This window comes from Chiloscyllium plagiosum, unplaced genomic scaffold, assembly GCF_037043375.1.
Source record: "Chiloscyllium plagiosum isolate Xiang-an unplaced genomic scaffold, Cpla_swu_hap1 HiC_scaffold_18, whole genome shotgun sequence".
In the NCBI taxonomy this organism is placed as follows: Eukaryota; Metazoa; Chordata; class Chondrichthyes; order Orectolobiformes; family Hemiscylliidae; genus Chiloscyllium; species Chiloscyllium plagiosum.
In genome coordinates, this window is record NW_028270156.1 from 66,037,468 (window position 1) to 66,181,646 (window position 144,179).

The 144,179-nt window shown below is 43.6% G+C and overlaps 1 protein-coding gene across 1 annotated transcript; it reads right to left on the minus strand.

Annotated features, from left to right (window-relative positions):
• Nucleotides 1–3,330: 3,330 nt before the first annotated feature.
• mdka (midkine a) lies at nucleotides 3,331–87,184 on the minus strand. The gene is made up of 5 exons (XM_043706201.2): nucleotides 87,047–87,184; nucleotides 24,457–24,542; nucleotides 22,077–22,244; nucleotides 19,863–20,021; nucleotides 3,331–4,084 (listed from the first exon to the last, which is right to left on the minus strand). Exons 2-5 carry the CDS (start codon nucleotides 24,539–24,541, stop codon nucleotides 4,059–4,061), a joined length of 438 nt encoding a protein of 145 aa, XP_043562136.2. The 5' UTR covers nucleotide 24,542; nucleotides 87,047–87,184; the 3' UTR covers nucleotides 3,331–4,058.
• Nucleotides 87,185–144,179: the final 56,995 nt, after the last annotated feature.

A 144,179-nucleotide genomic window follows, 5' to 3' on the forward strand; every position in this document is an offset into this window, starting at 1 on the left:
ACCTGTTGGACTATAACCTGGTGTGTGATTTTTAACTTCGTCCACACAGGTCCTACACCGGCTCTTCCACATCAAGGCAACCTTAGCGAAGCCAAATCACTTGTGTAGTTTAGTCATTGGTGAACTCTAGGAAATATGGGATCTATTTTGTACACAGCTAGGTCTCACAAACAGCAACATGATAATAACTGGGAAGCTGTAACAGAGAGCAAGTTTTAGCTCCTCAAGTTTTAACTCCTCTGCTGTTCTTCAAAGTAGTGTCATGCAGTCTTTTTTCCCCACTGGAGGCATAGAGGGCATCTGGATTTAATGACAAGCTTGAAAGGTGGTATCTCTAACAGGTAAAAACAAGGACTGCAGATGGTGGAAACCAGATTCTAGATTAGAGTGGTGCTGGAAAAGCACAGCAGGTCAGGCAGCATCTGAGGAGCAGGAAAATCGACGTTTCGGGCAAAAGCCCTTCATCAGGAATAGAGAGAGTGCCTGCAGCGTGGAGAGATAAATGAGGGGAGGGTTAGGGTGGGGAGAAAGTAGCATAGAGTACAATGGGTGAACGGGGGTGGGGATGAAGGTGATAGGTAAGAGAGGAGAGTGGAGTGACAGGTGGAAAGGAAGATAGGCAGGTAGGACAAGTCATGGGGACAGTGCTGAGTTGGAAGTTTGGAGCTGGGGTGAGGTAGGGGAAGGGGAAGTGAGGAAACTGGAGAAGTCCACATTGATACCCTGGGGTTGAAGTGTTCCGAAGTGGAAGATGAGGCTTTCTTCCGCCAGGTGTCAGGTGGTGAGGGAACGGCGGTGAAGGAGGCCCAGGGCCGCCATGTCCATGGCTGAGTGGGAGGTGGAGTTGAAATGTTGGGTTACAGGTGCGGTTGATTGGTGCAGGTGTCCCAGAGATGTTCCCGAAAGCACTCTGCGAGGAGGCGTCCAGTCTCCCCAGAGTAGAGGAGACTGCATCGGGAGCAACGGATACAATAAATGATATTGGTCGATGTGCAGGTAAAACTTTGATGGATTTGGAAGGCTCCTTTGGGGCCTTGGATGGAGGTGAGGATGTCTAGGTGCAGGTTTTGCAATTCCTGCGGTGGTAGGGGAAAGTGCCAGGATGGGAGGGTGGGTTGTTGGGGGGCGTGGACCTGACCAGGTAGTCACAGAGGGAATGGTCTTTGCAGAAGGTGGAAAGGGGTGGGAAGAGAAATATATCCCTGGTGGTGGGGTCTGTTTGGAGGTGGTAGAAATGTCGTCGGATGATTTTGTTTATGCGAAAGTTGGTAGGGTGGAAGGTGAGCACCAGGGGCATTCTGTCCTTGTTATGGTTGGAGGGGTAGGGTCTGAGGGCGGAGGTGCAGGATGTGGACGAGGTGCGTTGGAGGGCATCTTTAACCACGTGGGAAGGGAAATTGCGGTCTCTTAAGAAGGAGGTCATCTGCTGTGTTCTGTGGTGGAACTGGTCCTCCGGGGAGCAGATACGGCGGAGGCAGAGGAATTGGTAATACAGGATGGCATTTTTGCAGGAGGTAGGTTGGGAAGAGGTGTAATACAGCTAGTTGTGGGAGTCGGTGGGTTTGTAAAAAAATGTCAGTGTCAAGTCGGTCGTCACTGATGGAGATGAAGAGGTCCAGGAAGGGGAGGGAGGTGTCAGAGATGGTCCAGGTAAATTTAAGGTCAGGGTGGAATGTGTTGGTGAAATTGATGAACTGCTCAACCTCCTCGCGGGAGCACGAGGTGGCGCCAATGCAGTCATCAATGTAGCGGAGGAAGAAGTGGGGACTGGTGCCGGTGTAATTACAGAAGATCAACTGTTCTATGTAGCCAACAAAGAGACAGGCATAGCTGGGGCCCATACGTGTGCCCATGGCTACCCCTTTGCTCTGGAGGAAGTGGGAGGATTCAAAGAAGAAATTGTTGAGGGTGAGGACCAGTTCAGCCAAACGAATGAGAGTGTCGGTGGAAGGGTACTGTTGGGGACGGCGGGAGAGGAAGAAACGGAGGGCTTGGAGGCCCTGGTCATAACTGATAGAGGTGTGGAGGGATTGGATATCCATGATGAAGATGTGGCGTTGGAGGCCGGGGAAATAAGTCTTGGAGGAGGTGGTGGGCATGGATGGTGTCTCAAACATATGTGGGGAGTTCTTGGACTAGGGGGGATAGGACAGTGTCGAGGTAGGTAGAGATGAGTTCAGTGGGGCAGGAGCATGCTGAGACAATGGGTCGGTCAGGGTGGTCAGGCTTGTGGATCTTGGGAAGGAGGTAGAACCGGGCAGACTATGAGGTTGGAAGCTGTGGGTGGGAGATCTCCTGAGGTGATGAAGTTCTGTATGGTCTGGGAGATGATGGTTTGGTGATGGGGGGTGGGGTCATGGTCAAGGGAGCGGTAGGAGGTGGTGTCTTCGAGTTGGCGTCTGGCTTCAGCGGTGTAGAGGTCAGTGCGCCAGATGACCACTGTGCCCCCTTTACCTGCTGGTTTGATGGTGCGGTCGGGATTGGAGCAGAGGGAGTGGAGGGCTGCACGTTGTGAGGATGAGAGGTTGGAGTGGGGGAGGGGGGGTAGACAGGTTGAGGCGGTTAATGTCCCGGGCAGCAGTTGGAAATGAAGAGGTCGAGAGTGGGTAATAGGCCAGCAGGGGGTGTCCAGGTGGATGCAGTGTGTTGGAGGTGGGCGAAGGGGTCCTGGGAAGGTGGGTGGGAGTCCTGATCGTAAAAGTAAGCTCGGCGGCGGAAGTAGTGTTCGATGTCACGGCGTGTATTAAATTCATTGATGCGTGGGCAGAGGGGGATAAAGGTGAGGCCTTTGCTGAGGACTGATCGTTAGTCCTCAGCGAGGCATCTCTAACAGGGCAATGTTGCCTATCTACTGCACTAGAATATTAGCCTTGAATTTGTATTCACGTTCTTGGAGTGGAGTTTTAATCAATATCCTACAGATTTGGACAGGGTTACTGCAATGCTACCAATTGTGTACAGTCATGATTTGGAGATGCCGGTGTTGGCACAATCACCTGATGAAGGAGCGGCGCTCCGGAAGCTAGTGCTTCCAATTAAACCTGTTGGACTATAACCTGGTGTTCTGTGATTTTTAACTATGTACAGATTACACTTAATGACAAAAACTTTAAAAATTACAGAAGTTACAGATATGTCCAATCCTGAGAGATACTGTAGTCTACTCATCCAAATGGTTTGTGATACTAATGTCACATTTGTTTAAACCCATTGTACCTGATTTTAGTTTCTGAACCAATTCTCTTGGGTACCGCAATGGCTTATATCCTTCTAAGCTCATATCAATATTCAATCTCTGAAGCACGTCTCAATCACCACAGAAAGCACACATAAGTTTATAAAAAGATTTTATTTGAAAAAAAAAACTCTAGTCCAAGATCTCTCCAATGAATGGCAAACATTTAGGACAGGAAATGCATTATTATTCATGAACTACATTGTGCCTTCCAAATCTCCATACCATGGCTTTGAAACAAAGAGTATTCAGATTTTAATTGGACTACATTTGTTACATAATTTCAGAGTTACAATGCAATCCCTCCATCAAAACAATGCCAGTAAAGCAAAATGATTGTTTCTCTTCTGATCTTGTTGTCAGTTGTTCAAAAATGCTTTGTGTAGCTCAGATCAATTCTTGCAAAAAAGCCTTCAGGTGTGATGGCCGAGGAGGCTGGGAAAAATTAATGATCAAGAATTCTGCAGAGACAGGTGGTGATGTTGGCATTTTGAATGGGGTTAGAAGGGCCAACTGGATCCACAATAAGAACCACCACTACAAGCCTAGAGATTTGTAAGGCATTCTACATGGAAATTATTATCATTGCAGAAATGTACTGTACACATGCCAAAGTCTCAGATTTATAAGCAATAAGAGAGTTTTTTTTTTAAAAAGAAAGCAATGATTAAAAAGGCAGTTCTTTTACATTAAATTCTACAGATTAGAAGATTACAACAAAAGCTTGGTAAAAGGTATTTTGGTGAGGGGTGGCTGTATAGATTGTGCTGCAGCTCAGATCAACAAGAAAGTGGGTTATACTGTCCAGTTTCTAGAAACTTCCTCACATGCCCTTCTTTCCCTTCTTACCTGTTCAAAAAGATAGAAAAGAAAAACATTGGTACATATAGATTTACAGCCAGTCATCATTGTTTTACTTCTCATGCACCCTCCTAAATGGAGCACTCCTGCTCAAATAAGCCAATTGCTAACGTTCTCCTAACCCCACTTTCTGAAACTAGAAAATCTCAGCTTTATGTACACTACATTGAAATCCATTTGCAACAGTTTTACCCATTTACTTACCCAGAAACCTATGCACTTTCTGACATTTTGCTTCCATGTGGATGAACTCCTGATACCCTGGCAGCCATCATACCTTTATTTTTTTTTCCCAGGTGTGAGACACAGTGAAAGACACAAGGTGCATGAATCTTTATTCAAGTTTCCACCACCCGGAAGCAAAGAAACGCCCAAGTGTCCTGTGACAAGCAGTGCCCTTCACATCAAAGGGCAGTGCTGTGTGATCAAACAATGAAGGGGAGGGCAGGGACTAAATTAAAATAGAGTTGGAGGGTGAAATAATGCATTCCACTCCCTACGGCGCCCACCTCTCCCTGAACAACTCCAGGGTGTTGGTGGACACCGCGTGCTCCTTCTCCAAGGACACCCGGGCTCTAACGTAACCGCGGAAGAGGGGCAGGCAGTCGGCCCCAACGACCCCCTCCACGGCCCACTGTCTGGACCTGTTTATGGCCAGTTTGGCCAGGCCCAGGAGCAGACCCACGAGGAGGTCTTCAGACCGGCCCTCACTCCTCCGTACCAGGTGCCCAAAGATCAGGAGCGTGGGACTGAAGTGCAACCAAAAGCAGAGGAGGTGGCTTTCGAGAAAATCAAAAAGGGAGTGCAAACGCCCACACCCAATATATCCATCGTACCTTTACTGTGTGCCCGGTCTGCTGCGCCAACAGCATTTGAGCCACATCGTCAAACCAATAACCTCTGGGCAACAAGTGCTCCCAGCCAACCACATGGTCAGGACTTGTGTCCAACCCAGCCTCATGTGGGCCACCAGTACGTAACAAAAGCCACTTTGCTCATTGATCAGAACACTGGGATCACTTGTTTGAACTACTCGAGAGGACTGATGTCAGGATTCGTGGGATATCCGCTGCATGCTGTATAATCTAATCTCTAGAAGGAACAGTCAACACCTTTACATCAAGCAGTTGAGAGGAAAGTGAAGGCAAACCAACATGGCCCCTTTTTTTATATATATTAACCCCCACACTACCACCTAAGTGCGGTAGTGCTTATTTTTCCCCAGCACCCAAGGATTAGATCCCGTTTATCTTTTACAGTGAAAGACAACAGGTGTATAAATCTTTATTCATTTTCTACCATTAGGAAGAAAGGGAACACCCGAGTGGTCAGTGACAGGCAGTGCCCTTCACATCAAAGGGCAGTGCATCTCCTGGTTAGATTTTTTTTTCCTCTTTCTTTTTGCTGTGTGAATCTCCTGGTTATATTTTTCCTTTTTTTAAAAAATATTTTATTTTTTCTTTTTAACCCCCACACTACCGTCTAACTGCGGTAGTGCTTATTTTTTTTTTCCCCAGCACCCATGGTGTGTGTGTGCAGGTGTGAGACACACTGAAAGACAGAAAGCGCACAAATCTTTATTCAATTTCCACCACCAGGAAGATAGGAGAACAGCCGGGTGGCCAGTGATAAACACTGCCCTTCACATCAAAGGGGAATTCTGTGTGATCAAAAGAGTGAAGGGGAGGGTAGAGACTAAATCAAAATAGAGTTGGAGGGGGAAATAATGCACTCCACTCCCCGCGGCGCCCACCTCTCCCTGAACAACTCCAGGGTGTTGGTGGACACCGCGTGCTCCTTCTCCAAGGACACCCAGACCCTAACGTAACCGCGGAAGAGGGGCAGGCAGTCGGCCCTAACGACCCTCTCCACGGCCCGCTGCCTGGACCTGTTGATGGCCAGTTTGGCCAGGCCCAGGAGCAGACCCACGAGGAGGTCTTCAGACCTGCCCTCCCTCCTCCGTACCGGGTGCCCGAAGATCAGGAGCGTGGGACTGAAGTGCAACCAAAAGCAGAGGAGGAGGTTTTTCAGAAAATCAAAAAGGGAGTGCAAACGCCCACACCCAATATATACATGGTCCACGGACTCCACAGCGCCACAGAACAAGCAGTTGGGCTGGGAGTCCGTGAACCACCGCAACCTGCGGTTGCAGGGGACTGCTGCGTGCAACACCCTCCACCCCAGATCCCCGAGAGAAAGGGGAAGGACTCCCGCGTCGAGAGCCCTCCACTGGGGATCCCCACTGCCCCGTGACAAATGGGCATGCCAAGGCGTGTCCGGACGGTGGATGAAGGAGAAGAGGTGGACGGTGTGCAGCAGCAGTCTATACCGGGCCCTCCTTTTTACCCCCAGAAGGGAACAAAATTAAAATTCCAGAGGTGGCTCAGGTTGTGGGGCACAGGCTCCCGCGGGAAGTACGGGATCTTGGGGCCAATGTGAAATTCCATCAAGGCTGGGGTGAGCGCGGATGGGATCCCACCGCACACCTGAGCATCCTCCAACTGGTGCACTACGTCAGGTCCGAGCACCACCGTTTTACGGCATCGGATGGCGGTGGCCACGTACCGGACGTCTACCGCTGCCCTGCCTGCTATGTCCTGCGGCAGTGTCCAGCCCAGGCCCCCGGCGCCCAGCACGTCCCCGACCCTGGTCACCCTCGCTGCCACGGCCCTCCCCTCCGACAGCCACTAGAACCCGCGAGTACGGAGGTGCGGATTCCTGAGCAACGGCTCCCTGACGACAGCCGCTACTCCAGCCGGAGGGTAGGCGCGGCGCGATTCGACCATGTTCCAGACAGTGATCAGGGCCTGGTAAAAGATAGGCAGCGTCTTGAGGGCGACCTCCAAAACGTCACGGTCGACGAACAGGAGCTGCGTGTCGTAGTTGAGGTTACGCACCTGGCGGAAAAAATACATCGCCAGGGCGCACCACCTAGGAGGAGGCTCGACGTAAAGGTATCGCTGCAAGGTCTGAAGGCGGAACGTCGCGACCTGGGTGCGGATGCACACCAGCGACTGACTGCCCTTCTCAATAGGAAGACTCAGAACCTGCGCAGCGACCCTGTGCATCTTTTTGTCCCAGAAGAAGTCGACCAACGTTCTCTGGATGTCAGCGACAAAGCCAGGAGGAGGGACCAAAGTGACCAGCCCGTACCACAGCATGGCGGCCAAAGCCACGGCAAACCCTGACACAGCCCTGCTAACCACACAAGCGCGTCACATGGTCAGTGCGAGGATTGAACCCACAACCTTGGCGTTATTAGCAGCACGTTCTAACCAGCTGTGCTAACCGACCAACGCCATGGCCCCTTTTTGACTGGGCTGCCTGTGACTGACTCAGCTGACTGTAATATCAGGTAATGCAATCTCAATTGCCCATTTGACAACCTTCCCTCTGGTGCTCACCACCACAGCATTCTCTCGGCCAGACCAATAAAATAAAATCTTCGAGGAGAAAGTGAGGACTGCAGATGCTGGAGATCAGAGCTGAAAATGTGTTGCCGGAAAAGCGCAGCAGGTCAGGTAGCATATAAAATAAAAGGCCATTACAAAACAACCAATATATGTCAATGCTATCAAATATTCCAACAATGTTTCATGGGTTTTGGCCTGTCTTAGTGATCCTGCACAGTGCTAATCTGGTGGTGCAAAGTTGATGGAAGGGTAGCTAAACTAGGAACAAACATTCATATCTGGGTTTGAAGACCTCATGTTATGGACCCAGGCCAAACCCCCTTCAAAACATTTCCAAAAGGTAACTTAGACCCTAACTTTTTCTTATTTTAAAGGTAATTGTAAACTGTTGTGTCCCAGGTGCAATGTAGCTGGTCAAACGACTTAATGTGGAGCAAAAACATAATTTATTGAAATATTGTATTTAAAATATAAACAAAATAAATAATAACAATTCCGTTTGAAAACTTAACTGAATAGGTACACAATTACTAATAAACTGTTCCAATACAGTGATATCCCAAAAACATACCCCTTGGCCAAAAGGCAAATTCAGGCACAGACGCTCACGTGCAGTTCTCCAATCCAGGAGGGAAAAAAAAAGGAGAAAATTCAGACTGACAGTGTAGCAACCGGGAAACATTAACTGAAGCTTCCAACTCTGTTGAGATGCCAACAGCTTCTGAAAAACCAAAACCCAGAAATCTGGATCTGAGAGAGCTGGGCACACCCACTGAGGCCGTTAAACAAAGACCCAAGGCCCCCCAAGCTGTTTACCCCAATAGCTCTGCTAGTCTGGTTGGAACCTCTGCTTTAACCACTCTGTTAAACAACAAAAATGACAAAATAACCTCTTAAAGTCACAGCATCATCATAGTCAATTGGGAAGAGAGTTACTACAAACTGTGCTTGTATTCATTGTCATTTAGAAAGTCAAGGAGGTGATTTAATCAAGGTTTTAAGATACTAAGGAAATCCCATATAGACAACAGTTATAATTTTCACTAGCTGGGGAGTCTAGGAACTGGGGCATAACAGAAATTGAAAATTTAGGAAACATTCCTCACAGTAGGAGGGTTGGAAGTTTGGAATTCTGATCTGAAAACGTCAATTAATGTTAGGTCAGAGATTAATTTTAAAATTGGGTTTGACTTGTTTTCCAAAACAAAATGGTTTGAAAGGTAAAAGGGGAAAGACAGTATATGATATATTTGGTCACACTTCAGACATGTTCTCACTGAATAGTGGAAAACTGGTTTCAGAGGCTAAATGTTCCCTCTGTTTCGTGTGGTAAGCTGAGAATGGTTGTTCACAACTCCATATTCATGGAGTAGAACACTTTGCATTTGTCGTACACCTCTCTATTTAGATCTAGTACCCTCATAGCCATCTTGTGCAATTAGTGCACCTCCTGAAACCATTTAACAGAGAGTAGCCTTGTGCAAGGTTCACCACCTTCTTTCTGGCCAGAGAGAATACAATGAGCTCCCCTGCCCTGTCTGAAAGAACACTAGTCATCTCCCTTATTATAGGAGATGCTTGGAGATATTGCGTAGGTTTCAAGGGCCCAGAAGGAGTTTGCAACAAAAACAGAAATTGCTGGAAATGCTCAGCAGGTCTAGCATCTGTGGAGAGAAATCAAAGTTAACGTTGTGGGATCAATGACCCTTCCTCAGAAATGATGGTAGCTCAAAAAAAGTTGGATTATATGCAGAAGACAGAATGGGTGGGGGGGAGAAGGAGTAAACAATAGTTGGAGATAGAGCCCAAAGAGAAAGAAGAACACTTCGACAGACAAAGGAGTGGATAACAATCAGCCTGGGCGAATGAATAACTATTTATGAAAGTTTCACAACATCTTTCTGATAGGAAGGAGACCAGAATTGCATGCAATATTCCAACAGTGGCCTAACCAATGTCCTGTACCGCTGCAACATGAACATGACCTCCCAACCCCTGTACTCAATACTCTGTCAGATAAAGGAAAGTATACCAAACGCCTTCTTCACTATCCTATCTACCAGAAACTCCACTTTCAAGGAGCTATGAACCTGCACTCCAAGGTCTCTTTTTTTCAGCAACACTCCCTCGCACTTCACCATAATGTGTATAAGTCCTGCTAAGATTTGCTTTCCCAAAATGCAGCACCTCGCATTTATCTAAATTAAACTCCATCTGCCACTTCTCAGCCCATTGGCCCATCTGATCAAGATCCTGTTGTAATCTGAGGTAACCTTCTTCACTGTCCACTGCACCTCCAATTTTGGTGTCATCTGCAAACTTACTAACTGTACCTCTTATGCTCGCATCAAAATCATTTATGTAAATGACAAAAAGTGGAGGACCCAGCACTGATCCTTGTGGCACTCCACTGGTCACAGGCATCCACTCTGAAAAACAACCCTCCACCACCACCCTCTGTCTTCTACCTTTGAGCCAGTTCTATATCCAAATGGCTAATTCTCCCTGTATTCCTTGAGATCTAACCTTGCTAACCAGTCCCCCACGGGGAACGTTGTTGAACACTTTGCTGAAGTCCATATAGATCATATCTACCGCTCTGCCCTCATCAATACTCTGTTATTTCTTCAAAAAACTCAATCAAGTTTGTGAGACATGATTTCATACGCACAAAGCCAGGTTGACTGTCCCTATCGGCACAGTGGCTCAGTGGTTAGCACTGCTGCCTCACAGTGCCTGGGGCACAAGTTCGATTCCAGCCTTGGACGACTGTGTGTGGAGTTTGCACATTCTCCCAGTGTCTGAATGGGTTTCCTCCAGGTGCTCCAGTTTCCTCCCACAGTCCAAAGGATGTGCAGGTCAGGTGAATTGACCATGCTAAATTGCCCATAGTTTTAGGTGCATTAGTCAGGGGTAAATGTAGGGGAATGGGTATGGGTGGGTTGCTCTTTGGAGGGTTGGTGTGAACTTGTTGGGCCAAAGGGCCTATTTCCACATTGTAGAGAATCTAATCAGTCCTTGCCTTTCCAAATACATGCACATTCTGTCCCTCAGGATTCCCTCCAACAACTTGTCCACCACCGAGGTCAGGCTCACTGGTCTATAGTTCCCTGGCTTGTCAATACCACCCTTCTTAAACAATGGCACCATGTTAGCCAACCTTCAGTCTTCCAGCACCTCACCTGTGACTATCGATGATCCAAATATTTCAGCGAGAGGCCCAACAATCACTTCCCTAGCTTCCCACAGAGTTCTCAGGTCCACTTGATCAGGTCCTGGGGATTTATCTATTTTTATGCGTTTCAAGACATCCAGCACTTCTTGAAAAATGTCCATATTACAGAGGAAGATGTCACCATCTATTTTCATACATTCTATATCTTCCATATCCTTTTCCACAGTAAATACTGATGCAAAATACTCATTTAGCATTCCCCCATTTTCTGCGGCTCCACACAAAGGCCGTCTTGAGGGGCCCTATTCTCTGCCTAGTTACCCTTTTGTCCTTAATGTATTTGCAAAAACCCTTCGGATTCTCCTTAATTCTATTTCCCAAAGCTATCTAATGTCCCCTTTTTGCCCTCTTAAGTATACTCCTACTGCCTTTATACTCTAAGGATTCAGTCGTTCTATCCTGTCTGTACCTGACATATACATCCTTATTTTTCTTAACCAAACCCTCAATTTCTTTAGTCATCCAGCATTCCCTATACCTACCAGCCTTTCCTTTCACCCTAACAAGAATATACTTTTTCTGGATTCTTGTTATCTCATTTCTGAAGGCTTCCCATTTTCTAGCCGTCCCTTTACCTGCGAACATCTGCCCCCAATCAGCTTTTGGAAGTTCTTGCCTAATACTGTCATAATTGGCCTTTCTCCAATTTAGAACTTCAACTTTTAGATCTGGTCTATCCTTTTCCATCATTATTTTAAATCTAATAGAGTATAGTCGCTGGCCCCAAAGTGCTCCCCCACTGACACCTCAGTCACCTGCCCTGCCTTATTTCCCAAGATTAGATCACATTTTGCACCTTCTCTAGTAGGTACATCCACATACTGAATCAGAAAATTGTCTTGTACACACTTAACAAATTCCTTTCCATCTAAACCCTTAACACTATGGCAGTCCCAGTCTATGTTTGGAAAGTTAAAATCCCCGACCATAACTACACTATTATTCTTACGGGTAACTGAGATCTCCTTTCACGTTTGTTTCTCAATTTCCCTCTGACTATTAGGGGATCTATAATACAGTCCCAATAAGGTGATCATCCCTTTCTTATTTCTCAATTCCACCCAAATAACTTCCCTGAATGTATTTCCAGGAATATCCTCCCTCAGTACAGCTAGAATACTAACCCTGATCAAAAATGCCACACCTCCTCCTTGCTTGCCTCCCTTTCTATCCTTCCTGTAACATTTGTATCCTGGAACATTCAGCTGCCAGTCCTGTCCATCCCTGAGCCATGTTCCTATAATTGCTATGATATCCCAGTCCCATCCCAAAGCTCCCTGGAGCATCGGAGGCTGAGGATTGACCTTATGGAGATTTACAAAATTATGAGGGAAATGGATAGGGTAAATTGACAAAGTCTTTTCCCTGGGGTGGGGGAGTTCAGAACCAGCAGGCATAGGTTTAGGGGGAAGAGGGGGAAAACTTAAGACCTACGGGGCATGCAGAGGTTGGTACGTGTATGGAATGAGCTGCCAGAGGAAGTGGTGGGGGCTAGTACAGTTGCAACATTTAAAAGGCAGCTGGATGGGTATATAAATAGGAAGGTTTGGAGGGATATGGGCCGGGTGCTGGCAGGTGGGACTAGATTGGGTTGGGATATCTGGTCGGCATGGACGGGTTGGACCGAAGGGTCCGTTTCTGTGCTGTACATCTGTATAACTCGAGTGGACAATTAGTGGCCAACAATGGGTTGTGTGTAATAGCAGACCATGTGATAACAAGGCCTGGTATGTAGGGGTTGGGGTAAGGACATGAGAGAAGGCTCCTCAGCCCTAAAATTGTTGAACTCAAATGTGGAGCTCAGAAGGCTGCAGAGTTCTCAAACGGAAGACATAGTTTGCGTCAAGTATCATTCTCAAAATCATGGCATTAACTTTGCTTTGAGATTGATTGTTGCAAGAGACAGCAGATGTCAGTGATAACTTTATGAGTGAAATGGGAGTGTTGCACAGGCTGTACCCTAGTGAGACTAAGCTAAGAGAAATGGTCCCTGAAAACTACTACTTCTTGAGTTCATTACAATTTTTCATTGAAACATGGCAATGGACATGCAAAGTACCACGGTCGTTTACCACAGTAGACAGGCAGGAGGTTGAAAGAAGACAACAAGCCAGGCAGCATCAGGAGGTGGAGAAGGCAATGTTTCAGATGTAACCCTGCTTCAGGACATGGGTGTAGGTGTAGGGGGTGCTGCACCCGAAATGTCGCCTTCTCCACCTCCTGATGCTGCCTGGTCTGCTGTGTTCTTCCAGCCTCCGGCTCGTCCACTTTGGATTCCAACAGCTGCAGTTTTTTTTTTGTCTCTAATGCTTGCTTACCACAGCTAGTGTGAGGAGACTGGCGTGAAGTCTATTTCTGACAGAATGAGGAGGAAACCTGTTATTTTTGTGATTATCTGATCCACATGTTACCAGTCTTGCCAACAGCCAATCCTGTGTGAACAGAACCTTTGGAGAGAGGGCTTCTCCTCTCAACCTTGTTGCTGTGCAAACAGCCTGTCCCCATCTCTATTCCCTCTGCTCATTCTCCCAGTCTTTGTGCAGACCAAGGTAGGTGCTGCTGGAGCTGGGTGCTAGTCAGAACTAAAATGTGCAAACTCCCTGTCGGTTTCAGGAGCTTTGAGAAATAGTGGAAAACTCGCAGCATTTTACAAATTCAGACAGAGCAAATGGATCAGCAATTAACCCCTAAGCAGGTGGTGATCCCTATCAATGGTGCTGATGGAATTGGGGAAGGGTTTATGTTTGGGAGGGGACATCCTGATGCTGAATACGTGTCCAGTTATGTGAGCTTAAGGGAAAGTGTGAGTAGCACGAAGGACGAAATGACACCAGTCAAGTCAGATTTGACCACTGACTGAAATCACAACCTGCCACCTTGCATACCTTCATGAACTTACCTCCGCTCATTCAGGTGCAAGCTCCTTATCCAAGCTGCCTACCGAAATACAATATGTCACATGTATCTATGGAAACTCTTTTACTAATTATATGCCCATTCTGCAAGTTTGTTGATAACTTCTCATAATTCATTGCAATCCTCCTTAGTATTATTCCACTCCCCACAAATTTTCAGTGCCACTGCAAGTCAGAAATTGTCTTAATCCCAGAGTCCTAATCATTCATGCACATTGTGAACAGCAGTGGCCTCAGCACTGATCGTTTTGGAACATCACTTTCTACTCTGTCACTCTGAATAACTACTCTTTATCTCTATTATAATGCTGTCTTGAAGTCAGCCAGTAATCAATTCTGCTACTTGACCCCTGACTCTGCATTCTCTCCTGTACTCTATTATGAGCGTTCATTATTCTATTGTGTTCAGTCCTGATCTATTTTCTTGCCTGTACGTGCCTCCACTTTAAATCTTCTACTAAAATAACCCTTTCTTCACTGACTCAAAGAGGTTTGTGCATTGAATACAGTTCACATTCAGTAATTTATTCCTATTTGCTTAATAGGTTTCCAGTCCAGGTTATCAGGATTCCTTCCATTCCTTCGAAAACCAATCCCGGAGACTAATCAGTTCAACAAGACAAAGGCTTCCCCTTCTCTATCAGTACTGATCCAGTTATCCTCAATCAATATTAATTCCTATGCTAGGATGATCCTAGGGGAAGATCTCCCATGGCTGCCTTTTGCTATGAAGAATGGACTATTCAAACTCTTCTCCTGCAACATGATTGCAGACTATTGTAAAGAGCTTCAAGGATTTCATCTCTCCAGATGGAATGCATCTATGAGGCTGCCCTTGCTACCTCTACTTGACCTGAAGGAAAATTAAGCGAATATTGGCCCTTTGCATGTACATAATTCTGTGAACTGAGTAACCTTACTCCTTCCCTGAAAGCAATGCCACTCTCAGTCAAGAGGTCATGACAAGCACGAGCACCAAGCTCTTCAAGGACATATGAAAATCTCAAATCGAGCCCATTTCACTCCCCCCGCCATCTCTTGTTCTTCAGTTTTACCTCCCGGAAGTGATCAGCAAAAAGTGCAGGAAAAGCTGAGGTTGGGACTGATCCTCGATGTGGGAGATGGCACTGAGGTTTCCAAACAGTCAGTCCTTTTCCTCCACTCCACTGCAAATATGAAATTAACCAAAACTAGCTCTCATTCTCAAACTTTAGTCCGAATGAATAATGAGATAAGGGAAAGCATATCTATCTTAGGATTTTTTTTGTGGGTGTGGAAGAGAGCTGTTCAGAGGGTTGATGCAGACTCGATTGGCTGAATGCCTTCTTTCCACACTTGGGGATTCAGTGTTTCTATATCTGATCAGAAGCACTCGTAATGAATTTCACTCTTCATGCTATCTCTTGTAAATTCACTTTTCTCTTCAGTTGTTGCAAGTTAGAAGAGCAAGGAGAATGACAGGAGTGGGCTCGGGGCATCAAACAATAGAAGAGTGAACGACACAGCAGGCAAAGTGATATCACCACACGAGGACGACCAGAGAGGGTGTTTATGGGTAAGTGTTAGAGTACCGAAACATTGGAGGTTTATGGGTAAGCATTTAAGCTAAACCACTTATACAGAGGAACCTCGATAATCCAAATGTCAATTATCCGAATTTCAGACTGAGTAAGCTCGCAGAGTCCCGATGCTTGGCTAAACTGTATTTTCCGGCATTTGATTATCCGACAAAATATTCCCTGCCCATATTGTTTGGATAACCGAGGTTCCTCTGTACATAGGAGGTTCATGGATAAGCGTTTAAACTAAACACCTATACATTGGAGATCTTGTAACACTGTGGGTAACATTTCTAAATTAGTGGCAGAAGCATTGGGCTCGACTCCCGTGCTGACACTGGATGACTGCCCAAACAGGTCAATTGTCAGCCTGTAGATCCTTCGAATACATCAAGTAGTAGGTGGCGAGGGCACCCTGTTCAGCCATATCGCAGAAGAGAAATTGCAAACCAATGCAGAACTTACCCCATAATCAGGGATCAATTCAACTGGAAGCAGACAGGCAACACGGAAGTGTGGAAATGCTTTATGGAAATGAGGATGGTAGAAAACTCAAGATGGATCATCTAACTCAATCTAGATCTAGAAATTGGTTTATTTCCGTTAGTTTTTAAAACAAGTTGAATTGAAGGAACTTAAACTAGGTAACAATAGCATGGAAGATTCAAAGAAATTCTCTAAAGTGACATCAGCCTAAGGGAAGGAGCAGAACTGTGGATGCTGAAGACCCGAAACAACAAAAACAGAAATTGCTGGGGAACGTCAGCAGGTCTGGCAACATGTGTGAAAGAAAAACCTGCATTAACATTCCTTCAGATGGACAGAAAATGCAAGTCCATTAATAAGGAGGAAATTGCAGGACATTTATGAAACTTAATGCAATTAAACACAGGGTCCTTTGTGAAAAGGAAAACATCTTGGGACAAATTTGCTAGAGTTCTCTGAGGATGTTAAAAAACAGAATTATTAAAGGGGAACTGGCAGAGGTAGCGTATTTGGATTGGATTTCTAGATGGTATTCAATAAAATGCCACATAAAAGGTTTTGGCACATTAAGAGCTCATGGCATGAAATAATGTATTAGCATAAATTGAGGGTCGGTTAACTCCAAAGATAGATTCAGGATTAATGGGTCTTTTTTCCAGCTCGGAAAGGTTAACGAGTGGAGTGCCACAAGGATCAGTCGTTGGGCAATCATTTACATTCTATATTGATGACTTCGAGGGGGGAACATAGTGTAATGTAACCACATTTGCTGATGATACAAAAATAGGTGGAAGAGCATATTAGGATGAGGACATAAGAAACCTGCAGTGATATACATATAAGTTGAGTGGGCAAAAATCTGGCCGATTTAGTTTCACATAGTGAAGTGTGAAGACATGTACTTTATTTTAGGAATAATCAAAGGACAGTCTGTTATTTAAATAGAGAGAGATTCCAACAAAGTGCAGCTCAGCGGGGTCTAGATGTTCTTGTACATGAAACATACTGCACCTGCATGGTAACTTTGTAAGTAATTAAAAAGGTGGCCAGTGGAATTTTGTTCTTTTTAATGCTAGGGTTTTGGAGTTTAAAAATAGGAACATCTTGTTACAACAGTACAGGGTGTTGGGGAGGGCACACCTGAAGTACTATGTACAGCTTCCTCCCCCCATATTTAAGAAAGGACATACTGTCATTGGAGACAGTTCAAAACAGATTCACTAAGCTGACTCCTGCGATGAAGGGTTGACTTATCAGGAAATGACTAAACAGGTTAGGCCTCTATTCTTGAGGGTTTAGAAGAATGAAGCATGATCTTATTGAAACTTACAGAAGATCCTGAGAGGGCTTGACGAGGTCGATGTTGTGACAGTGCTTTCACTAGGAACTTTGAACACAATGAGGGGACATTCATTTAAAACTGAGATGCAAAGAAATTTCTTCTCTCAGAGGGTTGTTAGTTTCTGGAATTATCTGTCTTAGTCATGGAGGCTAGATCACTAGAAGTATTAAAGAGGAGTTAGAGAGACATTTGTACTGCAGCAGAATTGAGGCCTATTGAGGAACTGGCACAAATTGAGGCCGGAGGTAAATCATCCATTATCTTACAGAATGGCGAGGCAGGCTTGAGGCATATTCTACTCCTGCTCACATTTGTTATACTCTGATTGTGACAATGCATTGGCTTTAAAAGTTCTATTTTGTCCTGGTTTGTTTTTTAAAATGAAGAAAGTTTGAGATAGAGATACCAAATGGTCTTCTCAGAGCCAATAAACAGCTTGTAAGACCTTGGGGAGTTTGTTTTGAGGTGGGAAACAATAGAAGCAGCCTGAATGGGTGGGAGTGTGCTCCCTCAGAAACAGGTTTTTTTTAAAAGTTTTAGCTTTCAGTGGCTGCTGTGATCTTGAAGCTGGATGCGAAATCCTTTATTCCTCTCTCTGTTGCAGCTAAAAGCTGGGGTTCTCTTCCTACTGCTAGAATTGCATGTGAGACAATCTATTTTACTGAATTGCCTTTGCAAGGTGTGTTTATGGGATGTTACTATATTAGAACAGCTACTGTTTGGTAGTTAAATAATATATTATGCTGTTAAGTTTTCTAATTGGGGTAAGTTATTCCAGTTTCTTCTTTCTTTTGTTGTAGTTTAACTATAGTGGATGAATAAAGTGTGTTTTGTTTTGAAGCCAGTAGTTTGACCAATCAAATTACATCCAGAACACAATGCCTGGCGCATGCCTTTAAAATAAGAAAATATTAGGATTGAGGCTACCTTCTTAATATATTTTGAGGGCTTGGTCTGATCCATAGCATTTATGATTGGCAACTAGCTGGCAAGTTCTTTTTGTCCAGATCAGGCAAAAGCATTTAAATTTCTCGCTGTTATTTTTAGTTAATCCAACAGACAAGAGCATAACAGGGTACCTCAGTCCCATTGAATGTACTTCCTCCACCAATATGCCAACTCTATAAGACATTCCTTGTATGTGCAATTGTTCAGAACACATGAAATGTCATCAGCTAGACGAGCTCAAGCTCCATGTTTCAGAGTTTGAACAGTGGCCAGCATCACTGAGATGTATCTACAAGCCTCAGTTATGTGGATAGTTCATTTCTGGAGGTGATTTCACTTCCAACACTCGGCTTAACATACCCTCTCTTTCACTTAAAGCCATGCTGAGCCTCAACTGTCACCCCCTGATCTGGCATACCGTCACTCAAGTGTGTGTGCAGTCACACTCAAACTAATGGGTAGGTATGAAGCACTTCCCCTGCATCAGTTTTTGGTCACTGCCCATTATCATATCCTATCATGGTCTCACCCATACAACCTTTGCAGCCTCCTCCAGCTTTTAATCACCAAGGCCACTTCGCAGAATCACAGAAGTGCTACAACGCAGAAAGAGGCCATTGGCCCATCATGCCTTCACCAGCTCTTTAAACAAGCATCATTTCCTAGTGCCAAACTCCTGCTTTCTCCCCACATACCATTGGGCAATATTTCTGTCCAGGTAATCATCCAACGTCCTCTTAAATGCTCAGTTGAACCTCCCTCCACTACATTTCCGAAACTACTGGCAGAGTAAAAAAGTTGTGGTTATTGGAGGTCTACCATCATAGTTCTGGGACATCTCTGCTGGGTAGTTCCCCGGCCCAACCATCTTCAGATGCTTCATCGATGACCCTCCTCCCATCAAAATGTCAAGGGGGGGGGGGGGGGGGGGGGAAAGAGGATGTTCACCAATGAGGGCACAATGTTCAGCATCCTCAGATATTGAAGCATGTCCAAATGCAACGAGATCTGAATAGTATCTAGGCTTGGAACGACAAGTGACAGGTAATACTTGTGCCACACAAGTGTCAGGGAATGCCAATTGTCAACAAGAAACAATATAACCACCACCCCTTGACATTCAATGGTATTACCATCACTGAATCCCCCATTATCAACATCCTTGAAGTTATCATCAACTAGAAACTCAACTAGTCTCACCATATAAACACAGTGGCTATAAGAGCAGGTCAGAGGCTAGGAATACTGCAGTTAAGTAATTCATCTCCTGACTCCAAAGCCTGTCCACCATCTACAAGGGACAAGTCAGGAGCGTGATGGAATATTCCCCATTCCCTGGATGAGTGCAACTCCAACAACACTCAAGAAACTTGACACCATTTGGGCCAAAGCAGCCTGTTTTTTTGGCACGAAGTCCACAAACATTCACTCCCTCCCACACCGATGCTCTGTAGCATTAGTGTGTACCATCTACAAGACCAGCAGTTCAAGAAGGCAGCTCACACCATCTTCTCAAGAGTAAATTCAGATGGGCAATAAATGTTGGTCAGCCAGCAACACTTGTGTCCCACGAGAGAATAGAGAAAGTAATGGTCTAGAGTGAATATCATTTATACACCACTCCAGGTAGACCAACCATTCAAAATTAGTCAGACAATTCCAGCTGCTAGTCTTTGAAACTTTGGTTCTTTAAGAATGTGCTCACAAGGTATTTTAAAAAAACAGGCCCTGGTGATCATTTAGCCGTCAGGCATTCTGAAGTGTCCCATTCTAAGTTACAGTTCTCCACAAGCTTGCAAACACTCACACAAGGTAGCATATATCACATCTTCAATTCCTGCCTCAGAAGGCAGTGGTATGGTACTCACCTTTTGATTTTGACTTGGATTTATCACAGGACTTTGTGACCTTCACTGACTGCTCACACTCCGCATTGAACAGGGCCTTCTTTAGGGTTCCATTGCGGGTTTTTAGACCAGTCTCGGTGTCGCATTCGCCCCAGTTTCCAAACTTGTACTTGCAGTCACCTGTGAAGATAACGTTGAAATCAGGAAAGCATTCCTGGCTACATATTTTCGAACCAACCTGCTCAGAGATGTTATTACACAAGTGGGGCTTTCAGCCAGGCCTCCTTGCTTAGAGACAAGATAACTACCACTACACCACACGAGTCCCCACAAGCTTTTTTTTTTAAAAAAAAGTTTAAATTGTACATGTACACATCTGGAGGAGGGGGGGGGGGGGAAAACTTGAAACTGGGGTTTCAGATCCAGAGGAAGGGACACTACACTGTGCCATACGAACATCCAACATATTAGGCCACACGGTGGTTTAGTGGTTGGCACTGCTGCCTCACAGAGCCAGGGACCCAGGCTCCATCCCACTCTTGGGTAACGGTCTGTGTGGAGTTTGCACATTCGCCCCATGTCTGTGTGGGTTTCCTCCGGGTGCTCCAGTTTCCTCACACTGTCAGAAGGTCTGCAGGTTAGGTGGATTGGCCATGCTCAATTGCCCATAGTGTTCAGGGATGTGCAGGCTAGGTGGGTTAGCCCTGGGAAAAGCAGGGTTAAAGGGATAGGCTGGGAGTGGATCTCTTCAGAGGGTCAGTGTATACTCAAAGGGCCAAATGGCCTGCTTCCACACTCTAGTGATTCTATACAGATATTTTCTAGTCAAATCTGTTCAGAGATGTTTTTACACACCCTTGGAGCAGGTTGGACTTGAATCTGGGTCTCCTGCTCTACGTCTGTAGAACGAGAGGACCCATATTCCCCTGCTAGTGCAAGAAATTCACCTGATGCTAATTCCTTGAACTAAACATGGGGCCATCAACAACTGACTTGATTCGGTTTTTACTTTTCACGGCTCCTGTCTACAGACACCACTTCGACATGTCCCAGCAGTAAGAGAGAAAATGAGAATGCATATGTAGAGGAATTAAAATGCACATTTGTGCAATGTTAGATGTGTATCAGAGGTGAATCAGAGCAGTTTACAGCAAATGAATTGCATTGGAAGCATGGTCATTGTTGTAGTGCAGGTAGTGAGGCAGTAATTTCACACACACACAGAGACACACACAGACACACACTATTGCTGAAATAGTGCAACCATCTGTTTTTGTGATGCTGATTGAGGGACAAATATTGAGCAGGACACCAGGTAAAACTTCCCTATTCCTTTTTGAAATAGTGCCAGAGTCTTTCACATCCACCAGAACAGGCCAAATGACAGCGTCCCTAACAGTGTCAGGAACCTCAGTACTGCACAAGGGAGTGTTAGCCTTGGAGTTTAGGTGCAGGTCCTGGAGAGGGAACCAACAGAGCATGGCTGCAGCAGAGGGAGGAGGTAAGGCAGCTCACATTAAAAAAAAAAGAGCAGCAGTGAAATTTTGGCAACCTGAGCAGCCTTGAGAGAAGGAAATAAAAAAAAAAAGAGCTTGTGAAAAGAAAGGAGGAGAATGAGAAGGAGCCAAAGAAAATGACTTCACAATCATTTACTAATCACTAAATACAAGTTAAAATGAATCATATACATGAGCAGGACATACAAATAATAAAAGCAATTTTGCCCAGATGAGGAGAAAAAAATGTAATGACAGCCTAAAATTACCCCATTACAGTAACTGCCACACAATGAACACTGTGCGCAAAGCTCTTTTGTTCCAGCAGTGAGCAATTTAAAACAGGCAATAAAAGTTTCTGTACCGGCAATAATGTACAATAAGGGTCTATGACTCTGTAATATCAACCAGATGGTTAAATGCATCCATGAACATATGGCTTTAGTATATTAAACACATTACTTTGATGAAAGCAGCCAGGGGCAATTGCTCCAATAATAAAGCACACCATAGCATTCCCGATGCATGTATACACCTCAGCATTCTTCATCGGGTTATCACAGTTCCCAGGGCTCTTGATCAGCCTGTTAAGCATTGCCATTAGCTATTCCTGGCAGTAGATGCTTTGTGCATCCTTGATAATGTTTTTCGTGCATGCAGGGGGCAGGGAAATGAATAATTGCAGGGTTAGAAGGAGATGATGCTCTGTTAAAAGCAGCTCTAAAACCCAAACGCTCACCTCCAAATTGCTTCTTCCAGTTACATGGCACCTTGCACTTCACAGTCTTGGTCTCCTCCTTTTCCTTGCAGGTTCCCTCACGGAGTCCAGCGCCACAGTCACCAGAGGCTGGCTCACATGCTCCCCACTGCCACTCTTTGCAGGCTGAGCCTGACTTCTTCCCTTTCTCTGTAAAACAATGTGACACCGTGTGCGGAGTTTAGAGTTTGATTAGGGAAAGAGGAGGTGAAGGCTGGCTGGAAGGGAAAAAAGAGAGTTCAAAGCCCGTTTTTGTAGGTTTACCTCAAGGAGCTGTTACTCTATGACGTACTTCTACAGTTTAAGTACACCACATTATACAGCGGATTTGGGGCCATCCTGATTATGGAGAAAGGCCATTCAGCTTCTTGGGCTATTAATCAAGATATCAAGGAAGGTTAATAAACCAGCTTGGACCGCCCATCCAGATTGTGAGGGGAAATCCCTCAGCCACTTGGAATATTTAACCAGATACTCAGCAAGATAACTGAGCCTAGTTCAATCTAATCATAGGGAGGGAGGTCATCCAGTACACATCTGGTCTTCTATCCAGAAGAAACCTACAAATCTAATTTTGCAAACTCCAGCTTGTTCTTTAACAATCGCAGCATTTTAGAAATCCCCACCGTCCTCCCTGTAGAAGCTTGATTTCAGAATTTCAGTCTGGAAGATGCACGTTTTGTTTCAAATAAAGTAATTCTTAATGCTTCTTAATGCCACCGTTGGTATTTTTAAAAAAAACTCACTATCATTGTCACATCTGTTAGGAATTCCTTTTCTTGATGTGTGTTTGTGCTACTGGAGCCAGAATTCAGAGCATAGACAGTACCATGGGGCTGGCTGCTATATTTAACTGTTTCAAGGTATTAGGTGACATCCAATACTGCCTAGGAACAAGGGCAGTCTCTTGTTTTCATTAGGTCATTCAAAAACAATGCCTGATCACAAATAACTGGAGAAGACAACAGAGACATAGTTGGTCTCCATGCAGGAAAGCCACTCACTATCCTGACTTGGAAATACATTAGCATTCCTTCATTGTTGATGGGTCAAAACCCTGAATTCTGGGTCTCCCCATAGCACAGTTCATGAAAGCAGCTCACCACTACCTTCTCAAGGCCAACTAGGGATGGTCAATAAATGCTCTAATGCCGATATGCCATGAATTAATTAAAAAAAAATGAGTTGGGCTGCATTTGGATTTGATGACTGGATTTGAAATGGGTAATATTGAGTCATCACTTCTCATTTTTATTTCTGTCAAAGTCAGTGAGGACTTTTCCATGACCAAATAAGTTTTACAGATTTATTGGTTTGGTGGTTGTTCACTTGTGTGTGTAGACTGGGTTCAGTCTCTAAAGAGTAGGGCCAATCAACAAGTGGGAACCCACAGTTATCAATTGGTTAATGCCACAGAAATAGTTTCTTCATTACAGGCAAACAGAGCAAGAAGTAACTTTATTGGCCCAACACAAACCAGTTAAAAATGAGGCAGGAAGACTTAGATCAGTTGTTGACTCTTCCTCAAATGGAAGGACAAATTACCAGCTTTTTGACAGTTGGTAAATAGAATCCCAGAGTGGCATTCGCATCAATTGACCCATCCTCTGGGACAGGCTGACGGTCTCAGGAACTCACAGCTCTCAGGATCTATTACTCACCACGACACCAACCAGCCCAGCACATCTAGGGCCAATTACAATGACAACAACAAGAGGAAACCTCTAAAAAGTGAGTTGCCCAGGACAACATGTCTGAGGCACATGATTCCTGTCTCAGAGCACCAAACAAGTGGCATCAGGCTGCCAAGGGAATGTAACCTGCTACTGTTCCAAATAATGGGGCAAAGTACTATGAGAAGACAGCCACATCAGCTCTTGTATCAGAAGAGCACTCAACCTCTTCACACCAGACTAGCCATCAGATCATGTCAATTAAAAAAAAACTGAAATACAAGGAAGAAAAGCACATGTAGACACCAAATGGAATCACTGGGTTATATTCCAAACCCAATTCACTTCTGCTCAGTCGATTGAGTTATAATAGTACACTTTGACATAGTAAAAGCATGGATTAGGAATTTAATATTTGTTGGGATGGAGTCAGACAAAGTTAAAATAGTAAGTTAGCACTTTTGGCAACAGCACAGATGTGAGGAACGAAACACTTTAGGATTTAACAGAGATCCGCACCCTTAAATTTGATGAAAAGTTCTGTGTCCTCCCCCGACCCCAAAACACACACCCACACACACCATACACACACATACACACACATACACACACATACACACACATACACACACATACACACACATACACACACATACACACACATACACACACGATTAAGCTGCACTCACCTTTTTTATTTCTGCCAGCTTCAGAACACCCTATCAGGACGATTAACAGCACAAGTACCAGCGAGAAAAGGACACGCAGCTGCATTCTGGGAAGGAAGGAAATGACACGCTGTCATCGTTTTATTGATTCATTGATCCCAGCACATGGTGATCATCGTGCAAACCTGATGTGGTTACTGGGGACATTTCACTGTTCCAGGGACGCAACTAAGGGAGATGGTGTTTGCCTCACCCCATACACTGCAAACTCAGAGGCTCTTTGTGAAGCGTACCTATAATGGGTTTTGGAGCAAGGTAAAAAAACACCCCATGACCATTGAATTACTCTGCAGTTTGGAGGTAATTCTTCACAAGAGCAGACAGGAGGAAAACATGGTTGAAAGGAAAAGAAATTTAAGTCACACATCATAAGGGTAGGGCAAAAAAAAGGACAGCATACATTTTGCAGAAGGCTGCCGGAATTGAGCCTGTCAAGACTGACAATCTAACAGGGTATGACAGATAACCAGCTTACTTGTAGATTAAATCTTCGCCCTTCCATTTTATACATTTTCAGCAATGCTCCTGGATTAAGCACTGTCCTCATGATATTTCGATACAAACCTTCATCCAATTAAAAAAAAAAGGGCCAAAATAAAACTAGCCTCATTTAGAGTGATAGAGATCTCCAGCATGGAAACAGACCCTTAGGTCCAACCCGTCCATGCTGACCAGATATCCCAACCCAATCTAGTCCCACCTGCCGGCACCCGGCCTATATCCCTCCAAACCCTTCCCATTCATATACCCATCCAAATGTCTCTTAAATGTTGCAATTGTACCAGCCTCCACCACTTCCTCTGGCAGCTCATTCCATACACGTACCACTCTCTGCGTGAAAAAGTTGCCCCTTAGGTCCCTTTTATATCTTTCCCCTCTCACCCTAATACTATGCCCTCTAGTTCTGGATTATCCATGCCCCTCATAATTTTGTAAAGCTCTATAAGGTCACCCCTCAGCCTCTGAAGCTCCAGAGAAAACAGCCCCAGCCTGTTCAGCCTCTCCCTGTAGCTCAAATCCTCCAACCCTGGCAACATCCTTGTAAATCTTTTCTGAACCCTTTCAAGTTTCACAACATCTTTCCGATAGGAAGGAGACCAGAACTGCACGCAATATTCCAACAATGGGCTAACCAATGTCCTGTACAGCCGTAACATGAAGGTCCCAACTCGTGTACTTAATACTCTGTCCAATAAAAGAAAACATACCAAACGCCTTCTTCACTAACCTATCTAGCTGCGACTTCACTTTCAAGGAGCTATGAACCTGCACGCTGATGTCTCTTTATTCAGCAACACTCCTTTGAACCTTACTATTAAGTGTATAAGTCCTGCTAAGATTTGCTTTCCCAAAATGCAGCACCTCGCATTTATCTAAACTAAACTCCATCTGCCACTTCTCAGCCCATTGGCCCATCTGATCAAGATCCTGTTGTAATCTGAGGTAACCCTCTTCACTGTTCACTACACCTCCAATTTTGGTGCCCTCTGCAAACTTACTAACTCTACCTCTAATGCTCGCATCCAAATCATTTATGTAAATGACAAAAAGTGGAGGACTCAGCACCGATCCTTGTGGCACTCCACTGGTCACAGGCCTCCAGTCTGAAAAACAACCCTCCACCATCACCCTCTGTCTTCTACCTTTGAGCCAGTTCTGCATCCACATGGCTAGTTCCCCTTGTATTCTGTGAGATCTAACCTTGCTAACCAGTCTCCCACAGGTAACCTTGTCGAATGCCTTACTGAAGTCCATATAGGTTACATCTACCGCTCTACCCTCATCAATCCTCTTTGTAATTTATTCAAAAAACTCAACCAAGTTTGTAAGACATGATTTCCCACGTACAAAGCCATGTTGACTATCCCTAATCAGTCCTTGCCTTTCCAAATGCATGTACATCCTGTCCTTCAGGATTTCTTCCAACAATTTGCCCACTATTGACGTCAGGCTCACCGGTCTATAGCTCCCTGGCTTGCCCTTAATGCCCTGTTTAAAGAGTGGCACCACGTTATTCTCCTATTCCTGCCCTCACTAGCTCGTAGCACTGGGAGTAATCCAGATATTACCTCTCGAGGACCTCCTTTTTAAATTCCTGCCTAACTCTCTGTAATCTCCCTTCAGAATCTCAACCTTTTCCCTTCCTATATCGTTGTTTCCAATATGGACAATGACCTCTTGCTGGCCCTCTTCCCCCTTGAGAACATTCTGCACCCTCTCAGAGACATCCTTGATCCTGGTACCAGGGAAGCAACACACCATTCTGATTTTTTGATGCTGGCCACAGAAACATCTGTCTGTACTTCAGACTAGAGAGTCTCCTAACACAATTGATCTCTTGGAACCCAACGTACCCCTCGTTGCATTACAGCCAGTCTCAATACCAGAAACCTGTCTGTTTGTGCTACGTTCCCCTGAGAATCCATCACCCCCTACTTTATCCAAAACAGTTTGAAATGGGTATAGCCACAGAAGGCTCCTGCACTAGCTGCCTACCTCACTTTCCTTTCCTAGAGTTAACCCAGCTACGTGACTGTATCTGAGACTTTCCTCCCTTCGTATAACTTCCATCCATCACATACTGTTGCTGTTGCAAATTCCTCATTGCTGCTAACTCTCTCTCCAACCGATCCATTCGATCTGATAAGATTTGTAACCAACAGCATTTATTGCAGATAAAATCTGCAGTAACCCCTAAAATCTCTTTGAACTCCCACATCTGACAAGAAGCACATTCCACTCTATTAAAGGCCATTTTGCTCCTTCACAATCTACAGACCCAGAAAATAACACCATCTTATTCCTCTACAAAACACTGCCCCAGGTTAAATTAATAGTTATGGCTTATATTTTAAGTTTAATTAAGAGACAAAACGTCAAAAAAAAATAATCAAGAAAGAACCCACTCTACTCACCACTGCAGACTTTCTGTAGGTCACACTTAAAAACAATTCTGTGCTGTGAACTTCATTCAAACCAGTTCTTCCAAGATCAGTTGTGAACTTCACTGTTTATTAATTTTCCCAGACATGCTCCGATGTCCAGCGATACATGAATTCAAACAGCAAAGGCAGTAACTGTGCAGGTTCAGTGCTGTGTCAGTTTCTTTCTCTCTCTCTCCTGCACTGACCTCACCATGTGCTTCCTTTATCTTCTTCTCCCTTTTAAAACTGCTGTTGTTTTGACTTTTTTTCCCCCCCAAAGTTCCCAAACAATACAACAGCACAGAAAACAGTAATTGCTGCTCCTGGAATTCAAGGAAATCACCTCCAACACCTAAAATACCTCAAACGAGCAGCTGTTACAGCTAGAAATTTTTCCAGTCCTCCATCTTGGATTACCCAGAATCCAATTGGTACAGTACAGTAAATACAGACAATGAGTCAACTCTGCCCTTCCCACAATCACTGCACTCAGACAGAACCACAATGAGCCCCAGGATCCATTCTGGCACATGTATCCTAGGAAATCAGTTCAGATACAGGATGAGTGTTCCAATCCTGTTTGTTAAGTTTTTTATTTAAAGTTACATGATTAGTGTATCTGTGATCAATTGGTTAGCCCTATTTAAATGAGAGAAGTCCACAAGCATTTGGCGTGAACTTTTCCAAACTCTTGCATTCTATCTTTTCACCGCCCATACCATCGCCATACATTACTGGAGTCAGATATACTTCAGAAACTTCCTCAATAGAAGAGTTTCATTAGAAGAAAACAAGCTGATATTTAAACTAGCGATTTGCTGAGAATCATTGCATTTGGAATTTTTGCAAGACCAATTACCCTTCTGTTTAATGTTTGACAGACAAAAACCCAGCTTGTCCCCTGAGTTTGAATTGTCAGTGAATTCAGTAAGAAACTGAGACAGCTTATTAGATTCCAGAAACAGCTCATGCTGAGCAACACAGTGGTCAGAATTTACAATGGACTTTCATTTGTTGGTCATTATAATGCCACCCAGAAAGGAGGATCCACAACAGAACTTGCCAACTTCCATCTTGAAAAGAATTCTTATGTCAGCCAAGATCAAATTAAACAGAGAGTCTTGCGACTTTGTGCAGCGGAAAATATTCTCTTGATCCAATGTGGTCATTGTGCCTAGCTGCAGGCGATAAATTCAACTACCTCCATACGCTTGGGGTCTCTATCTCCATCTCTCTCTCCACACAACACTGAATGCATAGTTGCCAATAAATGGCACAGAGTATTGAATAGAGGAACAACAATTACTTTCTGTAACACTTCATACAATGACTGTGCTGATTGTCCGGAAACACCTGGAAGTGGGTAAACAACAGGTCAGACATTGCAAAAGAAGCTTTTCAAAAGAAAATCAGCCCATCTGCATCTTTGTTAGTGAAGCTGACATAAATGGTTTTAGCAGAAAAGAAGGCACTTATTCTGCAGTAGCTGCCGATAGGCTTTATGAAGTATGAGACTGAACTGCCAGGCCTCTGCTCAGCATGTCAATGCTAAACAAGTCCCTGTTGTTCACAAGGGTTCCAGATCCAAGGCCAGTTAGCATCAGCCAACTCTGAATCCTGGTCTTTAAAAGGACGACTATTTAGCACATAAACCACAGCCTGCATCACTCCTCTCTCCTGGTGAGATGTTTTAATGAATTAATGCTTGCCAGCTGGAAGTCCCAAGGGCAGCCGGCAGTATATATTTTTTTTGGGTAAAACAAACAATGCTCCCTTCACTCATGCTAATGGAGAAGGGAACATTATAAAGTTACTCACAGAAGCAAGAGAAAAGTGGGCCAGGGAGGTGTACAAATAACTCTCCTTCACAAAATCAGGATCCACTTTCCAACTGGATGTTAGGTCCATGTTTGGATTTGTTGGCATCCGTTTTCAAACTACAGGCCTCTAAACCTCAGCATTACTCTCGCTGAAAGGCCCACCCTCAAGTATCATAGTCACCAAGTGCAGAAAGAGGCCGTTCGGCCCATTGAGGCTATGCCGACCCTCTGAAGGGCATCTCTCCAGAGTTTACTCACGCTAAATGCTGCAGTTCTAACCTAACCTGCCGTGATGGGAATGAGGGACCTATCGGTCCGGTGCCCACCTTTTATATCCCTCTGCTTTTTGCTCCATGCCTCGCTTATTCCCATTGGGAAGATAAGGTTAAAATAATGAGCTGTAGACCAAGTTGTTCATTGCACCTTAGTTCTTTTGATGTGCTTGAAAATTATGAATGCAGTTCATGCCAATAAACTTTTGCTGTCGGAAGATAACAAAATGGAGTTCGATGCAGCTAACAAGAATCAAGTCTAACAGCAATCTCTCAAGTTGTGGCACAGGATAAAGGGAGCTTCAATATGTGGTGCAGAAAGGATAGTAAGAAAGTTTTTCAATTCATTCTCCAAATATCTGGTCGCTACATTACCAAAAGGATGTGGAGAGGGTGCAGAGAAGGTTTACGAGGATGTTGCCTGGTATGGAAGGTGCTAGCTATGAAGAGAGGTTGAGTAGGTTAGGTTTGTTTTCATTCAAAAAAAGGAGATTAAGGGGGGGACCTGATTGAGGTTTACAAAGTCATGAACGGTATAGACAGCGTGAGAGAGAGAGAGAGACAAGCTTTTTCCCCAGGGTGAAGGATTCAATAACGAGAAGTCATGCTTTTAAGGTGAGAGGTGAAAAGTTTAAGGGGGATACACGCGGCAAGTCCTTCACACAGAGGGTGGTGGGCGTCTGGAACGCATTGCCAGCAGAGGTGGTACAGGCAGACTCGATAGATTCATTTAAGATGTGTCTGGACAGATGCATGAGTAGGTGGGGAGCAGAGGGATACAGATGCTTAGGAATTGGGCGACAGGTTTAGACAGTGTATTTGGATCGGCTCAGGCTTGGAGGGCCAGAGGGCCTGTTCCTGGGCAGTAAATTTTCTTTGTTCTTTGTTCTAAATATGGGCATCATTGACAAAGCTGATAGTTATTGTCCATCCCTTATTGCCATTAGTTCTACTTTGAACTAGATGGTCAGGTCAAAGAAGGCGTTTCAGAATTCTGATACTGGGTTAGATTTCACAGGCCCCCGCTACATGTATTTTCAATGCAGGAGCACAAAATACAAAAATCAGATGCTGATCCATCCACGCAATGGCTCAATATAATAGTGGGAGGGTAAGTCACCCATTAGGCTGCCCCACCCTTCAGCCTGTTGAGGCCCTTTAAAGAGTCCAGATTAATTGGAAGTTAAGGACCTCCATTGACATAAAATGATGGCAGGTCAGAGAGCAAAGGTGGTCTTTGAAAGGACTGCTCTTCAGAAAAAGGGGAAAGGAATGGGGGATGGGGTGCAAATCAATTGTGGGGTGCGCTGTGTGTCACCCTCTCACTTTTGTTCCTTATCACTTGCCCACAACCTGAGTTGTCTTTACTGCTCAACTTCCTGCACCTTCTCATGGTCCTAGCAGCATCCAATGTGGCATTGTGGCCCCACCGAGAGTGCGAGAGCTTCTGACTAGGCCTACTAGAAGTTTGAAGGTGGGATTTCCTCCCATTGAAGTGGGGGGGCAGTCTAATTCAGAGCCTGTTATCCTACTCCCAGCACTCCCTGCTATCTGGCAGTCTTCCACAAAGCCATTCCATTCAAGATAAACCCTCCTTCAGAGAGTTGGGGAATAGGTTACCCCGCCCTACCCCAGTCCACTGGAAATGAAGAAGTAAATTCAATAAATATCTAAGTTAGAATGATGCCTGATTTGGAGGTGGTGATCTTCTTGTATATCTGCTGTCCTTGATACTCTAGCTGGTTGTGGTCAGAAATAGGGGATGCTGTGCAATGAGAATGGATAAGGCAAGATGATGGAACAGTGAAATGAACAGTCATGTACAAGAGTCTGTGAAGGAGGAATGGAACAGTCTATACTGTACTAGTGAGAGAACTGTACGATCTACAACTGTGTAAATAAATGTGTTTGCAGTTGGAAAGTCATCTTGAGCTTCTAAAGGACATTGGTGAGGTCTCTTCAGGAATACTGTATCCAGTTCTGGTCACTCTAGTATAGGAAGGATATTATTAAGCTAGACAGGGTTCAGAAGAGAGTTACCAGCATATTGCCAGGTATGTAACATTTGAATTACAAATACAGGCTGGATAGGCTGGGATTGTTTTCACTGGAGTGTAGGAAGTAAGACATGTGGCAAGTATTTTTAAAACAAGAGGGCAGTTTGCATGTGGAATTAACTCCGAGGAAGTGGTGGATATGGGTGGTTACAAAGTTTAAAAGACACTTACATAAGTATATGAAAAGGAAAGTTTGGAAAGATATGGGCCAGTAGCAGGCAGGTGGGACTAGTTTAGTTTGGGATTATGTTCAGCATGGACTCGGTCCAAAGTCATACATCTATGCTGTATAACTCTATGTAGAATCGCAGAGTCAGAAGCAGCTTTCTTAGGCAAGGGGGAACCATTGCAAGCACCAAACAACCAGAAGAGACAAAGATTGCTAACAGAACCTGCCTTGTGGCAAAACATACATGGGGGAGCCTTAGTGATTGACTACACTGCATCAGTAAGGAACACTCAAACCATGGTGCATTGTATGCAAACCTCATCTATTGCATCCATTGTCCCAATCTGGTCTCCTGTTGTATCAGGGAGATGAAACGCAGACTCTGGGACCAGGTCATAGAGCATCTGCACACAACCATTTTAATTTCCCTTCTCACTCCCCCGGCAACATGTCCAACCTCGGCCTCCTCCACTGACAGAGTGAGGCCAAATGTAAACTGGAGGAATAACACGATGTTCCACCCGGGGAGCTTACAGCCCAATGGCCTCAATATTGACTTCACCAGCTTCGAAATCCCTCCATCCCCAGCCTTATCCCATGGCCAGCCCTCCCCCTCCTCCCTGTCGTGTCTATCTTCCTACTCATCTATCCACTCTATCGTTCCCACTGACCAATCACAATAATTCCCTACCTGCATCCACCCTTCCTCCAGCCCCACCTCCCACCCTGCTCTATTTATTTTTCGGGCCTGACAAAGGGTTTCGGCCTGAAACATTGACTTTCCTTTTCCTCGGATGCTGTCTAACTTGCTATGTTTTCTCAGTCCCAATCTACCGACTAGAACCATGGTGTGCTCATGTTGGAGTCAATGCACATTTAAATTAAGATTATGGCAACAATGATTGTCAAAAAAAAAGGTTGCACACAACGCTAAATAGCAAGTGGGATCACCAGTCTGGGGAAATCATCGATGTCAACCACTAACTCGGTTTCTCTCTCCACTGATGTTGCCAGACCAGGTGGATCTGTGTTTTTCCGATCTCCACTAGTTGTGGTACTTTGTCGGAGAAATCACCTGTCAGGCGCTTGCAATTTTCAGGAGGACAATTTGATTCCTTCCTATTTCTACAGCTTCTGCATATAGCTTTCTGCACATAATGGTCTAAAGAATTGAGGTGCTTGGTAAGAAGGCAGGAAGTTGGTAGAGACTCGCTATCTCATCAAAAATGGTGTCTAAGACCCAAATTCAGAAGTTCAACCACTGAACCCAGACCCCACCATTTTTACATGTGGGCAGATCACACTACACACTGCCTGTTAAATACTAGACATCAAATGCTGGTGGACAGAATCTAAGCAAACACTTAGTCAGATTTTTATTTCTACTCTCACTGAAAACTCCAAGAGTTTTATTTGCTTCCTTATTATATACACCCAGACAGGCACTCATCCAACTATCCCTTAATTTGTATGTCCATAACCTAGTTACATATGGTTTTAGACATCCATGTAGACCCTACTAGATTATAACAGAGCTTCTAGTCTGACTTCAATTTTGCTAGTATGATGTCCAAAGCAAAGCCATGTACTTTAGACCTGAAGAAGGGCTCATGCCCGAAACGTCGATTCTCCTGCTCCTTGGATGCTGCCTGACCTGCTGCACTTTTCCAGCAACACATTTTCAGCTCTGATCTCCAGCATCTGCAGTCCTCACTTTCTCCTAAGAGAAGATCTAACTTTGTTGGAAAGGTCTTTGGAGAGGTATATGTCCCTTTTGGAACATTTTATAGTCTTGTAAATATGGTCCTGGGACTCTTTGAGAAAGGTCAGAGGCTGTTTGGGAGAGGAGAAGGGTCCTATGGAATTGTTATAGTACACATAAATTAGGTGTAAAATGTGCATAATCTCATTAGAATTGTCATATTTACAGGACCTCTAAAGCAAGCCATCGGAGGTATTTAAATTGCCTTTAGATCTCTGAAAAAACAAATTGTTTCCATTCTGTAAACAAAACAAATACTTGCTATTTCACTTCACTAAACCTTTTTTTTCAGATTAGTGCTGCAGACGGATTCAAAATCTATAATTATCACAATGGAATGTCTGATAATTCACAGTTTGATTGACAGCTCCAAGACCACATAAAAAGTTTTGAAATGGGATTGTGAATACAAATGCTGAAAATGGATTAAAGCAAGTTAAATATGGTGAACAGGCTATTATCAATGAGTGTGTGTCTTTGAATAGTGACCAATATTATCCAATCTCAGAATAAGTTCCGAGGATACTGGGTGAGTTGGCATGGAGGTACTAAGCTGTGGAGTCCGGAGTTGGAATGGGTTGGTATCAAGTTGTCATTAAGGATCATGAGGGGTAAGAAAAGGGTTATGGGGATATGAGGGGACATGGCATAAAAGGGCAAGATGGGAGGGAGCATGGGATGGTATAGGAAATGTGTGGGTTGATATGGAGAATGGGTGGGTTGGTATGGGATGGCATGGGTTGGTATGAGGAATGTGCGGGTTGAGGGAGAGTCAAGTTTGGAAAAAAAAATTGTTGTTTTGTTCCTTTTTGCAAAAACAAATCTGGGACTGAAGTGTCGGAGGAAGACAGCCGGCCTTACACCTAGGCCATTTCCAGATCCAAACCTTTCTTGAGGTGGTCGCCCCAAAATCCAGCCCCGTCCAGAACACAAATCTGAACTTCCAGGGCCCTTTCTCCCCCACACCCCCAGCTGAGTTTGCACTGCCAGGAACTGTACCAGCTCTGTCCTCTTGACTACAGAGCGAAAATCTAAGCCATTTTCCATTGGGCAGGGATAGACAAACAACGTTTTCTTAACTGGACCTATTCCAAATCCTTCCTTTGTATTAAATGCTTTGGTAAGCATAAGAGACAAAAGAACCTATTTCCTCTTCCTGGTCAATATTTGGTATCACATAAATCATATCTGATCAATATCACACAGCTGTTCAGGAGATCGTGCAATGTACAACAGGCTGCTGTGTGGCCAGAATTACAACCATGACTATGTTTCAGAAACATTTCATTGGCTGCTTTGGAGTGCCCTTAAGACATGAAAGGTGTTAAATAAATGTGATTTTTTTTTGCCCAAAATTCCTATTTCTTTACCTTACTCTATTTAATGGATGATAATGAATCATCAGTAAGAATATTGTAAAGTTTTATCACAGCATTATCGTCAGTGCACACAAGGGCTGGGCGTGAGAGAGGTTTCTACAAACACATCCATGACTACAGTATATCTCAGACACACATCAGTCTTGAAGTGACAAACTAATTACCAAACTATCTACTCTATCTGCACAAAATACAATCTTCTGCACCGGTCTAGACTGTGTAAATTCTTCAGTTTTACCTCCTCCAGCCCTTGTTCCCTTCCCCCCACCAAGCCACTTTGTCAAATTCTACGAGTTTGCTTTCTTACAACAAGCCCTGTGGCAAAATGCTCAACAGCTGTGACCCCTGAACTTTCTCCCATTTCTTATTGCACATATCAGGCATAAGTGGCACTTAGTGCTTGTTAAAGCCAGGGGAAACAAAGCAACACAGGTTTCAAAATGCTGAATCATGAGAATTTCAGGGCAGCAAAGACAGAATCCATCACTAATAGTCTGCCTGTGGCAATCAGAAGACCACCTCCCCCTAACTCCCACCAACACCCACCCACCTGTCCACAACCCCCATAGCCTCACGTGTCAACTGTTATCATTTAACAAATACTGCTCAGTGTCCATTACGAGTGAGACCCTTAACACTTTGGACTGGAATGTAACGCTCAGTACCAAAAGATTAAATAAAAGAAACTTTAGTGAGACTCTCGGATCTACCACACATAGATCCCATTCTCCATACATCAATGAGGCATTAACCTTTGAAATGCTGATTGAGGTTACATTGACCTGCAAGAGGTATTAAGTATCAAGATTTAGAAAGCAGGTGAGTAAATTAGCAAGTTTGTACTTAACATGGAATATATAACTTTTTAAAAAGTATGGAGCATGCATAAAACTAATCATCCTCCCTGCAGATTCTTAAAATGCATCATATCATATAGTCTTTGTTCTACAGCAATTTTATTAAATTTTAAAGAAAATACAACCTCTTGCAAACAAAAACAAAGCTTAACAATTAAAAGCGTAGTCACTGGTGTAATATGGCAGCCATTTGCACACAAGCTCAAATAGAAAAAATAAAGATAATAGCAAAGTGTTTTACTGATGTAGTTAGAGGGATAAATTTTATCCAGGACATCAGGATGACTTTCTGCTCCTTTAACAATACCATAGAATCTTTATGCCGACCTGCAAGGGCAGGTGGCACCTCAGTTCGAGGGCTCATTTGAAAGCCAACATCTCGAACAGTGCAGTACTCCTTCAGATCGGCACTCGTGTGTCAGTCCACAGAAAAACTTGGGATCATCTTGAGGCTGGTTTGCAGGTGCTATAGTGTCAGCTGGCTGCTATAGCCAGCCTTTTCAAAATGCTTTACATAAAGTAACCGCATCCTCAGCGGTGATCACTTCTTAAAAGTTGAATATTTGAACTTTTTCCAGAATAAGGCTTGGAACAGCAACAGCAGGATATTTCATATATAAGCCACTATTCAGGTGCAAAAGTGCAGATTTCTTTAAAAAAAAATTGTTGTGTCTAACAGTGCCACTGATGTCAGAGTCAGACTTCTGAGAAATCGACGAGATCTATCTTGACTACAATTGCTGTCTGCTGAATGGTGTGGCTTCTTTGACCATAGTTTATTTGTCTCATGTTAAGTTTGGGATGTTAGAATATAATCCCTAATATCCTTTCACAGTCCAACCTTCTTTTTAAAAATCAATAGCTTTTGCATGCTTGGTTGTTTTATTAATAAACTCATTATTATTTGTTGACTAAACAAGCATGATTGCATTGTTTTTGGTACTAAATAAGATGCAACCTGAAAACTTACAAAATGGACCATATGATCCCCTTCATTAAATTTAAAATTTGTTATGATCAGTGGAGTCTGGAAAAAGAATCCATGTACCCCTCCAACCTTGGTCATAACACCTCGTCGAGCAAACCTAGCTGCCCTTGAGGTAATAATCCTGAGCCTTCATGCAGTTCCTAATTTGTTAGGCACAGTGTTCCAGGATTTTGATCCAACGGCAAATATATAAATATTTCAATACTTTTTATAAAGAAAGAAACCACCAGAAGCGGTCAGTGCACTGGATTAAGTAAGAACAGCATTTTCCTTCTTCCACTAAAGTTACACGACACAGCTCAGAGGAAACATTTATATCACCCAAGCCTATCCCATTTTCTACAGGTAAAAGTCACCAAACAGGGTGGTGTATGATCCATTCTATTATTGCAGTATGGGATAGACAGAATATTGAAAATGCAATTTATAAAGAATTGCTGACCAATGGGGAACATTATGCCTGTATTGAGTGTAGGGCTTAAACAGGAGCCCAAATCTCCTTTGAAGATTTTGAGATGCCAAGGACAATGAGTTCTAGAATGAAAAATGTGAACTTGACAGAAACTTCAGGGAGAGGAGAATGAAGGAAGACTAATGCCCAATATAACAGTGAGGATAGACCTGCATGGAGCTGGCTAAAAAGTGAGTAAATGTTTCTTGCTTAGGGAAGCCCAAAATATCTGTCCTAGGTCTTAAAGGTTGAACTCCCTGGGAGGTTTCAGGAAGGCGAGAATAGAAACATAGGCAATAGCAAGAGGTGCAGGCCATTTGGCCCTTTGAGCCTGCTTTACTATTCAATAGGATCATGGCTGAACCTTTCACTAAATGCTGGACTTGTACTGTCTTGATAGGACCCTTGAACATAATATATCTTAAAGTCACCTTAGTCCTACTAGACTATCAAGCTGCTCTCTCAGACAGAAATGACTGGTGGCAGTTTAATCTGAGGGTCACCAACATCTCAGGTGGGCAAAGAGGTTGAGAAGCAGGGAAATTCATCCCTCAGTAAAGAATAGCCTAAGATGCTGTGCAGAGGTTTCTAATGGGCTGCAGGTCTGTTCTCATGCGGTGGCTAGTTCTTCCATTAATGTGGTTCTCTCAGCTGCCCAAACTGTTTGGAATAAATGCAACACGGACGTAAATTTCAACTGCTAGCCTAAAAGGATATTCACCACTTCTTGTTCACTTCTTATCAGAGATATGACATTTGAGATACGCTGAGATATTTTCAGAGACACGCAGGGAGATATTCCAGGACAATGCCATATTACACCAGTGGCTACGCCTTTAATCAAGACCTCACCGACATTTGAACAACTTTTATTCCAAAAATTCCCTGAGGGCTTCACTTCATAAGAATAAGCACCATAATGTGCCACCTTATGGAACACCTTGCAAAAAAGTCATTGGGAGAGACTGATGGGTCTCTGACATTTTGATCAAAACGAGGAATGCAATAAGAACATCAACCAGGGAGGGCAGAACCAACTGCAGCAGATGGAGAGGGTGAGAAAGACATAGTAGCATACACAGTGGTACAGCACACGCGATCCCCTCCGGACCTCCTTCAAGATGGACTTCCGGTGCTCTTTGGTAACGTGAGCCTTTCCATTCAGTCTCTGGAGTTATCCCAGCAACATGTGCACAGCATACGCTTTTGCGGAAATACAGTTCCACTAAACTTGCACCTGATGCTGAGTCTGCAAATTTCTAGTTTAGCACCTCCAGGCAAGTTCAAATTAAGATAATCGTCCATTATCACCATAATTAAATGTTGTAAATCCAAATTTTTCAAGCATGTCCCACTAACCATGCAGCCATGGCCAAAATAACCCCCTTTAACTCCAAGTTGAACATTACTCTTAGTGGAAGAAAAAAAGATTGAATGAAAATACAGTCGAGGATGTAAGTCACAGATCAAATGTTGCGTTTAGAAAATAACTCAATAGCTGATTGGGCTGCAAGTTGGATTTTCAAGCCTCAACAAACAATAGTGTATAGAGTGGAAAAACACAGCAGGTCAGGCAGCATCCAAGGAGCAGGAGAATCGACTTTTCGGGCAAGAGCCCTTCATCAGGAATGAGGCTTGTGAGCAGAGGGGGATGAGAGATAAATGGGAGGGGTTGGAGGAGTGCGGAAGGTTGCTGAGAGTGCCATAGGTGGATGCAGGTGGGGATAATGATGATAGGTTGGAAGGAAGATGGAGGTCATGAAGGCAGTGCGGAGTTGGAAGGGTGGAATTGGCATCAATGTAGACTTTACTAGTTTCCTCATTTCCCCTCCCCCACCTTATCAGAGTTCCAACCTTCCAACTCAGCACCGCCCTCATGACCTGTCCACCTTCCTTTTGCTGTTGACCTTCAGCCTGAACAGTACTTGCTGTTGGAGGACGAATGCTCCAGATTTCCACTTTTCGTACAAGTCATTCCTGACTATATGGTTTCCATATTGTCTGCCACCTTTCAGCCAATAGGAGTAAAAATTAGGGAGATGTTAAGCAGGCCAGGAGGTTTTATGGCAGAGTGGGTAGTGCCCTTAACCTCTGGGCTAGAGTCTTTGGTTTGAGTCCCACTGCCTAACTGGTTGAAGAGTAACCTGCAAACCCATCCAATAAGTCAATGGCAGGAGGTAAGAACAGGAGAGACTCCTGGTCAGCAATGTGACAGAAAGAACATTGCATCCTCTGCAATCATGAACTATAGCTTCGGACTACAACCTGCATGTAAAAGGTGCAAGTTTCATTGCAACATGGGACTCTAAGCAAGCTGAAATTCACACCAACAAAACAGGCTCCTGACCGATTATCAACATTTTAAATAATCATCATGTAAAATAAAGATTTATTCATGCCAGTGATTTTGTTTTAATTCATTTTTTTTTTTCAAGATCAGCATTTAATCACTTTTCTCCTCAACAGAATGGTACTGAGCAGCCTTATTGAATACCACTCACAGCCAAGACAGATTAGTTTAGAGTCAACTGCATTCCTGTTGGTCACAAGTCACATACAGGCCAAGCCAGGCAAGAAAGGAAGATTTTCTGGACTATGGGGCAGCTGCGTTTTCACAACATGCCAGTAGTGAAAGGGGCATCTATTTGTTTAATTATTTAAGTTTGCAGCTCGAGAATGGGATTTGAGCTCAGATCAGGTCATTGAGGCAGAGTCTTAGCTTAGTAGTCCTTAATAGTGAGTGAAGACCAGGGTAGACCGCTCCATATACAAATCTGCCAGAACACAAGAGCTTTACTGCACAAAGCTGTTTGAATTAGGGTTTTATTTTGCCCTTCCACCCAGGAGTGTTAACACACAAAATAGAGTACATTCCCACCATCAAAAACACTGTGACCTCTCACCTTTTTTAAACTAGTAACTACCACTAGTGAAAACAACCATGAACCCAATTAAGTATTTACAAACAAAGCCCATTATGGGCAAAATGAAGGGTCATTAAAGAGGTAATAAAGCATTGCAAATGCACATTAGACATATGACTGGCTTCTAATCACAGGCAAAAATTATCAGTTGATCCTCGGTTCGTGTTTAATGCTAGAAGCGGTTACTACTTCAATTAACTGATCATTTGTTTCACTTTCAAAAGAAATCCAATTCAAGAATTACAAAATAATGAATAAATAAATGGAAGGACAACACAACAACAACTTGTAAGCGCATGAAATATAATGAAACCACTTCATAGGAACTACGAAACACAATTTGATGCCAGTCACGTAAGGAGATATTAGATCAGATGCCGAAAAATTTGGCTGAAGTTTTAATGATGGATTGAGAGGGAGAGATGCAGAGAGATTTGAGGATGAGATTGCACACTGTAGGGTCCAGACATTTGAAAGCATGGTCACCAATAATGCAGTGATTAAATTGAGGGATGGTCAAGAAGGTCAGAATTAAAGCAAAGAGATTTGTCACACTGGAGATTTGTAATAGGCAAGGGCAAGGCTACTGGTGGGAGTTCTGTAAACAAAGGTGAACATTTTACAGTCAAAACATTGCTTAACCAGGAGATAAGGTTAGACCATGGGCAATGCAGTTTTTTGAATGACCACAACTTTGAGGTTAGACAGCAGGATTGCACTGGGGTTGTCAAGTGGAGAGATGATAAAGGTACGGATGAGGGTTTCCACAGTGGATGAGGTGAGAAAGGAGGGGGGATGAGTGGGACGATGTTATGGAGGAGAAAATTGGAGACTGAGGTGATGGCATAAAAAATATGCCCAAACGCTCACATTGGGCAAAAACGTGACATGGGAATTGTAAGCAATCTGATTTAGCCTCAGACAACTGTCGGGGAGAGGAATCTGGTCAGTGGCTGGAGAATAAACATTGCGGTATAGACTGAAAACAAAGGCTTCAGTGTGAAATGAAATTTGTTTGTCCAGTGCTTAATGTTGAAACCCAGTCCAGCACATTAGAGACACTGAAGACTTGTCCCCCTAATTCTACAAGTGGAAAGAATAAAAATTACTGAACAAAGGATTAAAATCTCATACTCTTACAGTTTTGAAACAGTTTATGTATCCTGTAAGTTATGTTCCCAGCCGTATATATCTGTTCCATTATAATTTTGCTTATAAACATATTTTGCGGTTATATCCTGATTGCTTATTGTCCTTTGGAATGCGGTATCCCATCTGGTCCTGAGGTGGAAGATATTTTCTATTCAACTGGTTTAGGCATGTTGTTACATATCTCTACAACATGTGTAACCTGAATCTGGATCTCCCAGTTTGGAAGTAGGTACATTACCATCAGGCCACAAGAGAATGCATTTGTGTATTTGGAAGATGATTATTGGTACTACATCTCAGTCACATCGTACACAAGTGCAAGTTTTGGTTCAAACATTTTAAAAAATTGAAACTAGAAGCAGGAGTGGGCCATTCAGCCCTTCCAGACTGTTCCATCATTCAATATGATAGCGGCTGATCAACCCCGTTCTTTCTTTCTCCCCATACATTTGATCCCATTTAGCCTCACGAACTGCATAAAACGCCTTCCTGAAAACTGTAACACGATACTACAAACTGTATCTCCACTTCAGATTGGGTTAAATTGTTTGAAGAACCCTAAAATCATAAAAGCTGGGAATGATGCTGACCTTGGACAAGTATTCCAGATCAACTGAAGTGCTATCGAATCATCTAGCAATACCATTATCACCAATCACCCAATTCCCTGAAATGAGACAAAGCTTCATAACTTGGGAAATATATCCAAATGCTATGTTTTCTTAGCTTTCTCACAGCAGCATAAATTTGTTGTTGACATTTTCTGAATGTTAATGTGAGTGCTTGTATGGAAATGAGGCTAAAGCTTAATCCCTATTTATATCATTGCAACCGTTTTGCAGAATGTCATGTTTCCCAGGGTGTCACATTTTCCAGGATTCATTGACCCATGTGCCCATATTCAATTACCTGCCTCCCCTGTAGGAAAGAAAAATGGCTAGAGTCCCAGTAACCTCCCTGATAGGTTACGGTGAGGGGAGGGCACCATTTGCTCCAGTGGGAATGCCATTTTTTAGATTAGATTCCCTACAGTGTGGAAACAGGCCCTGCGGCCCAACAAGTCCACACCGACCCTCCGAAGAGAAACCCACCCATTCCCCAACATTTACCCATGACTAATCCACCTAACACTATGGACAATTTAGTATGGCCAATGCACCTGACCTGCACAGTTTTGGACTCTGGGAGGAAACTGGAGCACCCGGAGGAAACCCACGCAGACACAGGGAGAATGTGCAAACTCCGCACAGACAGTTGCCAAAGCCAGGAATCGAACCTGGGTCCCTGGCGCTGTGAGGCAGCAGTGCTAACCACTGAGCTACCGTGCCGCCCCTTTGGGGTGGGGGGGGGGGGGGGGCTACAATAGGGAAAGGTGTGACTACTGAAAGGCACCCTGTATCCCTTTCCCCTCGCAACACCCACAATAAGTGAAAAGGCTTATTGTCTCGCTATTGGATCCCCTGAAATGGGCCATAAAACAATGGTCCTTAAGGCTTGGAAGGTGGGGCTGCAGCGTCAATGGCAGTGATTGGAAGCCAGCCGGGCAGCTGTTAGCAAACTAATGGGAGTACTGTTTGGCGAGCTCTCAGTGACAGTAAATCAGTCACCACTCAATACAGCTGCCCCTACACTTTTGAGTACAAATCAAAGAATTGTGCTCCTTGATTGAGCAATTAACCAGGACTATGTAATCAAGTTCTCATTCTGCATCTTCTACTATAAAACTTACAGCAGATTTACTCTCAAACAGAATGTGACAGGTTGTTAGTTTTGGATGGAGGAAAGCTCTTTGACTGTTGTATAGCTGTTCAATGTGGGGAGCAAGGAACCTTGACTATATTTGGACACTATGCAGAAACCACAATTGGGAGCCACCCAAACTGCTACAGGTTCACTAGAGAAACAAGAGCACTGAAAACAATCCTACCGATCTTCAGTATCATAGTTCCACTTAACACACATTTCCAGAAACTGATAAACTAGGCTGTACTGCCAGAGAGCAGGGTGCTGGCAGAATGAAAGGTGTAAGGTCAGACCCTTCAGAGATGAACACCTTCGGTGGACGAAGCAGACAAAATATTGATAAATGCCCAGCTAGTGAAGAGGTTGGATCTGTGTTGAGAGCAAAAAAGATCCTAAAACAGAGAAGCAAAATGCTTCAGCATCAAATCCAGGGCATATGGGAGTCTGTGTTTGTAGTTCAGAGCACAACAATGACATTAAACATCCCAACTTAGCTCTTGGGTGACTGCCGGTGACAATGGAAAAAGGCAACAAGATCAGAACACAGCCAATTTAAATCAATTGCTAAGGAGCTGACAGCGGTGAAGAACTGGAGATTATTAATCTAGTTATGTTCTATAGAAAAGGGATGGGTGATGTAACCATTTGATCAAAGAAAAATGTTTTTTCTTTAAAATGAAAGATGTGGAACATAATCAGAGTGAAAAGACCTAGCCTTGACACTGCAGCGGATTTATAACATGACACTGGCCTGTAATTTTAGGTTACAATATACCTCAGAGGTTCTGATTACAGTATTGCATCTAATGAATGCACCTTAAATGAAATGGGAGCCCACAGAGATGGAAAAAGAGTGGGGGAGGAGGGGGAGAAAACATTGCTGAGGGAGCAATTTCAGAAAGCTTCAGATGATAGAACAGAAAATCTCTGGAAACAGTTAACTAACCCAGTAGGTGATGTGGTTAGCCCTGGCTCAGTTGATAGCACTATTGAGTCAGATGGTTGCTGATTCAAAATACACTCCAAGAGATCTGAGCCCATGATCCAGACTAAGAAACTAGTGCAGTACCGAGATAATGCAGCACCAATGTGTCATCTTTGAGATGGGACATTAAACCAAAACCCTTTCTGTCCTCCATTAAAAATGTGCCACTGCATAATATGAAGAGAAGCTCTCCCTGCCCTAATACAGTACAACCTCAATTAACCGAACAACACAGGCGGGGAGTATTTTGTTCAGATAATTGATTGTTCGGATAATCGATCTGGCTATAAACAAGCAGTAACTTATGAGTGCCAGTCATCCGAACATTTCTCAGTTATCCGGCAATGCACTCCATAATGCTATTTAATTGATAACGGAATGCGGAGTTGCCTAATGCTGTTTTTAATGGAACCTTGAGATCTTGTTTGGATAATCCAAAATTTGGATAACTGATATTCAGATAATCAAGGTTGTACTGTATTTATCTCTTAGCCGACATTACTGAAAGATATTATGCTGACACCATCTCAGATTTCTGAGGGAGTTTGCTGTGAGTAAATTGTTCATTGTAATCCCTGTATTACAACAGTAATGACATTTCAGAATCACTTACCCTTGCTGTAAGACGCTTTGGCTACATTACAAGATTGGGTAGGGTGCAACTTAGATGCAAGTCCTTCCTTTGTGTCTTTGCATAATGTTTATACCAGCTGTCCATGTTTAAAAAGTGAGCAATGTCCAATTGAGACTTCCCCTACTGGGAAGTAGACTGGATGGTGGGTGTGTGCAACATTGGGTGGAAATGGCAAAAGTTGCCAAGACTATCACCTGCCCACCTCCATTTTCCCAGCCACGGCGTGTGCCCCAACAAGCCCTCAGATTAACGGCACCTTTGAATGGCTAATTAAAGACCAACCAAAATGTGGCCACACTTGAGTGGGGGTGGGGGGAAATCCCAGTACACGCTGCCTCATGGGAAGATACCTTTGCCCTTGTGATTGACCTCTTCCCCCCCCCCCATTCCACTTGCCTGCACCCTGCACTCGTTTCACCGTCACGGGTACTGGAAGGGCTGCAATCCCAGCACTGGCCACCTGTCGCAGTGGTGCAGCTAAAACAGGAAAGCTGCCAGATTGCCTGAACCACTTAAAACAGAGTGGAGGCTGGATTCCAGCCAGAAGGTCAGAAGTGCGTATGGGATGACAGGTCTGTATAAAACATGAAACAAAATCTTTTGGTCCCATAGGTACATGCGAAGAAAAGTGGAGAAAAATTCAGAATCCGGCCAGTGGGATAAACTTTTCAAATAAGTTGCCCCATCTTTTAAGAAAAGCCATCCATCTTTCCAATTGTGAGAGTTGAGAAGCCCATTTGAACGTGAAAGCTCGACAGAATTAAATGCCCATTCCGAACCAAGTCTGCCCACTTGAGAAATATATTCATTTAAATACTCAATAAGAGATAGTTTTTTTTGTATTCATTCATTCACTCACCGGATGAGGGAGTCACTGGCTAGGCCAGCATTTATTGCCCATCCCTAATTGTTAAGAGTCAACAACATTGCTGTGGGACCGGAGTCACAAAGAGGTCAGACCAGGTAAAGTTGGCCGTTTACTTCCCTAAAAGAACAGTGAATCAGATGGGATTTTCCCCCAACAATCGGCAATGGTTTCTTGGTCATCATTAAACTCAATGCCAGACTTTTATTGAATTCAAATTCCACCATCTGTTAAGGCAGGATTTAAACCCAGGTCCCCTGAACATTAGGTCTCTGGATTAACGGTCCAGCAATAATTCCACTAGGTCATAGCCTCATCCTTAAATATAGATTAGAGCATATAGACATTTCCTGTTCAGAGATGTTGTTGTTATGCAACTCTGGAACAGGTGGGACTTGAACCCATGTCTGCTGGCTCAGAGGTGGGGACACTACCACTGTGCACAAGAATACCTAGTGTAACGATTGGATTTGAATATGTATGAGGAGTTTGTTAACTCTTCACCTTAACGAAATAAGAGGTACCTTTATATTCACATAAAATTAATGGGCTGTTGAGGTCAACTTTCCCTTGGATTTCAGTGGGTACATGTTGCTTTGTTCTTCCAGTGAAGTACTTTGACACTATGTTTGTACAATTCTGGTTACCGTCCCATAGGAAGGATGTTGTTAAACTTGACGGGGTTCAGAAATAATCTACAAGAATGTTACTGGGACTGGAGGGTTTGAGCTATAGGAAGAGGCTGAATAGGCTGGGCCTTTTATTCCTGGAGCCTCGGAGACTGAGGGGTGACTTTATAGAGGTTTATAAAATCATAAGGAGCATGAATAGGGTCAATAGCCAAGGTCTTTTTTTCTAGGACAGGAGGGGGGTGGGGGAGAAAGAGTCCAAAATTAGAGGGCATAGGTTTAAGGTGAGAGGGAATGATTTTTTAAAAAAAAGGGCCTGAGGGGCAATGCTTTCACGCAGAGGGTGGTACGTATATGGAATGTGCTGACGGAGGAAGTAGTGGAGGCTGGTAAAGTCACAACATTTAAAAAGGCAACTGAATGGGTATATGAATAGGAAGGGTTTAGAGGGATATGGGCCAAATGCTGGTAAATGGGACTAGGTCAGACTTGGATGTCTGGTTGGTGCGGACGAGTTGGACTGAATGGTCTGTTTCCGTACTGTAAACTCTATGATATCTGGTGTCAGTACTCCCACGGGGCGAAGTTGACACAAGGAAGGGAAGGTCAGTTGGTAAGGGAGAAGCAGTGCCTGGGAACTGGTAGAACAGCAGGAGATGGCTGTCACCCATTCAGACCATGTATTGCGTCTATGCTGATGCTGGCATGTGCTCCTGCCATTCTTTGCACTGGTACAGTTGCACTGAGTGATACTCCTAATGAGCTTGCAGTGAGTAGATGGTCCCATTTACCCCGACAAAGCAGAGAAGACCATTTCCATCATTTCCTGCACCGCAGCAGAGTTAAATAACAAAAAGATTTCATTGATGCAAAAAAAAAGTGAGAATGGATTTGGTGAAGGAACAAAGTTTGCGTCCAAATGAGTCAGTACTGCTACGTAACCACTGGAATGCAACATGAAAGAATAAAAAGGACAAAGATGAAGGTTGATTTAGCAAAGTAATGGGGTCATTAAAATGGAGGTAGAGGATATAACTTAAAAAGTTGTTGATCAAGCCCATTAGTGGTAGTGAACTGCAGAGAAATCCATCACACTATGGGAAGTCAGGATCTACAGGAGGAGACATAGGTACTGTTACAAATAAAAACACTGGAAAAATAACCCATAGCCTTCTTCACTAATGACTGGCTTCTTGGCCCAACACTTTGGTACAGCTCTCGATTGCTAATTTATGCAAAAATGTAGTCGAAGGCTAAATTGTTAAACCAGCTGATAAAACATTGTACCAACAAGCGCAAAAAGTAGAAAAAAAAATGATGGTTTAGTCCATCAGACTCTGTTTTTTTTTTAAAATCAGACTCTGTGGTTATCGAAAGGCCAGTGATAGATGATTGGTCCTGTCACTTTGCTACTTTTATATCCTCAGCCTATTGGATTTCTTTGAGCTTTGTTGACACATCCCCTTTTCAGGATTGCAGTTAACCCATCAGTGCATCAAAACGGTCCTGTCACATTTAATTATACAATGAACTAACTCAAATTTACAAAGTGTAACAACATAACTGGCAAGTCAATATGATTTTTCAGGACCACATCAAGGCAAAATTCTTTGCCTCATGCCTCCAGGAAGAACAGACAGCAATAAATTGTGCTGTCAACGAATATAGTGACTAAAGTTTAAGGTTCTGCATATGAAAAGAATTTTGTTTTGTAAACTTAAAGTAGGAGCTGTGTGTTCATTCCGCCAACGAAGTTAACACTCACACCGCAGTAATAGTCCTGAAGGAATTTGTGCTTTGAGCAGACTGATGTTAGCTACATACATTTAATATTTACCAACAGCAGGAATCTCAAGCAGTGCTCTTGCTGAGGGTGTCTGATGCAGAATCTAGCCAAAAATAGTGTTCCTTACATTGGAACTAAATGCGAAGAAAAAAATCCACGCTCAAAATTGGTTTCCCCTTGCACTCATCTTTCTTGGGCTCTCCATTACCAAGTAAAGCCTTATCCATAATTCAAGACAGGTAAGCTGTTCAAATTAGACAGCAGGGAGTCCAGTGTGTGAATTGAAACACACTCATTGTCCAATGACACCATTTCCCTAAAAGCAAGCCAAGTGGTGTTGTGAAGACTGGAAATGCAACTATGAGGAACGGCAAAAGGGAAATTGTGCACCCAGTCTTAAGATGGCATACAATAACTTTTGCAGATGTTCAGAGATAAGGTTAGCTATCATGTGGCTAAACCTCCAAAAATGCCTCCAACCCAATGTCAACAATGCCTCATATCTAGGACGTAGGGAAAGGCCTTTATCTTCACTGGTTTGTTTAAGACCAAGTGACGGAACTCAGGGCAGGGGTGGTCACTGTAAGCCAACACCTTGCCTTGATTTCTGATGTTTCTGCCGCGCACTCCCTGGGAGACCCAACCACAGAATGCAGCCCGAGACGACACTTATTTTCCCTAATCAGCAACCCTCCAGCCTAAGGAGTAGGGGTTGTTGTCACAGCAACGGCTGTACTCACCGCCCCTCATTCTTATAAACTGCAATCTCAGAAACCTATAAAAAAGGACTAGACAGGTTAAACACAGGAAGGATATTCCTGATGACCGGGGTGTCCAAAACCAGGGGTCACAGTTTAAGGGGTATGACTCAAATCCAGAGCTTCTGGCTCAGAGTCAGAGACATCTCCCACTGTGCCACAAGACCTCCAGAACAATACAAGTGGAACAGGGTGAAAAATCATTCATCAAATTAGTCTTTGCTGAATAGAACAACATTATTACCCTTTTCAAAGTGAATCACATTCTTGAACTGTTGTAGTCAGCCTGGTGAGGATGCTTCCACGGTGGTGCCAATTAGAATATTTCAGGAATTTGACCCAATGATATTGCAGGAACAACTACACCGTTCCAATTTAGGGAGGTGTGCAACTTGAAGGTGAATTTGGAGAGTGGTGTTGTTCCTTTCTTGTCCTTCCAGGCGATAAAAGTTATTGGTTTGGGAGTGCTGTCGTCCAACCTGTAGTCAACGTCAAGGGACAGCGGTAAAATTCTGTCTTGCTGGGGGTAGTTATCGATTGGCACTCATCACTTATCAACCCAAGTCTGAATGGTGTCCAGGTATTGTTGCATATGAACATGGACTGTTTTCAGTATCTGAGGTGTTGAGAATAGTATTTGGCAATATAAACATTCGCAAATATCCCCATTCCATGCTGCATAATAGAGGGATGCTCAGTGATAAACCAACTGAAAAATAATTGAACTTCGTACACTTCCTTAAAGTACTCCAGCAGAGATGTCATGGAGTGAAACAATTGTCCTCAAAGAATGATAACTACCTTCCTTTGTGACTCCAACCAGTGGAGAGTTTTCTACTTAAACCCACTACTCTTAAGTTTATTTGGGCTCTTCCACTCTGATGCAAAAGTGAAAATTGAGCTATATCTCTGGAAACATTTTAGATACAAGCTCATTTTTAATTGCAACTTAGATATATAAATAAGTTGTTCAACTGATTGGGGAGGAGACAAGTGGAAAAGAAATACCAGCTTAATAACATTCACACCTAATTGTACACAGAGAGCTGGGTTACTCTGCTTGAGCATAGCCAAGTATCTCCTTATCAAGCATCATTAAAAGGTAAAGTCACCATAGTCCTATAGGACTATTCTCTTTCAGAGAGAGACAACCGGTGGTGAGTTTAACCTGAGGGTCATTGCACCTCAGATGAGGGCAAGGTGGGATTTTCATCATGACCTCAGCTGGTGTGTTGGTGTCATTCCTGCGTTGTAACCCAGCTCTCCATCTACTAAGCTAACCAAACTCCCAAGCATGGAACTCCACATCATTAGAGTGCACGTTGAGGGCTTCAATTAAATGGAAGGCTTCTAACCAGGATGGCAAATGTTGAACTTGATGAATATGATATGCATGCCTCATGATAAAAAAATTACAACTTCATAACAAATTTAGGAGGAATGATCGGATTCCTTTTTTGTCCCACTCCTCCACTTGTCACAAGTTGGAATATCACCCTGTATAAGCTCAGTATAAGAAACACGTCAGTCAAGTTCCTAAACTATCAAAAAAAAACTTTTGCAAACAAGATAAAAAAAACTCATTCAAGTAAAAGGTGTAAAGATAAATAACAAAAAAAGACATATCCTTCTTGAAACTAACACACAGAAAAAGTAGTGAAACTCTGTAGGGTGTTATTTTAAAAGTAAGTTACATTTAGGAAAAATAGTTATTCACAGATTGTCCAAGCATAGGTCTGCAGCCAGTCACTTTTCAGATAAGCTGTTTGCACGGTGACGTCTACCTGATCATTTTTCCCACAGACAGGTGGTAGATTTTGAATGCTCCTTTAAGAACTCTCCATTTGCAGTGATGAGATCTTCCAGTGGGCTGTTGAGACTCACATTTTGATGAAATGGATTTCAGAAAATAGAAAAAGGGAGCAAAAAGGTTGTTGACTCGAAGGCAAAATTCTCGCCCATGATCCCTATTCAAATCCAATATACTTCTTCAGCCACAAACTGGGACATGTTACCCATGTCTGAAAGGGTCACAGAGGCTTGGTGTTTCTGTACTCGCTCCTTGCTAATGCAACATTGCAATTCAAAAGGCTTTGGGTTCAGCAGCAACAAATTGCAAAAAGTTCCAATACCTGTGTCTACTTAATGATATCACAAGATTCATATTATGGATTCAATACATTGAAGATGCCATTAGGTCTGATCTAACCACTTCCAGTCCGTCTATTGGGTTAAACTGCTGCAAAGAGTGATGCCATTATCTGACCCCAGTTGAAATAACTCACGATCTGCCAAATAAGCTGTTACACTGGAGCAGGATACGGAATTGTGACACGTATTTCAATTTTACATTTTTTTTAAATATAAAAGAACAGCCATATCAGAATAGAGGGAAGATAAACAATTTATGGCGGAGAAATTTAAAGAAAAGCTTCCAAATATTTGAAATCTATCCCCTCCAAATTCTCCTCACACAAAAGCTCTCTTTGAGGATTATTTGGAGAGAACCCTGCAACTTATTCAGAGGTGCTATTTAAAAGGATGTGTCGAGGAGCTCACCGTTAATTTTAAATCAGAACATTCCTGGGAAGATCCAACCTTGCTATTCGACCTCTCTCCATTTAACATTCTTTTCATACCAGTTGCCTGGCTTAGAAAAATGACCTTGTCATTTGTATTCTGCTCTGTGAAAGCCGGTCCTGTAAGTCAGCATTGCATTCATTTCAGAGATACTATCATTTCTCCAATCTCACTCCCAGGGACTGTTCCTTTTTCGGTACTGGGTGCACTTTTCCAGGAGTTCACTTCAAGGAGTGAACAGACATTAAACAACAGCCTTCAGTCCACATCACTGGGTGAATTGAGAGAAAACAAAGCATTGCAACTTTCCATCAGGTTTTACAGAGACATCCCAATGCATCTGTACAAAAGAGAACAGTAAGAAATACGTGGGAAGAGAGTGTTTGCCAATAGAGGAAGAGAGAATGAGGACTTGAAACAGCAGAGAAGTATGAGCTTGAACAGAGCTGGGGAGTGCTAGTTTGCACTGAGTAGTGTTGTGAGTATGAATCATAGGTGAAACAAAGAATTCAGTGAAAGGGTGATGAGCTGGTTGAATTAGTCTGTCCAAATTCAGAAGTCACTTACCCCCCTTAATTGTGGAGATTCAAAATTAACCAGTTTTAATACAAAAATAATTTGGTGCTTGATTCTTACTCTGGAAAACGACAGTCAATTTTGCTGCTTCCAGTTACCTTGTCTCCCCACAATACACATTAAGAGATGTTGATTATATGCACAGCTTAAAACTAAGCTTGGTTAGTGACCTCTCCTCCTTGTGTCATGAACGGTCAGCTTTTGCTTAAAAAGGACGTTTTCTTTTAAGCTGTTCCTTAGCTTTGGCCAGTTCATTAGACCAGACTGCATGGAGCTCAGCAAGGGCACAAATTCAAATCAGCACCTACGATTAACAAAAAGAGACAAGCCGCATCATTGTTTAAAGACTCCTGCTGGGAAAGAAACTATGAAAGCTTGGGGCTCAGTTTACTGAACCATGCCCTGAAAGAGAAATGGTGCAAGAAAGGGGTGGAATATCCAATTACACAAGGGTTTAAGTAGAGGTCAGTATAACCACAGAGCTACAATTGTTTATGGACTTAAAATATCTAAAAGGAAAATTTGAAAGAATTGAAGGACTTATACTATATGGACTGTGATTAAATGCAATGATATCCAAGTTGACTTGCGTACAATTGTGGTGATATACGACATGAAGGGGCAAAACGGTTCAAGTTAAGTATCCATCCAATACTCAATCCATGTGAACCTGTTTAGCCACACACTAATGCACTTCAACCTATGAGATCCTGAACCATTTCAGCAGTCAAGTAAATCTTCAGCATTCAACAGAGTTACCCACTGTAAATAATTGGCAAAAACCCCAGCTGGCCAGGACTAGGAACCTCCCACTACACAAATGTTGACACTCCCTGCTTAAAAATGAAGGGCATGCCACGCTCTGAAATAATGTTAATGACTAGTCAACTTTCTGCACCACATCAATTTTGAAATCACAATTTTCCTTCCTCTACAAGCTAGAGGTTATGCCGGGGCATTCCTGGCTTCATTGTTAAAGCGTCCTGGTATTGTGACAAATTTTTTTTAAAAAAGTGTTAAAATGAGCCAGTTTTCCCGTTCATTCTACAGGAGCAGGAGGAGTGTGAATTGAATTTAAGTTTGTGCATGCAGCCTGGCTCTTGTTCTAATAACAGATCCCAGCACACCAGGCCCATTAAAACAGAGTCCCAGCATTATTCAGGAAGCCTCTTTATAAGGCCTCAGTTTCCTTCTGAAAACAGAGGTTACTTCCAAATTTTCCGTTCACAGTGATGAACTGACTTGGTATTCGAGAAACAGCAATTCTTAAGCTTTGTTGCATGTAAATGCACCAAAATGCTTTGAATGAAACAAAAAGAGGAGTGTTCAAGGAAATCAACCCATGAAAGCCATCTTCTGGTTATGTTTCCTCAAGGACTATATCTTTCAAATCCTCACTGACTTGCTTCCAGTAATGTTTTCATGACTAAGAATGGCCTTTTCTCCTTAAACAAATGTGTTTGAATAGGAATAGAGTGCAGTACTAAATACACCCCAGACAGTGCATCCCATTTATTATGCCTGGAAAATATTCTGCTCACTAATTAAGGCACAAACCACTAATGTTGCATGATTCTGAGGCCGATCTCACTTCAAGGGGAAAAAAAAGTGAACAGCTGATCTCAGCAATAAATCTTACACAGACCCAAGGAAATTATATTTAACCCATTTCTCATTCATCTGAAAAAAATGCAAAGAGTACAGAATTTAACAAAGCTTTTGCTAAAGTCTCTTATCAAAGGAGGCTTTGATTTGAAACTAAGTGCCAACCATAATTTCTGCCCATTGTGAGTATGCATGAATACCTGAGGCACTTTGCCACAAAAGGCACAACATGAATCCATATTCACTTCATGTTTGATCTACTCTGCTCTATGTCCCGGTGGTTTATGGTGGAGAAACGGTTTTAAAAAAAGCCTTTTGTAACTCATCAGCACTGGGTTTCTGTTCATATTGAGCAGAACTGTCATGGACATTAATTTATTGAACCTGAAACAGTGCCGCTGCTCAATCCTGGTGCCCAAGCCATTAATAACTGGTGCTGACAAAAGGAAACATTTCTTTGCAAGCTGATTTGCTTTATGCCTCTTCCCATGGCCTGTGCATCTTTCCCATCTTTCTCAGTTGCCAGTTTTCCATAGATCAGGTTTCTAATCACCCCCATAGTTCCAAGCCAGTCAATGATCTGTGCTGAAGATTCAGGTGAATAGGTTAGGGTACCTCATTAGAATTTATAATAAAGTTCAATTGTACATTTACAAACACAATCTTGCCAGAGATGCAATAGATGGCTGATTACATTCATGCAATATTGAGGAGGATAGCAGGGCGACGACTTTTCCCTTGACTGAATCCACAACTACTTCCGTAGCAAAAAACTTTACATTTGCTGCATTAAAAGATTTCTCCCAACCTCTCTCTTCATTCACTTTTCACATTAGTTAGTGCTTTCCGTTCAACAGAACTAAATTTTCTCAATCCACCTTAAAGCTGTTCATCACACCTCTTTGAATGAAAATTATTCTGCTGATAATTTACACTTCTCTCAGCTTTGCCCACATACGAACATATTTTAAAAAAGATTTGGCATTCTAATTGTACAGGGCAGGCTGCCCTTGAGGGCCACAATACATACACCTCCCTTTCAAAGCAGGATATAATCTCCTCATGGGGGTGAACAATGGAAAATAAGTACCGACACAGCTTAGTTGATTGAGTTTGTGTGATGCACAGCCAACACCAGTGAAGATATTTTCCTCAGGCACAGATTACAAGATGTTTTGGATTCATCAAGTGACGTTGGCCGATGCAAACCAATCATATTCAAGTAATGGGGAACCAAGTTGGATTCAAGTCCTTAAAACATGAACTAAAAAAAAGTGTTACTCAATGACTAATTGCAACTTTAATCTTTTCTCTGTTGTTTTGAAAGATTACAATGTTGAGTGGGGATAGTTTACAGAGTATAGCCAAGCGCTGTTCTCCCTCGCTTTCCCATAAAATAAATGTAGGATTATTTTTCCTTTTTCACATGTTCAAAAATTTTTAAAGTGAGAGAGTATGATGAGGGATTAGAATTATCTACTGGGCCAGACCTAGTGCTCTAAACCACTTCCTGTGTAATCAGATCAGCTGGACAGTGAAGTATTGTGAATAATCGGGCCATATCACTGATTGTAGTGGCCTTTCATACAGATGAATTGTGTTCCTGCTGAGGAGATCTAGGCCTAATCTCTTTTCGCAGTGATGCGATAGCTGGATTTAAAGGAACACACATTCATCTATGGGCTTGCATGTCGCTGCATGAATTTTAGTGAATACTCTGGGACAGATGGCGAAAGAACAATGACATTCGAAACAGTATTCACCTTTTTTTAAAAAGGAGGATTATCATGGAAAGACTTGGCATGCTTGCAAAATTTACTGAATGCTAAAATTTTCTAATCAAGCAATTTGCAGCTTCAAGAGCACCACGGGGCATTTTCATTTCAGTTTGCACTTTTCCCTGTGAAAATCAAGAGGCAGCTATTCTGCAACACATCAGAAACAATCACTATGAAGTGTATGTAACCCGCAAGACTCCACTGTGGCTTTACCAAGAGGTTTCCTATTACTTGCATGAAACCAGTGGTTACAAGGGAAGGAGATGAAAAAGAAAAAGAAATTAAAGAACAATAAAAGGGAGCCAAACTTCACTGCATAAACCATGCAGATTCATCATTAATGACAAGTCAGCAACCTTACGATAGACAAAGTAGAGAGAGTGAAGTCTCAGATCTATACACAAGTGAGACACATAAAAGCATTCTTCACCCAAAATCTTAAGGGGTAGGGTGGGGAAAGCACAGAAAAGATTGGCTATTAATGGACAATATATCCATTAGAATTGAAAAAAGGTTAGCACTGGTTTACATCAATAGAAGTACAGTTTTGATCCAAATACTTTCAGTTTTGAGGAGGATCGAATACAATTCAAACTTGTCTCAGAAAGCCCACATTCTGTTACCACCGACTTACGGGGGAAATGCTTAAGAATCAGGTTAACAGCAGAGTGGTTCTCCTTCTGGGGCAGTCATTCAGAAATCAGGTATTCCAGTACTACTATGGCAAGCTACAAATTAATGCTGATAAATCTAGTGAAATCTCAAAACTAGTTCCTGTCAACCAGGGAAGGAAGCTTACTATCCCAACATGGTCTGACCTCAATGTGAATCTATCCCACTGGTTATCTTAGTAGCAAAAGGTTGAACAATATATACAGCCCGACTGTGAGCTGGCCATATGTAAAGACCTTATTTTGTAAAATAAACTTTAATCTTCATTGCCACAAACTACTGTCAAATATTCCAATAAGTGGAAACCCACACAGACACAGGGAGAATGTGCAAACTCCACACAGACCGAGGCCTGAAGCTGGAATCGAACCTGGGTCCCTGCTGCTGTGAGGCAGCAGTGCTCACCAGTGAGATACTGTGCCACAAAGATACAGTGGATAGCCAGAGACTTTTTCCCAGGAAGGAAATGTCTATCATGAGTGGGCATAATTTTAAAAGGTAATTGGAGGAAGATTTAGGGGAGATGTCAGAGTTTGGGTCTTTACTGAGAGACTGTTGGGTGCATGGAATGCACTAACAGCAGTGGTAGTGGAGTCAGATACATGAGGGGCAATTAAGCAACTCTTGGATAGGCACATGGAAGTTAGTACAATGAAGGATGGTAACCTAATCAGAGTAGGACAAAAGGATAGCACAACATCGAGGGCTGATGGACCTGTGGTGTTCTATGTTATATGATGGAGCAATGGTTGTATAACTGCTAGCAACCCAGAGACAGGGTGTTGTTAATGCCTCCTTTATTTGTTAACAGACGACACATCTCAAACTAAACAATGGAAAGCAAAGGCTTTTGCCCGAAACGTCGATTTTCCTGCTCCTTGGATGCTGCCTGACTTCTGTGCTTTTCCAGCACCACTCTAATCTAGACCCAGAGACCAGGACTAGCAATCTGGAGAATGAGAGTTCGCTAATCTGTTAGGGTAGTTTGAGAATGTGAAGTCAACTTTGTTTCGATCGAGAAATAACAAGTTCATTATGGGCTGCTACCTGGTCTGGTCGACATATGCCTGCAGTCTGAAGACAATATGGTCGACTCTCGACTTCCCTATGAACTGGCCCAGGAAGCCAGTTGTATTAAATTACTAAATGCGCAAGAAAGAATGGCCAAGCTGTAACATTCTGAGAATTAACACAAGGGAGGTCAAAAGGAGAGTGCAACATCAACAGAAAGAGCTTGACATTATTCAGAACAAACAACACTCACTTCCTCCATATTCACACTGCTATCACTGTGTGTCAACGATCTACAGGATGTACTGTTGCAGCTCACAAAAGGCTCTTTTGGCAAGTGCTTTCCTAACACATGACCCCTAAGGCTAAAAGATCAGGTGCAGCAGATGCACAAGAGTTTCACCAGTTGCAAGTTCCCATCCAAGCCACACATCATCCTGGCTTGGAGCTATAATCACATTCCTTCAACATTGCTGGGTCAAAGCCTTGGAACCACCTCCCTAATAGCGCCGACTATCCATACACCACGTACTGCAGCTATTCGAGAAGGCAGTTCACCACCACGAAGGCAATTATGGATGGACAACGTGGGGTTCAAATCCCATTGCGACAAATGGTGGAGGGGGGGGGGGGGGGGGGGAAGAGAGGAGGGAACACCACTAATGTCCTTAAAGGCAGGAGATCTGCCATCCTCACCTACATACAACTTCAGACCCATAGCAATATGTTTGATAGAACAGCCCTCTGGGAGGAGAGATACATGCTGGTCTTGTCGTTGATGATAACAAACCATGGATAAGTAGTTTAAACTTGCTTCCCATTGTTTATTTTGGAATCTGTTAACAAGTAAAGGAGGCATTAACAACACCCATTAAAAGTTTGATTTACATATGATAGAGGTCTGAGGATTTGGAATGCATTAGAAAATTATACTGCAACTGACTATGTGGATCGAGTCTAGATGTAAAAAGTGGAGTTTTAAAATAATATGTTGGTCATTGACATTTGCTCTGTCTATTCACTGGGTTGTACATCAATTCTTTACATTATATGATACTTTACAGGACAGCAGAACATTTAACAGCACATATGAATATCTTGATTTGGAGATGCCGGTGTTGGACTGGGGTGTACAAGGTTAAAACTCACAACACCAGGTTATAGTCCAACAGGTTTAATTGGAAGCACTAGCTTTCGGAGCGCCGCTCCTTCATCAGGTGATTGTGACATCAGGACAATCACCTGATGAAGGAGCGTCGTTCCGAAAGCTAGTGCTTCCAATTAAACCTGTTGGACTATAACCTGGTGTTGTGTGAGTTTTAACTATGAATATCTTGTATTAGTACATAATAATCCACATCCCGCACATGCTCTTAAAACACTACTCTTCCAGAATGAGGTGAACTGTGTGCACTGATCTAAGATTTGAACACCCCGATCTCAATAAGACCTTCCATTAAAAAAACACAATCTTCTCATTTCAATTGAAGCCTTTCACTTTTTCTTGGGTGAGGGGGCAGGATTAGAACAAAACTGTATTGCCTACCATTCTTGTAAAGAACGCAGTGAACCATTTGGATAGGACTCATTCTTTAAGGACCAGGACCTTTGAAGCTTGACTTGGGCTTTCTCTCTTTCAAAATAAAATCTGGGGAGATTAGCTCTATGTCACTATTTCCAGTTCACCTTTAGACACTAAAATAAAAGGATCCCACACACTGAATGAAGCACTAAGATTGCACTGCTTAGCAACAGCTTATTAAAGAAACTGAAACCTAAAGGCAAACACCTTTTCTGACAAATTAAGAAAGAAGTAAAGGAAAGGAAATCTTACAAGAATTACATTTATCTTCTTTAAACTAAAGCTCCTTTTAAATGATTTATTGAGGCATAATCTGTAACATTCCAAGACAAGTTGCAGCTTGAAACTGGACAATTAAAGGTGAGTCACTTTCATTGGATCAATCACATCACTGTTAAAGTTCCACAAAACTTAACCAATCTCTTAAAATGGAGCCCCATGGCAAAAATCCATGAAAGTAAGGAAGTCACATGGTTACTTTGCTGCAGAGATCATTCAAATCAAGGAGATATCATTCAAATCAAGGAGCTATCAATGAAGAACTTCAGTTAGGTGAAAGTCATGTTTCAAATATTAGCAGTTGCTTTCAATCTTGAGAATTAGCTCCAAAAGCTCAACATGTCCACATTGGCATTATCTGCTAATTGAGGAAAGCCACAGCACACCAGACTAGAGGCCATGGTGATGGGCTGTTGAATTGGTCACTGTCATTAGTGCAAACTGGATTTACTGTAAATTAGTAATCCTATTGAAATGTACTGTTTCTCTTCCATCATTTCAATGGAATGGAAAGTTGGTAAACACCCAATTTCAACTCTGATGCCTTTCAGAGCAATTTCAAAGCAGATTCTTTCTTAAAACTCAGAATTTGAAGTAACAACAACAAAAATAATTCCCTTTGGGTTTCTTTGCAATAGAATACCTATCTTGAATTATGCACTTAAATCTGTTACCACAATCTAGAACTCAATTAATATTTTGCATGGATATACACTTACTTTAGAATAGCTGTCAAATGCCCTCAATCTGCACCTCCTACCATTCTTGCACTATTACTTGCACCAATCAACCCATAGAAAACCTACTGGAACAGCCACACAGTGTTGCTTTAGTCTCTCTTCAATGGGCCCTCAACTCCAGCCCTTTTTATTTATCATCACCAGGCCTTGCAGGCTGTAAAGAATACTTATTTCAAACTTTATATCATTCCCTTAGATTCAATGTGACAGTGCAGAGAAAGAAAAGCTACCTTAATCATAGTGCCCTTGCAAGCACAATTCACTTCCACGAGTTCAGAAAGCAGCACCAGAGAAACTTTGAGACAGATGAAAACCATTTAATGCTCAAAAGGACCTTTGTCATCTGCAGACTGTCAAGAATATATTCAAGCACACAGGCCATTATATTACAATAGTCACTGATAATTACCTTCAGAATCAACACTACAAAATGACATTCAATCTTTTCAAAGCAACTCAAAGTTCAATTTCTGAAGAGTTAATCACATCGCACCAGCCTTTAGCAGCAGGGTAAGGTTTTAGTGGGAATGCAAGCGTTATTTTAAATCTCATTTTAAAGCTGCTTCCTCCTTCAATGCTGATGTCAAATTTAAGAGGTTGGAATTAAATCAGCACAAAAGCAGTGTCTAGCCCGGAGGGGCCATGTTTCGAGTTAATGACTCAGGGAAAAGGCACCCAAAAGCGACCAAAAGGGTTGGAAACTTATATGCACCATTAGCCAACATCATAAGGGCCATTGTACACCCCTCTGTGGAATGTTATTCAGAAAGCAGTATGTAGTGACAATCATAAATTTTAAAAGATCAAATTTAACAGGAGACTTAGCCAAGGCAGAACCAGCCATAGAATTCCTTGTTACAGCATGTTCAACATAAACATCCTGAGGTTCACCCCTACCTCTTTCTGGAAAAGTGGATACCACACTCAAAGAGGTCCTGAGTACCATTCTCAAAAGAGTCACCAAATCTACTAGAACTGGAATGGAAACCTATAGTAGTTTCCTGGCCTTCTGACTATGTAAATTTCAATGGGAAATCAGGAAAATCCCTAGCATAGATTCCAGGTGTCCATTAGTATTTTAAAAGCAACAAAGCAACAGCAATAAGTCTTCTCATGAACAGAAAAGCACATGGTCCTCTTCACCCTGAATGGAGAACAGAAATGACTCTGAACAGTAATTTCCCTTTTGTGAGAAGTTACACAGAGCAACTAGTGATTTATACAAAGTTACCAACTTTACTTGGACAGTCTAATGGAAATACCAAAACACGATCACTGCTTCCAAATGACCCACCCAGCGGAGTATTCTTTGGTTCCCTATTCTCTACACATTTGAGACTACTGAAGTGCTGAAACAAAATAGAAAACAAAACAATTTATTTTAATACTAGATTTGTTTTAAACATTCTCTCAAGTTGTTTGATTGTCCTGGAGTTTCTCTGACACGATCTTAAAGAACTGGTAACTTTGGACACAATAACATAAGAGTGTGTGGAAACCATCTTGATTTCCAACTGCTCTCGACGGTCAGCTCCTCTACCTCTGCCTTCGTGCGCTATGTTACGAAGTTGTAAGGTGAACGGTACCTTTAAGAGAGAGTTAAAAGCTGGCAGAACTACCTAATACAGCACCAAGTGTTCTGAATGAGATACAATGTAACCTTTTGGTCCAGCTGCTAGTGTAGATGGTTGCCTGGAGACAAAAAAAAATTTGAATTATGCCAATCAGTATAAATTATACCCCAAAAATATACCAAAGTCCAATCAAGTTTGAATTTAGTACATTAACTTGTGCCATTTACTTTTAATATTGTCAATGCTTTGGGGGTATAAGACTGGAGAAAATTGAACAGTTAGAGGAGAACTACCAAAAGACCAACAGATATAGGCTGCTAGTCAGAACTCTCCGAAAGGTACCTGTATTGAGAAAGAGTTTGCACAGAGAAAAACCAACACTGACCTGGAGACCAAATCTACAGAGAAAGATATAAAGAGAAGATTCAATCGCTGGCTGGTTTGAAATTTGAATTTTCCAGTAAATCTTAAATCGGGGGTTTTATCAGACTAGTATTTAGAAGGGAAAGTAAAAGATAGGTTGGAGGAAGGAGCTGTAAATTGTTGTTAGTTAATTATTCTCTGTTGTACTTTAAGAAATAAAGTTGTTAATTTTTACTTTAAATAGTTCTTGGCCTCTTGAATTTTCACAGATTACTTTTCTGTGTTGCTCGTTTAAATTAAGCAGGAGGGTTTACCCCATGACATAACAGTCTGGGGGCTAGTCATTGGGATTTAAGTGGTTTAGGGGGCTTTTGTCCACAATTTGAACAATTTGGGTCTTGGATTTGTGATTTGAACTGGTTTAGATAGATTTTCATACATTTGGGGGTACGAAAAATCCCAACAGATTTAAACACCTACAGGTTAATGTCCTAGATATTTAAAATAAAACAAAATAAAACAATTTGTTTCATTTCAGTGAGTTGTGGTTGATTAAATTAAAAGTGAGAGAAATAGCTCTTAAAATTGTTAAAGAGGTTCTGGGATTTGAAGGTGATTCTCAAATTTGCCAAGAAAGTTTAGAAGGAAAGAAAAAGGCCATACTTTTAAAATTATTAAATAAGTTAGATTTGGGTTTAACCAAGGACAAATGTAAAGCTGAAATTGTAAGGGAATTACTCAAACACTTAATTGTGTCAGAGAGAGACACACAGAGAGAGACACAGAGAGAGAGAGACACACACAGAGAGAGAGAGACACACACAGAGAGAGAGAGACACACACAGAGAGAGAGAGACACACACAGAGAGAGAGAGACACACACAGAGAGAGAGAGACACACACAGAGAGAGAGAGACACACACAGAGAGAGAGAGAGAGACACACACACAGAGAGAGAGAGAGACAGAGAGAGAGACACACAGAGAGAGAGAGAGAGACACACAGAGAGAGAGAGACACTTAGCTGAGCAAAGAGACAGAGAAGAAAAGGGAGAGAGAACTTGAAATTTTGAAGTTGTGACTTAGTCAGCAAAGTCAAGTTAACAGGATAGAGATTAAAAGAGAAGGTAGTGACACATACAAATATGTCAAAACTCTGCCACATTTTGATGAGAAAGATGTTGAAGCCTTCTTTATTTTGTTTGAAAAATTGGCTAGGCAAATGGAGTGATCCGAGGATTTATGGGTAAAGCTAGTGCAGACTAAACTGGTAGGCAGTGGTAGTGAGATATTTGCCACTCTGTCAGATGAGGGGTCATGAGATAAAGAAGAGGTTAAACAGGCTATTTTAAGTGCTTTCGAACTGGTACCAGAAGCATTGACAGCGGTTCAGAAACAAAGAAGCAATCAGATCAGACCTACGTTGAATTCAAAAATTAAATACACAGTCATTTTGATAGATGGGTGCATGCTTTGAAAATAGATCAGACCTTTGAGGATCTACGAGGGATGATTTTGCTGGAGGAGTTTAAAAACTCACTTCCAGAGATGCTAAGAATTCATGTGGTGGAACGGAAAGTTCAGCAACTGAGAAGGGCAGCAGAATTAGCAGATGAATACATGTTGGTGCATAAGACAAGCTTCCGGCCAGAAGTTCATCCTGAGAGGGATAGAAGATGGGAGAAGGGAGGATCCTACACTACGAAAACCAAGAGAAGAAGAGAGCACTGGTAAGAATTTACCACAAGATTTAAAAAAAAAAGTCCAAGAGGGTGGAAAGAAGGTGATAGGCCTCTGGTGTTTTCACTGTGGTAAAATGGGACATGTAAAGTCATAGTGCTGGTCATTAAAGAAAGGCATTGTGGGACGAGATACAGTAAAAGAAGCTAGGCTAGTGGCATTAGTGAAGGGAGTGAAGATAGTAAAGACGACCCCATGAAGAGCCAAGGAGCCGCAGGAGAGTGCACAGCCTCGGCAGGGGCTGGGTATGGAGTTAGAATTCACCTCGGTGGGTAAAGTTTACACAGAAAGAACAGGGGAGAAGAACAAGAAGTTAAAATTTTGAGAGATACAGGATCAAACCAGTCGCTGATAGTAAGGGATGAGCAAATATGCACTCGTTCTAATCTGTTACCTGAATGTGTTAATTTGTGGAATAGATTGACAAAAATTTAGCGTTCCCCTGTGTAAGATCAGGTTGGAATGCCAACTCAAGACTGGGGAAGTAACAGAGGGAGTGAGTGACCCGAGGGTCAGTTCCCGAAATTCAGTTTGCTTTTGGGATTGATTTGGCAGGATCCAAGGTGGCAGTGTCACCCTTTGTAGTGGAGAAGCACAAGGAAGACCAAGAAACTGAAGAGTTAAAACATAAATATCCTGGTATTTTCTCAGACTGTGTAGTAACCAGATCCTACTATAAACAAGTCGCAGCACAACGCGAAAAGTAAAGAGAAAAATGAACAAATTGAGGTTCAGTTAGCAGACTCCCTGTTTGAAGTAATGGTGCAGGAAAAATCTTAGGAATGAAGAACACACCTGTCACATTCCAAAGACTCATGAACAGAATGGTGGCTGGGTTAGCAAACTGTGCAGTCTATTTGGACAATGTAGTGGTGATCTTTACTAAATCCTGGCGGAGCTCTTTGAATGACTACCAGAAGCAAAACTTAACTAAAACTGAATTCGTGAAAACAGAGGTGACTTTCTTGGGACATAACAGTCATGGAAGGTTGACCCCACAGAACGCAAAGACAAATCCATCAAAGAATTTCCATGACCAACCTTGAAGAAAGAGGTGCTTCGATTCTTAGGACACAGCGGATTCTATCAGAAGTTTGTTCCAAACTTCAGCAGTGTAGTGGCACTGTTAACCGATTGGCTGAAGAACAGTTTTGGTGGACAGAAAAATGCCAGGAGGCATTCAACCATTTGAAATTAATATTAACCATCAAACCAGTTTTAGCTACACCAATCTTTTGAAAACCTTTTAAATCCACCATTCATGCAAGTGACATAGGAGTTGGAGCTATGCTCCTACAGTAAGAAGAGGATGGGATTGAACTATCAGTTGGCTACTTTTTGAAGAAGACCAATATCCACCAGAAGAAATACGCCACAATTCAAAAAAGAAACATGGAGTTTGATATTGGCCTTACAACATTAAAATGTGTATGTCACGAACAATGTGTTGGAGACAGTGGTGTGCACTGATCACAATCCTCTTATATTCTTAGAACGCTATAAAGACAAGAATATAAGACTATTTCATTGGAGTCTTATGATATAGACTTTTAATTTAAAAATCGTACATGTTGCGGTTCATAAGAATGTAATTGCAGATGCGTTATCATGGATTTAACAGATAAAGTTTAGTTTCAATTTGTTTTATTTAAATGTTTTTTATACACACACATACACAGGTATATGGGAAGAAGTTATCTGTATGTTAGGGTAATGTGTTTAAAGAATAGAAAAAAAATGAAGCCACCTTTTCATTATGACGGCTCACTTTTTTCTTAAGGGGGAGGTGTTATGAAGGTGTAACGTGTACTGTATCGTTAAGAGGGTTAAAAGCGAGCAGAACTACCTGATACAGCACCAAATGTTCTGAATAAGGTAACAATGTAACCTTTTGGTTCAGCAGCTAGTGTAGACGGTTGCCCTGAGACAAAATAAAATTGAATTAGGCCAATCAGTTTAAATTATATCCCGAAAATATCAAGATCCAATCAAGTTAGAATTTAGTATATTGACACTATTAAAAGCCAATGGCACATGCCAGTGCTTTGGGGTATACGACTTGGAAAAATTAAACAGTTGGGGGAGAACTGCAAAAAGACCAACAGATGTAGGCTGCTAGTTAGAACTCTGAGGGGTACCTGTCCAGAGAAGGAGTTTGCACAGAATAACAACACTACCAACCTGGAGAGCACATCTACAGAGGAATATATAAAAAGGGAACATTCAACAGCTGGCTGGTTTTGAAATTTAAATTTTTCAGTAAAGCTTAATCAGGGGGTTTTATTGGACTAGTATTAAAGAAGGGCAAGTAAACGATAGGTTAGAGGAAGGAGTTGTAAATAGTTGTTGGTTACTTATTCTCTGCTGTACTTTAAGAAATAAAGTTGTTAGTTTTTGCTTTAAATAGTTCTTGGCCTCTTGAATTTTCACAGATTACTGCATGGGATAAATCTTTTCTGTGTTGCTAGTTTAAATTAAGCAGGAGGGTTTACCCCATGCCATAACAATTAAATTTACGCATCCAAAAGACAGAACCCAGACTCAACTCAGCAATCCCATACCCAAGAAAACAGTGCCTCAGCAATAATGCATAGGAAGAGGCAATGTGATTTCAGGTACAAACCAAGTCATTGACTGTATTGAAAAGTATTGATTAGTAAGAGAGTCAAAATAGGAAGGTGATCAAAGGTTAACAGGGAGAAGGCAGGAGAATTGGGTTGAGAAACATATCAGCCACGATCAAATGGCCTAATTCTGCTCCTATAATCTTATGTCTTTACAGAAAGCAGATATTGCAAGTTGCAGCCTGCTCAACATTTGTAACATGCACATTTTAATAAAGCAAGTTTACATTGCAGCTTCAGCCACAGTTTCAACTCCAGATCCTGGTTAATCATTCATTGAACAAATCAAACAATAAAAAGACCATGCATTAAGCAAAGTGTATGGATTTCAAAAGCATCCTGCTGTCTCCCTAAGGAAACATTAGCAGTGAATTGCCTAAAATGATGCACTGAGAACAGGGAACAATAAATAATTGTATTCAGCCAAGAGAAGGAAACGTACATCTAGTCACAAAACCTGCAGTTTCATTTGTTTGAAGTCATTAACTTTGCATAGGTCAATGTAGTAGCCCACATCCAAACATTCATCTGTGATATTATAATTAGTCAACTGAGACTCTTGGGCAAATATGCTCTTCAATAAACAACTGTTTACACTGGATTGTTTCGGAGTTGATCACTTGTCATATTCCCAGTTAAAGAAACACACAACTGATCTCTACATCAACTCTCCAGTTCTCTCAAAAAACACAAAGTACCTGACGTAAGTCTATTACCTCTCCAGCCAAGTTACAGACCTGCATTATTTCCTACCACTTTCTCAAAGACAATACTGTCAATTCATTAAGCATGTAAAATGTTACAGTATGCTGTTAATCCTGCTAATCTGTGGTGGCAATATTTACACAATGACTGGCTTTAGCTCCATTGACAATATGGATAATAAATAAGAGGTTGATAGTTATGGTTCCTAAAATACAGGAGTGTTGTGGTAAGATGTGCAATCTGAAACTGTAATGCCTTGTAAATTTTAGAAGTTACAGTCGTTTCTTCCTCAGTGGGAGTCATTGAGGTTAGATATTTTCCAAATCAATTTGTTCAGGGATATTGGGACACACCTCTGGAGTAGGTGCGACTTGAACCTAAGTCTCCTGGCTCAGAGCAGGGGCACTACCATTGCACTACAAGAAACCACAGCCATTAGAGGTTTATGACAAGGAAGAATTGTTTTCACCAGGCAGAGGTTAATGTTATGTGTAGCCTTCCTACTCTGCCATGAATTGAGGCAGTTGCGGATAATCAGTGCCCTCTTTAACACATTTGTCCTGATGCCTCCTGGATTCACCCAGCAGTATGCAGGAGTTTCATCATATGGGAAGCCCAAAGACATTTGTATGAAAGCTTCCACAGGAAGACCTCATTGTCAGGTACTCAGTTCCCAATGGAAGGCCAGAGTATCATCTCCCTAATGGCACTGCCAATCAATGAATGACAGGTTACTGTCAGTGGGGCAACTTCTGCCCTCAGAAGTCCTCCATCTTGGGAAAGGCAAAGTGATGACCAGTTAATGCCTGACTGGAATTAAATGTGGCTGGCTTTCCCTGAAGGTGGAGAAAGTGAGGACTGCAAATGCAGGAGATCAGAGTTGAAAGTGTAGTGCTGGAAAAACACGGCAGGTCAGGCAGCATCCAAGGAGCCGGAAAATTGATGTTTCGGGCCTAAGCCCTTTATCAGGAATGAGGCGTGTGGTTCGGGGCTGAGAGCTAAATGGGAAGGGGTGGGGTTTGGGGAAAGCTGGCTGAGAAAGCGATAGGTGGATGGAGATGAGGGAGAAGATGATAGGTCGGGAGGGAGAGTGACGGACAGGTCTGGAGGGTGGTTGCGAGTTGGAGGCTTGAGACTGGGATAATGTGGGGTGAGAGGAAATGAGGAAGCTGTTGAAAACCACATTTATCCAGTATGGTTGCAGGATCCCAAGATGGAATATGAGGTGTTCCTCCTCCAGGCATCGGGTGGTAATGGTTTGGCAGTGGAGGAGGCCTCAGTTTAGTCCTCAGTAAAGGCCTAACCTTTATCCCTCTACAGTCCCAGCTTCATGAGTTCTACACACGCTGCGACCTTGAATGTTTCTTCTGCCACTTCTGCGCCCACTTTTTCAACCAAGACACCCTCCGAGGACCCTTTCTCCTGCCTCCAACACACACCATCCACCTGGACACTGTGCTGGCCTGTTACCCGCCACTGACCTCCTCATTTCAAACTGCCGCTGTGATATTGACCGCCTCACTCAATTTAACCTCCCACTAACCCCCCCCCCCCCCCCCAAGCACAGCCCTCCACTCCATCCGCTCCAACCCAACGTCAGCATCAAACCCTCAGACAGGGGTGGGGCGTGGCATAGTACCGATCTCTACACTGCTGAAGCCAGGCACCAACTCACGGCCACTTCCTCCCATTGTCCCCTGCGACTACGACCTCACCTTCCATCACCAAACCATCATCTCTCAGACCATCCACAACCTCATCACCTCTGGGGATCTCCCATTCACAGCCTCCAACCTCAGTGTGTGAACTCTGCACCACCCGATTCTACCACTTTCCTAAGATTCACAAGCCTGACTGCCCCGGTCGACCCATTGTCTCAGCCTGCATCTGTCTCACCGAACTCATCTCTTCCCTACTTTGACACCGTCCTGACCCCTTAGTCCAGGAACTCCCCATCTACCTTTGTAACACCACCCATGCCCTTCACCTCCTCCAAGACTTTCATTTCCCAGGCCCCCAATGTCTCATCTTCACTATGGATATCCAGTCCCTGTACACATCAATCCGCCACGATGAAAGTCTCTTCCACAGACCTCCTCATCTGCCAGGCTGAACTGGTCCTCACCCTCAACAAATTATCCTTCCAATCCTCCCACTTCCTCCAAACCATGGGCACCCGCCTGGGACCCAGCTATGCCTGCCTGTTTGTCAGATATGTGGAACAGTCTATCTTCCACAGTTACACCGGCACCAACCCCACCTGTTCCTCTGCTGCAATGATGACTGTATCGATGCCGCCTTGTGCTCCCACAAGGAGGTGGAGCAGCTCATCAACTTTAGCAACACCTTCCACTCCAACCTCAAATTCACATGGACCATCTCGGAAATCTCCTTCCCCTTTCTGGACTTCTCTGTCTCAGTTTCCAGTGACCGACTAACCACAGACATATACTACCAGCCCACCAACTCCCACAGCTACCTAGACTACACCTCCTCCCACCCTACCTCCTTTAAAATGTGCCATTCCTTATTCCCAAATCCTCCGCATTTGTTCCCAGGATGACCAATTCCACCTCAGAAAGTCCCAGGTGGCCTCCTCCCTCCATGACCACAATTCCCCTTCCCATGTGGTTTATGATGCCCACCAGCGCTTCTCCTCCACTTCACGCAAAACCGCCCTTGAACCCTACCCCTGCTAACACAACAAGGACAGAACCCCCCCTGGTCCTCACCATCCACCTCACCAACCTCCACACACAACGCATTATCCTCTGCCACTTCCGCCACCTCCAAACAGACCCCACCAGAGATACATTTCCCTTTCCACCCCTATCAGCATTCAGATAAGACCATTCCTTCCGCACTCCCTTGTCAGGTCCACACCCCTCATCTGCCCACACCCCACTCCTGGCACCTTTCCCTGCCACTGAAATGCAAAACCTGCCCCCATATCACTCCCCTCACCTCTGTCCAAGGTCCCAAGGGATCCTTCCATGTCAGTCAGAAATTTACCTGTACCTCCATCAAATGTCATCTACTACATCTGTTGCACCAGTGTGGTCTTTTCTATATCGGGGAGACAGGACGCCTTCTTGCAGATCATTTCAGAGAGCATCTCTGGGCCACCCACACCCACCAATTCCACCGCCCCATGGCTGAACACTTCAACTCCCCCTCCCACTCTGTCAAGGGCATGCAGGTCCTGGGCCTCCTCTACTGCCAAACCATTACTGCCCGTGCCTGGAGGAGCAATGCCTCATATTCCGCCTTGGAATTCTGCAACCTCACAGAATAAATGTGGATTTCAACAGTTTCCTCATTTCCCCTCCCCCCCCCCCCCACATTATCCCAATTCCAAGCCTCCAACTTAGCATCGCCCTCCACACCCATCCATCACTTTCAGCCTCTGATCTATCACCTTCTCCATCCTATTGCTTTCTCAGCTACCTTTCCCCAAACCCCACACCCTCCCATTTACCTGTCTCGACCCATAACCCCCTTTCCCTGATGGTGGTAGTCTCTCTGGCTCACCAGCTGAGAAGCGAGCAACTAATTGCATGCCCACATACTTCCCATTGTCCTGGATCCTGCTCTGCCTCCAAATTGTATCTAAATTTCCCTTGCCTCAGCTCTTAGCCTCAATTACAGTCCATGGAATTATACTCTATGGTCCCAACAATCCACTGTTAAGAACCTTGTGGTTGTCAGTAACCCTCAAATCTGTCAAAATCAAAACACTTCATAGTTACAAAAAAACCATTACCTTCTGTTGTAGAGTTGTATGATCATATAGCTCCCCCCCCCCACCCCACCTCCTTCTAATCTTTGGTCTCTCCCCATAATTATTTTCTCTTTTCGCTGGAATCCTTCTGATCTTTCTACATCATACAGTCACGTTTAATGTATATTTTATAATGGGGTGATCCAAACCTATGCATTGTGCTCAATGGCGCAAGCAGTGCTGTGTGTGAATATATCACATCTTTCACCATGCAGTTTTTGTTATGAATTATTTTCAAATTTCACTTACCTGTTGTGGAATTAGCACGCTGTCCTGCTGCTCATCATTCTGTAAGAACACTGAATGATCGCTCATTAGAAAAAGGTAGATTTGTTACCACCATCCTCTTTCAGGGTAGGCTTCTACAGGGTCTGCTTGGTCTAGTGAAGAGAAACCACTCAGCATTCCCATCAGAACAGCTCTCACAAATCTTAAACCAGATGTGGTTTATTGCATGATAACAACCAGGTCGAAGTTACCTTCAAAGATACACACTGCAACACATAGGGTGAGAATAGCAAGACTTACTTAGAGATCCTAAGTTGTTTTCCCACTGTGGTGGGTGATTTCAAGAGGACTTTCAATGCAGAGCAATCTAGATTATTCGGCATTTGATTATCTGAATTTTGGTTTATCCGGCAAGGTTGCAAGATGCTTGGTTAAACTAGCATTCAATTAACCAAACCAAATATTCCCTACCTCGTATCCTTCAGATAATTGAGGCTCCTCTGTATTGGCCTTTTCAGGTCATTACACAGCACCTTCTTTGAACAGAACGATGCCTTTGGATTCAGCCACTTCTGTTCCTCTATAGCGAGTTTTAACACTTTTCTATTGTAAGGGTTTCTGAGGGGCATAGTTGCAAAATAAAACAGTCATGGGCAGGAGGAAGAACAGACTGGAGTTTAGCTGTCACTATATTCCATTCAATGTAAATCTTTTATCAACCAGGGTATTCTCACAGTCACAGGTTGTTGACTTAACCTCCCTTCCTCAGCACAGGCAGACACATTCCCAAAGAAAGGCTTATGCCTGAAATGTCAACTCTGCTGCTCCTCGGACGCCGCTGCCTGACCTGCTGTGCTATTACAGTGCCATGCTCTTCGCCTCTGACTCTCCACTGCAGTTTGGAGGGTGTGTTGTACTGGTGGAGCTGCCAGTTCGGCGAGATGAGACATTAAGCTATTGTCATCTGCTTTTCAGGTGGGGCATAAAGCACCCAAAATGGCACTATTTCAAAGAAGTGCAGGAGAATTATCTTTGGAGTCTGTGGAGTATTTATTTTTCAATCAATATCAAAAGAACTAATTATCACTTTGTAGCTTGTAGGAACACACTGAAAACTGGCTATGGTCTTTCCACTTCAAAAAGTGCTTATTGTCTATTAAACACTTCAGGATAGATTACGTTCATGAAAGGTGCTATATCAATGTAGTTCTTTTTAACTAATGTTAAAACATATGTTTAATTAATTAGTGATGGGGAAGTGCCTGTGCAGTAGCCACTGAGACTGTTAAGAATGAAAATGGTTTCTCAAGGATGATTTAAAATTAGATTAAAAACGAATTAAAGTTACAGGTGACACCCTATCCCCATAAGCCCATATTGACCTCAGGTAATCCACCTAGCTAGCACTTCCCATGGCAATTTAGCATGGCTAATTGATTTAACCTGCTCATCTTTGCACTGTGGGAGGAAACCGGAGCACCCGGAGGAAAGCTACGCAGACATGGGGAGAATGTGCAAGCTCCACCCAGACAGTCGCCAAAGACTGGAATCGAACCCAGGTTCCAAGTGCTGTGAGCCACCATTCCTGTTTTGGTGTTACTTCAGTGCATTTTGAAATAGGTACATGCTTTCTCCACTAAGTGTTGGTGGTGGAGAGCATGAAAACTGAAAAGGTGGTAGTTAGGATGTGGTTTCAATTGGAATCGATCTGCTAAGAGGTAATGGTGGCTAGTTTGTTCTAAAGAGTGAGGAAGTGCCACAAACAGTGAGCTCAATCTGTTTTTTTTTGCCCAAGTATCAGTCCTATTAGGTATCAGGCAGGGTTACCAACCCGGTCAGTGCACTCTCAGTTCTTGGGAGAAATGCACAGCTCTGTAGGAAGAATGTTCATGGCCTTTGCCACTGCGCCAGCGTATGTGCCACCATCTTATCTGATACCTCGCACTGCACTGCGACCATACCCACCTCCCACTAAGGTTCATGCTCTAACACTCTCGCCATTGCCTGCAACATAGTCTCTCACTCACCCAGACCCTCAACATCATCAACTCTGCATATCCTCCGTCCTGATGAAGGGTTTTTGCCCAAATCGTCGATTTTCCTGCTCCTCTGATGCTGCCCGTCCTGCTGTGCTTTTCCAGCACCACTCTAATCTTGATGCAATATCTTCTGCATTGCCCACTCACTCACTCAGGACATGTATCCACCAGCACGAAAAGTAAAGGGATGCGCCACCCACTTTCATTTCTCTTTACAGATGCTTCTCTCACCTTCCAGGAGGAAAACAGCTCACAGTAGGGCAGAAAGAGTCAAAACTGCTGTTGGGATGCCTAACGTTTGGCTCCTCACCCCTTCTGAGGGGAGGATCCAGATTCTGGCCACCCCGAACATCTGACTGCTGCTGTCCAAGCCCCTGGACTGGCATCAGAGGCTACCCTTACCTTATGTGAAGGCTCAACCCCTCAGCTTGACTGACACCAACGGACCACCATCTCTGCTTGAAAGGTAAAGTGCAAAGGAAAAAGGCAAGGCAAGTCAAGTCAAGGTAGGGATGTTGCGAGTCTCCGGGTAGGTTCAAAGTGAGTGCGCAGCAAAGAGAGCGAGCAGAATGCCCTGGAAAATTAGCTTGGTCCAATCCACGAACTGGGTGCGTGTCCCTGAGTGCACTGCAGCATCACAATGCTAGTTGCAGATGGAGCATTGAAGTGCAGAAACATTCTATAAGTAGATCAGAAATGCACCTTGAGGGTTTGTTGAATCTGGCACATGTCAGATTCAAACACCCATGGACACAGGGTGCATCCGGCCGGTGCCCATAGATTGTGCCCCAAGACACAGGTGCCCTTTGGACTAAGCAGCGAGGTGACATCATCAGGAGCGTTCCGACTTTCGTGTCGAGAAATCACGGTGTCCAGTTTGATCGCGAATGATGGTGGGATGGAAAGCTACATATTACTGGAGGGGACATGCCCCTGATGTTGCGATAGCTCCCATTGGTCTTCCCACGCGATGCTGCCACATTCTTTGCCATTGCCCTCTTGAGATTCTGCCCAATAAATCAGTACAAACATCAACTCTCTCAGTTGAGAAATTGAGACGAGAGAGTCAGAGGCGACTGGAAATTAATTAGGGTCTGATTTTTTTGGTCCTGGAGGGCAGGGTTGAAAAGAAATCCTGACTCTGTGAACCAGATTCCCAAAAAACTGACACAGAACTTTTAATGTTATTTTGGGGTGGAGGAGGGAAGGAGAGGGGTTGTGCAATGGGAGTTCTGTCCAAGAGAATGGGATGAGTTCAGGGGCAGCCATGGTCCTGAAGACAGGTTGTGGAAAAGGCCCAGTTATCCAGGGGTTTGCCAAGTTGTTAAAAAAAAATTGGATAAAAAGCTTCACTGAACATTCCCAAGCCTCATCCATGTTAGCCCCACACCTACGTACCCATGATTCTTTCTAGCCCCATGCCAACCCAAACTTCTCTACCCATGTCAATGGCAACATACACCCACAATCCACCATCCCAAGACCCTGTATAACCTCTATACCAATTCGGTGCCAGTGCAAACCCAAACAGCCTTTGCCCTTACAACCCCATGCCAACTCACCCATTATCAACCAATGAAAGTTCTTAATTGTCTGTTTAAATTGAAAATTGATGAACAAAAAACTAATATCATTGCTAAAAACAAAATCCAAATCCCAACATGAAACTTCCTTTATCAAATTAACGTACAGACTTTGCCCACTAATCTCACCATTATTAGATCACCCAAGATGATTTGGAGACTCATGAGGGGAGAAATTCATTCACGTCAACAAAGAATTCAATGTGGATCACAAAGGCACATGCCATGGCACTACCTGCCCACATGTCTAGCAATGCAATGCAAAAACATTTCTTCCACTCAGGATTCTATTCTTGACATTGAACATTGTATTAAAACAAATGATTCCTGGTTTGCAATGGTCAAACTAGAATATGTGCCCTCATCCTGGATTCTTCCATCATCAGAAATACTGATCTTGTGTATTTAGTCAATTGAACCCTGAATCACGACTGATACTATGATGCCTTAGAAAGTCGAGAATATCCTCCACATATTTCATTTTGCAGTCCATCTCTCAGCCTTCCACACTGTCCCACTACACTCATCGATATGCTTGCTTTTTGGAGGAACTATCTTGCAATTTTGATGAGAGAAGCTTCATAAGACAGCTTGCATGGGCCTGATAATGGAGAATTACAGTCTGGCCATTGAAAACATGTTTCAGATACAATTCAAGATTAGAGACAAATCATAAGATTGGCATTGTAACATCAATATTAATGTAGCATTTCTGCCTGCTACTGGTCGTCCTGCTCAAAACAAATCAGTCTGTCTTTGGAATCACTTAATGCCACAAGTTTGGATGAGGAGAAGATTGACAAGAGGAGCTTTTTCATAACATACTGTCAGGAACCCTGTGAGACAATGGTTCTCCAAGCCAAGATATTATCTCAAAGCCCAAGAAATATCTTAAGGCCAAAGTAAAATGTCAAAGACATACAGTTTAACAGATGATAATTAACATGCGATCAAATCATCCCTCAACGCAGGGATAGGAGGAGGTCATTGAACTAATTGTGATTGGTCTGCCGTTTAATATGACCTTGCCTAATCAAAAATTGCAACATCTTTTACTCACACCATTCCCATACCCCTTATGCATTGATAATCAAAAAGTTAGCAACTTCTCCCTTAAAGTACAGTCAAAGGCTGTACCTTCTGGGGCAGAGAACTCTAAGGATTCACCAGCTTCTGAGAAAAATAATTTCTCCTCAGCTTAGTCCTAAATGGCATTACCCATTATTTTTAAGTTGTGCCAACCAGGGGAAACATTTGTTTTGTATATCCCTCTATGTGTTTTAATTTTTTTTTTGTATTTTCACCTCTTAATCCTTTGAAACTCCAGAGAATATAGGCCCGGCCTTTCTTCATAAGACAGTCCTGCATGCTGTGGGATGTCTGGTAAATCTTCATTTCACTCCCTATGTGAAATCTTTCCTGAGGTGAAGAGACCATAACTGCAACAGTATTCCAGGTGCTCTCTAACCACACTTTTATACAAATGAAGCAAAGAAAAAAAAGATGGGCCTCTTCTGGGTCAGCGCAGCATCCAAGGAGCAGAAGAATCGACGTTTCGGGCATAAGCCCTTCTTCAGGACTGAAGAAGGGCTTATGCCCGAAACGTCGATTCTCCTGGTCCTTGGATGCTGCCTGACCTGCTGCGCTTTTCCAGCAACACATTTTTCAGCTCTGATCTCCAGCATCTGCAGTCCTCACTTTCTCCTCTTCTGGTTCAGTAGTAGTGTCCCTACCTCTGAGCCAGGAGGTCTTGACTCAAGTCCCAATTGCTTCAGAGGTGTGTAGTAACGTACCTGGACAGGTTGATTAAAAACATCCACAATTGAAGCAAGACTTCACTACTCCCGTACCCAAATCCTCTTGTAATAAAGACCAACATGGCCTTCCTAATACCTTTATTCAATGATTTATTGACAAGGACACCCAATTGTTTTTGCACATCTAAATTTTCCAACCTCTCAACATTTAAAGAATATACTGCACATTTGTTCTCCTCCCCACGCGCTCTCTCTACCCATCCACTGAAGTAAATAACCTCTCTTTCTTTCACTTTACATGTAAGGTGTTGATGAAGTGGTAACATCATTTGATTAGCAATCAAGTGATGTTCTGGGGACATTGATTCTAACCCCATCCGGCAGATGGAGAAATTCAAATTCAATGCAAATAGTATAAAAAGCCACGTTAATGACAACCATGTAATCACTGTCAATGGTCATAAAAACCTATCTGGTTCACAAATGTCCTTTAGGTAGGCAAACTGCTGCCCTTACCTGGCCTAGTCTACACGTGACTCCAGACCAAAAGGAATGCGGAAGACTATTAATTACCTCCTGAGCAACGAGGGAGGGCAATAACTGTTGGCCTCACCAGTGATGCCTGCATCCTATCAACAAGTTTTCAAAAACTGCCCTGATCTTGGTCAAAACACTAAATATGTTCAAATGCTCCTTTACATGTTTTATATCTTCCTCACAGCAAACATTCTCACTTGGCTTTGCATCATCTGCAAATATGGAAATATTACTTTTGGCCCCAGATTGAAATAATTATTGTGATAATGGCTAGGGTCTAATGTTAAACCTTGCAATACCCCACTAGTCACAGCCTGCCAATGCGAGAATGGTCCATTATGTTCCTACTCTCTTTTCTGCCTATTAGCCAACCCTTAATCTGTGTCCATACATACCACCATGTATATTAATTTCAGTAGGCTGTGGGGAACTTTCATCTTTCACAGAATCCCTACAGTGTAAAAACAGGCCATTTCGCCCAACAAGTCCACACCGAACCTCTGAAGAGCAACCCATTCCCCTCCCCTATTATTCTACATTTACCCCCTGACTAATACACCTAAACTATATATCCCTGAACACAATGGGCAATTTAGCATGCCAATTCACCTAACCTGCATATCTTTGAATTGTGGGAGGAAAGCAGAGCAAATGGGGAGAATGCGTAAACTCCACAGTCGAGGCTGGAATTGAACTCAGTACTGTGGCGCTGTGAGGCAGCAGTGCTAACCACTGAGCCACCGTGCCACCCATGTATCAGCTAAGTTATAGAATACAAACCTCCAATCACAATGGTGGTCTCTGTACAACATGATAAAGGCTGCAACATGTCAAAGAGTTTTAAAAATTAACAGAAGATCCCTCTCCCACACTGATAAAGCACAAGTTCAAATTAGAATTCGATGTGGCTACTCTCAATACACTGCCATTACATTGAAACATGGATCCTTCTTGGAAATGGTTGAAACAGCTGGCGTCACCTTTGTGCCTTGATTGAACTCTCATTCCTGTACTCCTGTCCTACCTGCCTATCTCCCTTCCCACCTATCCGCTCCACCCTCCTCTGTGACCTATCACCTCCATCCCCACCCCCATTCACCCATTGTACTCTTTGCTACCTCCTCCTTCCCCACCAACCCCCACCCCTCACCCCCATTTATCTCTACACCCTGGAGGCTCCCTGTCTCTATTCCAGATGAAGGGCTTTTGCCCAAAACGTTGATTTTCCTGCTCCTCAGATGCTGCCTGACCTGCTGTGCTTTTCCAGCACCACTCTGCTAAACTACAAAAGGTTTCAGCTTGTTACATCCATCTGCTGAAATTTTAACACTTTTTGTAGATGACTGAAAGGCAAGTCAGACCAAAAAAAGCTAGAGAAATGTGCACAGCAGAAATGTAGTTTGTGGTGGAGTGGGGGATGCTGATACATTAGCCATGTGGCTAATTGGTATCTGCATGTGCTGACTAAATTGGAGCTTGGATGTGGATAATTGCATTTCTCATCAGTAAAATAATTAGTGTCAGACTACGTTTTGAGAAATAGGACGCCAATACTTATTATCACACCATGGTCACTTTAATTCTTTTGTGTATCACCGCATTTTAGCAAATACAAAGAGCTGAGTGCTTCCTGATCACTGAATGATTTGTTACCTCAGTCACTGAAGTAATAGATGCTTCTGAAGTAAATATACACGTGTGCAATATTGGTCCCATATTTTGTGAGTGAATCCACAGTTTACATGACTAAAATGTCTACAGTTATTAATCGGACTAGTCACCGATTTCTATTGAACAATACTGGGTTAAGTGAAAGTATCGGCTATTGTAATACGAGACTGGTTGAGATGGGTTATTGTTTAAGTCTGTAAACTATTCAGGAGTCCGGTTGCTGCAACATTTTTTCCTCAAACTAGAACTTAAATCCATTTCCAGTTGTTGGGGTTTGCAGATGCTCCATCCTTCAAGATGCTCTCAAATGTATACTTTGTAGTAGAGGTACTTTCACTGGGGTAGTTGCAATTATTATAGAAGTGCTGCCAGCGCTTCACCTGAGGAAGGGTGTTGCCTAGTGTGGTAGTGAGGCATCAGAGAACAGACCTTCAGGCTCAGCGAACTAACTCATCAGGCCGAGCTACAAATCTTCTCAAAAATCGCTAGGATTTACATGTATTTGAAAAGGCAATGACTGATTAGGGATAGTCAGTATGACTGTGGGTGTGGGAAATCATGTCTCACAAACTTGATTAAGTTTTTTTTGAAGAAGGAACAATGAGGATTGATAAGGGCAGAGTGATGGACATGATCTGCATGAACTTCAGTAAGGCGCTCGAAAAAGCTCCTCGCGGTAGACTGGTTAGCATGGTTAGATCACATGGAGTACAGGGAGAACTAGCCATTTGGATACAAAATTGGCTTGAAAATACAGGATGGTAGTGGAGAGTTGCTTTTAAAACTGGAGGCTGGTGACCAGTGGCGTGCCATAAGGATCAGTGCTGGGTCCACTTCTTTCCATCATTTATATATATGGTTTGGATGTGAACATAGGAGGTATAGTTAGTAAGTTAGTAGATGACACCAAACTTGAAGTGTAGTGGACAGTGAAGGAGGTTACCTCAGATTACAACAGGATCTTGATCAAATGGGCCAGTGAGCTGAAGAGTGACAGGTGGAGTTTAATTCAGATAAATGTGAGATGCTGCATTTTGGAAAGGCAGATCAGGGCAGGACTTGTACACTGAATGATAAGTGTACTGGGGAGTCTTACTGAACAAAGAGACCTTAGAGTGCAGGTTCATAGCTCCTTGAAAGTAGATTCACAGGTAGATAGGTTAGAGAAGGTGGTGTTTGGTATGCTTTCCTTTATTGGACACAGCATTGAGTATAGGGGTTGGGAGGTCATGTTGAGGCTGTGCAGGACATTGATTAGGCCTTTTTTGGAAAATGATGTGCAATTCTGGTCTCCCTCCTAGAGAAAGGATGTTTTGAAATTGAAAAGGATTCAGAAAAGATTTACAAGGATGTTGCCAGTGTTGGAGGGTTTGAACTATAGGGAGAGGTTTAATAGGCTGGGTCTGTTTTCCCTGGAGTGTGGAGGCTGAGGAGTTTATTAAAATCACGTGGGGCATGGATAAGGATAATAGACAAGGTCATTTCCCTGGGTTGAGGGAGTCCAGAACTAGGATTATGGTGAGACAAGAAAAATTTAAAAGGAACCTAAGGGGCAACTTTTCATGCAGAGGGTGGTGCGTGTGGAATGAGCTGCCAAGGAGGTGGTGTAGGCTGGTACAATTACAACATTTAAGATGTACCTGGATGGGTATATGAATAGGAAGGGCTTCGAGGGATATGAGTCAAGTGCTGGCAAATGGGACTAGATTAGTTTAGGATATCTGGTCGGCATGGACGAGGTGGACCAAAGGCTCTGTTTCCGTGCTGTACATCTCTATGACTCTATAATCATAGAATTTGACAGTTCAGGAGGCTATTCGATCCATTGTGTCTATACCGGCTCCTGAAACTGCCTACCAGCTAGTCCCATTCTCCAGCTCCATCTCCATCACCCTCTAAATTCCTCACTTTCAATTATATATCTCTTTTGAAACAGCCTGCGAAATCTGCCTCAACCCATTTTCCCAGGCAGTGCATTCCAAATCCTAACACCACTCTTGAGGAAAGGCATCCACATTTGATTATACACACTGTTAACAGACCTAGCTCACCTGTAGTTCATAATAGAACTCACTGGTTCAGTCAGTGTAAAATAACAGTCTATTTAAAATCCAGAGTTGGAAATAGGAGGGTGGAATTTTGTAGCTTTCCTGAGGGGGTCAGGTACGTTTTGGCACCAATCATTTGGCCCTGCCATTTTGGCGCTCATAACTTTGGCGCTGAGCTGTTTTGGCGCCAATTCAGAATTTTAAAAAAGTCTTGTTTGGTTAAAGAAGAGAGGATGACTAACGACCCGATGTAATTTTCTCAACTAGCAAGAGTTGATAGTCAAAGCTGTAATGACCCGCTGTAGATTCAAATCTCGTTTTGTAATCATTTTCTCATTTAACAATTGTTAATAGTCATCTACTGCCTTGATGATACTTAAGCCCTTCTGTTTTCACATTGGAAAGCTGTGATACAATTTTCTTTCTATTTTCTTATAGAGCCCATACCAAAAATGGCTGAAAATATTCTAAGCAGGAGAGACAAACCAAAATTTTCACATGATGGTTATCTATATGTATTTGATAAATGTAGAAATTCATTTTTATAATGAATAGGTTAAAAATAATGAATAAAAAAAATTAGTTTTTTTTTTACAATGCAATAAAAGTGAATTTCTTACAGGCTCTACAAGACTTTTTTTTAATTCTGAAGTGATGCCAAAACAGCTCAGCGCCAAAGTAATGAGCGCCAAAACGGCAGGGCCAAGTGATCGGTGCCAAAAGGGCAGTGCCAAATAGTCCCATTCCGTCCTGAGGTGGGTTTGGAAGTAGGGGAGGCATTGCATCAAGCAGGAGGGTGTTGGGACGGACACAACTGCCAATCTCAATCACCTAATCCTAACCCTCTGGTAGATGTCTTCCACTACTCCCTGCAGTGATGTTGGTGGTAAAGAGGGGTTGACAGCTTGTGATTGGCTGGCAGGTCTCAAGGGGTAACTAACCGGCACTAAACAGCTGGAGTATGCCCCAGACACTTACAGAAATACACTGCCGATATTCTGACATTTCCACCTTGGAGTTCAAGTCGAGCATTATACCAATCATCCCAAAGACTGGATCTAAAAAAATCTCCATGGTGTCAGCTGCATTCTTTTGACAAGACTGCCTACTTTACTATTGTTGCAGAAGCCAGATAGCAAACTAGATGTAATCGCAGAGTTCTGCAAGCCATATAAATCATGAAAAAGATTGTCCAACATATCAAAAAGATAGTCAAAAGCACCAAAATTCCTACTGGATTAATTTTACACTAAGCTGCAAATCATAGACATATGGTACCCTTCTCACTGAGACAACTCTCCTTGCTAAGTTGGTCTCCTGTCTCGGGTCCTTCGACTATAAACTGTCTTTGTAAGTCACCAGCCTTTCTTCCCTTGGTGGGATTAGCTAGGTATCTGTGGATGCACAGAATGCAACAGCAGCAAGTGGACAGAACAACAAGAGTGTTATTAGGAAATACACTCCCCACTGAGTGCAGAAATGAAAAGACCAGACATGAGAAGGGATGGATATGTGGCTATTCCGTGGCAAGCACAAAGAACAGAGGAGTACTTGATCAGGGTGGTCTTGTAGCACTCTACAGTGTTTCTCACATGCACTGAAGCCCTGAATGGCTGTTACAGCATCTTCATGCATCAAACGCTTGATTGGAGCTACAAACAGGAACAAGCAAAATCTACTTTTATGTAAATTAAGAGATTGATTAGATTCCCTATAGGGGGAAAACAGGCCCTTCGGCCTAACAAGTCCATACCGACCCTCCGAAGAGTAATCCCATTTCCTTCTGACTAATGCAGCTAACACTACAGGCAATTTAGCATGGCCAATTCACCTCGCCTGCACATCTTTGGATTGTGGGAGGAAATTGACACAGACATGGGGAGAATGTGCAAACTCCACACAGACAGTCACCCGAGGCTGGAATCAAACCTGGGACGCTAGTGCTGTGAGGCAGCAGTGCTAACCACTGAGCCACTGTGCCACCCAAGATGACTAAGGATGGGAGCAGAACCATAAAAGCAATCCAACTCATCATAACAACTGAGAAAGAAGGCACTGTAATATTGCTACATTTAACCTTCAAGCATATAATCTATCCCCAGTCAATGGGCCAACTGCTGCAGCACTAAACTGGCCTTCACTGATGGACTGCCTTCAGCAGTTTGGAATCATTCTCCAAAACCAGGTTTAGTTACAGCCAGCAAAAGGATTCAGGAAGTAATGGTTCAATACAATATAACAAAGACGTATGGCTTTGAATTGCTGTGGAAATTCTTCCATCCAGTGAATTGCCAAGAGTAGTGATGCAATCATGGGACAAAGGTCAGCAAAGTTTACAGCATTTCAGCTTCATCCTATGATCAATGGAAGAAGAAATCTCTCAAACCTATTCATGGATAGCTTCTGGAAGTAGCTGGAAAACACCACTCTCCCGCTGGGAGGATTAACTCAATTGCCAACAGCTTAGGTACAGATGGGAGCTTCTTAAGGGCATTTGGCAACCCTAACAGAAAGAGGGGTCTGAACATTTCTAAATCATTGTAGCTGGATTGCTCAGGTGGGAAAGGTTAGAAGACTTACTGCCAGCTTTGAGACAGTTGGAAACACTCCCCCACCCTATACAATTGATGTAGCAATTCATACAGTAAGCTGAACAAGTTATAGTCTCCAGTTTTCTAGTCCCAGAAGCCTGGAAGGCAATCATTAATGTCCTACAAAAGGTCCTGCTATAGTTTTTCTTTCCACATCTTTGCTTCTCAAAAGAAGTGTTGCTAAGCCTTTAGGATTTCCTAGAGATTGAAGGTCAACTTTCAGGACACTGCTGTGAGCAATCCTGATGAAGGACCACAGGGACATTAAAACAAAAGTCCTTCCAACATTTATGTTTAGTACATGCAAAAATACTGAAAATGGGTAATTAAAAGCTGTTAGGCTGACAATCACACATCATCCAATTGGGTATTGGGTATTCTGGCTTTCTAATTGATATGGGAAAGCAGTGCATTATGAAAGGAAAACTTTGGCCATTTAATAACATGGGGCAAGTCAGAGGGTGAAACTTCCAGGAATGCTTTTAATCACACAGTTAGCAACCCTATTCTCACACAGAACTTGATGACCCTTGAACCTATTACCAATTGCTGGCATTCCCACCATCCCTGGAAGCCAAATGGGAGTCCAAACCTGCCACATTGTGTAGAATTATAGCTATCTTGTGTGCCATAAATAATTCAGACAACAGGCCATTTGCTGTTACTTACAGGAAGGCAATAGCTACTGAACAGAGTTTCAAGCAACCCTATCTTGTTTACCTTAAAAGAATCCTGGTCTCAGCATTGTGCAAGGTGCTGTGTTACATGCAACAAAGCAGATTTCAAAGTAAATATGCTGTCCATTACAATGCTGTTACTGCTCTGTCAATACATACCAAAGGCATCTTCAAAGCTTTAAACCTGGGTCGCAATGCTATCTGACATAACCCAGCACAGTGGCACTGACTAGCTAGATTGAATGGCCTGCTGGTGTCCTGTAAATTCTATTTAATGTAAGCAAAGAACACTGCAGACTACAGCAGTGGAACATCTTTTAAAAAGGTTTCAATTCAGAGATTCATTGGGAGAACAGGGGAGGGGAAGAGGACCAGACAACAACTCCACGTTCCCGGTTAGCATATAATGTGAAGCAAGGAGCATTAAGCTTGTACAAGATCCAGTTAGTTCTGCTTCGATCCAGTTCAAACTTGTATTTTCCTTTTGCAGACGACAGCCTGTTTTAGCTGTCCAGCACTTTGTCAAATAAATCTAATTTGGTTAGCAGATTAATATCTTGGCTAAGCTAGAAGTTGTTCTAAGAACTTGTCAAGTATTGCAAAAACAAACAACCAAAAGAGCAATAAACAGATTCAATGGATTTTTCAGGTGTTAGAAGTTTGTTAAAATCAAGTGAAAGTTACTATATTTCTGACAGCAGTTTCTTAATCTGTGAAGACAAACGTCCCAGTACCAACTGTGGAAAGTCAGGTTTTCCCACATGGGAGAAAAATTCCCAAACCTCATTCAAATGCCTGAATTTCATTTTGACCCACAACAATTGTATATCTAGCCATTCGACAAATGTTGGATAAATATGTATCAGTGATTTTAAAATGGCTTGTTTACTAAACCATGGTTTTGACTTTAATTGTAACCATTCTTTTAAAACAGACCATTTAGCAATTAATTCACTAAATTAAACTATGCATTCAAAGTTTTCATTCTCATCTATTTTCCTTTACTGAGGTACATCTAAATCTCGATCATTTGTGCTTCTTTAAAGCTTTTCCAACCACGAACACACTTTTCAGTTGTGGTTTAAACTGCATCAATCCTATCACATTCAAAAACTCAAAAAGAACTCCAATTATTTGTTATTTTACAACAATGGCTATACTACAGAGGTACGTCATTAGCTGTCTTGAGATTGGAAAAGGCTCTCTCCAGATGCTAATCTTTCCATTACACGAACATATCTCAACCACATCTGAATAAAGAACAACACCGCAACAATTCTGCAAAGAGCCAGATTTATTTTCAACAGTGTATTCTCAACTTCGTTGCTCATTTTATCAAGTTTAATTCATTTACTTCTCTTCTGATTTCTAACCTTATGGCTAAAAAAGTGTTAAATTCCAAACCCTGATCTGTGCAGTGGTCCCAGTGCAATACTGGGCCAGAGTGGTCTGTGGGTGTCAGTTGGGTTAAAATAAGGCTTCTATTCCTGATCACTAACCAGAGTGAAAAATACCAGTGTTGGCAGGATTTGGCTCCACTGTGGATTAGTTACACAGGATGATTAGGGGCTAGAAGCAAGCTTTTCTCCAGCAGGAGGGACAACATTCTTGAGGGGGGTGGTTTAAAAGGGAGGAGGCATTAAGAATAGACTTCCTTCAATTTACACATCAAGGTTGTTCTACACAACTAGTTATTGATTTATGAAAAAAGTGGTGTCAAGGTTTCCAAAAAGACTATTGCAGCAGTCAATTTTAATATAACTAGATCCTCCGAAAAACGGTTTACCTCTTACTGATGTGTATAAAAGGTTCTGTTTTCCCCTTCAATCTGTGAATAGTGCCACAGGATGACTGAAATGGTGCTGGGCAATGTTAAAAGGAGACGCTTCCCTCTCCTCAATTTCGAAACTAGCAGCAGCCCACTCATCTAGTAGTAGAGTAGGACCCTCAAACTGGAATCGGTTTTGAATGATTCTGATTCAAGGGCAAAGGGATAAAGGAGTTCTCAAGCACATTTCAAACCAAATTTCCAGATTCCTTTTCCTTTCCAGTCATTACAGAGAACATCGTGAAACCTCACAGCCCAACCTCTGCAAGTCCCATTATGTTCCTGAGTAATCTTTGCCCAATTTCTAACAATCTCACTCCTATTGATATGCTCTGTCCCCACCACTTACACTCTTCACCCCCAAACCCCACCCTCGCCCCAGCCACCAAATCCAGTCCTCCTCTCCATTTATTTTTCTTCCTGTGATCCCTTATTTCATTTCTCTCCTTCCTCCTGTTTATCTCCCACAGGATTGGCAGTCTGGATGGTGTTGCCAATTTTGAGCGGGTGGGGAAGAAAGAGAGAGAGGCGTTGATCTCTTCCCCAGTCCAGGATGTTTTTTTTTTGCCTCTCTTGCCTCCTTGCGTGTGGCCAATGTTTGAACTCGGGAAGACCAAGCGAACTTCAGTGAAGCGAGGGGTTGGGAACACAGGAGGGGCAGGGTATTGCTAAACTCACTGGCGCTCAATTCCCGTGAGCCTGGCCCCTAGATCTCACATCCTTCCTAGTCTCCTTTCAGTGACCACCCACCCCAATCCACTCACAACACCTCGCCAACTCGGCCATACACTATCGCCAGATTCTCCCACCTTACACCAAGCAGTTCCAAGCACTAACCTCCACCTCCATGATAATCTCCAAACTCGCCCCCGACAGCGCCTAAACTCCCACTCCACACCCCCCAAAATAGCCCCCAACCCTCCCCAAAGTGCCACATCAAAATAAGCCCCAAACCCCACAACCTCCAAATCCCTGCAATAGTCACAAACTCCCACTCCCCTGGCAAAAAAAAACCCCTTAACCCCCACAACAGTCCCAAACTCCCACAATAACCCCCAAGCTCCCTACAATAGCGCACCCCCCACCCCCCCCTCCTCCCCCCAAACACCCACCTCCTCCCACAATAAACCCGCCTCCCATCTCTGTTTCTCTGCCCAGATGCATCCACACACTGCGCTCTGGCTTTGCAGTGGAGCTTTTCCACCTCAATCCCCACCCCCACCCCCTCACCCCCGGGGCTGGCCGCTCCTTCTCACCAATAGCTCGCTGTAATGAACTCGGCTCTCCAGCCCTGCCTCACTGTCCCATCCAATGCCCCCGGTCCTGCAAGAACTCAGCCTCCCACCTTCCTCCACCACCACCACTTCAACTTTCTGCATCTTGTTAAACCGTGATGAACGCTCTGCCGAGGCCCTGCGTGAACATCTGTATTTGTTTTTTTCCTGCCCACTTGATAACGTAGCCAGAAATCCCCACAACATGCCGGGATGGGGGGCTACCTTAATAAGACTGAGAGAGAAAAAGTCAGCGACCCCCCTTCCAGCCCCACTTCCTTCCCCGTTTCCCCAGAGCAAAATTCCCATTCAAACTTCCAGTCCCAGGTGCATGCCCAATCCCATTGTCCAACTGCAGTACAAACCGCTCTATATATAAAAGTCTGGAAATTGCTCGGAGACTTCGCTCTCCCTGATCCTCTGCTCCCCACACAATCCGACCCGTGCAATCTCTCCCCAGCCCTCATGGGGATCAGATGCAACAGTTTTGGTTAAAAGCTAAAAGATGCAGCAGTTAATCAAATATAAAGGCACCCACTCAGTCACAGACTTACTTGTAGGGTTCGCTTGTGGTGCGGTGTTTCAGCCCAGGGTCTGTCTCTTTGTGTCTCTTCACTCACTCCAAGTCTTTTGAAACTAATTGAAGCTGGAAAAAAACATTTAAATTACCCCGACAGCGACGTCACGCTCACGTGACAGAAACACCTTTCAAAATAATGGATTGAGAAGTGTTAACTTGAGCAAAGGCTTCGGGGGTTGTTGAACGAAGGGGCACAGCCTTTCATTAAACTTGATAGATCTTGCATTCATTTGATATTCTGACCTTTGCATTCATCGTGGATTCCGACTGACCCGACCCCGCTTCCCTTATTTCTATTGCTTCAAGATTTAACCACACTCAAGGTCGAAGCATTGTCGTTCTAAGAGCTATGCACTTAAGAAGTGGTGAAATTATCCAAAGCCATATTTGCTCAGCAGTTGCTTTAATGATAATGAAATGCCATGCAAAGTGCTAGGTATCAGCATCATTCAAATGGTAGCATTGTGGCCTCTCTGTCAGAAAGTATAGATTCAAATTATAATACAAAGTTCTGAACATGTAATTTAGGCTTGACAGCAGTGTTGAGAGGGTGCTGCACTGTTGTTGGTGCAATCTTTCACATGAGGCATTTAAGACCCAGCTGCCTTGCTTTCCTTCTCAAGGAGTCTTTCCAAAGCAGAGTATGCAGTCCTCCCCAGAATTATGTTCCATATTTGTCTGTGGGGTAGCACTGTCTGTTTAATTGTAGTCACACCTCCTACATTCCCATAGTGACTGCACTTCAAGCATGCACTTCATTGGCTTTGAAGTATTTTGGAGTACTCTGAGGTTCTGCAATGTGGATTAATGCAAGTTCTTCCCTTATAGGGAAAGGGAGGAAATCAGATCATAAAAATCATAGAATTGTTACAATACTGGAGACCGGTCAACCTGTTGTGTCTGCATTATCTTTCAAAGGAGCAATTTACCTAGTGTCACTTAGAGCCATAGAAATGTGCAACACGGAAACAGACCCTTCAGTTCAATTTGTCCATGCCGACCAGATATCCTAAATTAATCTAATCCCATTTCCCAGCATTTGACCCATATCCCTCTAAACCCTTCCTATTCATATACCCATCCAGATGCCTTTTAAATGGTGTAATTGCACCAGCCTCCATCACTTCCTCTGGCAGTTTATGCCATACGCAGATCACCCTCTGCATGAAAATGTTGACCCCTAGATCCTTGTTAAATCATCTTAAACTTATGCCTTCTTGTTTGGATTCCTCTATCCTGGAGAAAAGACCTTGATTATTCACCCTATCCACGCTCCTCTTGATTTTATAAACTTCTATCAAGTCACCCCTCAGCCCCCGGCGCTTCAGGGAAAACAGCCAGGGAAATGCTCCAGCCTATTCAACCTCGCCCTCTAATTCAAACCCTCCAATCCTGGCAACATCCTTGTAAATCTTTTCTGAACCCTTTTAGACCAAAAGTGGTCTAACCAATGTGTTGTGATCCCAGCTGATTGGTAATAAGGACAAGTCAGACCCCAGAGTGAATCCTGACTTGAAAGATCTTTCACTTTGTTTGCTATTTGTGAACCATGGTGGTGAGTCATTGAACAAGAGCCTGCCAATATACTTTTAATAAATGTATATCAAAGTTTATTACACACAAAGGAAAGGAAAGCAACTTGTGCACTATGTAAGAATTATCTGAAAGTCAACACAAATATCAGAAATAACAGAATCTTACTAGGTATGAAATACACCGGCAGATTAGTTTGAGGCACTGAATAAATTGATGTAAAGGTTGCAGGACTGCACCGATGCTGTTGGGATCTTTGCTGCCTTTGTATGCAAGCATCTGGCTACCACCATGGACAGTCTGGTGCCTATCATGGACACCCACCTCCGACAGTCCCAGAATCTGCTGAATATTCACACAGAAACGCACGGCATTGATTTAAGCATTGGTGCTCTTCATCAACAACGAGATGACCGGTGTATAAGAGACCTTGAGCTCACATCAGGAGCCCCTTCCTCACAAGGAGATAGGAGGGTGCCAGGAGACTCCCAGCCAAAGGAAAACCAAAACATCCATCTCCTCCCGCCCTGGAAGTCTCCTCTCAGGACACTCCACAGGTGGCTGGACCTTCTACCTCCACACTGGCCGTCACTCTCAGCCCCGTGGGCATTTATACCGAGGAGAGTGTTCCTTCCTTTGAGCAGGACATGCAATAGACAGAAATATCCCCCGGGTCACCTGACCAAACCTTGAAGGCTAATGGACTCCACAATTGGGTCAGCTCCATCCACTCCAGTGTGGAACCTGGGACTGCATTGAAAAATAGTGGGAGTGAAAGACACATCATTGTCAATAAGTTTTCACAAATTTCACAAATATATGTTCACTTTTCACCATTAATAGTGTGTGTGAGTGTCTACCTAGCTGCAACTACACCACGCAAGGTACAACGCTGAGTCATCCTGCATGCTACATGATGTTTGATGGTCCAAAGTGTGAAGAGAGCAACTCCTGTAACTTTGGCTGTCAGTGGGTGAAAGGTGGGCAATTGTCACTTTGGAAACGAGACCTGATCATTCTCAGTAGATAAACATTGCAGTTGACTCACAATTATTAGTGAGATTCACTTGTTGTCTTGCATGATATGATCACGGGTCTTACTCTTGGGGTAAAGATTGAGACTGCACACCGTACTTTAATGCTGTTTTGTAGGAATCTGTCACTGGTACTGTATAGATGTCGGTGCAATGCCAGAAGGGCCTCTCATTGCTTGTAACTGACATCCCCCCTGCCTCACAGAAGGAAGCGCTTACCCCAGCCACTCCAGGTGTGGTTGCAGCCATTTTTCAGCTTCCTTGAGCAAGACGGAAGAAACCAGCAGCTGTTACTCACAGAGTGAGTTTCATGCTCAGCTTCCATCCAAGGCAGGGTTCTGCTGGCAATGATCACAATATCACTTTCCCTCCCATGCTCTGTCACTTCACCAACCTTTTTATATTGAGTTGTCCCACTTTTCACTATAGCAATCCCCTCTGCATGGCAGCCTCCAATCCTCACAATTGAGTCCCTCCGCCTTCCTCCTGCTGTAATGGCCCCTGATAACATGCAACCCTTCCCCAACCTTTAGTGGTAGCACTCCCAAGACCGATTACGGCCAACCTCTGAGCGACTTAGCAGGATATGCCTGAACGTTGAGCGACCAGACCCCTGACTGATTGCTGTACAGCTCCTGGACTAATTTCCTGCCATTCCTGGACTTATTGCACTGGACCTACAGAGCTGATCATGACGCACACCACAGAATGCAGAAGTGTGGAACTCTTGAGCCTGACCACCCCAAGCTGCTGAGATACCATGCCCAAATCCCTAGACCGATATCAGAGGCTTGCTGTGCTGGGATCCCCTGACTGAAGGATGTCTCCCTGGACTTGCTTGAGGACATCCTCTCTTAGAGTTCAAGATATGCTGCTTGCTTGCAGTAGATATACACTGTAGGGAAATAGGTGGTGACATCTTGCAAAATGTCCAGATTACAGAGGAGGCAGTGTTGGATGTCTTGAAACCCACAAAAGTGGATAAGTCCCCAGGACCTGATCAGGTGTACCCTAGAACTCTGTGGGAAGCTAGAGAAGTGATTGCTGGGCCTCTTGCTGAGATATTTGTATCATCAATAGTCACAGGTGAGGTGTCGGAAGACTGGAGGTTGGCTAACGTGGTGCCACTGTTTAAGAAGGGTGGTAAGGACAAGCCAGGGAACTATAGACCAAGGAGCCTGACCTCAGTGGTGGGCAAGTTTTTGGGGGGAATCCTGAGGGACAGGATGTACATGTATTTGGAAAGGCAAGGACTGATTTGGGATAGTCAACATGGTTTTGAGCATGGGAAATCATGTCTCACAAACTTGATTGAGTTTTTTGAGAAAGTAACAAAGAGGATTGATGAGGGCAGAGAGATAGATGTGATCTATATGGACTTCAGTAAGGCGTTCGACAAGGTTCCCCATGGGAGACTGATTAGCAAAGTTAGTTCTCATGGAATACAGGGAGAAGTAGCTTTTTGGACAAACACACCAACCAACCCAACCACCCCGTGGCTGAACACTTTAACTCCCCTCCCACTCTGCCAAGGACATGCAGATCCTTGGCCTCCTCCATCGCCAGACCATGGCAACATGACGCCTGGAGGAAGAGCGCATCTTCCTCCTAGGAACCCTCCAACCACAAGGGATGAATGCAGATTTCTCCAGCTTCCTCGTTTCCCCTCCCCCCACCTTATCTCAGTCCCAACCCTCGGACTCAGCACCGCCTTCTTGACCTGCAATCTTCTCCTCGACCTCTCCGCCCCCACCCCCTCTCCGGCCTATCACCCACACCTTAACCTCCTTCCACCTATGGCATTCCCAACACCCCTCCCCCAAGTCCCTCCTCCCTACCTTTTACCTTAGCCTGCTTGGCACACCTACCTATGCCCGAAACGTCGATTCTCCTGCTCCTTGGATGCTGCCTGACCTGCTGCGCTTTTCCAGCAACACATTTTTCAGCTCTGATCCCCAGCATCTGCAGTCCTCACTTTCTCCTATTTGGATACAGAACTGGCTCAAACGTAGAAGACAGAGGGTGGTGGTGGAGGGTTGTTTTTCAGACTAGAGGCCTGTGACCAGTGGAGTGCCACAAGGTTCGGTGCTCTACTTTTTGTCATTTACATAAATGATTTGGATGCGAGCATAAAAGGTACAGTTAGTAAGTTTGCAGATGACACCAAAATTGGAGGTGTAGTGGACAGCGAAGAGGGTTACCTCAGATTACAACAGGATCTTGACCAGATGGGCCAATGGGCTGAGAAGTGGCAGATGGAGTTTAATTCAGATAAATACGAGGTGCTCCGATTGGGAAAGCAAATCTTAGCAGGACTTATACACTTAATGGTAAGGTCCTAGGGAGTGTTGCTGAACAAAGAGACCTTGGAGTGCAGGTTCATAGCTCCTTCAAAGTGGAGTCACAGGTAGATAGGATAATGAAGAAAGCATTTGGTATGCTTTCCTTTATTGGTCAGAATATTGAGTACTGGAATTGGGAGGTCATGTTGCGGCTGTACAGGACATTGGTTAGGCCACTGTTGGAATATTGCATGCAATTCTGGTCTCCTTCCTATCGGAAAGATGTTGTGAAACGTGAAGGGTTCAGAAAAGATTTACAAGAATGTTGCCAGGGTTGGACGATTTGAGCTATAGGGACAGGCTGAACAGGCTGGGGCTGTTTCCCTGAAGCGTCGGAGGCTGAGGAGTGACTTTATAGAGGTTTACAATATTATGAGGGGCATGGATAAGGTAAATAGACAAAGTCTTTTCCCTGGGGTTGTGGAGTCCAGAACTAGAGGGCATAGGTTTAGGGTGAGAGGGAAAAGATATAAAAGAGACCTACGGGGCAACTGTTTTATGCAGAGGGTGGTACGTGTATGGAATGAGCTGCCAGAGGAAGTGGTGGAGGCTGGTACAATTCCAACATTTAAGAGTCATTTGGATGGGTATATAAGTAGGAAGGGTTTGGAGGGATATGGGCCGGGTCCTAGCAGGTGGGACTAGATTGGATTGAGATATCTGGTCAGCATGGACAGGTTGGACCAAAGGGCCTGTTTCCATGCTGTGCATCTCTATGACTCTAGATGCAATGCCTTTGGTCAGTAAGCAGCAAGTGCGCAGTATAACACTGACATAACACGGTGTATACAGTAACATTTCTACTCCTTTGACTGGTAACCGCTGACAACCGTGACAATCTTGTGTCTGTGCTAAACAGCAAGGCCATATAGCAGTACTGTGATCCTTTAAGATTTGGCTGATTTGACATGAAGTACAGAAAGGCAAGGCAGGGATGCTGTAAGTAGGCAAAAGGAAATGAGTTCGAAGAGGGCGAGCAAGCAGCCTTGAGATGCAACCTGGCCCAGTTTGGGAGCTGGGTGCCTGCATTGTGTCCTTGCAACAGCAAAGAAAGGTACTGATACACTCAAAAGTGCAGCCATGGACTGCTGAAGTGTACTGTAAGGAGATCAGAGATGTGCAGTGAAGATGGCATAAGACTGGTATATGACAGATGGTGCAGTCTGTGAATAGCCACTTCCCTTGGGGTGCGCCCTGAGACATTGGTATTGGGTGTCCAAGATAGAGATCCAGAGGAGTAAGCGGGAAGCTAGAGTTGCCAATACCCCTCAGACTTTCAAGTTGGAAATTCTGGGTCTGGTTTCTGTCCAGCCAATGAGACATTGCATATCAATAAGGTGAAATTAAATGATAATGAGGATGATAATTATTGATCATTCCTCTGAATCAGCTTCATATTGCTCACTACTGAGAATCTCATTTCGATGTCCAGGACTTGGTTGAAATATGCGACATTTTGGTTTCAACATCAAGAAGGGCCATGTTGGACAGCTTACACCATTTTTCCAAGTTTCTCACCATGCCTCAAGTCATTGAAGGGCTGGGAAGGTCCTGCCCAAAGATCCAACCCGTTTACCCTCAACAATAACCTTACAGGTACTCAAACCTCAGTGAAGTCTCACCCTGTTTCCACTTTTGATGGGCAAGGCTGCACTTGATTTCTGACCAGCAAACATCTGCATTCACTTCATGCTTTCTTCTTCAGTAAATGTTTTCTCATATTAGAATTTTTTAGAATTAGAATCCCTACAGTGTGGAAACAGGCCCTTCAGTCCAACAGGTCCACACTGACCCTGGGAAGAGTATCACACGCTGACCCATTCTCCTACATTTACCCCTGACTAATAACCTACACTATGGGCAATTTATCATGGTCAATCCACCTAACCTGTACATCATTGGATTGTGGAAGGAAACTGGAGCACCCAGAGGAAATCCACACAGACATGGGGAGAATGCACAAACCCCTCACAAACAGCCTCCCGATGCTGGGATTGAACCCAGGTCCCTGACACTGTGAGGCTGCAGTGCTAACTACTGAGCCACCGTGCTGCTCTTAAACAAACTGGAGATTAGATTAGATTAGATTACAGTGTGGAAACAGGCCCTTCGGCCCAACAAGTCCACACCGACCCGCCGAAGCGAAACCCACCCATACCCCTACATTTACCCCTTACCTAACACTACGGGCAATTTAGCATGGCCAATTCACCTGACCTGCACATCTTTGGACTGTGGGAGGAAACCGGAGCACCCGGAGGAAACCCACGCAGACACGGGGAGAACGTGCAAACTCCACACAGTCAGTCGCCTGAGGCGGGAATTGAACCCGGGTCTCTGGCGCTGTGAGGCAGCAGTGCTAACCACTGTGCCACCGTGCCGCCCACTGCCACCGTGCCGCCCACTGCTGAAACAACTTACTCACTCCTGAGTAGATGTTTCTGAAACACATGGATTCTTGGATGTCTACCTCTCTGGAGCACTTTAAAACCTTCTTTTCTTGTACTTTTCTCTCAGTAACCTCTAAGCCACTCACAGCTTCTTTTTCTTCTGCCCTGACTGCACTGGTTTAGCTGCCGACCTTTTCTCTGTGAATGATCTGCTCTAAATGAAACCTACCTTTCTTTCCAAAAGGAAACTTGTTTTGTCCCTATCTCCCTACATGGTAGTGCATCTTATTGCTGGGCAACAACCCAATTTAGTTCTCTCTTCCATTCTTTATCTTCTACAACACTGAACTATTCACCTCAAGGATTTTTATTTTTTAAAGTCTCATTTAAATGCATGTAAACACCATTCTAGACAACCCCTCACCACACTCTCTCAAAGCTCAAAAACTGAATCTGAATGACATGGGCAATATTGAGCCATTTGGGAAAATGTGCTGAGATCAGCAAAAGTGAGATTCTCAACACTAAACATGTTCGATTCAAAAACTAAATTTTGAATAGCGAGACAAGAATCTCGCTGCTAAGCGACAAGAAGCCCATTTGCATCCATTACCATGCCATTAGTACCTCATTTTGCCTCATTGACAGATTCCCATTCTCCCTCCCATCAGAGAGAAACGAAATAGCAACAAGCAGGTACCTGGTTCAGCTTGTGACATGCTTTTCCAGCTCTCCGTCTTGGACACCAAATACCAACACTTCAGAGCACACTACATGGGAAGCATCTGCCTGCTGCCTTTATCCACAGAGCTGGCAGCAGACACATACAAGTCTCTCCTCACCAGCAGGACACATACCCTACAGTGTTTACTGAAGCCCAGTTTGAGTTCCATCAGGGCCAGTCAGTTCATGACCTCATGACAGCCTCGGTTCAAACATGGACAAACGAACTGAATTCCAGAGGTGAGGTAAGGGTGATAGCTCCTGACATCATGCCCAACTTAATCGAGTGTGGCATCAACGAACCCTGGAAAACTGGAATAAACGTGAATCAGAGGGTTGCTGCTGAATAAAAATGAACAGTTTTAACCGTTTGAAGTTTTTTCCAGTTTGTGATGGTCCCACATTGAGCAAAGAGAGATCTTTGGCTGCACTGAGCATTGTGAAAAGGGTCGCATACTTTTAGATAGGGTTGTAAGATGAGACGACACTAAGAACAGGTAACGTGGAACCAAGATGTAGGAACACATTACTGCAGATGCTGGAATCTGCACTAAAAACAACAAATGCTGGCGATCACAGCAGATGGAGAGTCATCTGATCTCCAGCATTTCTTGTTTTTACCTGGTAACTTGTTCTTAAACATTTTCAAATATGAGCTTGTGTTTGCAATGAAATCAGCTATGCTACCTATGTGCCCCCAGAAGCCTTTCCTTTTGCTAATGTGGATGGTGTTGGTCAGTTCCCCTGTTGGGCACTGCTTGATCTGCTGCACGGCTGGGGTTTAGCAATGGTGCCAGGAATCCTGCAAGGTCCTTCCAGTGGTGAGTACTTCCACTCTGGCAAAAGACAATAGCAGGGCACTGGTGAGGTGAGGTGAGGTGCGGTGCGGTGCGGTGCACAGTTCACGAAGCAAGTTTTGGAGAATGGTGTGGAAAATCCTGTTGGAGCTCACGGAGAGAAATCCTCTGCAAAACAAAATTGCCCCTTAGCTGATCTCTGGTAAAATTCAGCCCTGCTTCTCCCCTCAAGTGATCCATTATAAGAGGTACAAACCAAACTAATAGTTGGACATGGTTCCATCCACTTTAGAAACAAAGGACTGAATTTGTTTTGCCAAGCGTCAGTTTTGTGGAGGGATTTTTGCAGTGAGGCCTAGTGAGTTTTCTCACTGTATCTTGCCAAACGTGCCTACCCTGCCCCTATGGTGATCACACCCCCATCCAATTCCAGCCCCATCTTACCATGCGCGTTCCCAGAACAACTTGCGACTGTTGGGATATTGTGAAATTAACTGCCAACCCTGGCACCATTGTCATCTTTAAAAGCCTGTTGTCAATACGGACAAGCACTGTCAGTCTAGAACTGCCTTGCGTGATTCTTAACACTTGCCCCAACTCTGGCAGACAAGAGATGTCTGGCACCCCATTTTGCAGACAGGCACTGAGAGGTCCTGTTGGATGGATGGTACACAATCAGGGAGTCCTCTCCTCTCAGGACCAGCAGAGGAGGCCATGGCACCAGACATACCAACCTACTTGAATGCTGCCATTTGGGTCACTGGAATCTCAGCCATCAGGGGGAATGCACAGCAACATAGGAAGAAGGTCAATGACCTTCTCTGCTTTTCTTGCATAAGTGCTCCCATCTTCGCTCTGACACATCATATCTCTTTCTCTGTTGCTGGGCCCACCTCTCAACAAAATTCATGCTCTACCACTCTCGCGATTGTCTTCAACCTCTTCCGTCCCTCACTTCTACCACCCAAAGCCCAGCAGCAATAACCCTGTGTACCCTCAACGTTGCTTACTCATTCATTCAGGCACCTTCCCAAATCCACCCAAAGTAACACTGAGCCATTCGCTTCCATCTCTCTTAATATCTGCCACTCTCTCATTTCAGAAGAAATATAGCACACAATAGGTGCATCGATTCCCATTTTAGGCGGGCTGCCTGACAAATACACTGTATCTCTGCATCCTCTTTCACAGTTTACCATTCCATTAGTCTTGTTTCATCTGTAAACTTCAAGGTATTACGTTCAGTTCCTTTGTCTAAATTGTTCATATGTATTCTGAATAGCTAGCGTCCAAGCACTGACTCCTGTGGTACTCTGCTAGACACTGGCTGCCACTTGGAAATAGACCTATTCTTTGTTTCCTGGTTGCCAACTGGTTCTGTATCCATGTTAGCACATTATCCTCAATCCCATACGCTTTAATTTTACATGCTAATTTCTTATATGGTGCCTTATCAAAAGCCTTCTGAAAATCCAAGTTAATCAGATCCATTGGTTTTCCTTTTTTGCACTCTACTAGTCGCATCCTTGAAAAGTTCAAGTACGTTTGTCAAGCATGGTTTCCCTTTATTAAATCGTTCCTGACGGTCTGAACATGTCACTGTTTTCCAAGTGCTCTGCTATTAAATCTTTTATATTGTCCTTAAACTTACAACTGAAACCAGGTGCTTGAAACCTTGGGTAATTAATTATTACCGTTTGACTCCACTTGCATCAGACGTCTGTACTGTACTTGCTTGGTCTGTACTCAATACTATTAAACTACTCTTTATCCTGAGCTCAAAAATGCTTTGCTCAAGTTGAAATTGGTGTAACAGAAGTATCCTGATAATAATTTTACTCTGGTAAAAGTAAAGCTTACATCGACCCAGGCTAAGGATCATTTGGGTTTGGATTTACTGATTGGCAGGAGATCAGGAATGAAAGTGCCAACTACTGAACTGTTTGAGGACCAGAGTAATATGATCCCTCAGGTTTTTCTGTTACTTACATTAAGGAAAATAAGGAGGAAAATATTGGCCAACTACTCTGCTCAACTTAAACCGATACATTTAGATGACTGGACCACTGATTTAGGTCACAATAATAGCTTACAGTAATGGGACACCTTGAATACAGCAAAATGTCTCTAGGGGCCACCAGAAAGCATCCTCAACAAGATTTGACACGAACCCATGCAAGATAATGGTAGGACAGGTGACCAAAGCCTGCCCAAGTCAGTCGGGTTGACATGCTAAAGGGATCTGAAATCATGAATGAGGACTTTTAAGCCAAGTTGCTAATGGATTAGGAGCTAATGTAGGTTAGTGAATACAGGAAATAACTGGTGAATGGGATTTGCTATGAGTTGGCATATGAGCAGAAGAGTTTTGTAGGACCATGAGATGATGGAGGGTACAAGAAAAGAGGCTGGTCAGATTGTATTACAATAGTTAAAGCCAGAGGTAACAAAGGGATAGACCAGGGTTTCACTGGATGGAGATAACTCAATTAGAAAACAGTGCAAGGATAACATTTTAAACATTAAGATCAAAAGGGGAAAGCACGAGATTTGTGATCAATTATTATCATATGGAAGTTATCAACACAAACTAACTTGTTGCTCTGAAAAAACATTCAAAATGATTCTCTGCAAATTCTCGTTCTTTCTTTTTCTTCATTGTTTGTCTTCATTTTGGCACTTTGCCTCCATTTTAATTAGTCATTTTGTATGATGAACACATTTTCATAATTTCTCAAATAATTTTAATTTCAGGGAGTCACATCCATGGAGGTTGCAATTCTGAATGTTGTCACTTCTCTTCTTTTTCAGCTAATGTTACATTATTACTATTCATGGGATGTAATTTGCTGAGTTACATTTGTATTCAAAAACAATCTGATGTAATTAGGATATAATCGATTTGTTTGGCCATTGACAAAGGTTATATCAGTTTAAAGTGCTCTTATGAATAGATGAGCCTCCTAATTATGCTATGTAAATCACATAATTCAATATTTCTATGCATAGCTCATAAAAACTGAATGAAGATTTCATAGAAACATCCAGCACTAAAGGAGGCATTTTGTTCCATATTACAAGAACTATGAATCAACCATCTTGTCAGTTCCACTCCTTTGGTCTTTCCTCATAGCCATATATTTTTTGCCATTCCTGAGCAAGGAAGATATTGCAATCAAGATCATTGGGCCTCTCCTGCAAAAGTTGTCAGAGGAAAGCAGTTCCTCTTCACCATCAAACGAGGTGGCAGCTAACATTTGCATGATAGTTAACAATCTGGTGGTGGAGACCATTGAAGCTCCAAGACAAATTGTAAACCATAATGGATTAAGGAAACTCATGAACATCAAGCACAGAAGAGATATGTAAGTGGGTCACTTGCTGTGAAAATGTGAAGAATGAGTTTGTGGAACACGTACAAGATATTTTTATAGATCAGTCAATATCTATTTATTTATTCACGGGATGTACTGGTACTGGCTCGGCTAGCATTTATTGTCGATCTCTAATTACCCATGAAGGTTGTAGAGAGTCGTGCTTTCTTGAACTGCTGCAGTCCACTTGGTGTTGATACAGTGCTGTACGACATGGAGTTGCAGGGTTTTGACCAATGACTGTCAAGTTGATATATTTTCAAGTGATAAATGGCTTGAATCTTGATCAGATGGGCCAACGGGCCGAGGATTGGCAGGTGGAGTTTAATTTAGCTAAATGTGAGGTGCTGCATTTTGGGAAAGCAAATCTTAGCAGGACTTAGACACTTAATGGTAAGATCCTAGGGAGTGTTGCTGAACAAAGACACCTTGGAGTGCAGGTTCATAGCTCCTATCTACCAGCGACTCTATTTTCAAGGATAGTGAAGAAGGCATTTGGTACGCCTTCCTTTATTGGTCAGAGTATTGAGTACAGGAGGAGGTCATGTTGCAGCTGTACAGGACATTGGTTAGGCCACGTTTGGAATATTGCATGCAATTCTTGTCTGCTTCCTAGCAGAATGATGTTGTGAAACTTGAAAGGGTTCAGAAAAGACTTACACGGATGTTGCCAGGGTTGGAGGATTTGAGCTATTGGGAGAGGTTGAATAGGCTGGGGCTGTTTTCCCTGGAGTGTCAGAGGCTGAGGGGTGACATTATGGAGGTTTATAAAATCATGAGGGGCATGGATAGGATAAATAGACAAGGTCTTTTCCCTGGGGTGGGAGAATACAGAACTAGAGGGCATAGGTTTAAGGTGAAAGATAAAAAGAGACCTAAGGGGCAACCTTTTCATGCAGAGGGTGGTACGGGTATGGAATAAGCTGCCAGAGGAAGTGGTGGAGGCTAGTACAATTGCAACATTTAAAAGGCATCTGGATGGGTACATGAATAGGAAGGGCTTGGAGGGATATGGGCCGGCTGCGGGCAGGTGGGACTAGATTGAGTTGGGATGTCTGGGCGGCATGGACGGGTTGGACTGAAGGGTCTGTCTCTGCGCTGTACGCCTCTTTGGCTCTATGTATATCAAATTCCCTTTTGAAAGTTAAATCTGCTGACGCCATCAAATTGACTCAAATAAACTGGTGTTAGTTGTGCTTAGTCTGAGGTCAGACACCTGTGTGGCACACTGTTAGAGAACGTGAAGGAGGTTGAGCTGAGCTGAGCTGGGACTTAGGAATGGGAAGGAGCAGCGTTAGTGGGTCCGGAGAGGAGCAGTGATGCAATGCAGAATACACCTTGGATCAAAAGGCCTGAACAAAAGAAGTGATATCACCGGTCTATTTTTGTTGATACTTTTAGTGGAATGAAATGCTGAAGGAATTGGAAAGGTGACTGAAGAAGCTTGAGATGTTTTGCAATTGGTTGAATTTTCCTTTTCGAATGGGACAAAGAAGGGGATTGTAAAGATCTGCCATAGCAGCATAAAATCTCTATGAATTTGAGGGCTCTTGTGATATAGTGGTAGCATCCCTACCTCAGAACTAGGAGTCTCAAGTTCAATTCCCACCTGCTCCAGAGGTGTGAACAGGTTGATTAGAAATGAACTAAAATTGCTATGGTAGAGTATCGCAGACCAGCTTTGTAAATCTTTGTTCTTAAACTGCACAGCTAGGAAATCATTTAAGCTTAATTTCTGCAATTTTGCTGCTGTAGAGATTTGCCCTAAATCTGTGATAAACACAATCTTCTTCTCACCTTGACTATTTATTCCTGTAAATTGGTTATTTTTGATTAACCTTCCTAATGGTCTGCTTAGAAGAATTTTATACTGAGAAAAATATGTAGGCAACTTTTGTTCTTTATTTGATCTCCCTCAGATGGAAAGGACACCAGTCAGCAGTGAGTGAATCCTTTATGGAAAATTTGATAGCAACTAGTAGCACTATCACTTAGAGAACCTGGCTAGTTTACTATTACTTTACTATTAATTATCATCTTACAGGCGAAACAATAAAATGAGTAGCCAGTAGGGCACTAAGGCTTCATTTTAGCCATTCTATTTTAATAGTTGCCCACTTTTATTCTTCCTTTTCCATCTGGCCTCTATTCAGGTATTCGATAGGAGGGATTTTCTTGTGTGGTCAAGTCAGATTGTATTCAAAAAAGGGTGAAATGAGATTGAACACAATGGTTCTGACCTCCTACCTAGTTGGCAGGTAAAGAAGATGGCAGTAAGCCTCAGGACAGGACTGGAATTTGTCATAGGAGTGAGAGCTTTCTCGAGAGGCCTCTTATCCATTTTCCCTGAACAATTACTTGTTAAACACCCTGGTCTTGGCTTTCAATTAGATAGCTCCTTCAATCAAAAGGGTTGCTTCCCCACACTTTTCAATGGCATTTCTGAATTCTCTGACGCTGCCCTTGGCTTTTTCCCATGGCAACATTGCCAAGACAAGCTTGTTTTCACACTACCAGCCCCTCAACTGATGACAGGAGTCATCAGTTTCTGCATGTATTCTGGATTAGTGGTGCTGGAAGAGCACAGCAGTTCAGGCAGCATCCGAGGACAGGCAAAATCCGAGGACAGGCAAAATCGACGTTTCGGGCAAAAGCCCTTCATCAGGAATAAAGGCAGAGAGCCTGAAGCATGGAGAGATAAACTAGAGGAGGGTGGGGGTGGGAAGAGAGTAGCATAGAGTACAATAGGTCAGTGGGGGAGGAGATGAAGGTGATAGGTCAGGGAGGAGAGGGTGGAGTGGATAGGTGGAAAAGGAGCTAGGCAGGTCGGACAATTCCAGACAAGTCAAGGAGACAGTGTTGAGCTGGAGGTTAGAAACTAGGATGAGGTGGGGGAAGGGGAAATGAGGAAGCTGTTGAAGTCCACATTGATGCCCTGGGGTTGAAGTGTTCCGAGGCAGAAGATGAAGCGTTCTTCTTCCATGCGTCTTGTGGTGAGGGAACGGCGGTGGAGGAGGCCCAGCACCTCCATATCCTCGGCAGAGTGGGAGGGGGAGTTGAAATGTTGGGCCATGGGGCGGTTTGGTTGATTGGTGCGGGTGTCTCGGAGATGTTCCCTGAAGCGCTCTGCTAGAAGGCGCCCAGTCTCCCTGATGTAGAGGAGACCGCATCGGGAGCAACAGATACAATAAATGATATTAGTGGATGTGCAGGTAAAACTTTGATGGATGTGGAAGGCTCCTTTAGGGCCTTGGATGGAGGTGAGGGAGGAGGTGTGGGCACAGGTTTTACAGTTCCTGCGGTGGCAGGGGAAAGTGCCAGGATGGGAGGGTGGGTCGTAGGGGGGCGTGGACCTGACCAGGTAGTCACGGAGGGAGCGGTCTTTGCGGAAGGCAGAGAGGGGTGGGGAGGGAAATATATCCCTGGTGGTGGGGTCTGTTTGGAGGTGGCGGAAATGTTGGCGGATGATTTGGTTTATGCGAAGGTTGTTAGGGTAGAAGGTGAGCACCAGGGACGTTCTGTCCTTGTTGCGGTTGGAGGGGTTGGGTCTGAGGGCGGAGGTGCGGGATGTGGACGAGATGCGTTGGAGGGCATCTTTAACCACGTGGGAAGGGAAATTGTGGTCTCTAAAGAAGGAGGCCATCTGGTGTGTTCTATGGTGGAACTGCTCCTCCTGGGAGCAGATACGGCGGAGGCGGAGGAATTGGGAATACGGGATGGCATTTTTGCAGGAGGTAGGGTGGGAAGAGGTGTAATCCAGGTAGCTGTGGGAGTCGGTGGGTTTGTAGAAAATGTCAGTGCCAAGTCGGTCGTCACTGATGGAGATGGAGAAGTCCAGGAAGGGGAGGGAGGTGTCAGAGATGGTCCAGGTAAATTTAAGGTCAGGGTGGAATGTGTTGGTGAAGTTGATGAATTGCTCAACCTCCTCGCAGGAGCACGAGGTGGCACCAATGCAGTCATCAATGTAGCGGAGGAAGAGGTGGGGAGTGGTGCCGGTGTAATTACGGAAGATCAACTGTTCTATGTAGCCAACAAAGAGACAGGCATAGCTGGGGCCCATACGTGTGCCCATGGCTACCCCTTTGGTCTGGAGGAAGTGGGAGGATTCAAAGGAGAAATTGTTAAGGGTGAGGACCAGTTCGGCCAAACGAATGAGAGTGTCGGTGGAAGGGTACTGTTGAGAATGTCTGGAGAGGAAAAAACGGAGGGCTTGGAGGCCCTGGTCATGGCGGATGGAGGTGTAGAGGGATTGGATATCCATGGTGAAGATGAGGCGTTGGGGCGCGGGGAAACGGATGTCTTGGAGGAGGTGGAGGGCGTGGGTGGTGTCTCGAACATATGTGGGAAGTTCCTGGACTAGAGGGGATAGGACAGTGTCGAGGTAGGTAGAGATGAGTTCAGTGGGGCAGGAGCATGCTGAGACAATGAGTCAGCCAGGGTGGTCAGGCTTGTGGATCTTGGGAAGGAGGTAGAACCGGGCAGTGCGGGGTTCCCCGACTATGAGGTTGGAAGCTGTGGATGGGAGATCTCCTGAGGTGATGAGGTTCTGTATGGTCGGGAAAAGATGGTTTGGTGATGGGGAGTGGGGTCATGGTCAAGGAGGCAGTAGGAAGAGGTGTCCTCGAGTTGGCGTTTGGCTTCAGCGTTGTAGAGGTCAGTACGCCAGACTACCACTGCGCCCCCTTTATCCGCTGGCTTGATGGTGAGGTTGGAATTGGAGCAGAGGGATTGGAGGGCTGCGCGTTGTGAGGGTGAGAGGTTGGAGTGGGGGAGGGGGGTCGACAGGTTGAGGCGGTTAATGTCCCGGCGGCAGTTGGAAATGAAGAGGTCGAGGGCAGGTATTAGGCCAGCGCGGGGTGTCCAGGTGGATGCAGTGTGTTGGAGGTGGGTGAAGGGGTCCTCGGAAGGTGGGTGGGAGTCCTGGTTGTGAAAGTAAGCTCGGAGGCGAAGGCGACAGAAGAAGTGTTCGATGTCACGGCGTGTATTAAATTCATTGATGCGTGGACGGAGGGGGACGAAGGTGAGTCCTTTGCTGAGGACTGATCGTTCGTCCTCAGTGAGGGGGAGGTCTGGAGGGATGGTGAAAACTCGGCAGAGCTGGGAGCTGGTGTGGGTGTGGAGCTGGGAGTGGGGTCGGAGCCAGTACCTGGAGTGGGTGTGATGGTGGGGGAAATGGGGGTAGAGTCATGAGCAGGGGTAGTGTTCCCCTCGGGGTTCTGGGGGGTGGGGATAGTGACAGTGGGGTCTGTGGGGGGCGTATCAGCAGAATGCAGGTGAGTGGCGCTGGTGGGGGTGGAAGTGGTGGCAGACACGGCAGTAGGGGTGGTGGAAGTCACTGAGCTTGTGGCATCAGCGATGATGTGAGGGGGCGGAAGTGGCTGTGGGAGTGGCCATGAATGGGGGCGGAAGTGACATCATCAATCAGCGTGGGGGTGGTAGCTGCATCAGCCGCATGGCTAATGGTGTTTCCGAGGCCAGGGGAATCTTCTGGAATGTTTGAGGAGCGCTAGTTATGGAGGTGGGTAGATAAAAGTTTGTTGTACTTACAGTTTTTGATGTTTGAGATGGAGTTGAAATACTGTTTGTTGAGAGTATGGATTCTCCTGAGGATGTAGTACAGAGTGGGTCCTTTGCAATTCTGAGAGAGTGTGGCCCTCAGCTGAGGCAGGGCAGACTGTAGAGAGGTTAGGTGCCGGCGCATTGCTGCAAGCGTGGAGCGGAGGATCTTGAAGGAGAACTGTTGCTGGTGTCTTTGAATCTGTAGTCTGTACTGTTTGTCCTGTTCGGGTCCGAACTCTGCTGGTTTAAAGGTGGTCCGGAGTCCATGTGGGATGAGTTGGTTACGAAGGCAGGCACTGAGGAAGCAAATGTGGCTGTGGTAGCGGGTTTGTTTCAGGACATGGTTGAAGAACTTCAGGGCAGAGGAAATGACCTGGGAGTTGCAGTGGGAGAGGGACTCCCTGAGATTCTTGTAGAGAGAGGAGGAAAACTTCTTCAAGGCAGGCATCCTTGCAAGAGGATTCGCAGTAGGGTTAAAATCAACGAGGTATAAACAATGACTGCAGATGCTGGAAACCAGATTCTGGATTAGTGGTGCTGGAAGAGCACAGCAGTTCAGGCAGCAACCAGGGACAGGCAAAATCCGAGGACAGGCAAAATCGACGTTTCGGGCAAAAACCCTTCATCAGGAATAAAGGCAGAGAGCCTGAAGCATGGAGAGATAAGCTAGAGGAGGGTGGGGGTGGGGAGAGAGTAGCATAGAGTACAATAGGTAGTGGGGGAGGAGATGAAGGTGATAGGTCAGGGAGGAGAGGGTGGAGTGGATAGGTGGAAAAGGAGCTAGGCAGGTCGGACAAGTCTGGACAAGTCAAGGAGACAGTGTTGAGCTGGAGGTTAGAAACTAGGATGAGGTGGGGGAAGGGGAAATGAGGAAGCTGTTGAAGTCCACATTGATGACCTGGGGTTGAAGTGTTCCGAGGCAGAAGATGAGGCTTTCTTCTTCCAGGCGTCTGGTGGTGAGGGAGCAGCGGTGAAGGAGGCCCAGCACCTCCATATCCTCGGCAGAGTGGGAGGGGGAGTTTTTACCTAGTTTCTGCATGTAGCTGATCAGACATGACCCAGGGACACATTATGGAGAATTGAGTTATATGCCAGCCTTCCCAAAGACCAAGACGTCCCCTCCCTGTTTCACATGGTCTTTCCCATTGTAAGGGGCAGGTCAGAGTCAATAATGGAACATCTTGCATTAAATTCAGTCACAGTGAATAAATTTGGACATGCCATGGCAGAATGGATGACAACAGATGTATTGGGAACCTTGTTTCTTTTTTATTCTGTCACAGGATTTGGGCTGGCATTTACTGTTCACCTTTAATTGCTCAGGAGGTGGTGGTTGTTAGCGGCCGTCCTGAACTGCTGCAGTCATTGGGGGTGTAGCCATACCCAATGTGCTGTTAGGCAGGCAGGGAGTTCCTGATGAAGGGCTTATGCCAGAAACGTCGATTCTCTTGCTCCTCAGATGCTGCCTGACCTGCTGTGCTTTTCCAGCATCACACTCTCGAGGGAGTTCTCGAACTATGACTTAGTTACAGTGAAGGAACGGTATTATAATGGGAAGTCAGGAGGGTACATGGCTTGGAGGGGAACTTTCATGTGGTATTATTGCCATTCATCTGCTGCCCTTGACACACTGTAGAGGACACCTTGGTGAATTTCTGCAGTGCACCTTGTGATGGTAGACACTGTGCATTGGTAGTGGAGTGAGTGAACATTGAAAGTTGTGGATGGGTTGCGAATAAAACAGGTTGCATTTCTTCTGGATGGTGTGAATTTCTTTTGTGTTGTTGGAGCTGCATCCATCCAGGTGAGTAGAAAATATTCCATCACACTCCTGGCTCGTACTTTGTAGATGACGGACAGGCTTTGGAGAGTGAGGAGGTCAGTGAGTTTTGAGAAGATTTGCAACTCAGTTTGAGGTTCTGGTTGTAGGTTCGCTCGATGAAAAACAAACCTACATCCAAAGTCAGGAAGTGAGTTATTCGCTGCAGTATCATTAGACTCTGAACTATTCTTGTAGCCACACTATTTATATGGCTAGTCCACTTCAGTTTCTAGTCAGTGGTAACACCCAGGACATTGATAGTGGGGAATTCAGGAGAGGTAATGCTATTGAATGTGACGAGGAGATGGTTAGATTATCTCATATTAGAAACTGTCATTGCTTTTCACTTGTGTGACACAAATGTTACTTGTCACTCAACTGCCCAAGCCAGAATGTTGTCCAGGTCTTGCTACATTTGGACGGGGACTGCTACAAAATGAGAGGATTCACTGAGCATTATGAAATCAACGAACATCACGGGTTCTGATAATATGAAGGTCACTGATGAAGCAGCTGAAGATGATTGGGCAGAGGAACACGATATCATGAAAATGAGCCGTCCTTCCATTGCCTCTAATTACAATTCCCACTGCCTAAGGAAAGCAGTCAACATAACCCCTCCCACCCCAGTTGTACTGTCTTCCACCCTCTTCCTTCAGGCAGAAGATACAAAAGGTTGAAAACATGTATCTACAGGTTCAAGAACAGCTTCTTCCCTGCTGTTATCAGACGTTTGAATGGACCTTCCATATATGAGGGTTGCTCTTTCTCAGCACCTTTTCTGGATCTACGACACAATGTTTTACATTCTGCTCTACTACCCTGATGTACTTATGTAAGGTATGATTTATCTGGTTAGCACAGAAAACAATAGTTTTTGCTGTATCTCTGTGCATGTGGCAACAAAAAATCAAATCAAATCAATTTGCTCATCCTGTCAAAAGTACTTTGCTAATTCTTGAGAATATCTAATATTGAACGTGTCTGAAGGACAGTAATTCTGGGTCATACAGTCATACAACATGGAAACAGACCCTTTGGTCCATCTTAATCATGCCCCAACTAAGTTTCTCAAACCAAAACTAGCCCCACTTGCCTGTATTTGGCCCATATACCTCTAAACCTTTCCTACTCTTGTACCTATCCAAATGTCTTTTAAATGTTGCAACAGTACCTGCATCTGCTGCTCCCTCTTGCAGCTCATTGTACATACCAAAAAATATGCTCCTTAGTTTTGAACTCGCCCACCCTAGGGGAAAAGACCTTTGCTATTCTCCTTATCTATCCCCTTATGATTTTATAAACCTCTATTATGTCACCCCTCAACCTTCTATGCTCCAGTGAAGAAAGTCCCATCCTATCCAGCCTCTCCTTATAAATCAAACCCTCCAGTTCTGACAATGTCCTCATAAATATTTTCTGAACCCTCTCCAATTTAATAATATCCTTCCTAAAGCAGGGCAACTAGAACTGTACACAGTACTCCCAAAGTGGCCTCACTAACATCCTTGTAACCTCAACATGGCATTTCAACTCCAATACTCAATGGTCTGAGCAATGGAGGGAAACGTGATAAGTGCTTTCTTAACCACCCTATCTACACTTGACACAAACTTCAAAGAATTATCTACCAAAACACTAGGTCTCTGTTTGACAACACTACCCAGGGCCCTACTATTAATTGTATAAGTCCTACCTTGCAGTTATCCACATTAAACTCTGTCTGCTACTCCTCAGCCCATTGACCTAATTGGAGTCATAGAGTCATAGAGATGTACAGCATAGAAACAGAGCCTTCGGTCCAATCTGTTCACGCCGACAAGATATCCCAACCCAATTTGGTTCCACCTGCCAGCAGCCGGCCCATATCCCTCCAAACCCTTCCTATTCATATACCCATCCAAATGCCTCTTAAATGTTGCAATTGTACCAGTCTCCACCACATCCTCTGGCAGCTCGTTCCATACACGTACTACTCTCTGCGTGAAAAAGTTGCCCCTTAGGTCTCTTTTATATCTTTCCCCTCTCACCCTAAACCTATGCCCTCTAGTTCTAGACACCCGACCCTAGGGAAAAGACTTTGTCTACTTATCCTATCCATGCCCCTCATAATTTTGTAAACCTCTATAAGGTCACCCGTCAGCCTCCGACGCTCCAGGGAAAACAGCCTGTTCAGCCTCTCCCTCTAGCTCAGATCCTCCAACCCTGGCAACATCCTTGTAAATCTTTTCTGAACCCTTTCAAGTTTCACAACATCTTTCCGATAGGAAGGAGACCAGAATTGCACGCAATACTCCAACAGTGGCCTAACCAATGTCCTGTACAGCCGCAACATGACCTCCCAACTCCTGTACTCAATACTCTGACCAATAAAGGAAAGCATACCAAATGCCTTCTTCACTATCCTATCTACCTGCCACTCCACTTTGAAGGAGCTATGAACCTGCACTCCAAGGTCTCTTTGTTCAGCAACACTCCCTAGGACCTTACCATTAATTATATAAGTCCTGCTAAGATTTGCTTCCCCAAAATGCAGCACTTCGCACTTATCTGAATTAAACTCCATCTGCCACTTCTCAGCCCATTGGCCCATCTGGTCAAGATCCTGTTGTAATCTGAGGTAACCCTCTTCGCTGTCCACTACACCTCCAATTTTGGTGTCATCTGCAAACTTACTAACTGTACCTCTTATGCACGCATCCAAATCATTTACGTAAATGACAAAATGTTGAGGGCCCAGCACCGATCCTTGTGGCACTCCACTGGTCACAGGCCTCCAGCCTGAAAAACAACCCTCCATCACCACCCTCTGTCTTCTACGTTTGAGCCTGTTCTGTATCCAAATGGCTAGTTCTTCCTGTATTCCATCATTTCTAACCTTGCTAATCAGTCTCCCATGGGGAACCTTGTCGAACGCCTTACTGAAGTCCATATAGATCACATCTACTGCTCTGCCCTCATCAATCTTCTTTTTTACTTCTTCAAAAAACTCAATCAAGTTTGTGAGACATGATTTCCCACGCACAAAGCCATGTTGACTATCCCGAATCAGTCCTTGCCTTTCCAAATACATGTACATCCTGTCCCTCAGGATTCCCTCCAACAACTTGCCCACCACCGAGGTCAGGCTCACCGGTCTATAGTTCCCTGGCTTGTCTTTACTGCCCTTCTTAAACAGTGGCACCACGTTGATTAAGATCCTTTCGTAATCTTAGATAACCTTCTTCACTGTCCACTATACCACCAATGATTTGGTGTCATTTGCAAACTTACTAAATATGCCTCCTAAAATCTCATCCAAACTGTTTAGTTAAATGTCTAACAAAAGTGAACCCAGCACCGATCCCTGCGGAAAACCTGCTGATTGTATGACTCCAGTCTGAAAAACAACCCTCCATCACCACCCTCTGTCTCCTACCGCCAACCCAATCTTTTATCCAAATACAAAAACAGAAATTGCTGGAAAATCTCAGCAGGTCTGGCAGCATCTGTGGAGAGAAGTCAGATTTAATATTTCAAGTTCAGTGACCCTTCTTCAGAACTATTCTGTATCCAATTGGGAAGCTCGCCATTGAAGCCATGTGATCAAATTTTACTTATTTGTCGACTATGCAGAAATTTGTCAAAGGCTTTACTAAAATCCATATAGACAATGTCTACTGCTCTGCCCTTTTTCAATCTTTTTTTGGTTACATCTCCAAAACAACTCCAATCAATGAAGTTTGTGAGACACAAAGCCATGGTGACTATCCCTACTCAGTCCTTGCCTCTCCAAATACCTGTAAATCCTATATCTCAGAATCCCATCCAAAAACGTAGCCATCGCTGATATCAGACTGACAGGTCTATAGTTCCCAGGTTTCTCAGCTTTAGCCACCCTTCAGTCCTCGTTAGGTTTGCCCTGCTTTTTGCTTTGAATTAAATGAAGAAACTTAGGAAGAGAAGCCCCCTTTCCATGGCCCTGACAGCAAAAGTCTTGAACAAAGAGGAGTTTGTGATTAAGAAAGGCTTCTAAAGATGGGGTTCATCAATGGGTCTGGTCTACCTAAGACCTTACCAACTTGACTCGCTATCAGCGCATACCAGTCTCAAAAGTTAAGCCATGCATGTCTCGTTCACACCTGAGTACCAGGATCATGGAGAAGTAACTGAACTACAGTTAAGAACTCATGACATCAACAGGAAATCACAGCAGTGAGAAACATTTGGTATGTACACAAATGCACTCAGAGCAACTCTAGATTAGATTACTTACAGTGTGGAAACAGGCCCTTCGGCCCAACAAGTCCACACCGACCCTCCAAAGAGTAACTCACCCAGACCCATTTCCCTCTGACTAATGCACCTAACACTATGGGTAATTTACCATGGCCAATTTACCTGACTTGCACATCTTTGGACTGTGGGAGGAAACCGGAGAACCCAGAGGAAACCCATGCAGACACGGGGAGAACGTGCAAACTCCACACAGGCAGTCACCCAAGGCTGGAATCGAAGCTGGCTCCCTAGTGTTGTGGGGCAGCAGTGCTAACCACTGAGCCACTGTGCCGCTCTAGAGTTATTGATCAACTGCTCATAGAATTTGTGTTCATTGTATAGTAGTAATGGGGGGATTTGCTGCACACAGGGAAGGGTTTTGTCTGTCTAGCAGGACTGCACATTTGTTGGGCCTTTCTGGAGGTCTCCTCCAAGACAGAAGGTCATTTTTCTCTTTCAGCCATCAGTGGGCCCATTTCCAGATCCTCTCAGTGTTGCTGGTCCCCTTTTACAGTGTGGTGGCCTTCCTTCTCTGAGACTTTCACAACGCAACTTTTGGTTGCGTAAAACACACACCAAAGAAAAAGTGTGGTTCTTAAGACTATAGCCGATTCCAAATTAAACCAGAAGTGACCCTTCTTCAGAACTATTCTGTATCCAATTGGGAAGCTCTCCATGGATCCCATGTGATCAAATTTTACTAATTTGTCGACGATGCAGAACTTTGTCAAAGGCTTTACTAAAATCCATATAGACAATGTCTACTGCTCTGCCCTTTTTCAATCTTTTTTGGTTACATCTCCAAAACAACTCGATGAAGTTTGTGAGACACAAAGCCATGGTGACTATCCCTACTCAATCCTTGCCTCTCCAAATACCTGTAAATCCTATGTCTCAGAATCCTATCCAAAAACGTAGCCACCACTGATATCAGACCGATAGGTCTATAGTTCCCAGGTTTCTCAACTTTAGCCACCCTTGAAAAATGCTATTGAAATATCCGATCATAACTCCGATTGCTGCATAGATTTCATTCAAATACTACCCAGACCAGCTCCCTGGAAACATCATATGCGTCCCCATTCACAATTGCAGAGGATAGTATTAAGCTTTGTCAATTGGTACTAAGCTGTCAGCCTTACTTAGATAGATTATAAACTTAAGCCTGTTGTGGAAATTGGAAAAATTCAACATAGTGTAATGAACTGTGGAATTAAGAGCCTGATTTTAATGCCACTGTAACTGCCAACATTGAAGTAACTTTGTTTGGAAAGTTTACGCAAAGTTACATTGCTTACAGGAGAGTAAAGGGGGGTTTAATTTGCTCCTAATTATCCTGTCCCTGACCTCGCAGCGCTTGCTGCTAACCCTGGGAACAAATGATGGCAAGCCTATTTCATCCACAGCACTGACATGCTGTGTTTTGATAAGCACAGAACTTCATCCAAAAGCTTGATATACATTTTATCTTCATCTTTCAATGGACGTACAGAAACAGGCCACAGAACAAGACAGCAGAGTGCAGAGCAGCATAATGTGCATCATGAAAGAAACAGCAGTAATTTGGCCAAAACCTGAAATGAAAATGAGGACAAAATGTGCTTCCAGTTGGTGTTTGTGAATCAGGACAAAATGTTGGTGAGTGGTCAGAACAGTCTTTTGGTGTTGGGCTTCCAGGTGGTACTGTGGTAGTCATGTCGTGACCCATTATAAAATCAGCTCCTGTCTTATGAAGGCTGCTGCATAGATCAAAGTGCACAGCTATGGAGTATAGTCGCCATAGAAAACAATACAGAGTGGCCAAGTTTAAAACCCTCCAAGCTTATTTCTATAATTTTGAATCTTGAGCTTGTTGCGTGATACAAGGGCTGTTTGAGTTGGGAATATTCCCAACGTCCATTGATTGAGATAATTTGATGCATCACACATTGACCTGAACCTTTCAAGGATGCTTAGTTTAATTTATTGACCATACAAAGTAAAAAGGAACTTGTATTCATTCATCATGTTTCATTAACTTAAGATAATATACATTTAATTAACTATCTATGAAGTCCTGTCATTTTTGTAACATAGGAAACATGGCAAGCTTTCCAAACAGCAACATGCTACCAGCTATGATCAAAGAAGTCTTAGTCATGCACTCACCAGGCAAAGTACTCTGTGCAAACCCACACTCACCAGGTAAATCACACTGTACTCCCTCCCCCTCCCTCACTCACCAGTTAAATCGCTCTTTACCCACTCCCTCACTCACAAGGTAAATCGCTCTGTACACCCTCCACCCCCCACACACCAGGTAAATCACTCTGTACACCCACCCCGTCCCTGACTCACCAGGTAAATCGCCCTGTACACCCACCCCCCCACTGACTCACCAGGTAAATCTCTCTTTGCCAACTCACTCACTCACTCACCAGGTAAATTACTCTGTACACGCTCCCCTTCCCTCACTCACCAGGTAAATCACTCTGTACAAATCCTCCCCACGCCACGAAGTATCCCTCTCAGCTATTTAAAGAAATAGGCGGAAGTGGGCACTGCAGATGCTGGAGATTAGAGTCAAGGTTACAGTGGCACTGGAAAAGCACAGAAGGTCAGGCAGCATCCAAACAGCAGGAAAATTGACGTTTCGGGCAAAAACCCTTCATCAGGAATCGGATTCCTGATGAAGGGCTTTTGCCTGAAATGTCGATTATCCTGCTCCTCGGCTGCTGCCAGACCTGCTGTGCTTTTCCAGCGCCACTCTAATATAGAAAGGATATTCCAGCTTTCAGTTCCTCCAATGTGCAGGACAACAGAAATCACAGACTGTCGCATGGTCATCCTGATTTGCCCTACCTTAGGGATGATTCCAACTGGGGTGACTCGGATAAGAACATTTTTGAAATCAAAACAGAAACAGTTGGAAAACACAGGTCTGTGAAGAGAAAGCAGATCCAACATTTCAATTCCGGTGACTCATCTTCAGAATGGACAGTAGCTGGGAAAAGGAGTTATTTATGCGAACGACAGGGAGTCGGGAAGGGAATGAGTGAGTGGATAAGTGGAGAAAGAGCCCCGAGAGAGAGGAATGAAAGTTAGGCAGGCCAAGAAATTGATGATAGTGAGGGAAGAAGATAAAGAAGATAAAGGTTAATGGGGACGATGAATAAGTGAAAATGGGTTATCTGTGCTTAAAGCAACCCATGTCACAACAGGCTCTGGGTTGCAGAGGTGGGTATACCACATGAAAGCAGTTCAGGAGGTGAGAGAGAGGTGGGAAAAACTGTTCCAACTCCAGGAAAGTATGCAGAACCTGCTCTTGCTGCAGACGATCGGATTCGATGTCATGGAGGACCTCCAGGAGGTGAAGGGCCAGCAAGCCTCGCTATTTGCCTCGGAGGCGTCCGAGATAATCTTCTGGTCCAGGGTCCGCTCCGTGGAGCAGGACGAGACATGCTCACGTTTCTTCTTCCAGAAGGTGCACAAAGAGAGCTCCGTGCTCAGCAGCCTGAAGGAAGAAGATGGCTCGGTAACGTCATTTCAGGCTTACGTCATGAGGATCAGCAAATCCTTCTATGCCAGTCTGTATGACTCAAAGCCAACCGACAGCGCGGCCTCCCAGTCATTCCTGTCCTCTATCATGGAGGTCTTAGACGACAGAACATGGGAGAGGCTGGACCAGCCGCTATCTCTAGATAAGCTGACCAAGGCCCTCGAGTCCTTCGAAAAGAACAAAACTCCCAGAAGCGATGGCTTACCAGTCGAGCTCTATTCCGCTCTGTGGGACTTGATTGGCCAGGACCTGCTGGAGGTGTATGTCAGTATGCTTCAGGCAGGTACCATGAGTGAATTCACGAGGAAAGGCATCATCACCCTCATCTACAAGAGGAAGGGGGAGAGGGAGGAACTCAAAAATTGGAGACCAATCTCACTGTTGAATGCGGATTACAAAATTCTGTCAAAGGTAATCACCAACTGGGTCAGGTCTGCTCTGGGATCGGTGATCCACCCTGACCAAACCTGTGCTGTACCGGGCAGGAAGATTGCTGAGAGTCTCGCACTCCTCAGGGATACGATCGCCTACGTGCAGCACAGAGGATTGGACACCTGCCTGATCAGCCTGGACCAGGAGAAAGCCTTTGACAGGATATCACATATGTATATGAGAGATGTTCTCTCCAAAATGGGCTTTGGGGAGGGAATCTGTAATTGGATCAGACTGCTCTACACCAACATTGTCAGTGTAGTCTCAATCAATGGGTGGGAATCAGATAGCTTCCCAGTCAGATCTGGAGTCAGGCAGGGCTGCGCTCTCTCTCCTGCCTTGTTTGTGTGCTGCATAGAGCCATTTGCCGAGTCCATCAGGAAGGATGCGAGCCTGAGAGGGGTGACTATTCCTGGCAGCGGGGGCCTGCAGGTTAAGGCCTCCCTGTACATGGATGACGTCACCGTTTTCTGCTCGGATCCGCTGTCCGTGCACAGACTCTTGTGCATATGTGACCAGTTCGAACAGGCCTCCGGGGCCAAGGTAAACCAAGGCAAGAGCGAGGCCATGCTCTTTGGGAACTGGGCCGACCAATCCTCCATCCCCTTCTCTGTCAGGACTGACCACCTGAAGGTGCTGGGTATTTGGTTCGGAGGGGCTGGGGCATGCACCAAGTCTTGGGAGGAGCGTATTAGCAAAGTGAGGCAGAAACTGAGCAGATGGAAGCAATGGTCGCTCTCCATCACGGGAAAAAAACCTGGTCATCAGGTGTGAGGCACTGTCAGTGTTGTTATATGTGGCACAGGTCTGGCCTATTTCCAGAACCTGTGCCATCGCAGTCACCCGGGCCATCTTCCATTTTATATGGAGATCAAAGATGGCCAGGGTCTGAAGGGACTCGATGTATAAAGATCTGGGCAATGGGGGAAAAAACACACCCAATGCCACCCTCAACCTGATGGTCACCTTTGTGTGTAGCTGCTTCAAGCTGTGCGTGGATCCCCCGTACACAAACACCAAGTGTCACTACGTACTGAGGTTCTACCTGTCCCCGGTGTTGCGAAGGATGGGCCTGGCCTCGCTGCCGTGGAACGCTCCGAGTAGCTAGACCGTTCCGTATCACCTTTCCTTCGTGGAGAAATTTATGAAGAAAAACACCTTTGACCACAAGTCCATCAGGAAGTGGTCAGCACGTAGTGTCCTTGAGACCCTTCGGGAAAAGGAGAGGGCGGATCCTGTCGAGCGGATCCCTGAGCAGACTGTCAGAGGCATTTTGGCATAATGCCTCATCGCCAGAACTTTCCAACAAGCACCAAGACATGGCTTGGCTGGTGGTGAGAAGGGCTCTGCCTGTGAGATCCTTTATACACGCCCTGACTCTCTGCCACACTGCACGCTGCCCTTGAAGCGGCTGTGAGGGGACGAGACTGTCACACACCTCCTTCTGGAATGTACCTACGCAAAGGAAGTCTGGAGAGGAATGCAGTGGTGTTTGTCGAAGTTCATCCCGAGCAGCTCTGTGACACGGGACACCGTGCTCTTCGGTCTGTTCCCCGGGACGTACACCGAGACGAACATTAACTGAGCCTGGAGCATCATCAACTCAGTCAAAGACGCTCTTTGGTCTGTTTGAAACCTGGTGATCTTCCAGCTGAAGGAGCTGACCCCAACTGAGTGTTGTGGACTGGCACGTTCCAAGGTCCAAGACTATGTGTTGAGGGACACGTTGAAGCTTGGGGCAGCTGCCGCCAAAGCGCGGTGGGGAAAGACCACCGTGTAACATCTGCCTGCCAAAGAAGAACAGGGGGCCCACGCAGTAATCCGGCCCCGCTGACGCCTCAGCTAAATATATGGATACTTAACGTACAGACCTGTATATACGAATGATTAACTCCGATCTCTGTATGTAAAGAAATTCAAGGTGCGCCTATGAATGGCACCATCAATTGTACAGATCATCAAAATATTTTATGAATAAAGTATATTTTTGAAATAAAAACAAAAAAGACTTTTAAAATTATTGAACTCGAATATTGAATCCTGAAAGCTGCAGGGTCCCCCAGAGCAGAAAATGTAATGCTGTTCTTCTAGCTTGCGCTGAGCCTCATTGGAGCTCTGCAGGAGGTCTGAGACAGAGTGATTGGTCAGGGAAGATGGTGGTGTGCTGAAAGAGCCAGCAACTGGGAGCTCAGGGTCATATTTACAGATAGATGTAAGTATTTGTAAAACCATTGCCCAGTCTGTATTTTGACTCCCAGTGTAGGGAAGACGACATAGTGAACAGTGAAGACCTAGATTAGTTTAAGTGAAGTGCAGGTAAATTGCTGCTTCACCTGCAAGGTAGTGTCATGGAGCTGTGGATAGTGAGTAGGAAGTTAATGGGCAAGTGTGGCACTCTCCACAGCTATTGAGAGAGGCTGGGACTATTTTCCTCTGGAGGGTGACGGGCATGGATAGGGTAAATAGAAAAGGTCTTTTACCAGGGGTAGGGAAGTCCAAAACTAGAGGGCATGGGTTTAAGATGAGAGGGGAAAGATTTAAAAGGGACCTATGGTGCAACTTTTTCACTCAGAGGGTGGTACGTGTATGGAACAAGCTGCCAGAGGAAGTGGTGGAGACTGGTACAATTACAACATTCAAAAGCCATCTGGATGGGTCTATGAATAGGAAGGGTTTAGAGGGATATGGGTCAAGTGCTGGCAAATGGGACTAGATTTTTTTAGGATATCTGTTCGGCATGGCCGAGTTAGACCGAAGGGTCGGTTTCAGTGCTGTATGACTCTACGACTTTACTGAAGTTATCTTCAGAGAGTGGTGACGTAACAAAACATTGCCTGAAAGCAAAGTCAAGCAGCACCAATGAGTCTGGATTTCTCACAGGGCTTTGCACAGATTAAGTATCTAATCCTTTCCAACGTGTAACTCATGACCAACTCCACGAGCACACTTGCAGATCCAAACTTGTTGCAGCACTTGATTGCTGATATCTAAACTTTCATTGCTGCACCAATAGAAACTAACAAACATTTGACTGCTGTTCTGTTTACAGTCTTTAACAATGCTCATTTAAACTATTTGTTAGTTAGATAAGGTGATATTTGACCCATGCCTGTGAATTCACTGGCAGTGGTGAACCTGACAATGTTCTGATATCTTGGCAAGAATGGAATGATAAGGGATTATTCCTTAACTAAGAATAAAAGTGGATGTTCCTCCAAAAATGTTTGCTTAGCTGTTGATAAGAGCTAAAGATTAACAGGACGTCAATATGGATTGGTATTATTTAGAGCTGTGTTGTCAGTCCTAATGTTATCTGGCACAGTTGAGATGAAAGGAAGTTTGTACTTTATTTACGCTACAATCACTGTGAACTATGAGATCGATATCTGATGGATATAGAGACAAGTTACAAGGAGATTTTTTTTTGCAAGGCATCAACCTTTGTGTTCCTTGAGGAAAACGTTAAGCTACACACGATTAGAAGGGACAAAAACAAGAAGATAGACGCATTCAAAAGCAATTGACATCAAAATGGCTAAGATTAGGGACAATTTCCCATCAATCCAAAATTTGGGTTGAGACCAAGAGTTCAGCAAAAACAAAAGAGGAAAATCAAATGAGGAAGACATTTTAAAAAGTTCTGAAGTGGCACAATCGCCAGTCAGGGTTAACAGCTGGTAACACTGGCATTCCGCTGTATGAGGCGAGTGTGTGGAGCTTGGCAGTACTTTCAACTCCAAGGCACCCTCTCCCCAAAGGACTAAAGTGAGCCATGAGTCACATGAGGTGTCAGTGAGACTTGGTGCATACTACACTCCAAGTTTTGGAAACAGAGACAGATGCAGGATACTTTAAACAACCTAACAAGTTAAGGCAACTCACTGCTGCCTTATATTGATTAGATCGCTGAAGATTCCATGAAGATTCTATGCTATACTGATCTGTTTCATACTTAGTATGCCCATGGTAAGACTTCCCACCATGCTACAGCTATGTGAGATTCCATCTCACAAACACCCATATTCCAGCTACAATGCTACAATGCACTAAAGAAAGCTTTTTATAATAATATTTTACTATTATAATTTGAACAGGTTTCAACTCATTATATCACTGTGGTAGAACTGAACGTCATGATGTATGGGCACTTACTGACATCCAGGATGGCCTGAAGGATTCACACATAGCTGCTAGGTCTGTGTTTATCTTCACCTTGCAACATACCAAAACGACTTCAGAGTTCCCATATAAAAAAAGCCCACAATGCAATGCAATCAGATCCAAATTAACACAGGTCTGAGAAATCACAAGCCCTTTACCTCTCTGAGGGGACGTGTGTAACAGCAGAGTGTAATTATGAAAAGAACATTAAACTTAAGCTGAAGTCTTGTGTTATCCTGCTGTTATGTTTGATCCCCATTCTCACTCACTGGCACAGACAAAACCACAAACATTGCATTAAATAGGTTCCAGTGAAGACTTTGCATGGGCTTATAATCTTAGAAATAGCTTACTAAAACTAAGTAAATATTACAAATTGTTAATAATTATTCAAGTTATTAAATACTTATTTCCAACTAAATATGAAGAAAAGCAATCAATTGTCTTTGCAGCTCAGAGCTGCAGATTGGTAATTGCAAGACAACATTCAAGAATATTGGAGAAACTTTGACAGCATTACTGTATTAAATTCTGGTGTTCCAGCTACAGGAAAGAGATTGTTAAACATGAAAAGGTGCAGAAGAGATTTACAAGGATGTTGCTGGGGTTGGAGGGTTTGAGCTATAGGGAGAGGCTGAATAGGCTGGGGCTATTTTCCCAGAGCGTTGGAGGCTGAGGGTTGACCTTATAGAGGTTTATAAAATCATGAGGGGCATGGATAGGGTGAGGAGCCAAGGTCTTTTCTTTAGGGTAGGGGAGTCCAGAACTAGGGGATAAAGTGAGAGGGGAAAGATTGAAAAGGAACCAAAGAGGCAACGCAGAGGGCGGTGCATGTATGGAATGAACTGCCAGAGGAAGCGGTGGAGGCTGGTATAATTGCAACATTTAAAAGGCAACTGGATGGGTACCTAAATAGGAAGAGTTTAGAGGGATATGGGCTAAATGCTGGCAAATGGGACGAGATTAATTTCGGATGGTTGGCATGGACAAGTTGGACTGAAGGGTCTGTTTCCGTGCTCTACGTCTCTATGACTAAGTAGCAATGAGTGAGGGAGAGCAGGAGCAGAATGCTAACAGTTATGAGGCCCTCTGTACTTTGCAAAGTGAAGCAGTACATAGCAGTGTTAGGTTCCTGTTGTTTATCAGTCAGACAGGAGGTGAATGTGCTGTGGTGGGGAGGGGCTATTGGGGGATGAAAACATGATGTCAGGACTCACTCAGTGGTAGCATTCTCACATCTGGGTCAGAAAGTTATAGGATCAAGTTGCACGCAATAGACTAACCCAAAATCCATGCTCCTGGGGAGTCCTAACTTGTTGGAAATTACGTCTTTGGGATATGCCCTTTAACTGAGGCTCCATCTGTCCTCTCAGGTTGACATAAAATATCCCATAGCATTATTTTAAAGATGAGTAGGAGATTAATTTTAATCTCTCAATTTTGTCACATTGTTGTTTGTGGGATCTTACCGTGCACAAATCGGCTGGTGAGTTGTTCTACATTAGAACAATAAGTGCATTTCATTTGGTTTAAAATATTCTGTGAAAGGTACTAAATAACTGCTAGCCCTCCCTCTGAATGCACGAGTTTGCTATTTAAAATGTCCAAAGTTAAAAATCACACAACACCAGGTTATAGTCCAACAGGTTTATTTGGAAGCACTAGCTTTCAGAGCGCTGCTCCTTCATCAGGTGGTTGTGAAGTATAAGATCATAGGACACACAATTTATAGCAAAGGTTTACAGTATGATGTAAATGAAATTATGTATCGAAAAAGACCTGGATTGTTTGTTAAGTCTCTCATCTTTTAGAATGACCATGTTGGTTTCAGTTTTTGCATATATAAATCTCAGAACTTTCTTAAAGTTACATTCTCAAGTGAACTTTAACAATAGGTGCCATGTTGGCCCAAATAATGAATTGAAGGTGTCCATGCATACACTCTCTCACAGACACTCATAGCACATTCCTCCTAACCCGTTCCCACACACACACACCCACATGTACACACACACACACATACGTTTGTGGGGTGAATTTGCACTTGCAGAATTACATTTTATTTTGCTCAAAAACTGCATGAATACCTGTAAGATTCTATAAATCTCTTTTTGAGATTAGAATCAGTCTGAACATTGGGGCACAGACACAGGGCAGCCCACACCTTCAATGCATTCTCTGGCACCTATTTTTAAAGTTCACTTGAAAGAACTGAAACCAACATGAGACTTAACAAACAATCCAGGTCTTTTTCAATATATAATTTCAGATTACATCACACTGTAAACTTTTGCTGTAAATTCTGTGAGCTATGATCTTACACTTCACAACCACCTGATAAAGGAGCAGTGTTCTGAAAGCTAGTGCTTCCAAATAAACCACTTGGACTGTACCTGGTACTGTGTGATTTTTAACTTTGTATACCTCAGTCCAACACTGGCATCTCCAAATCGTTTAAAATGTTCATTAGCACCAACCACTGTTTGCCTGGCTATTACTCAGCACTGTTCATAGGAAACTGTTATGAGGGAATTTGTTGTTGTGCTTTTTGCATTACAATGGTGGCTACACTTCAAACCTACTCATTGTTATATAATGTTTTGAACCTATGAGCTAGAGTAGGCCATCCAGCCTGTCCACCATCCCACCAGATCATGGTTGATCACCTACTTAAATGTGACTTTGCTGTACTATCACCCTATCCTTCAATGCCATTAGTATCTATAAATCTATTGATTTCTGTCTTGGATATACTCAATGATTGAGATTTCATGGCCCTTTGGGTCGAGAATTCCAAAGATTCACCCAACCTCTGAGTGAAAAAATTCCTCTTTGTCTCACTCCTAAAGCCACTTGCCAACTGGAGGAAGAACGCCTCATTTTCTGCTTTGGGACTTTTCAACCACGCGGCATCAACATTGACTTCACTAGTTTCCAAATCTCCCCTCCCCCCGCCATATCCCAGATCCAATCCTCCAACTCGGCACCGCCCTCTACTGCTCTCTCCTACCTGTCCATCTTACTTCCCACCTTCCCCACTGACCTATCACAATCGCCCCCTCACCTGCATCCACCTATCGTCTTCCTAGCTACCTCCATCTGGCTCCCTTCGCCTCGCACATTCCTGATGAAGGGCTTATGCCAGAAATGTCGACTCTCCTGCTCTTCTGATGCTGCCTGACCTGCTGTGCTTTTCCAGCACTACACTTTTCGACTCTGACTCTCCAGCATCTGCAGTCCTCACTTTCTCTCTCTCTCTCTCACACAATGGCTCACCCTTTTGGGATAATATAAGGGCATGAAAGATTCTTTATAATTGCAAATCTTCCCCAAGCAATACAGGACTGTGGTAGAACTGCCCACAACTTGCAATACATGAGTAATACTGCTCTGAGGTTGGAATATAAATGGAGCTTCACAATGTACTTGGGCATTTCTAGTCTCACATGCCTCCTTTGCCTTATCCTACATTTTTTTCTGATTAACAAGCTGCAGCTTGTATTCCAATCCCATCCCCCGACTTCTGACACCATATCCTTATTCTTGTTATTTTTCCATTCAGACACAGAAGGCATGCAAACTTGATAAGGCAGCAGAGGAACAGCAAGGAGAGAATGACACAGTGTTGTCACTTGGTTTTACACTTACAGCTAGCACTCACACATACAGAATACACTATATGTATCCGAGAGGAGAGATTGGATGTAGGATCTTACTGTCGGGAAAAAAGGGGAAACCAGGCCAACACAGCGTAAGGAGTGGGCGGCCACACCAACGCTCCACCCACCACTTCCCATGATCACCTTCTGCCCCAAGCAATACAGAGCCTGCGGTAGCCGCATTGGTTGGCACAGCCACCTATGGACTCACCATGCGAGGGGCCATCGGTAATGAATGACGCTGGGATCTGCTATTGCTGAGACACCAGGTGTAAGTGAAATGCAAGGAAAGCAAGGGAAAGGACAAAGCAGAAGCTAACTTACTGGAGCATAAGGTCATATTGGAGTCCACCTCTGCAGAAAGCTCAGATTGGGACTTTGGCATGGCTGCATATAGAGAATTGCTGATGGGAGTGGACAACAATGCGCTTGGTGCATTGGAAGCCATCTGAAATAAGAACAAAGAAAATTTACATCCCTTCGGTTCTCCAAGCCTGAGCTGATCCAAATCCACTGTCTAAACCTATCGTCCATTTCCTAAGCATCTGTATCCCTCTGCTCCCCAACTACTCAAGTACCTTAGACAGAGGGCAGTAGGTGCCTGGAACATGTTGCTAGCAGAGGTAGTAGATGCAGGCACTTTAAATGAATCTACCGTGCCTGCCTCGACTACCTCTGCTCACAACACGTTCCAGGCACCCACCACCCTCTGTGTAAAGTACTTGCCGCGTGTATCCCACCTCTCACCTTGAAAGCGTGACCTCTCATTATTGAATCCCTCACCCTGGGAAAAAGCTTATCTCTATCTACCCTGTCTATACCTTTCATGATTTTGTAAACCTCCATCAGGTCCCCCCTCATTCTCCTTTTTTCTTTTGAAAACAATCCTAACCTACTCAACCTCTCTTCATAGCGAGCACCTTCCATACCAGGCAACATCCTCGTAAACCTTCTCTGCACCCTCTCCAAAGCATCTACATCCTTTTGGTAATGTGACAACTAGAACCAGTATTCCAAATGCGGCCAAATTAAAGTCTTGTACAATTTTAACATGCCCTGCCAGCTCTAATACTCAATACCCTGTCTGATGAAGGCAAGCATACTATATGCCTTCTTGACCACTCTATCCACCTGTGCAGCCATCTTCAGGGTACAATGGACCTGAACTCCCAGATCTCTCTGCTCATCAACTTTTCCCAAGGCTCTTCCATTTACAGTATCGTTTACTCTAGAATTAGACTTCCCAAAATGCATCTCTTCACATTTGCCTGGATTGAACTTCATCTGCCACTTCTCTACCCAACTCTCCAGTTTATCTATATTCTCCTGTACCCCTATGCTTTCTGCTCCTCCACCAATCTTCATGTCATCTGCAAACTTACTGATCAGATCAACAGTGCCCTTTTCCAGAGCATTTATGTATATTACAAACAACAGTGGCCCCAGCATTGATCTCTGTGGAACAGCACTGGTCACCTTTCTCCATTTCGAGAAACTCCCTTCAACTACTACTCTCTGTCTCCTGTGGCTCAACCAGTTCTTTACCAACCTAACTAGAACACCCTGCACACCATGTGACTTCACTTTCTCCATTAGTTTACCATAAGGAACCTTATCAAATAGCTTACTAAAGTCCATGTATCTGATATCTACAGCCCTTCCTTCATCTATCAACTGGGTCAATTCCTCAAAGAACTCTATTAAGTTGGTAAGGCATAATCTACCCCGTACAAAATCATGTTGCCTATCACTGATAAGCACATTCTTTTCCAAATATAAATAGATTTCATCCCTCAGTACCTTCTCCAACAACTTTCCAACCAATGATGTCATGCTCACTGGTCTGTAGTTACCTGGAATATCCCTACTACCCTTCATGTATCAGGGACAACATGAGCAACCTTCCAGTCCTCTGGCACCTCACCTGTGTTTAAGGATGCTACAAAGATATCTGTCATGGCCCCAGCTATTTCCTCTCTCGCCTCCCTCAGCAACATGGGATAGATCCCATTTGGTCCTGGGGATTTGACCACCTTAGTATCCTTTAGCCTACCCAACACATTTTCTCTCCTTATGTCAACATGATGCAGAGTAAACAAACTTCTATCTCTAATCTCAGCATTCATCACCTTTGATGAATGCAAAGTAATCATTGAGAATCTCACCCATTTTCTCAGGTTCGACACAAAACCTTCCTTCCTTATTCTTTAGTGGACCAACCCTTTCTCTGGTTACTCTCTTACTTCTTATATAAGAGTAAAGGCTTTGGGATTCTCCCTAATTCTGTTTGTCAAAGTTATTTCACGACCCCTTTTAGCCTGCTTGATTCCTCGTTTAAGATTTGTCCTATTCTCTCGATATTCATCCAAGGCCCATTCTGTTCTTAGCTGCCTGAACCTTATGTACACTTCCCTTTTCCTCTTGGCTAGTCACATGATTTCTCCTGTCATCCACGGTTCACGAATCTTGCCTTTCCTATCCCTTGTTTTCAAAGGGACATGCCTATCCTGCACTATCTTCAACCTATCTCTAAAAGCCTCCCACATATCAAATGTGGACTTCCCTTCAAATAGCTGCTCCCAATCCACATTTCCCAGCTCCTGTCTAATTTTGATATAACTGGCCTTGGCCCAGTTTCGTACTCATCCCTTAGGACCACTCTCACCTTTGTCTCCGACTATTCTAAAACTTACAGAATTGTGGTCACTATTCCCAAAGAAATCCCCCACTGCAACTTCTACCACCTGGCCTGGTTCATTCCCCAACACCAGGTCCGATATGGCCCCCATCCCTTGTCGGACTATTGACATACTGCTCTAGAAAACTTTCCTGGATGCTCCATACAAATTCTGCCCCATCCAGACCTCTGACACTAAGTGCATCCCAGTCAATGTTGGGAAAATTAAAGTCTCCCATCACCACCACCCTGTTGCCTGTACATCTTTCTATAATCTGTTTACCTATTTGTTCTTCTACCTCACACTCACTGTTGGGAGGCCCCACCATGTAACTGCACCCGTCTTATTTCTCACCTCCGCCCATAACGCTTCACTGCTCAAGCCCACCATAGTGTCCTCCTTTAGCACAGCCGTGATATCATCCCTGACCAGCAATGCAACTTGACCCCCTTTTGGTCACCCAGTCACTCTCCCTCAGCAATTATAATCTGCGGCGTGCATATGTGTATCCTCATTGTCAAAGAACATGGAGGAGTCCAGCACCAACTTGGCACAGGTCTCACTGCAGAGCTTTGAGCCAATCCTTTCCAATGTGGACACGTGACCATCTCCATTCACACAGTTATGGACCCAACCATAATACAGTATCTAATGATAAATGTCACTGCTCCCATTGCAGCATAAGTAGTAACTAGCAACTACTGCCACACAGGCTCAGACTGCTATTATCATTGGTGTAGATGACAGGGTGAAAAAGGGCTTTCAAAGTATCAGAGCCCCCCCATCAGTCTATCCTCCAACTCAGGCGATCTTTTTGTTTCTTAGGCCGTCCTCCTGTACATCTGCAGTACAATCTAAGTAAAAACTCTTTCAGCACCACTTGCACTCTCCATATTCCTCCTTCCACTACTGTACCAGACCAGCAGAAAATTCAGGTCCCATAAGCACCTCACTCCCTTTAACCATCCACATGAACCCTAATCACATGGTCTCCACCCACTCTCCTGCCCTCTTAAACCCTTGACTTCCTAACAAGAGCCCATGAACAAACCAGTCTGATGTCTCCCAGTACAACCACCTGATGAAGGAGCAGCGCTCTGAAAGCTACTGTTTCTAAATAAACCTGTTGGACTATAGCCTGGTGTTTTGAGATTTTTAACTTTGCCCCCCCCCCCCCCCATTCCAACACCGGCACCTCCAAATCATGATGTCTCCCTTGTTAGAGCAAGACTGCTAACACTCAGGGTATAGTTTGCATGGTGGAGGTTTATAGGTTTACAGGTGAAGACTAAATGAGGTTAAATAGAACATATAAATTATATTATCAACATCTTAGGGGTTACCATTGATCAGAAACTGAGCTGTACCAGTCATGCAAGAAGTGTGGCTCCAAGAGCATGACACAAACTGAGGATTCTGAAGCATATGGGTCACCTCTTGACTCCACAGGGGCTATCCACCATCCAGATAGCACAATGTGATGGAATACACATCCACTTGTTTGGATGATTGCAACTCCAGCACAGTCAATGTCATCCAACCCCACTTGATTAGCAACCCATCCACCAACTGAAAATTCACTCTCTCCACCACCAACACTTTGGTAACAGTGTCATAGAGTCTTAGAGATGTACAGCATTGAAACAGACCCTTCAGTCTAACTCGGCCATGCCCACCAGATATCCTAAACTAATCTAGTCCCATTTGCCAACACTTGGCCTATATCCCCCTAAACCCTTCCTATTAATATGCCCATCCAGATCCCTTTTAAATGTTGTAATTGTACTAGTCTCCATCACTTCCTCTGGAAGCTCATTCCATGCACACACCACTTTCTGTATGAAAAAGTTGTCCACTACGGCCCTTTTAATTTTTTTCCCCTCTCACTCTAAACTTATGCCCTCTAGTTTTGGACTCCATCACCCTCGGGAAAATACCTTGTCTATTTACCCTATACCTGCCCCTCCTGGTTTTATAAACCTCTCTAGGTCACCCCTCAGCCTCTGACACTCCAGGGAAAACAGCCCCACCCTATTCAGCCTCTCCCTATAGCTCAAACCCTCCAACTCTGGCAACATCCTTGTAAATCTTTTCTGAACCTTTTCAGGTTTCACAACATCCTTTCTATAGGAGGGAGACCAGAACTGCACACAATATTCCAAAAGTAGCCTAAGCAATGTCCTGTACAGCCGCAACATGACCTCTCAACTCCTATATTTGATGCTCTGACCAATAAAGGAAAGCATACCAAACATCATCTTCACTGTCCTATCTAATTGCAACTTCACTTTTAAGGAACTCTGAACCTGCACTTCAAGGTCCCTTTGGTGAGCAAAAAGAAGAAAAGTAGTTAACTTCCAATGAATAGGGATCCTCAGTCACTTCTTTCAGTGGTCACTCAATGCAAATTTCTGCAAATGATTCTGGGTAATCCAAGATGGAAGATGGGAAAAATTTCTGGCTGTAACGGCTGCTCCTTTATGGAGGTATTTTAGGTGTTGGAGGTGATTTCCTCGAATTCCAGGAGCAGCAATTACTGTTTCATGTGCTGTTGCATTGTTTTGAAACTTTAGAGAAAAAAAATCAAAACAACAGCAGTTTTAAAAAGGGAGAGGTACAGACAAAGGAAGCACATGATGAGGTCAGTGCAGGGGAGAGAGAGAGGGCGAGAGAGAGAGAAAGAAACTGACACCACAGTGAACCTGCACAGTTACTGCCTTTGCTGTTTGAATTCATGTATCACTGGACATGGGAGTGCGTCTGGGAAAATTAACAGTGAAATTCACAACTGATCTTGGAGGAACTGTTTGGGTGAAGTCACAGCATAGAAACAGATAGTGAATAGTTTTAAGTGTGGCCTACAGAAAGTCTGCAGAAGTGAGTGGAGTGGGTTCTTTCTTGATTATATGTTTTTTTGAGATTTGTTTCTTGATTATACTTAAAATATAAGCCATAACTATTAACTTAACCTGGAGCAGTGTTTTGTAAAAAAAAAGACAGTGTTGTTTTCTGGGTCTGTAAATTGTGAAGGAGCAAAGCTGGCCTTGAGTGGAATGATATGTGCTTCTTGTCAGATATGGGAGTTTAAGGAGAGTTTACAGGTTACTGTGGATCATACCTGCAATAAATGCTGTTGGTTGCGAATCCTATCAGATCGAATGGATCGTTTGGAGAGACAGTTAGAGGCAATGAGGAATTTGCAACAGCAATGCTTTGTGATGGATTGCAGTTATAGGAAGGGGGAAAAGTCACAGATACAGTCACACCGATGGGTTAACTCCAGGAAAGGTAAGAGAGGTAGGCAGTTAGTACAAGTGTCTTCTGTGGCTATCCCCATTTCAAACAATTATGCTGTTTTGGAAAATGTATGGGTGATCAATTCACAGGGGAATGTAGCATGAACAGCCAAGATTGAGGTATTGATACTGGCTCAAATGCAATGAGGGGTACATTGGCTTCCAAAAAATCAATTAGGGGATTCTCTAGACCGGGGAACAGACAGATGTTTCTGTGGCTAGCAGTGAAAAATCAAAATAGTGTGTTGCTTCCCTGGTGCCAGGATCAAGGGTGTCTCAGTGAGGGTGCAGAATATTCTCAAGGGGGAGAGGGGCCAGCAAGAGGTCATTGTCCACATTGGAACAAACGACATAGGAAGGGAACGGGTTGAGGTTCTGAAGGGAGATTGCAGAGAGTTAGGCAGAAATTTAAAAAGGAGGTCCTCAAGAGTAGTAATATCTGGATTACTACCGGTGCTATGGGCTAGTGAGGGCAGGAATAGGAGGATAGAGCAGATGAATGCTTGGCTGAGGAGCTGGTGTATGGGAGAAGGATTCATATTTTTGGATCATTGGAAGAAGAGACGTGTACAAGAGGGACGGATTGCACCTAAATTGGAAGGGGACTAATATACTGGCAGGGAGGTTTGCTAGAGCTACTCAGGAGGATTTAAACTAGTAAGGTGGTAGTGGTCGTGGGATCCAGGGAGGTAGTGAGGAAAGGGACCAATCTGAGACGGGTACAGCTGAGAACAGAAGCGAGTCAAACAGTCCAGGCAGGCAAGGACAAGGTAGGACTAAGATATTAAACTGCATTTATTTCAATGCAAGGGGCCTTAAATGGAAGGCAGAGGAACATGGGACTGGGATATCATGACAATTACAGAAACATGGCTCAGAGATGGACAGGACTGGCAGCTTCATGTACAAGAAAAGTTTCTGATTCAGTATGTGGATGTACCTACTAGAGAAGGTGCAAAGCTTGACCTACTCTTGGGAAATAAGGCAGGGCAGGTGACTGAGGTGTCAGTGGGGGAGCACTTTGGGGCCAGTGACTATATTCTAATAGATTTAAAATAATGATGGAAAAGGATAGACCAGATCTAAAAGTTGAAGTTCTAAATTGGAGAAAGGCCAATTTTGACAGTATTAGGCAAGAACTTTCGAAAGCTGACTGGGGGGCAGATGTTCACAGGGAAAGGGACAGCTGGAAAATGGGAAGCCTTCAGAAATGAGATAACAAGAATCCAAAGAAAGTATATTCCTGTTAGGGTGAAAGGAAAGGCTGGCAGGTATAGGGAATGCTGGATGACTAAAGAAATTGAGGATTTGATTAAGAAAAAGAAGGAAGCATATGTCAGCTAAAGACAAGATAGATCGAGTGACTTCTTAGAAAAGTATAAAGGCAGTAGAAGTATACTTAAGAGGGAAATCAGGAGAGCAAAAAAGGGACATGTGATAGTTTTGGCAAATAGAGTTAAAGAGAATCCAAAGGGTGCTTACAAATATATTAAGAACAAAAGGGTAACGAGGGAGAGAATAGGGCCACTCAAAGATCAGCAAGGCGGCCTTTGTATGGAGCCGCAGGAGATGGGGCAGATACTAAACAAGTATTTTGCATCAGTATTTACTATGGAAAAGGATAGGGAAGATATAGGATGTTGGGAAATAGATGGTGAGATCTTGAAAAATGTCTAAATTACAAAGGAGGAAGTGCTGGATGTCATGAAATGCATAAAGGTGGATAAATCCCCTTGACCTGATCAGATGTACCCTAGAACTCTTTGAGAAGCTAGGGAAGTGATCGTTGGGCCTCTTGCTGAGATATTTGTATCATTGATAGTCATAGGTGAGGTGCTGGAAGACTTGAGGTTGGCTAACGTGGTGCCACTGTTCAAGAAGGGTGGTAAGGACAAGCCAGGGAACTACAGACCAGTGAGCCTGACCTCGGTGGTGGGCAAGTTGTTGGAGAGAATCCTAAGGGACAGGATGTACATGTATTTGGAAAGGCAAGGACGGATTAGGCATAGTCAGTATGGCTTTGTGTGTGGGAAATCATGTCTCACAAACTTGATTGAGTTTTTTGAGGAAGTAACAAAGAGGATTGATGAGGGCAGAGCAGTAGATGTGATCTATATGGACTTCAGTAAGGCGTTCAACAAGGTTCCCCATGGGAGACTGATTAGCAAGGTTAGATCTCATGGAATACAGGGAGAACTAGCCGTTTGGATACAGAATTGGCTCAAAGGTAGAAGAGAGAGAGTAGTGGTGGAGGGTTGTTTTTCAGACTGGAGGCCTGTGACCAGTGGAGTGCCACAAGGATTGGTGCTGGGTCCTCTACTTTTCATCATTTATATAAATGATTTGGATGTGAGCATTAGAGGTACAGTTAGTAAGTTTGCAGATTACACCAAAATTGGAGGTGTAGTGGACAGCGAAGAAGGTTACCTCAGATTACAACAGGATCTTGATCAGATGTGCCAATGGGCTGAGAAGTTGCAGATGGCGTTTAATTCAGATAAATGCGAGGTGCTGCATTTTGGGAAAGCAAATCCTAGCAGGACTTAAATACCTAATGGTAAGGTCCTAGGGAATGTTGCTGAACAAAAAGTCCTTGGAGTGCAGGTCCATAGCTCCTTGAAAGTGGAGTCACAGGTAGATAGGATAGTGAAGAAGGCTTTTGGTATGCTTTCCTTTATTGGTCAGAGTATTGAGTACAGGAGTTGGGAGGTCATGTTGTGGCTGTACAGGACATTGGTTAGGCCACTGTTGGAATACTGTGTGCAATTCTGGTCTCCTTCCTATCGGAAAGACGTTGTGAAACTTGAAAGGGTTCAGAAAAGATTTACAAGGATGTTGCCAGGGTTGGAGGATCTGAGCTACAGGGAGAGGCTGAACAGGCTGGGGCTGTTTTCCCTGGAGTGTCAGAGGCTGAGGGGTGACCTTATAGAGGTTTACAAAATTATGAGGGGCATGGATATGATAAATAGACATAGTCTTTTCCCTGGGGTGGGGGAGTCCAGAACTAGAGGGTATAGGTTTAGTGTGAGAGGAGAAAGATATAAAAGAGACCTAAGGGGCAACTTTTCATGCAAGGGTGGTATGTGTATGGAATGAGCTGCCAGAGGAAGGGGTGGAAGCTGGTACAATTGCAACATTTAAGAGGCATTTGGATGGGTATATGAATAGGAAAGGTTTAGAATGAAATGGGCCAAGTGCTGGCAGGTGGGACGAGATTGGGTTGGGATATCTGGTCAGCACGACCAGGATGGACTGAAGGGTCTGTTTCTGTGCCGTACATCTCTATGACTCTATCCTACAAGGAACCAGTCAGATAAAGGCTCACTTTCACCCTCACCTTCACAGTCTTGTTAACGCTAACCTCTCCTTGCTCAGAGATCGAAATACTGGTTGTGACAAGGCACAGATTTCAGCAGAAAAGCCTTAGTGAAGTTTAACTATCTCACATACTGCTCTTCACTGAGGAAGAGACAGGACTCCATTACCCTGAGTGGATATTGTTTTTGGGGAGAAAATGAGGTATGCAGATGCTGGAGATCAGAGCTGAAAATGTGTTGCTGGAACAGCGCAGCAGGTCAGGCAGCATCCAAGGGAACAGGAGAATCGACGTTTCGGGCATAAGCTCTTCTTCAGGAATATTGTTTTTGCTGAAAGCCCTTTACCCATAGACACGATCGATGGTGGGGTGGGATCAAAGGGCAGAAGAAAGTTGATAGCCATTGCGAGGGATGGCTCTCGGTGGGCTCACCATTCCTGATGCTTGGTTCCTTGATCAGGCATTAAGTGCCTTTGAATAAAGACCTCACTCAACCTGTGCTGAAGTATCAACTAAAATTGTGACCTCAAGCTTCCCATATGGGACTTGAACCCCAGAAGCCTCTGATTCAGAGGTGAGTGTATTTCTGCAACTTGTATATTATAACGTGACTTTTAATTTGCACTTTGAACATTGCACAAGTACTAGGGAGATAAGGCCAGTGGAAGACATTAAGTGCACCTGAAGTGAAAAATTTGGAAAGCTATCACATGTAAACTCAATTTATAACAGTGCTATACTGCACCTTATCGTATTGAACCTGTGCTTGGAGCAGTGCAGAGTTTTCCAAACGATTCTTTACTAAGTGAATAGTTGATTTTGCTCAGCATCTTAGAATGGCATTGAACAGAAGTAAAAACTCACACAACACCACATTATGGTCCAACAGGTTCATTTGGAAGCACTAACTTTCGGAGCACTGCTCCTTCATCAGGTCGCCATTGCAAGGGATGGTTGTCAGTTGGCTCATTCTTCCTGAGGCTTGGTTACTCGATCAAGCATTGAGTGCCTTCAAATAAAGACTTTGAATAAAGCAACCTGATGAAGGAGCTGCGCTCCGAGAGCCAGTGCTTCCAAATAAACCTGTTGGACTGCAACCTGATGTTCTGTGATTTTTAACTTTGTCCACCCCAGTCCAACACCGGCTCCTCCATATCACTGAATAGGAGGGATGCCCTCTCCTTTCACCAAACCCTGTGTGGAACAAGTATTTCTTTGCAGTCTTCTAAGGAGTGAAAGATCAAAGAGTGAGATAATGGTCCCCTAAACTGCTCACCTCTGACACCCCTGAATCGAGAGTCAATGGGTCACTTGCCAAAGGAGGGAGAATGACCTTTGTGGGAGGTTGCTTAGGCGAGTTGGGTTGGGGGGTTGGTTATGATGATTGTAGAACATGCTAAAACTCAGGGGAACTGTGTAAAAATTCATTTCCATAAACAGCAAAAAGAAATTTGAAAATAGTCTCTAACTCTGATCGAGAGCTGTTTAAGACTACTCACTCTCTCACAGCAAGAAGTCAACACAATCTGATTTCGTCTTCCCCTCCTCCAAACCACCCACAACACCCCCACATGCCCCCCCCCCCTCCCCCAAGTCCTCATCCTGGCAGGATGAAAGGAGTAAAACAAAAACAAGTGGCTGCCCTAATTGTGCTGAACAGTCTCACAATGGGAGCAATAATTCTCACGTCTCCTGCATCACAAGCAGCCCAGCGCATGTGAAAGCTGTTCGATTGATATTGCGGCCAGAGGCAGGGGTTGGGGGTGGGGGATGGTGGTGGTAGGAGGGTGGTCAGGAGGTGGGGAAGGGAGGGAAAGGGGCAGCCAGGGAAGTGGACATTATTGCTTGTCAAAGGTTCTCTATTTCTCACTCCTTTTCTCTCCCCCCACTCTTGGCAGACGCACAATGCGACACTGACAAATCTACACTAACTGCACAGGGGACATAGAATGGACAAGTCATGCATGAGACATTTCTGTTTTGTCTCTTAATGGGCTCTCTGGAAGTTATTGAGCTCAAACTTTACTCTCAGAGAAAGCAATGCACGGGTTCAGGAATCCAAGTGTAGCAGGAATGCTCCTCACTACAAGAAGGGATGCATTTTTTCATGGTAAGTCAGAAACAATGAGCTAAATAACACATGTTTCTAGGAATGGCGAATGGGTCAAGCAATCAGATTTCAAGACATGCTTTATTTTATGAAGGTGAATCCCAGAGACAAATGCAAATTACACTCTCAGCAGGAAGATAGGAAAATCAATGTGGTATTTTCCCAGTGGTGTATGCTTTAGCATCATGTGGTATTTGCCAGCTCTGCCAGCGTGTGGTGCCAGGTGAGAGCTGTTTGAAGTAGTTTACTGCCATGCTCCATTGTCCTTACTTTATGATCGGCCTATCTAGTTATTAATGGCGGAGGATTACACTACTATAGCGTATCCGCAAAACAGACACTTTTCTGAGGTGACAAGGAGGTTTATTGTATGATAGCAATAAGTACAACCACACTGAGCCAGGCAGAATGACTGGGATCAAGGGAGCTGATAAGGCTAGAGTGCCTGACATCAGTAGAAAACATACAGCCAATGTAACATGAATATTAACCCCTCAGCCTCACCGTGGACTCGAACTCTCAGCCCCAGCATGAACTCAAACTCCCGACCTCAGCTTAGACTTGAACTCCTGCCTTGAGGTGAAGCCCAGTGTGGTCTGGGTTGGAAGGACCATCATCCTGAACTCTTATATCTCTATTTATCTAATTTATTGCTGGACCTTTTGTACTTTTATTTTTCTAATTCTTTACCCGAAGAATTTGTACTTAAGAATCTGTATCTAGGTACCTTGGTACCTTCGATGTGAGCACATGTGACAATAAAGCTAATTCAGAACCACGACTTTGTGCAATAATCAATGCACTTGACATTTAAGAAAGCTCTTCCATTACTCACAAACAAGGTGTAGATTATATGCAAAGTCTAACATTTACTGCCAATGTCCACGTGATACATTGGTAGTAAGCTTCCAAGAATCCTTCACTTCAGGAGAAAAATACAGAGTATTGTAAAACTGCCAATGTAATACATTTATTCAAAAAGGGAAAGTGGCATAAAACAGATGGCCATATAGTTTGATATCGGTCATGGGGAACACATTAGTGTCTATTATAAAGGATGTAATAGCAGACCACTTAGAAATACATAATTAGCCAGAGTTAGCATGGCTTCATGAAGGGAACTCATGCCTGGCAAATCTACTTGAATTTTTTCTGGGGGTCTCGGGGGTGAAGTAGGGGCACGGGTAGAACCAATTCATGTAACATATTTGAATTTCCAAAAGGTTCTCTATAAAGAGCCTATGATGTTTGTGGGAGTATAGATAGATAAAGAATTTGATAGAGAATGGATTAATCAGTAGAAGACAGTAAGAGGCATTTTCAGGATGGCAACCAGTAACTAATGAAGTGTCAGAAGGGATACACTGCTGGGACGCAGAAACTAGCATCCAACGGGTAATAGGTTATAGAGAAGGCAAATGGAATGTTGGCCTTCATTTCAAGGGGAATGCAGTACACAAAACGGAAACTCTTGCTGAAGCTACACAAGGAACTAGTCACTCCACACCTCGAATACTGTGAACAGTTTTAGTCCCTCTCTTTAAAGAAGGACGTACAGGCATTGGAGATAGGCCAGAGTAGGTTCATGATGTTGTTTCTGGGTAATGGAGGATTTTCTTACAAGAAAACATTGAGTAGGTTTTTATTGATACACAATGCTGTTTAAAAGAATGAGAGACCTATTGAAACAAACAGGACTCCGAGGGAACTTGACAGAGCAGATGATCTCCTTATGAGAGAGTTTGGGAAGAGAAGGATATTTTTTCTCAGGGGAATGTGAATTTATGGAATTCTTTACTGCTGGGTCGTTAAAGTTGAGATAGATAGATTTTTAACCAGGAAGGGAATCCAGGGTAATGAGCAAAAGGCAGAAAAGTGGGGTTGAAGATTATTAGATCAGCTATTATTTCATTGACTGGCACGGCAGGCTTGATTGACAGAATGACCTACTTCTCCTCATGCGGTCTTATGGTTTTTTAGACCATTTTACATGAGAGAGTGTCAGTGGGCCTTCTACTTGAATGTATATGATCTTTATCATGATGGTGCTCCCATCAGGCATTTCAATACATTGACCCATCAATGGAGGAATTTGTCCAAATCAACATGCTGCCTGACTTGAAGGGGAACTTGTAAGTGATGGTGCTACTGTGGCATTTTTACCCTTGTTCTTTTCTGACAGAGATTACAGCAGTCTGATGTACTGTTGAAAAACCTTGATGACTTGCTGCATGAATTTTATAGGGGGTATATTGTGCAGTCACGGGCATAAGCCTTTCATCAGGAAATGTTGACTTTCCTGCTCCTCAGCTGTTGCTTGACCTGCTGTATTTTTCCAGCTCCACATTTTTCGACTCTGATCTCCAGCATCTGCAGTCCTCATTTTCTCCATTGTGTAGTCATTGTGTGCTGTGCATGGTGGGACTTCAGATTGCACTTGAAGACAGACAGAAGTTTCACATAAATATGACATGAGGAAGGGTTTCTTCAGATGTGTTTAAAAAAATAGAAGAATGAAATGCACTAATATATCATCTTTCAAAACCTCAGGGTATCATGAAAATTTTTTAGTTAATTAAGAACTTTTGAAGTGCAATCATTGTGATAATGCAGGAGAACAGCAACAACTAACATTCACACAGCAAGTTACCATGAACACAATGCCAAGCAAACTACTTTAGTGATGCTAGTTCAGTAAAAAATATTGAGCACATCACTGGGAGAACTCGTTGCTCTCCTTTAAAATAGTGCCATATGATCTTGCGAAAGGTCACAGTTTTGACTGTGCAGTGGTCTCCCAGTACTTCACTGGAACATCAGCCTGGATCTTGTGCTCACGTCTCTGAAGTAGAGCTTTACTTCTGACTTTGAAGAGACCACGTCCAACTGAGCCACGGTTAGCACTGGGTGTAGTTGGCAAATAGGTCAGGAGAGGTAGCATTCATGTTAGCAGGAACTGGTGAAGGAAAACAGCGAGTTGGAGGAAGAGGTGAACAAGTGGTTCCAGCTTGTTGGATACGTGCAAACATGAAAACAAATTGGCCCAGCTATCAGAAGAAAATTACTCAATTCAGTAATGTCCCAAAGCAGTTACATAATGAATTTCTTTAAACAGCATTAATTGTTGTTATGGGCGGAAACATGGCAGCTGAGCATGCCGGTTTGTAACACAGTACAAGCTACTGCTCATGATAAACGGTGTTTAAGTGTAGGGGACTATAGGGATTATTTGCTCAATGTTTTATAGATGAAAACCACTTCCTGAGCTAACTAGAAAGGTCTCATGTAGTTAATAAGATCTAGTTCAGTGCATGTTAGCAATTAGTTACGGGTTATGTTGATATGACGAACATTGTTACAGAGACTTTGGAGAGGACGAGATATTGGGTCGCAATCTTTTAATAATTGCTCTGCCCATATGTTCATGTGACATTATCATATTAGGTGATGCTTACACACTCCTCAGTCTTAACCCTTTCAGACCCCAATATTACAAAACGTAATTTTCAACATAACATCAAAAACAACATGAGATGAATTGCCAATTAATTTTCTTTTTTATTACTGTTAGTTGAAGGAAGAACGTTGACCAAAATACCTGGAGAAGACCCTGCTCTTCCATGGATAGTGCCTGAACAATTTTAATAACATCCTGAACCACAGCCACAGACAGAAGGGGCCTCAGGGTAGGATCCCATTAGTGCATTGGGATTTGCTGCACTGTATGATTGATAGTAACAATTGAGGTTCACTCCTGCAATTATGCTTAACCAAAACAAACACTATTTCAGCTCAGTAAAGGCATGTGCCAAACACCTTCTTCACTATCCTGAGTTGTTTGTCAAGAATCCACTTCTTCTTCAAATACATCCAATGACCTTGACTCCACTGCACTCTGATGGAGACATTTCCATCAAAAACTCAGTGAATAAATTGAACCTCTTCTAAAACTAAAATTTGGTTTTCAGTTAAAACTGCTGACTTCCAAACAATTGCACTTTCCCATCTTTCAAGGTGTGCAAAACACAACAGTGCTGTCATACCATATTAACTTCTAGTTCTTGCTGTAGATAGTGTTGTGACGGACTGAGCTATACTGCTAAGGTACCTTTCTCTTGCAATGAGACATGGTATCACATTAGTCGCAGAGGTACTTAAGAACACAAAAGCATATTGTTACAAGGTCATTAGATCCACAATCCTTTTGGTACAATCTTAACTCTACTAACCCTATCGTCTTCCCATAGCCCTCTAATCACATCCCGTTTCAGAAAAACATCTAATTACTTTTCAAACCCAATCATGTTATCAGCAGCCTTTACTTATCATTAATTCAAAATGTCCTATTTTTGTGTGAAAGGGTCTTGCATGACTTCCTAATTTTAAGCTTGCATCTTGTGGCATTAGAACCTTTCACTATTCGTTGGAATTAAATTTGTCAATCTCCTTCATAATCCTGGACTCTTCCTTTTGTTTTTCTGCTGAAGCGTGTGGCGTTTTGGAGAAATGGAGGGCTCTTTGAATTCTTGCAGCTTTCAGTTAAATTAGAAACCTTTCATGTAGAAATTCGTCAAATGAAAATAAGTTGTATTGAATTCAATACCTACTTTATTTGTAATGTTTTCAAAAAAACACAGCAATTTGTCAGGCTCGATCATGCCCTTCAAAATCTTTTACTGCTACTTCTTATTAAGTTATTATGAAGGTACTCCCACGTCATCACATTCAAATAACATCCGCTATTTGACTCGTTGCTGAAGGTATAAGGCTGCATATAATGACACTAAAATTCTGGAAGTAAGGAGATGATTGGGTATTTATGCCATCAAAAATGCCTGGGTGTCAAAATCCTGAGATAAACTGGGACTGGTTTTCTGCACATCATTTATATTATGGAGAAATAATGCTACTATGTTAAAAACATTGAGTCCACTAGGTTAATTTTGAGTGCAGTTTCTTTGGAAATGTAAGTCTCAAGTCCAATCCCATCTCTGACTCATTCTCTGATGCAATGGTGCAAATATTTACTCTGTTAACGGTGTATTTATTTGGTCCTTACATTTGATCAATTGGCATATTGCTTTGTATTTTTGTAAAATATCCAATGAATATATTATGTCTTAATCAGCATCACAACCAAACAGATTACATGGCTGTATGTGGAAGCTTTCTTTGCGCAAATACATGGCTACAATGCAAAAATACTTTGTTGGCTAATGGCTGATCTGATTTTAACATTACTCTATACTCCTGCATATCCCCAATAGTCTTTCATCCCCTTGCCTTCAAAATATTTAAAGATTCTGCATCCACTACCTTTTCAGTAAGGGATTTCCAAAGACTCTCAATCCTCTGAGAAAACAAGTGTTTCCTCACCTCTGTCTTAGTGGGCACGCCTTCTTTTAAACTATGACCCCATTTTCTAGATTCTCCCACAAAAGAAAACATCTTTTCCAAACCCGTCTAGTCATGTTTTCATCTGTTTCAATTCAGTTACTTCTGTCTCTTCTAATCTCAAGAGGTGTTGGTCCAGTTTGCCAAATCATTCCTCAAAGGAAATCTGCTCATTCCAGGTAATCATCTAATAAATCTTCTCTTAACTGCTTCCAATGCATTAACATCCTTCTGTAAGTACAGTGACCAGTGCTGTACTAGGTACTCCAGATGTAGAATCATCAATGCACTCTATAACTGAAGCATAACGTCCTCTCTCAATTCTTCTCACAATTAAACATAACATGCTATTAGCCTTCTTTGAGTCATGAACTACGATACCAAGATCTTCTGCATCTGAGAGATCTGCAACCTCCCACTATTTCAAATAAATTAAATTAGATTCCCTACAGTGTGGAAACAGGTGCTACGGCCCAACAAATCCACAACAACCCTCCGAAGAGTAACCCACCCAGACCTATTTCCCTCTGACTAATGCACCTAACACTACGGGCAATTTAGCATGATCAATTCACCTGACCTGCACATCTTTGGACTGTGGGAGGAAACTCCACACAGTCGGCCACCCGAGGCAGGAATCGAACCCATGTCCCTGGCGCTGTGAGGCAACAGTGCTAACCACTGAGTCACCATGCCGCCCGTCAAAATTAGATGATATGTTTTTTGTAAAATTCTTTCTGCCACAATGGACAATTTTACATTTCCCACATGTTATGGCATTTGCCAGATCTTTGCCCACTCACATAACCTAGCTATATGCTTCATGTCCTCTTCATAACTTACTTTCCTACCTACCCTGTGCCACTAGTAAATTTAGCTATCATACGTTTGCTTCCTTCATCCAAATCATTTTTAAAAGACTATGAAGAGTTAAGGCCCCTGTTGCACACCACTTGTGATACCCTGCCAGCCTGAAAAAGACCCATTTATTCCAACTTTCTGCTTCCTGTTAGCATGCTAATCTTCTCTCAATACCAATTTGTTACCGCTTACACCATGAGCTTTTACTTTCCGCAATAATCTTTGATGCGGTATTTTATCAAATTACTTCTGGAAATCTATATACATGCTATGGTTTCACTTTATTCATAGTACATGTTACTTCTTCAACAAATTAATTAGACACGATTTCCCTCTGAAAAAATGATGTTGCCTCTGCCTGATTACCTTGAACTTATCCGTGCAGCCTGTGGTAATGATTTTAATAATAGCTTCTAAAATTCTCCTTATGTTAAACTAAGTGGCCTGTAATTTCCTGCTTTCTCCCTCCTTCGCTCTTTGAATAAGAGTTACATTAACTATTTTCCAATCTAAAGGAACTTTCCCAAATCTATTGTCTTTCAGAAAATTCAAAACAGCGCATCAATAATGTCATTAGCTACTTCTTTAAGACCGTAGGATGAAACTGATCAGGACCTGGGACTTGTCAACTTGCAGTTCCAACAATTTACTCAGAATTAACCCCTGGTAATTGTAATTTTTTCAAGTACCTCTCTTCCTTTCAATTCCTAATTTACAACTACTTCTGGGATGTTACTTGCATCCTCTCCAGTGAAGACCAATGCAAAATGTCTTTATAAGTTGTCTTCCATCTCTTTATCATCCATTCCTAACTCCCCAGACTTAGTTTCTATAAAACCAACACATCTGCCCCCAAACAGCTTTTGAAAGTTCTTGCCTAATATGTCAAAATTAGCCTTCCTCCAATTTAGGACTTCAGCTTTTAGATCTGGTATATCCTTTTCCATCATTATTTTAAATCTAGTAGAATTATGGTCACTGGCCCAAAGTGCTCCCCCACTTATTTCCCAAGAATAGGTCAGGTTTTGCACCTTCTCTAGTAGGTACATCCACATACTGAATCAGAAACTTTTCTTGTACACACTTAACAAATTCCTCTCCATCTAAACACTTAACATTATGGCAGTCCCAGTCTATGTTTGGAAAGTTAAACTCCCCTATCATAACCACCCTATTATTCTTACAGACAACTGAAATCTCCTTACAAATTTGTTTCTCAATTTCCTGCTATCAGGGGGTCTATAATACAATCCCAATAAAGTGATCATCCCTTTCTTATTTCTCAGTTCCACCCAAATAACTTACCTGGACATATTTCTAGGAATATCCTTCCTCAGTACAGCAGTATGAACTATCCCTTATCAAAAACGCCACTCCCCCTCCTCTCTTGTCTCCCTTTCTGTCCTTCCTGCAGCATTTGTATCCTGGAACATTAAGCTGCCAGTCCTGTCCATCCCTGGGCCACTTTTCTGTAATTGCTATGATATCCTAGTCCCATCTTCCTAACCATGCCCAGAGTTCACCTGCCTTCCCTGTTAGGTCTCTTGCATTTAAGTAAATGCAGTTAATTTATCAATCCTACCTTCTTCTCTGCTTTGTTCCTGCCTGCTGGAGTGTTTGAGTTGCTCCTTTTCCCAAATGAACCAAACTCAGACTGATCTCCTTCCTCACTATTTCCCTGGGTCCTACCCCCTACCTCACTAGTTTAAATCCTCGCAAGCAGCTCCAGCAAGTCTCCCTGCCAGCATATTAGTCCCCTTCCAACTCAGCTGCAATCCGTCCTTCTTGTACAGGTCATTTCTACCCCAGAAGAGATCCCAATGATCCAAAAATGTGAACCCTACTCCCCTGCACCAGCTCAGCCACACATTCATCTGCTCTATACTCTACCCTCACTAGCTCATAGCACCAGGAGTAATCCAGATATTACTACCCTTGAGGACCTCGTTTATAAATTCCTGCTTAACTTTCCATATTCTCCCTTCAGAATTTCATTCTTTTCCCTTCCTATGTTGTTAGTTCCAATGTGTACAATGACCTCCTGCTGGATCCTCACCCCTTTGAGAACATCCTGCACCATCTCTGAGATATCCTTGATCCTGGCTCCAGGGAGGCAACACACCATTCTGATTTTTCACTGCTGGCCACATAAACATCTGTCTCTGCCTCTGACTAGAAAGTCCCCTATCACAATCGATCGCTTCGAACCTGACATACCCCTTATTACATTAGAGCCTGTCTTGATACAGAAACTTGGCTGTTTGTACTATATTCCCCTGAGAGTCCATCATCCCCTACATTTTCCAAAGCAGCATACTTGGTTGAGATGGGGACAGCCACAAAAGACTCATGCAATAACTGCTTACCTCTCTTACCTTTCCTAGAGTTAACCCATCTACCTGACTGTACCTGCGGCTTTTCTCCCTTCTTATAACTGCCATCCATCACACCCCCAAGCTCTAGTAAATTCCTTATTGCCTTTAACTGCTGCTTCAACTGATCCATGTGATCTGATAGGATGTGCAATCAAAGACACTTCCGGCAGACATAATCATCAGTAACATGGAAACTCTCCCTAAACTCCCACATCCAACAGGAAGAGCATATCACTCTACTAAAGGCTATTTTTGCTCCTTCACAATCTACAGACCCAGAAAATAGCATAGTCTTTTTGCTCCACAAAACAGTGCTCCAGGCTAACTTAGTACTTATGGTTTATATTTATAAAATTTAATCAAGAGACAGATCTCAATAAAATATATAATCAAGGATGAATCCACTCTACTCACTCCTGTAGACTTACAGCAAGACTACATGTAAAAACTATGTACTTATCTGTTCCTGTGCTGTGAGCTCTCCCACACAGATTCCTCCAAGATCAGCTGAGAATTTCACTGTTTGTTAATTTTTCCTAGATGCACTCTGATGTCCAGAGATACATGAACTCAAACAGCAAAGGCAGTAACTGTGCAGATTCACTGCTGTGTCAGTTAGCAGTGGACGATTCATTCTTTCCCTCACTGAGCATGTGGTCGCTGCCTTTTGTCTGTCTTCTTCCTTTTAAAAGTGCCATTGTTTTGATCTTTTTTCCCCCAAAAAACAATGCAACAGCATATAAAACAGTAATTGCTGCTCCTGGAATTTGAGGAAATCACCTTCAACACCTAAAATACATCAACTTGTTGACTCTTTTTTAAATATCTGAATAAACTTTTCCAAACTGTTTTTATGTTTCTCTCAGACTTTAATGTTTCCCTCCTTTGTGATCTTTGTCATTCTTTGCTGCTGTTTATGTTCTGTCCAATCTACTGACTTGCCACGTATCTTTGCACAGTTATATGTTTTCTTTGAGTCTAACACAATCTGTGACATTTTTAATTAACCACTGATGGGGAGTCAGTTCCTTAGAGTTTTCCTTATTCATAGGAATGAATCCACTCGGTGTCTTCCAGAATAGCCCTTAGATCATTGAAACTACATCTCTATTGACCAATTCCTTAACCTAAATTGTCAGTTCACTTTCACTAGCTCAGCTTTCCAACCCTCATATTTTCCCTTAAACTGTATGTAAACTTCAATCATATTATGGTTGCTGCTATCCAGGAGTGCTTTCACTGTACAGTCAGCAATTATGTTTACCTGATTTGATGAGACCAGATCTTGTATAACCTGCTCTCTGGCTGGTGCTATAACATGCTGCTCTAAGAGATGGATGAAAAAACATTTAATGAATTCCTCATCTAAACTACTTCTTCCCATTTGATTTTTCCAATCTATATTTAGGTTTAAATCCCCCTTGTTAAGAACTATAACCCTTCTGACAAGTCCCCG

Coding starts and splice junctions, on each gene's coding strand:
- mdka (XM_043706201.2), bottom strand. CDS start 24,541: ATGCAGCTGCGTGTCCTTTTCTCGCTGGTACTTGTGCTGTTAATCGTC. Junction 20,022..22,076: donor CTGGAAGAAGCAATTTGGAG/GTGAGCGTTTGG, acceptor TTATCTTCACAG/GTGACTGCAAGTACAAGTTT. Junction 4,085..19,862: donor ATCCAAGTCAAAATCAAAAG/GTGAGTACCATA, acceptor CTTTTTGAACAG/GTAAGAAGGGAAAGAAGGGC.